The 121,896-nt window shown below is 42.2% G+C and overlaps 5 protein-coding genes across 10 annotated transcripts; 1 reads left to right on the top strand and 4 right to left on the bottom strand.

Moving 5' to 3' along the window:
- Nucleotides 1-2,798: 2,798 nt before the first annotated feature.
- snx2 (sorting nexin 2) lies at nucleotides 2,799-29,738 on the bottom strand. 2 transcript variants are annotated; one of them, XM_047592930.1, is made up of 16 exons: nucleotides 29,574-29,738; nucleotides 23,176-23,275; nucleotides 22,805-22,965; nucleotides 20,977-21,043; nucleotides 20,609-20,652; nucleotides 19,287-19,428; nucleotides 18,892-18,970; nucleotides 16,329-16,404; nucleotides 13,047-13,160; nucleotides 12,554-12,647; nucleotides 11,275-11,480; nucleotides 10,384-10,527; nucleotides 7,323-7,334; nucleotides 5,099-5,179; nucleotides 4,525-4,596; nucleotides 2,799-4,382 (listed from the first exon to the last, which is right to left on the bottom strand). In XM_047592930.1, exons 1-16 carry the CDS (start codon nucleotides 29,670-29,672, stop codon nucleotides 4,332-4,334), a joined length of 1,542 nt encoding a protein of 513 aa, XP_047448886.1. In that variant the 5' UTR covers nucleotides 29,673-29,738; the 3' UTR covers nucleotides 2,799-4,331. The 2 variants fall into 2 exon arrangements, with proteins under 2 accessions (XP_047448886.1, XP_047448887.1); XM_047592931.1 differs by lacking the exon at nucleotides 7,323-7,334.
- Nucleotides 29,739-30,838: 1,100 nt separating this feature from the next.
- Nucleotides 30,839-37,602, top strand: rnf214 (ring finger protein 214). Of its 2 annotated transcripts, XM_047592922.1 has the most exons (7): nucleotides 30,839-30,928; nucleotides 31,124-31,272; nucleotides 32,173-32,402; nucleotides 32,483-32,616; nucleotides 35,238-35,466; nucleotides 35,756-35,965; nucleotides 36,702-37,602. In XM_047592922.1, the coding sequence occupies exons 2-7, from the start codon at nucleotides 31,134-31,136 to the stop codon at nucleotides 37,470-37,472; spliced, it is 1,713 nt and encodes a 570-aa protein (XP_047448878.1). In that variant the 5' UTR covers nucleotides 30,839-30,928; nucleotides 31,124-31,133; the 3' UTR covers nucleotides 37,473-37,602. The 2 variants fall into 2 exon arrangements, with proteins under 2 accessions (XP_047448878.1, XP_047448879.1); XM_047592923.1 differs by lacking the exon at nucleotides 30,839-30,928 and having other exon boundaries at nucleotides 31,138-31,272; nucleotides 32,122-32,402.
- An 11,393-nt stretch (nucleotides 37,603-48,995) lies between these two features.
- Nucleotides 48,996-66,742, bottom strand: LOC125012769 (synuclein, alpha interacting protein). Its single transcript, XM_047592902.1, has 12 exons — nucleotides 66,606-66,742; nucleotides 63,313-63,400; nucleotides 62,270-62,342; nucleotides 60,630-61,207; nucleotides 60,325-60,520; nucleotides 59,689-59,993; nucleotides 57,772-57,951; nucleotides 56,033-56,146; nucleotides 54,069-54,194; nucleotides 51,949-52,118; nucleotides 50,609-50,698; nucleotides 48,996-50,470 (listed from the first exon to the last, which is right to left on the bottom strand). Exons 2-12 carry the CDS (start codon nucleotides 63,367-63,369, stop codon nucleotides 49,426-49,428), a joined length of 2,934 nt encoding a protein of 977 aa, XP_047448858.1. The 5' UTR covers nucleotides 63,370-63,400; nucleotides 66,606-66,742; the 3' UTR covers nucleotides 48,996-49,425.
- A 2,359-nt stretch (nucleotides 66,743-69,101) lies between these two features.
- Nucleotides 69,102-75,797, bottom strand: LOC125012806 (protein-lysine 6-oxidase-like). The gene is made up of 7 exons (XM_047592957.1): nucleotides 75,177-75,797; nucleotides 74,434-74,542; nucleotides 73,547-73,678; nucleotides 72,865-73,021; nucleotides 72,676-72,771; nucleotides 72,332-72,447; nucleotides 69,102-71,176 (listed from the first exon to the last, which is right to left on the bottom strand). The coding sequence occupies exons 1-7, from the start codon at nucleotides 75,697-75,699 to the stop codon at nucleotides 71,170-71,172; spliced, it is 1,140 nt and encodes a 379-aa protein (XP_047448913.1). The 5' UTR covers nucleotides 75,700-75,797; the 3' UTR covers nucleotides 69,102-71,169.
- A 7,443-nt stretch (nucleotides 75,798-83,240) lies between these two features.
- ddr2l (discoidin domain receptor family, member 2, like) lies at nucleotides 83,241-112,339 on the bottom strand. 4 transcript variants are annotated; one of them, XM_047592906.1, is made up of 20 exons: nucleotides 112,009-112,339; nucleotides 101,107-101,205; nucleotides 100,915-101,017; nucleotides 99,957-100,038; nucleotides 98,277-98,429; nucleotides 97,354-97,501; nucleotides 96,039-96,144; nucleotides 95,777-95,966; nucleotides 95,439-95,697; nucleotides 95,046-95,138; nucleotides 94,663-94,802; nucleotides 94,108-94,204; nucleotides 92,365-92,481; nucleotides 91,992-92,066; nucleotides 90,774-91,018; nucleotides 90,557-90,684; nucleotides 89,798-89,995; nucleotides 89,479-89,713; nucleotides 88,412-88,561; nucleotides 83,241-86,478 (listed from the first exon to the last, which is right to left on the bottom strand). In XM_047592906.1, the coding sequence occupies exons 2-20, from the start codon at nucleotides 101,165-101,167 to the stop codon at nucleotides 86,344-86,346; spliced, it is 2,715 nt and encodes a 904-aa protein (XP_047448862.1). In that variant the 5' UTR covers nucleotides 101,168-101,205; nucleotides 112,009-112,339; the 3' UTR covers nucleotides 83,241-86,343. The 4 variants fall into 4 exon arrangements, with proteins under 4 accessions (XP_047448862.1, XP_047448863.1, XP_047448864.1 ...); XM_047592907.1 differs by having other exon boundaries at nucleotides 95,451-95,697; XM_047592908.1 differs by lacking the exon at nucleotides 91,992-92,066.
- Between the last annotated feature and the right edge of the window lie 9,557 nt (nucleotides 112,340-121,896).

Below are 121,896 nucleotides of genomic sequence, written 5' to 3'. Positions count from 1 at the left end.
AACATGGCAACAACAAACAGGAAGAAAAGATGTAAGAAGATTCACGTTTATCGCTGATGAGCTAAAGCTGCGTTCAGGTGCTGCAAGAGTTTCTGTAATTAGAATGTTTAAATCACAATTATTGATATTTAATATAACCTTAACCCAGCTAATAGTAGCTCCTCCCAGGTAATAGTAGCTCCTCCTGGCTAATAGTAGCACTTCCTAGCTTCATAGCCTCCCAGCTAATAGAAGCTCCTCTTAGCTTCCTAGCATCACCGCAAATAGTAGCTCTTCCTAGCTTCTCAGCTAATAGTAGCTTTTTTCATCTTCCTAGCCTCTCAGCTAATAGTGTCTCTTCTTAGCATCCCAGCTAACAGACGCTCATCTTAGCTTCTTAGCCTCTCAGCTAATAGTAACGCTGCCTAGTTTCCTAGCCTTCTAGCCTCCCAGCTAATATGAGCTTTTCCCATCTTTCTAGCCTCTCTGCTAATAATGTCTCTTATTAGCATCATAGCCTCTCAGCTAATAGAAGCTCCTCTTAGCTTCCTAGCATCACCGCAAATAGTAGCTCTTCCTAGCTTCTCAGCTAGTAGTAGTTTTTTTCATCTTCCTAGCCTCTCAGCTAATAGTGTGTCTTCCTAGCATCCCAGCTAACAGACGCTCATCTTAGCTTCTTAGCCTCCGAGCTAACAGTAGCGCTGCATAGCCTCCTAGCCTCTCAGCTAATAGTGTCTCTTCCTAGCTTCCTAGCATCCCAGCTAACAGACGCTCATCTTAGCTTCTTAGCCTCCCAGCTAACAGTAGCGCTGCATAGTTTCCTAGCCTCCCAGCTAATATGAGCTTTTTTCATCTTTCTAGCCTCTCAGCTGATAATGTCTTTTCTTAGCTTCTTAGCCTCCCAACTAAAAGTGGCGCTGCGTAGCTTTCTAGCCTCTCAGCTAATAGTAGCTCGTCTCATCCCACTAGTATATTTAAAATCTGATGTTCATATGGAATAAATGTTGATCCAAACTGAGGAAAAGTTAAACGGAGCAGGAATTAAAAAGACTGTTTTACTTCTTTCTACTCGTCTTTGGAACCGATGAGTTGATGTTTCTGGTGATGTTTGTTTTGTTTTTTGATATTTTAATCATTTCTTTCTTCACTTCTTAATGAATAAAAAATATTTGAAATGTGTTTTTTTTTCTCTTTTAAAGTAAAATGTCTGAACTTCTGTGTCTCGTGTTCCGTGTTAAAGTTTGTGTTAAGTCCTCTAAGGCCTCGATGTGTGTGGCTGTGCATGACAAACTGGTCCAATTTCCGGCGTGTCGCTGCAGCCCGACCATATTTGTCTCAGTAGCGTTGTTGTTGTTGTTGTCGTTGTCGTAGCGGCCGTCCTCCCCCGTCCTCCCCCCGTCCTCCCCCTGTCCTCCTCGTTTTAGTTTCCTCTCAGATTTGAATCGGCTGCAGGGCCGCGGTCCGTTCCCCCTTCTGACAGCGCAGAAATAATTACAGTACAACCTCCCACCCCCCCCCCCCCCCCCCCCGTTACCTCCCCGCCCCCCCCAGGCTGTTATATTAGCCCCTTATCAGGCGGCTGAGGGGGTAGTTGATCAACTAAGGTCACTGTATCCTGACCACAGCACAACAGCTACACAACCATTTGGAGATATGATAAATAAAAGACGGTAACAACACTGTTATCTCCCCCCTCAGTGCTTTTTCTTTTTGTTCCTCACCCCCACCTCCCCCCCCCCCTCCCCTCCTCCCCTCCAGAGGAAAGAGGAGAAAGTTAAAGTGGCTGAAAAAGAGAACGTGGAAGGAAGGAAGGAAGGAAGAGAGGAAGGAAGGACGGGAAGGCAAGAAGGGAGGGAGGGATGGAGAAGGGAAGGAAGGAAGGAAGGAAGGAAGGAAGTTCTCTTCCTCGTCTAGAGAACATGGAACAGTGGGAGGAGAACGTGGAACCCTGAATGACTGAGGGTCCGGGAGCAGGAATAATAAATATCTAATAAATGTCTAATAAATTTCTCTGCAGGAGTTTGATGAGTTAAACCAAAACGCGCCGTTTTATTATTTATTCTTTTTTATTTTCCTTCCTAACTCCTCTCAGATAACACGGAGGAGGAGGAGGAGGAGGAGGAGGAGGAGGTGGAGGAGGCTGTAAACGCTGCTACATTATTCTAAAAACAGGTCGCAGACAGCAGAGACACCGAGATAATAGATGCACCTACATTATCCTGAAAGTGGAGGGTTAGGAGGGCGAGAGGAACAGATGCACCTACATTATTCTACAGGCAGATTGATAGTAAGGGGGGGGGGGTTAGGGCAGGAGGAGGGGGGGGGGGGGGGGCTAAAACTACACCCATCTACATTATTGTGGAGTCACTAGGAAACAGATGCAGGCGAATTATTGTGGAGTCAAAGAGAAGTTTACTGAGGAGGAGGAGGAGGAGACGCTGGAGGTAAAGAGGGAGGAATAAATATAAAAATATCAATAAATTAATAATTATTCTTAAACATTAAATTTAAGACATTCAGAAAAAAATATTAAATTATTAAAATGTGTAAAATTATATTTTCAAACATTTAAATTAATAAAAATCCTATGATTAAAAAAATTACATCAGGCTTTTTCTTTTTGAGACTGAAGTAACTTAACAATAATTAATAATAATTAATTAATAATAATGATACATTTAAAATGTATTAATATAGTTAGAAATATGGGAAAAAATGACTTTAACTCCAAATGTTTATATGACAAATATTATGAACTTACCTGTTTTAAATAAGTTAATGTGACGTCTGAACAAATTAAAAACTAATTAAGCCTCAGGTCAGATAGATTCCTTTATTGTAATTAAAACGTCTGCTGCTGGAATGTCACATCAAAACAAAAGATAAAAAAAAAAAAACTCAGATAAAGCATTTCATCATCAGCAAAAAAAACAAAATCCCCCCCAAATATCCAACATGGAATAAAATAGAAAAAAGATAAAGGTAGCAATCACCACAGTGTTAAATGATTCCAGTTCTAATTTTTTAGGTTTAATCAAGTAAAATATCGTGTGATTCAGATGTGATGTTGGATTTTACTCTGAAGGTTGAATGTGCTTTAAAGGAAACGTTTGAAGGTTTGTAACTGCAGGTCAGTCTGTGGACGGACGCTCACTCACTCCGACACCTGATTAACTTCACATTTATTCAAAAAAAACAAAACAAAACAAAACCAAAAATCAGCTGTGAGGACGCTAAGCTACGACGATTCTCTTGAAATAAACGTCTGTGTTGCCTTCACTCAACGATCATTCAGCAACGGAAAAGAAAAAAAGGCTTTTTAGAGGAAGGACGTACAAGACACGACACGTTAAATCAGATTCACAGCTCCGCATCCAAAACCAACTCTCCACAGAATAATTCAACCCTAAAACGACACTACGACTCCCATAACCCACTGCAGCAGGAACCAGCCAATCAGGAAGCATTCAGGAAGAAGTGGAGTGAAGTAGAAGGACTTTAAAAACCTCTGGATAAATTCACTGTTAATTAATTAATGTATTTAATTTGATAACTCTGATTCCCTGATGCTCATGGGTAGTGTAGTCTTTAGAGACAACGTGTGGAAGCTCGTTCCTGCCAAGAAAACATGTAGAAGAAATAAAGTCCCTTCATCTGCTTTTATAAACGGCACAGAAACATTTATTAAACCAGTCACTATTTTAAATGTTGGAGTTTTACTTAAAGAAAAAATTGTGAATTAAAATGTGAAAATGCAAATTGTAGTTTTAAGCAAATATCATGAAAGAGTTAAAAGATTATTAATGTTAATTCAAGTCAGATTTGAAATAAATCTAAAGAAGGAAGGAAATAAGGAAGAAAGGGAGGGAGGAAGGAAGGAAGGAAGGAAGGAAGGAAGGAAAGAAATTTAAAGGTAATTGAATTTAAAACCGTGATTCACTACGAATCATCATTTTTATCATTTTTTTCTTGGTGGGAACGAACCTCCGCGTCCTCTCAGACTAAACTTTACCTTGAAGTGTGAACATGTGGAGAAGATTGTCCTTTAAAAGAAACCTTAAATATTAAAAGCCTTCACCAGTCGCCCATTCACAGCGTTAAAGGACCCGCACCAGGTTCGACTCCGTAGACTCAGAGCGTCTGAGCTGCATCGATGGGGACGTCGACGAAAAACTAAAAAACTAAAAGAGGAAATGGAAATTTGGTTTTGTTTTATAACTGCAGAAAAGTCACTTTGAGCTGATTGGCTGCCTCTCGTCTCTTCTTCTTCTTCATCTTCAACAGGAGGAGGAGGAGGAGGAGGGGGCAGGTGCATTGTGGGTAGTGTAGTTTGACGGGAGCCCGTGTCGACTCTATGAGATGGCCTTCGCCTCGGGTAAGAAGGCCTCCCAGTATTTTATCATCTGCAGGAGAAAAAGAAATTTAAAATATGACACAAATGAACACATCATTTATATTTCATCATTTTATCCAACAAACTGTTTGAACATTCAGGAAATAATTCATTAATCTAAACGAATGAAACACGGTGGTGATGATGTTTACCTGCTGTTGTGTTTGAACCAGAGACTCCAGGTATTTAATTATAGTCGTTTTAAAGTCCTTCACTCTCTCTTTCTGTTGACAAATGAAATAATATTTTTTCTTAGAAACATCCACATCATTTCATTTTAATTTTATCCTCCTGAGAACTGAGCTTTTGTTTGCTGTGCATTTTTAATTTAGGATCAGTTATTAGGACCAAAGACGTATGAAAACTGAGCATCATCTTTAAAAAGGACATAGTTTAAAAAAACAAACAAAAAAAAAACATAAAACATGGGGATTATTTCACGGTATATTATAATAAAAAGTCACTAATGTAATTTTAATGTCTGAGCAAAAGCAGAATAGCAAACAGAAAAGAAAAGAATTTAGCTAGCTAACGAGCTAATTAGCGACGCTGCAGCTCGTTACTAATAAAATAATATAAATAATTATAAAAATAAGCAAAAATAAACAAGTTTCATTTGTAAAATTCGATGAGATTTTGCCCCTCGTCCCCTTTTGTCCTGTGATTTGCTGTAAAGCGAATCTGCTGAATGTCCCCGTGTGTGGACGCTGGGTCTCGGGGTCTCACCTCGAAGCGACTGACTTCTTTACGGATGGTTTTGGAGATTTGCTCAAAGTCTCTCTCGCCCTGTTGGACCTTCCCCTCCAGCTGCAACACATCAAACCAGAGGAAGAGACAATCCTTTAATCAGCTTCAGTCTTTATGGAACGTCTTCTAATTCAGACTTTTATAAACCAGAATAAAATTAAACCTCACACAGTTCACCAACCACGCTAGCTACAGGAAAATAACTGTTTAACGTCCACAGGTATAATTTCTACAGGGAAGAACGTTTCTAAATAAAGTAGAAGCATTAACTTACACTGAAAAATGAAAAGTATCTGCATTAATCTTCTATTAAACTCTAACACTGATTCATTAAATTATCTCGTTAATCTGAATCCATTAAGTTTTAAAAGTTAAAATCCAGGTAGTAAGACTGTGTTTAAGTTTAGTGGTGATATTTGTAGTTTAGATGAATGTGATTAATCAAGTTATTGACTAAACTACAACAACAACCTGGTTAAATGTGTATTTAAAGGGCTGAATTAATGGTGGAATTTAATTAAGTTAAAAAAAATAAATAAAAAAATAAAACACCAAGGCTACGCAAAGCTACGCGCTACATTATTTATTATAAGTCATGTACATGCAAGTCATCAGTCAGATCCAGATCCATGATTCCCAACGTTTACAGTCAGATTCATTCCACACGGAGAATGAAAGTGACACTTTATCGTTTTTAGCTGTTAACTTGTTTAACTCGTGACTTTTAGGCTATTTGTTAATTTTTAAGTTTCTCCACAATGTTTCCATATTTATTACTTTAAGTAAACTGTAAATTACTTATAGCTAACTGTTCAAACACGACTTTTAGCTAGGTGTTATTTTAGCTAACCGTTCAAACACGACCTTTAGCTAGGTGTTATTTTAGCTAACTGTTTAAAACATGACTTTTAGCTAGGTGTTATTTTAGCTAACTATTTAAACATGACTCTTAGCTAGGTGTTATTTTAGCTAACCGTTCAAACATGACTTTTAGCTAGGTGTTATTTTAGCTAACTATTCAAATGCGACTTTATTTATCGACTCCTTAAACATTCAACCTCTTTTACTGGTTTAGTAGTTGGTATTTTTATTGTGTTATTAATTTACCACTTCTTCCTCTTGTTTGCCTTTTAGCGTTGTGATCATTTTTAAGTCAGATTGTTTTTTTCCTTTGGAGTTTTTATTTATTGACTCGTTTTACCTGCTCTCGTTGGCCTCTGGTGGTTCCTCTCCTACGATAACATTTCCCGTACTCTCACTTTTCTACGGAAACTTTTAATTGACGAGAGACCTAGTAAAATATATCCGAGATGTTCATAACGTGAAGGTTCAGGTTCAGGTTCAGGTTCAGGTTCTACTGAAGCTGAGAACAGAACTACTTAAATCTACTGTCGTCTATAAAGCGCAGAATTAAACTTAGCTTTAAAAAGCTAAAACGCAAACAATCATTATATAATGATAATTCTCAGAGGCACAATGTTTATGGATTGTACGTTATTTTGGTTTAATTGTAACTGAAATGTATTAATTTGGTGGTTAATTGTTGCATAAATGTTTATGTCATGGTTCTGATGTGTGGAACCACAGGAAAACTCCACAGTTCTTGTTCCTGATTTGATGAATGAATGTTCTCATTTGTACTGATTCACAGATTGTACAGATGTTTGTCTGTGTGTGTGTCTGTGTGTGTGTGTGTGTGTGGGGGGGGTTCAGACTTTACAAATACAGTCTGATTAATTTAAAATAACCATTTATGCAAAAGTCTTTTGTATTTTTTAACCATTAATTCATGAGTATTTACTTTTTTGCACTCAGTTGTAAAAGTTTATCTTTTAATCCAAATTAAAAGTTTCCACTGGTGTTGGGAATCAATGGTTTGCACAAACTACGTCGTCACATGAAAGAGTTTGTCTTTTATTTGAGTTTAATCTTCAGGTTCAAATTGTTCGCGCAGACATATTTTATCTCAGGAATGTATCAACAGATTTAAACGTAAGAAGAATTAATCAACAGCGACAAACTAGTTCATGTAACTCTGGACAGTTTGGCAGCGATAAAGGCAACACAACATCAAAAGAACCAAACAAGCACATGAGAGCGGGATGAAAACCCGACAACGATGACAAACATGAAAGGTGGGAATGAGGCGGGTTTGGACACAGAGCTGGAGACGAGACGTACGGAAACACAGGCCAGGTCCTACCTCCTCAATCTCCTGGTAGCGGGAAGGCATGGCAGGGAAAATGCAACAAAAGTTTAAAGAGGCTGGAAAAACAAAAACATTCAGAGCTTCCAAAAATCATAAGAGGAAGATCCAGAGACATGAGCAAAGACTGAGGAGAAACAAAACCAGTGAAGGGAAAGAAAATCCTTCCTTCAGAAACCAAACGCTGAGGATAGAGAAGCAGCTGGAGATGTTTGAATAAATATTAAGGTAAATAAAACTCCATGTTTCCATCTACAATCAACACGTCTTTTACATTAAACAATGGAAATGAGTTAGCTAAAGGCTGGACGTTAGCCTAGCTTAGCATGAGGAAAACAGCTGTTCATTCTTTCTTATATTTGGGTTTGAATAAAAAGTGCAACTCTTCTCCTGATTCCTTTTCTAGAAATCTTCACTAGGTTCTAAAAGGTTCTAAAAGTTCTTCTGGAGATTAAACCAAATTTGGGCAACGACCAAATGTTTAAACTGTTAAAACTGGGAACTGATGTCCAGGAACTTTCCAAGGAACCAAAAGGTTCCTTCAAAGGTTAAAACCCCAGAGAAGAACATTTCAAAAAAGTAAAAGTTCCTTCAGGTTTGTTTTTACCTATAAAAGAAGTTAAATCTGCAGTTACACAACTTAAATATTAGTTTAGAAAGAACTTCAAACTCCACCAGGGAAGTTCCCATGGATCTGGACAGAACTAGGAACTTTCATGACTCCAATACACGATTAAATGATAAAATATGTCATAAAATAGGACTTTATCAGCACAGTCTGGGTAAAAAAAACAAACAAACGTGATGCATCTTTTAATGAAGGAAATTGATGCAAATTTAAAAATGATGCAAAATGAACGTTTTTGGAAAAAGCAGCAGTGAGAGTCTGACTGTTGTAGCGGTTTGGTTCCCACAGGGGGCGGCGTCGCTTAAAAATGAGGAAACATCATTTAGAGCAGAATGAAGCCAATTAAACACACTCCTGGTTTATTTACAGAGTCACAGAGACATAGAACCAGACTCTGGTTTCTTGGCTTAATGGTGACGTCACGTTGATGGAAATAAAACTATAGAAAAATTCACCTGAGAGCAACGCAAACACAAAAGAGCATGAGACAACATGGGATAAAGCAGAGTGAAGGTCGGTTCCCTCCTCATCCTCTGACCTAAAGGTTCAGTCTGAATCCTTCTATAAAAAGATATTTAAGTTAAAAAAAAAAGTTTTTTTATAAAATTATGCAAATTGTTCTGTTAAGATGTGAAAAATGTCCCAACGGATGTTGAAAATTTGATTTTATTAATTGATTTCATTTTTTTTTTTGGTAACTTCAAGTTTGGTTTTAAAACCAGAAACTAAACAGTAAAAATAACTGCAATTTTTGTAATAATTTTTATTTTTAAACTAAAAACATACAGAAAAAACTTTCTTCTATTCTGTAAAAAAAGACAAAATTATAATTAGACTTGATTTTCTTTCTATTAGCAAGATTTTTTTAAAAAAAGCGCAACGGATTAAAAACTAAAAAACTGGTCCAGGAAGTGGTCTCCATGGTAACAGTGGTCCATGGTGACCTCTGATGGAAACTTCTTCTTCTCCTCCTTTTAAATGAATCTAATAACCACTGGTTTCTCCTTTTCTTCTTTTCACAGATCAAAGGACTGAAAATCTTATGTTAGAGTCTAAAACCAAACTTGAATTTCCACAAAGTTCACGGCCCATAAAATCCTCACATCAAATTGTTCCTGCTTCCTCCTTAGAAACCTGGTTTCACACGATCCAGATCAGCTTGAGGATTTAAAAAGTCTGAGGAACTAGAGGGAGAAGATGGAGGAGACGCCTCAGTCGTCTGGAACCAAGGACGACGTGAGCATGAACATAAAGAATCATAGGATTTAATATCTAACCTGGGGAGGAGACGTTACTCTTTAAAACTGAAAAGATCTTAAGTATTATTATATATATTTTAATATTTTATTGTGTAAATAACATTTAAATGTATTTGTTTTTTGTTTTTTTAATTCTGTAAGATGTTTAACGTCTTAAATCATCTTGAATCACCTTGAATTTCCCGTTCATATTCATCTTTAACAAGTCGGAGCAGGAGGAGGAGGAGGAGGAGGAGGAGGAGGTGAAGTAAAACTCTCTGTGTTTCTGTTGCTTCTATCGAGGCGTGAACCAAAACCTCGACTCCTGACAGGCAGCGAAACAAATAAATAAATAAATAAGGAGAAAAGAAACGCTCGTCGGCTCCAAATAAATCCTGGTTGTAACTCTACTGCGATCTGTCCTGGTCTGAAGCTTCTGACAGCCTCCCCCTCCTCCCCCTCCTCCCCCTCCTCCCCCCACCCCTAAAAAAAAAAAAAAAAAAAACTCCCCCGTCCTCCTCCTAAAAGCCCACGTCTGACAGCTGCCGACCCCCCCGCTGAGACAGAGCGAATCCTGACAGACGGAGCCGAGGCTGAATTTGTGCGGTGACGGCTTCAACAGACGCGCTAATAAAATACTTTTCTGCTCTGGTTTGTCGTCCTGAGCTCAACTTTTTACACATGACTGGACTGTGAAGGTGTGTTTGTTTTACACAACTGGACAACTGGAGTGGGGGGTGGGGGGGGGGGGGGGGGGGTGTTACCACGGTGCAATGTGTAAACCAACACTTCCTTGTTAGTGGTGGAGGTGGAGCAAAGTGTACGATTAATTCAATGAAAACCAATGAATCTGGAGGAAGTGTGGGGGGCGGGGCATCGTGAGCCTGGAGGGAAATGTGGGCGGGGCATTGAACCAAACTCACTAAATGGCCCCGCCCACATCTCTGGGAAAATAGCGTCAATTTGGCCAAAGAGAGGAAGTGGAGACGTGTTTAGTCCATATTTACAGACGAGTCTCAGGCTTTAGTCAGTAACTAGTGTAACTGATGAGGGCGTCGTAGCTGTTTCTGTCACTAGGGGGCAGCAGAAACAAGACATCGTCCCTCTGCGTCTCCGTCCCTCTGTGTCTCCGTCCCCTTTGTGTCTCCGTCCCCTTTGTGTCTCTGTCCCTCTGTGTCTCCGTCCCTCTTACCTCCTTGATCTCGTCCTTGGCCTGTTGCAGCTTGTCCGGTTTGTTGGTGAACTGAAGTTTGGCTTCTGCTTCTCGTTTCTTCTGCAGAAGCATCTGACTGTCCTGCCACTTCTGCCACGTCTTCATCCGATGATCAAACACACCCTGAACACACACACACACACACACAGCACACCACACACACACCCCACACACACCACACACACACACACACACACACACACACACGCACGCACACACACGCACGCACGCACACGCACGCACACGCACACACACACACACACACACACACACACACACACACCGCACACACACACACACACACGCACACACACACACACAGACACACACACACATGCACAAAGAGTTTCAAACAAACAATTAACTCAGGTTAATTTAATTATTAATATATTATCTGATCTTAGATCAACAGCATCAGGTCATATGCAAAAATAATTAGAATAAATATATATAAAAATACATAAATAATAATTTATATGAATAATGAAAAATTATTTTGACACTTTTAAATATTTAAAAGGCAAATTCCACATAAACATAAACATAAAAAAAGTTAAATAATAAATGTATCAATTAAATTTTATTAGAATAAATTATTGATAGTAGAAGTTATTTCCTTTGGTTATTTTAATTTAATGATTTTTCAGAAGGCTATAAAATATTATAAACATTAATACTAAAAATGTAATATATATAACACTAAAATTATACTGCAAATTTGAAAGGCCAAAGGTTAAAGGATAAAGATTAAAGGCTAATAGTTAAAAGCTAAAGGCTAAAAACTTAAAGATTAAATGCTAAATGCTAAAGGCTAAAGGCTAAAGGTTAAATACTAAAGGTTAATGGCTAAATGCTAACTGCTGAAGCTACCTTGACGGCGGTGATGAGGCGGACGTAGTCCCCCAGCAGCTCAGAGAAGAGGTGGAAGTCCGCGTTGGCCTGGTCCTGGTGGAGCTGGTCCATCTTCTCCTCCACCTCCGCTAACTGGGACAAGGCCCGGGACAGAGCCGTGTGGTCCTCGCTGTTCCCCAACATGGCCGTCGACTTGGCGAACTGGGCCGTGTTGACGGAGAGCTCTGGAGAAACCGGGGGGACCAGGGGAGACCAGGGGGGACCAGGGGGGACCAGGAGAGACCAGGGGGGACAAGGAGAGACCAGGGGGGACCAGGGAGAGACCAGGGGAGACCAGGGGGGACCAGGAGAAACCAGGGGGGACCAGGGGGGACCAGGAGGGACCAGGAGGGACCAGGAGAAACCAGGGGGGACCAGGGGAGACCAGGGGAGACCAGGGGAGACCAGGTAGGGACCAGGAGAGACCAGGGGGGACCAGGGGAGACCAGGTAGGGACCAGGAGAGACCAGGAGAAACCAGGGGGGACCAGGAGAGACCAGGGGAGACCAGGAGAGACCAGGAGAGACCAGGGGAGACCAGGGGAGACCAGGGGAGACCAGGTAGGGACCAGGAGAGACCAGGAGAGACCAGGAGAGACCAGGGGAGACCAGGAGAGACCAGGAGAGACCAGGTAGGGACCAGGAGAGACCAGGGGGGACCAGGGGAGACCAGGTAGGGACCAGGAGAGACCAGGAGAAACCAGGGGGGACCAGGAGAGACCAGGGGAGACCAGGGGAGACCAGGAGAGACCAGGAGAGACCAGGAGAGACCAGGAGAGACCAGGGGGGACCAGGAGAAACCAGGGGGGACCAGGAGAGACCAGGAGAGACAGGGGGAGACAGGGGGAGACCAGGGGAGACGAAGAGAGACCAGGAGAGACCAGGGGAGGAGGAGACAAGAAGAAGAGGAGTTGTTTAATGTCTTGTTCCTTTCTTTCTTTCCTCCGTCCCTTCTTTTCCTCAGTTAACGGCCTAATGTTTCAGTCTCTATGGGTGCTTTTATTGTGAAAGGTACGGCCTAACGTTTCAGTTCTAGTTCAGAGCCTCTATGGGTGCTTTTATTTTGAAAGGTACGGCCTAATGTTTCTGTTCTAGTTCAGAGCCTCTATGGGTGCTTTTATTTTGAAAGGTACGGCCTAATGTTTCTGTTCTAGTTCAGAGCCTCTATGGGTGCTTTTATTTTGAAAGGTACGGCCTAATGTTTCAGTTCTAGTTCAGAGCCTCTATGGGTGCTTTTATTGTGAAGGTGTGCGTCCTACCTTTCCTGTGACAGACCAGAGACTCCACACTCATGTGAAGTTTCCTCAGCTGAACGTCCAGATTCTCAAAGTGTTGCTGCTTCTCCTCGAACCACTGACACAGAGACACAGTCCTTCAGACACAGTCCTCACCCGTCCTCCCCCCTCATTACCCGCCCTCCCCCGATTCTCTCCTTCATTCCTTGTCCTCCCCCCACATTTCCTTCTTTCGTCCCCTTTTCCTTCTCCACCTGTTTAATTAATTATTACTTAACTACAGGAAACATTTTAATGGGTTGTTACCATAGAGACAAACTTACTCCGTGTACGTAGTTGCCATGGCAACAAATTAATTTTCCAATCACCTCGTCACATGACAACAGGTTTCAATTAAATTCTTCCCAAACACACGTGTTGATGAGAATTAACTCCCTTCATCTTAACCCCTCCCTCCCTCTTTTCTTTCCTCCCTCCTTTCCTCCCTCCCTCGCTCCCTCCCTCCTCGTCCACTCACGGCGTCGGACTCGTTCATCTTGATCGTCATCTTGTTGACGGCGTCGGCCGCCTTGTTGACCATCCTCAGGAGTCCAGCGCTGCTCAGAGCCTGGGTGCTGACGGCCCGCGGTAACTAGGCAACGGAGAGAGGGATGGAGGGGAAGAGAGGGGGAGAGGGGGTCATCATTCATCTTTCTCTCAATTCACCTCCTTCAGTTTCTTTCTACTCCGTCTTCTCATGGTTTTTCATTCTTTCCCTACATCTTTCTTCCTTCCTTCCTTCCTTTCTTCCTTTCTTCCGTTCTCTACTGCTTCCTTTTTTGTCTTTACCTCCTTTCACTTTCTTTCTTCCCCTCCTCTCTCTGGTCTCAGATCTGTTGGTATTTGTCTCACGTTCTGGTTCCGTTCACATTTAATTCGTCCACTTTAATGAGGAACCTGAGCAGAAACAAAACCCTGAGACTTCGTGAGCCGACGCCGTCGCTCTGGAAACGCCCCCAAACAAATGAAAATTGCCTCATTTTTCTTCATTTTGGGGAAAGTTTACTTTTCTGTACCGAGGTTTTCCTGTGACGGTTACCTCCTCCTCCTCCTCCTCCTCCTCCTCCTCTCCAATCTCATTTACCAGGAGCGGTAGCAGCCAGGGGACGGAGGCTGGTCCCCGGGGCCCCCCGGTGAACGGGCGGAGGCCTCCTCCTCCTCCTCCTCCTCCTCCTCCTCCTCCTGGTTGTGTTTCATTAAGCCGGCCGGACGCTCCGACACGCTCGGTCAAGCGTCCGAGCGATTCATCTGTTAAAGCGGTGACACGGAGCCATTTATTCTGTTTCGCGGCGTCAGGAGGAGGCGGAGACCGAATGTTCCCCAGGTTTTTAAGTCGGAGTGGACAAATAAAAACGCCCCCCGGGCGCTTAAACCTCCACCTTTACGGTCTGACCTTGTCGGGACGCTCGGCCGCTTGGACGGAAAACGAGTTTTTTACCTTTTCTGTTTGTTTTTGCATCATTAGGATTCGTCCTCTCTACAAAGAGGGAAATATCTCGTTCTGATATTAATCATCTTCACTCTGACGTCCCCCAACCTGAAGCAAAGGTTGTAGTAAGTGTTTTTGCCCTGCAGAGGGCAGTAATACGCAGAGGAGAAAATCCCAAAAGAAGAAGGAAGCAATCAGAAACTAATGAGAAACAAAAAAAAGATGCATTGCCTCTGTCGTCCCTGAAGAAGGAGGAAGTTTTGAGCTTGATTTCTTTCTGTGAATGTGTCGACATGTTGTAAACCAACATCTTTAACCTTGGCTCCAAACACCCGTCCAAACTTTACATAAGTCATAATTCTTAAACAAACAGAATGTGAAGTGAGGTTGTAGTAAATATTTTTATCCTGCAGAGGGCAGTGATTCGCTCTGTAGCAAACATCCCAGAAGAAGAAGAAGAAGAAGAAGAAAAAAACAGAAGGTTTTCAACTTGGTTTCTTTCTGTGAATGTGTTTAAAACAGTTTTTGTTTGTTTGTTTTTTTAAAACCTATTTTTAGTGGTTTTTACCAGGTGTCAACCTCCAGGTCTGAGCGATGAAGTGCAAAAAAAAAAAGTTCATGTAGTGGCCACTAGAGGCTCCAAAATGCAGTAAATCCCCATAGACCCTCATGTTAAACAGAACAACTTTACAGCATTTTTAAACATGTTTTTAAACATTACAGCCTGGTTCAAAAATAGGTTTTAGTCTCAATAGAAGGTTTAAAATTCTGCATAATTAAGGACGTAGAGTGACAGGTGTTAGTCTGAGCTAACAGGTAGCAGAGATTAGGGTGGGCATGTCTCAATGCCCAGGCTGCTTTAGCTCCGCCCCCACACAATGCCCATGTCCAGGAGTATCCAAATGTGGGCGGAGTAAAGCTCATCCAACATGGCGACAGCGGGCTCCGCCCTCTTCAGGCTTCATTTGTGAGGTTTGGAAACTCCTAGGTTTTAAACTTAGAAAAGAGGGTAAAATAAACACAGTTTTGGTTTTGATTTCTCCTCAGTTTCCTCTGAACAACTTCTTATTTTTAACTGTGTGTCAACTTTGATTCCTCCAGAACAAAACCACTTAGACTGATTCTGACTTCTGTGATAGAAACTCCAGAGTCTTGTTTTTCAAAAGAGATGAAGACCATGAATGAGCTCCAACATGTTCATGAACAGCGTTCAGTTTACTTTGGGTGTGTCCTAAATAGGCTGAATGTGAATGTTACTAATGCTGTGAAGTTGGGCTTTTTTATCATGGGGGTCTATGGGGACTTGCTCTCTTGGAGCCTCTAGTGGCCACTCTATGAACTGCAGTTTTCTGCACTTCCACATGGGCTTCATCGCTCAGACCTGGAGGTCACTGCAAGTTTCCTATTTCCTATTTAAGCCTCTTTAGACGTCCCTCCATGTCATAGAACTGAAAAAGTTCTAAAAGTTTGGGAAATCAGGGATTGATCAAAGCGGCAGTAAAGGCTGTGGAAGGCGAACAGAATCTGAAGGCAGTAACACGCCCTACAGAAAAAAAACCCAGAAGAAGAAAAAGAAGAAAGTCATCAGAAACAAACTAATAGCAGCTCTTAACTGGAAAGATGTAGCCTCCCAATCGCGTCAAAACTGCCAAACATCCCAAAGAAAGAAGAAGAAGAAGATGAAGGAGGAGGAGGGTTTTTCCTGTGAATGGATCTGTCCAAACTTTAATGTATAACTCTTAATTGTTGAGTGAAAAGAGGCAGAAATCAAGCAGAATCTGAAGTGAGGTGGTAGAAAATAATTTACCCTGCAGAGGGCAGTGAAGAAATAAACGAACATAAAGAGATAAATGATCTTCATTTACTGTTAATCAAGTTATGAAGTTAAGATAATAAGAATAAGAACAGTCCTTCTGGAAATAATTAAAGTGCATTAAATTTAGATTAACTTTTGAAATTATGCGATTAATCACAATTAAATATTTTAATCTATATATCTATTATATTTTCTCCTCACATGACACAATCAGAAATCTCCTAAAAGCGAAAACGTGCAGCTGCGACTTCTCCACTGTTTTTGTAGTTGAGGTGAAAGTGAAAGTCCAGAAATAGAAGCGACGGAGCAGCAACGCGGTTCACAGGTTTGTTGATTTTCTGCAGTGAAGCGCTGAAGCGTTGGAACAGTTTCTAAATAACTAGGGAGCAGAGCGAAGCGGCAACTAAAGAGGAAGCGCGTTGAGAAGCAGCTGCAGGGAAACGAGTCGCTCACAGATGAGACGATAACGAACGACGAGCTCGATAACTCACACCGATCAAAACGCTCTCATTTACCTCAGAGCTCTCCAGGAACTGCAGCACGTCAGGATCCTTCAGCAGGATGGGATGCTTCACCGTTCTCATCAGATACCTGGAACACACAGGAACACATCCATTCATTCCTCATTAACACGACCGGGTTCCTTCAGAACCACAACTCAGTCCAACAAGAACCAGGCTGCTACAGTCAGAGCAACCTGGAGAAGAGCTGATCATCTAAACCATCAGAGAAGAGTTAAGAAGCCACAAATAATCCACAGTCGGACAAAGATCACTCCATTAACAGCCTGAGAGGAACCCGGGGAACCCAGAGGAACCCAGGGGAACCTAAGGGAACCCAGAGGAACCCAGGGGAACCCAAGGGAACCCTGAGGAACCCAGAGGAACCTCTAAACTCATTTTATTCCAGTTTGATGTCCACGGGGTCGGACCAGGAACCCAGGGGAACGCAGGGGAACCCAGAGGAACCCAGGGGAACCCAGAGGAACCCGGGGGAACCCAGAGGAACCCAAGGGAACCCAGAGGAACCCAAGGGAACCCAGAGGAATCCAGGGGAACCCAGGGGAACCCAAGGGAACCCAGAGGAACCCAGGGGAACCCTGAGGAACCCGAGGAACCCAGGGGAACCCGGAGGAACCCAGGGGGAACCCAGAGGAACCCCGGGGAACCCAGAGGAACCCGGGGGAACCCAGAGGAATCCAGGGGAACCCAGAGGAACCCGGGGGAACCCAGAGGAACCCAGGGAAACCCAGAGGAACCCAAGGGAACCCAGAGGAACCCTGGGGAACCCAGAGGAACCCAAGGGAACCCAGAGGAACCTCTAAACTCATTTTAGTCCAGTTTAATGTCCACGGGGTCGGACCAGTAACACTACAGAACCTGAAAATAATGTCATCTCAGAATGTTTCAGTTTGTTTTAGTGCAAACAAGAAGACGTACGTCACTAAAATGTTCACATTTCATCACAACTAGAGATTCTGTTACAAAACACGACAGAAACAACCTGAGATATGTTCAACGTCAACACATCACAGCTCAAGACTGAGTCATGTCAATGAGACTGACTCTAAGAGAACAACTGGGACCAATAAGAAGAGTTAATGGGAAGGAAGGAAGGAAGGAAGGAAGGAAGGAAGGAAGGAAGGAAGGAAGGAAGGAAGCTCCAACATCCAACATCATCATAAACATAACATGTTCGTTGCTTTAAATGTTGGTTTATATTTACACTCAGCTGCTCTGGGTTGAATCTGAATCATATTTTCCTGGACAAGTTTCTCCTGAGACCTCACGTTAAAACGTTAAAACGAACGGGACGAGCGTACGTCGTAAAAACCTCGTCTGAACGCTGGCGTCTGAACGCTGGCGTAGAAATGAGGGTGAAGTCAAATCCACGTGTTTGTCACGGACGCTGAAAACGTCCACCCGTGTAAATATGTGTTCTCATTAACTCCGTGTGTCCATCAGTGTGGAGTTCTGTAGCTCAGCTGTCACTGGCTGACCTTCCTGTCAATCAAACGCCATCAGGAAAAGGGCAGCAGAATGTCAGCCCCGCCTCCTCGCCGCCTCCTCGCCGCCTCCTCACCTCCTCAGTATTCAACGCAGGCACGAGATGACGAGTGTTGTGATAATGATGTATCTAATATTTGTGGTTTAACCTTTCGGCCTGTAAAGCTCTGAGCAGGACGGTCTTCACCACACACACACACACACACACACACACACACACACACACACACACGGTGTGTGTCACCTTAGCTTCTTGTTAGCCACCAGGTGCGGCTAACAGCGGCGCTTAAAATGTAAGACAAAAGCTGTCAGCTATCACTAGGTCTTTCTAGCTTCCTAGCTACTAAGATTAGCTAATAGTAGCACTTTCTAGCTTCTTAGCCTTATAGCTAATAGCAGCTCTTCCTAGCTTCTTAGCCTTCAAGCTAATATTAGCTCTTCTTAGCTTCCCAGGAAGAGCTTCTTCCTAGCTCCCTAGCCTCCAAGCTAATAGTAGCTCTCCCTAGCTTCTTAGCTACTAAGAGTAACTAATGGTAGCTCTTCCTCATATTTTAGCCTCACAGCTAATAGCAGCTCTTCCCAGCCTCCAAACTAATGGTAGCTCTTCCTAGTTTTTAGCCTGATAGCTAATAGTATCTCTTCATAGCTTCCTAGCCTCCAAGCAAACAGTGGCTCTTCATAGACTCCTAGCCTCCAAGCTAATGGTAGCTCTTCCTAGTTTTTAGCCTGATAGCTAATAGTATCTCTTCAAAGATTTCTAGCCTCCAAGCTAATGGTAGCTCTTCCGAGTTTCTCAGCCACGTAGCTAATCGCAGCTCTCCCTAGCCTCCAAGCTAACAGCAGCTCTTCCTCGCCTTCAGGCTAATAGTAGCTCTTCCTAGTGTCACATTTAGAACACCACCAGGTGCATGTGAAACCGATCACAGCTGCACAACCACAGGACAAAACCACAACTTCACGTTGTCTGGATTATTCGTGAAGTGAAAGCCGCGACGTTCTGACAGGAAGGAGGTTTCTCTAAAGATAGAATCAACCTCCGGCCGTGTTTTATTGAGTTTTCTTCTTGTCGTACCTCTCCAGCGCCGACCTCCTCTTCTCCACAAACTCGTTGGACGACTGGTCCTCCTTCCCCACCTTCACCTTGGTCATCCCTGCCGAGGAACGGACGCTCATTAGCCCAGAAATCAACCTTCCACAGTGAAATATTGAAATAATCAGGACTACTGCAGCATTTGTGCATTTTAATCATTTAACCACACTATTAATTACTAAAAATGTAACAAATAACAGGATCTGTGCTTCACGTAGTGGTGGATGGGTTAACCTCACAGAACTAGGGTCACCGCAGTAACCACCTCTAGACTATAAGTGATCTCAGCTTCTGGAAATTGAGTCAACTTAGACATTTTTTTTTTTAAATAATCCTGTTGTGTGGAGTCCAGGAGGCGTGTTGGTGGCTTTCCTTACCCACAAGGCTTTTCTCCGGGGCGGGGGGGACGATGTAGCCTATGTGCAGGTACTTGGAGGCCAGTTTACTGTGCAGCCCCAGAAAGTCACTGAAACGCCTTTTTACTGAGAAGTCCTTCATTTTAAACAGGGACAGGGACGTCTGGAGGGGAGACGCAGAGAAAGACATAAGACATCGTTAATTTATCCATCCCATGAGTTGGTGCGTTCAATGCTCTCCATTCTGACAGAAAAACCTAAATAATAACCTGTAGCCTGTGCACGACTGAGACTAAACAGCAGAATAACTTCTTAGAAGTTTCTCCTTAAGTTTGTGATGTAGCCTGAATTCAGTCTGATGCTAACATGCTACTGTTAGATTTGGAAAGACAAACAATAATGCAACAGAATTCGGAATTCTTCATAGCTTCGGAGCTAACAGCAGCTCTTCTTAGTTTCTTAGTCTCATAGCTATTAGTAGCTTCTCCTACCTTCCTAGCCTCCAAGCTAATAGTAGCTCTTGCTAGTTTCTTAGCCTCATAGCTAATAGTAGCTCTTGCTAGTTTCCTAGGAAGGGCTTCTTTCTAACTTCATAGCTAACAGCAGCTCTTCCTAGCCTTCAAGCTAATGGCAGCTCTTCTTAGTTTCTTAGTCTCGTAGCTAACAGTAGCACTTCCTAGCTTCTTGCTAATAGTAGCTTCTCGTACCTTCCTAGTCTCCAAGCAAATAGTAGCTCTTGCTAGTTTCTTAGCCTCATATCTAATAGTAGCACTTCCTAGCTTCTTGCTAATAGTAGCTTCTCCTACCTTCCTAGTCTCCAAGCAAATAGTAGCTCTTGCTAGTTTCTTAGCCTCATATCTAATAGTAGCGCTTCCTAGCTTCCTAGCCTCCAAGCTACAATAATTATAACAATAATGCAAAAGAACTCAGACTCAGAAACACCTCAGATGATCTTTCTATTTCATAAGGGTTCATAAGTTTGTTCCACATCCTCCTCCTGATGAGGAGCCTCGTTAGCCGTTAGCCACAGGTGAGCTAACAGCTACATTAACTTGTACATTAGCAAGAGGAGGAGATTGTTTCTGACTCTATTTCATATATGACAAGTTATCACACATTCCTAATAGGAACTACACAGGCTGCTGCCAATTGTTGCTCAATGATTAAATTACCGTAATGATGCTAATATTGGATTTGGTGTCATTACGGTAACTAATAAAGAAAAACTCATGATCTTATTGTAGATGCAGACATTAAATAAACTGTGTGACTTGGTTTTAAAAGGTGGGAAAGTTTTATTTGGGCTGAAATGATGAATTTAAATCTCTGACAGACAGACTCACCTTAGTCGTCACTTTATAGGCCATGTACGCGTTCATGCCGTCACCTGGAAAACACACACACACACACACACACACACACACACACACACACACACACACACACACACACACACACACGACATGAATTCAGCAGGATTCACACTTAAAACTGTAAAACTCAACTCATTGTTTGAATAGATCGGTTGAACCGGTGAAACTGGTTTTCTGTGTTTACGTTCTTTCATTAACCGTCTTCTCTTTGACCTTTAATCACTTTAAAACCCTCGACTGAAGCTCTTCTGCAGAAAAGCTGCAGATCATTTAGATTCGTCCAGGTCTTCGGAGAAAACTCCTGGATTTACGGGGGAAGTTAAATCACGTTTACTCACCAACTTTCTCAGGGTCGGACACGTTTATGTGGATGTCGAAGGAGTCGCCGCCTTCTTCCTCCTCAATCTGCAGAGAACGGGAGGAAAACATCAGCTTCACCAGATGTTCACAGGACATTTAAGACTTTATAACATATGAAAAGAGACGTGTTTGTTTATGGACGTCAGACTTTTGAAGACGTGTTTACGCCCTGAACCAGGAGAATATTTCACTCTTTACATAGAAAAAGCTTGAGGCCACTTTTTCCTGGAGTCTCTGTGTGTTTGCACAGGAACCGTTTTACCTGAGGACGTCAGGTGATTCAGAAATGACCCCCCAGCTCCAGCTCCAGCCCCTTCTGAGTTTCATGTGGATAAACAAACCCTGTCTTTTAGTTTTCTGTCCATCGCTACGTCTCTGCCGCAGGTCAGAGGACGTTTTACACTTTCTGACAGCTTCACTTTACTTTGTAAATTCTAACTGATGATAAAGAACTGATTTTATTCGAGACTATAGATCCTGAGGAATTATTGATGCTCCCCTGGATCAATGATCTCAATAATATGTATTTATTTATTTAATAATAAGCATTTAATATTAAACTATCCCTTATTCCTTTACTAAAATATGTTGGATTCATGTTCATTTGTATTGAAAGAAATGTAGATTTGTGGCTGGATACGTTGAATTGTATGAATTATAACTGTAATGTTTTGTGACTGCAATTTTAATGTTTTGGGAAGAATGAATTAATTTACATTATTATTATTATTATTATTGTCCTTCCTCCTTGTTAAATAAAGAAAGAAAATATTGTATAAAAGCGGTTTAATATTGAGGAGTCTGCCACACTATTGTATATTTTTATTTAATTAATTTATTTAATTTTTTCTTTGTCTGTTTTGAATATGTGTCTTTATGTTTGTATGTTTTATTAATAAATTAAATCGTTATATTCGGTGGCAACTGAAAATAAAATAAGCATCACGTTAAAATAAAAGTCTAAAAGTTACGTCTCTGCTACTTTTCCTTTTTACATCTGTGACATTTTACACTTTCTGACTGTAGCTTCAGTTACTTTGCAAATTCTGAGTTGATAATAAAAAAATATGTGTTTAAAACTAAAACATGATGTGATCAGTATTAAAACCAGCATATATACACACACACACACACACACACATTTACCTCTAATATATTCTTCTTATTATTAATGTTGTAGGATATTAAAATAAAAAAACTAAATAAAATCTGAAATATCTTCATAAAAGTGCCTCATGTGGTTTGAAGATGAGGTTTGAACCAACACCAGGAAGTAAAAGTGAGCGGAGAATCTGATTGGAGCATAAAATGAAAGTTATATAAGGTTTTATAATCAAGTAAAAGGACTTTAACACCAACACCGGCTTTAAAGTTGAACGTCCAGTCACACCTACGCTCAGACACGATTCAGTTTGTAGCATCAACCCAACCATGTGGAGCTTTAATTAATTATTTAACCCGTTTTAAATTCTTCGGCATCGGTTGGACGTCAGACAGTAAAGACATAAAATAAAGACATAAAATCACATGTCACAGTGAAAAAGACGAGAACGACTTTAAAATGTCTCATAAAACTCAGCTCAGAGTCTAAAATCCTTCCTCAGCTCAGTCTGAGCCACGAAACACAAATATAAGAAGGAATAACGTGAAGAAGAATAAAGAGAAACAAGAGGAGGAGGAAGAAGAAGAAGCAAAGGAAGACAAGAAACAAGAAGAAGAAGAAGGAGGAAGAAGAGGATGAAGAAAAGGAACAAAAAGACGAGAACAATAAACTAGATAATAATAATAAATAAACTGGATCGTCACCTCGTCGAATGAGGAGTGTGTGAACATGTCGTCGTGGGCGTGGCCAATGCGAGGGGTGATGACGGAGGTGGGAGGAGTTATGGGGGTGATGGCGGGGGAGGGGCCGTCGGACAGCAGGACGTCTCTCTCTGGACTGTCCAACGAAACCTCCTCTGTCGCCTCTGGAGACACCAGACAGAAACACAAAGTCAGCAGGTTAAAGAGACGTACAGCGCCCCCTACAGCCTGGGAGGACAACAACCACTAATAATGATTTAAAAAAATAACTATTTGTTCAGATTTTCAACTTCAAATTAAACTATTATAAATTAAAATAAATGAAAATCCCCTTTAGTCTCATATTTATTATTTATTAAATATTTATTTCATACCAGCGAACAGATCCTCAGGGTCCTCATCAAACAGAGAGTCTTGTTTGGGTCCGTTGGAGTTGGTGCTGATGTCCTCGGCTGGTAGACTGGCCGGCTGGGACTGTCCACACGAGACAAACGAGACAATGAGACAATGAGACAAGAGACAAGAGACAAGAGACACGTGAGTTTCATTCAATGAGTCTGTGATGAACAAAGGTTTAAATTCTTCACTTCATATTTGACAAAACTATGAGATCAGATCCACGAGTTCACATCAGAACATCCGTCACTGGAGAAGAGGATCAGAGCTACTGGAAATAGAACAGAAGAAGAAGAAGGAGGAAGACAGGAGAAGAAGAAGTGATAGATGAAGAAGAGGAGGTTGGAGGAGGAGCTGGAAAATGAGCTGGTGAAGAAGGAGGAGAAGAAGAGAATGAGGGAGGATGACGAAAAGAAAAAGAAGGAGAAGAAGAAGTAAGATAGACAAAGAGGAGGGAGATGAACAGAAGGAACCAGAGGAGAAGAAGAAGAAGAAGAAGAAGCTCCATGTCCTCCTCAGGTTACCATGGTTACCACCTCCAGCAGGTCTGAGGTTCTCCTCTGATCCCTAAAGGAGGCGGAGCCAGAGTCTACGTGAACATCTGTATGTGTCCCAGCTTCAGAGCTTCATCACATCTGGAGTGAAGCTCCGCAGACCGGACACGTTACAGACAGGAAGCAGCATTTGTGTCGTCATCCTGATCAAGAAGAAGAACTTCCTGATTCCAACTAAACGCTAAAAAATGATCCATCAGCAGCAAAGTAACGAGTGACTCACACCAACGCTCCAGACCAGTTCATTATCCACCAACAATATTCCTCCTTAATACATTAACCTGAGACTCCTACAAGGGCCGATCACAACACAAAACACTAACTCAGAACAGTGTAGAAACATTACGACGTTTGGTTGAGTTGGATCCAAAGTTAGAACTTTAAAAGAACCAAAGTTGGACGTTCTTTTATCTTTACATGTAGTTTGTTCCAGGTCGAATTCTGTCAAAGTTCATGTAGGACGTTTATAATGTAGTGAACTGTCTGTGCTGCTTCTTTTGTATTTACTTTGTTGACCAAATGCCTCAGTGAGTGTTGACTCTCAGGATTTTCTTTTTACAGCTGGTAAAACTGTTCCAGATGGTTTTGTTTCAGATGCTGAAAAAGTTGGTTGAATTGGCTTTTTTTGTTGCCTCTACTTTAAAACAATAGGACAAACTGACTCCTGACGTATTACATCATCACTTTCAGCCTGGATAACGTTAAGGGTTAGACTAGTTGATCATTGTTGGGGGGGATTCCTGTTACATGTTAATGCTAATGCTAAATGCTAGCTAACTGAACGTTGTCCAAGCAGAAGTTGTATTTGCTTCATTACCCTCCACAGTGGTTCTGTCTAACCATTTATATGCTTCAGTTTTTCTTTTGTGTAGGCTACACAAAAGCTATGTTAGCGACATGTAAATGTTGGGCAGTCCCGTCAAAATAAAACTAAAAAAATAAATAAATAAATAAATAAATAAATAACACTCATGGTCTCTGGGAGTGAGTGTGTTAATAAATTCCTCGTCCATTCTTACCAAAACAGTCTGTTGAAATATGCTAACCAGTGTTTACAGGCTACAGTGTTAAGGGTGTTTTGCCTCCAGCTAAGCCCCGCCCCTCAAAATACGTCACACTGTTTATAAACTGTGAAGGGGTCTATTAAATCTTCACATCACTGTTTTACAACACATCGTTGTTAAAAATAGCAGCACAGTGTTTGATGTCTGTAGTAGCACCAGCCGACCACTAGATGGACACAAACTGATGCACTGGCTCCATTTAGCGTTTGTGATGCTAACTCCGCTTATTTTTCTATTTTCTGTTTCCAGCCTCCGTAGCCGGATGCATCAACAGTCACAGAGTCACATGAGCCGAGAGTCGTAACTTTATTTCTTTATGGCCGGAGGAGTTTTTATTACACGAGCAGCTTCTAGTTTACAACAAGTCAGCTGCTGCGTAAAGGAGGTGACATTTAAGAGGAGGTTAAGAAAGAAGAGATAGAAAAGGAGGAGGAGGAGACAGAGAAGACGAAGAGTGAGGATGAGGAGATGAAAAAGGGGCAGAACTAGAAGAAGGAGGAGAAATAATAAGTAAGAGAAGGAGGAGGAGCACAGGAGAGAAAAGGAAGATGAGGAGTAGTAGAGGAGAAAGGAAAAGAATGAGGAGAAAATGATCTGATTCAACGTGGAGGTGAAACCTCCCGAGAGGCCTGATCACAGCTGGAGTCCAGGAAACAGGAGGAGGAGGAGGAGGAGGAGGAGGAGGAGGAGGAGGAGGAGGAAGGGGGAAGGACGAGTGGAGAAAGATGGAGAGATTTTTTAGCTGAGAGGACAGAAACCAAGAGGATGAGGAGGAAATGATAACGAGGAGCTTCCTCCTTCCTTACTCAGCAGGAGCAGAGAGGAGGTCAGAGGAAACACAGCGAGAGTCTAAAAAAAAAAAAACCTTCAACAAACCAAACTACTGAGAGTAGAAGAAGAAAAACCTCCTCCTGTTTCCTCCTGGAGGAGGAGAAGAATAGAAGAGGAAGCAGGACCTTTTGGAGAATCTGGTTCTTAATGACTTAGATCCACGAACCAGGAGGAGGAGGTATTAAAAAAAATACATATATATAAATATTTTAATATTATTTTAATGCTCTGAATGTTTCTCTTATAAAACAAAATGGAAAAGTTACTGAACGAGTTTCAGTTTATAAATTATCAGGATTTTACTGTTTTTACTTTATTGTTTCTATTAAATTCCAACATTATTAATGATATTCTCCTGAATTCTTTGTTCGTCTTTGCACTAAAAGTGTGTAGTTGTTGTCGTTTATAGTTTATTATTCTATTGTGTTATTGGCTGAATTTGACCCTGATCTGACATATTATTATTATCATTATTATATGTTTTCACATTTGAATAAATAAAAGAGGATAAAGGATTAATCCTGTGTTCTTCTTCTTGAGGTTCTTACATAGAAACTCTGTGGTTTCTACTATAGTGACACAAGTTTCTGCTTCAGTGTGAAGAATAAATCTGATACAGGAAACTTTTCTATCGATACTTGACTGTGGTGACATTTTATACGTGCAAATGTTTCCTCTCTTTATAATAATTATTTATTTATGTCTGACTCTGGTTTTCATCATCACTGCAGCGTAAACGAGGGCGGTGGCTGGAACATTAAGTCCATCCTCCTCATTTATTTACTCTTTTGATTCCCAGTCTCCTCCAGAAGGTCTAGTATCGGCTCCACAGGCCGATAACGTCCCGACCGTCCCTTAAAGTCCTGATGGAGGATCCTGAAGGGACATCATGTCCTCTCAATGAACACAGCTGGAGATCAATAGGTGCTGATGTGTTGTTGTTTTTCTTACTGTTTACTTCGTGTTGACCTGTTGTGCACCTTGTGAAACAGATTCTGAATCTCAGTGGGATCATTTCCTGCTTAAAAAAAGGTTTAAAAAATCACTGGTGAAGCAGCTGCCTCCATTTCCTCCTTCGTGGTGTCGGTCTCAGTTATCAGCTCTCTCAGTTGTGCACGTTTTCTTTTTAATTTCTTTTAAAATCACGATTATAAAACGTGATAACTTTTCTAGGTGAGAGTCTCTGTACATTTACATCCACATCTTAATGGAGCTTTGCTCTAAATTTAACTTTCTGAATAAAGTCCTTGTTCCAGTGAAAAACTGACGGGAACATGTCGTCCTCCTCCTCCACACTAGGGGGCGGTATGTGTGTTTTCACTGGGTTAATACTGGAGCCGTTCAGCTTTTTAATCTCGTACGTACGTGTGCGCTACTTCTGGTGCAGATAGATGGCGCTGCCGCTCAACCTTCTTCTTCTTCTTCTGTGATCGGCTTCTTGGATGTTTTCGTGGAGCATGTCCACATGTGTTGTCTAGTTAAACTCTGATTAAGGCGCAGACGTGACAGAGAAAATCGATTTTTAATCTCATTATCTGTCCGTCTGAACGGGATGAGGAGAACTCTGATTTTAGTCGTACCAACGTGTTTACATGCACTGAAGTTGTCCAGTTAAAGTTGGATTATGTCAACGGTTTGTTTTTTTGTTTTTTACGTGCATGTAAACGTACTGACTGATGAGTTTTAGCCGTTACACAAAGACACGAAGGAAACAACTCTCCTCCCTGGTTTCAAAGTAAAAGCACCTGCAAAAAGTAAGTTCACTAAATAACCAGTTATCTAGAACTATTTTAATGTTTAAAACCTTAAATCTAATCGACAAAACTACGACTGCAAACTAACTAGTTTCTAGATTCATTCAGGTTCATTCAGCAAAGAGAAAACTCTGCAGGAAGTAGCTGTTTGAAAATAGGGAATGTGAAAACAGGATGAAGCCACCAGGAAACGTGAAGTAGATCCAGGTGAATCTAAAGCGTGAGGATTTTCTGCAGGACTGAGGCAGTAAAAGGTCATTAAACGCACCACCGGCCCTCAGTCCACCTTAAAGAGTTCAGCGTCGGTTTATTGGTCCGAGGCTGTTGTGACACTCGAGGAAGAGAGTCATCACCAGGAATGAAAGCCAGAACGCTGACACAACAGAAACGCACACAGGCCTCCCCTCTCCTCCCCCCTCCTCCCCCGTCCTCCTCCCCCTCCCTCCTCCCTCTATGTGTGAGTGTGTGAGTCTCCGAGTTACAACACAACTTCAACCCAGAGGAAGAAAGTTTCTGGATTAAATCTGTGCAAAGACCACGAGTCGGTTTCTTCTCATGAGACAGAGAAACTTTCTGTTTTATTATGTCAAATAAAAATAATAATCATCTCAGGACCCTTCACACGTATCAGGCGGCCCATTAAAGGGCCCCCGACCCCACTTTAGGAACCACCAGGACGCTCCTGATATCTCAACCAGCTCCTCGGTGTCAGGAGGTTCAGAGGAATCCAGGTTTCTGATAATTGGAGGCTTTGGTTTTTTTTTTTTTACTTTTCAGCCACAGATGTTTGTTTTCTTTTATTTGAAGCTAATTTGCAGGATTCAAGTGAAACGAGAGTCGGAGGATCCTCAGAATCAGAATCAGAGTCTGAGGCTCATTAAAGACTCAACAGAAGAGGAGACGAACAAGAAACTCATCTGAACTAGAATCAACTCAGGAAATGATTCAAGATGAGAAGGCAGGAGTTATCTTCTAATTATTAAAAAAAAAACACATCATGCTGCATTCAGGTGACGCGGGACAGAGAAGAATCCTGCAAAACTTCACCTCTACTTGAGTTTAACTGAGATCAGAACGAGATAATTAATCAGTCGCGGGTTTTGTCTGTGAAATAAAACTTCCTGTATAAGTTTAAAACCTAAAACATCTTCACTTTAACAGGAGTCTGAGATGCTACGTTGTGATTTACTGCACAGGCGTCAAACATATGGTCCACTAGCATGAATTCACACAGCAGAAGACGAGGTAACTTTAAATGAAAATATTAGTGTTATCACTAATTAATCCTGTGTTTTACTCAGAGAAGTGACAGAATCCTGCACTGAGACCCAGGAATAAAAAGGCAGACGGACACGAGGCCACTATGAATATGCTATTAAATATCAACATTCTCCTGATTTTCTTTGCACTAAAACAGATGGAAAAAGTCTGGAGTCGTCATTATTCATAGAATGATACGAGTTTGACCCAGCGACCCAACACTTTTTATTCTATTATTATTATGTTTTCTCATTTTAATAAATAAGAAAAAGAATAAAGGATTAATCTCATGTTCTTCTTATTATTAACGTCTGTTGTTTTTATTCTTTTCAAAGTTGTGTCTTTTTTGCATTATTAATGATATTATAACTGGTGCTCAGGCCCGTGAATTAAATTAAGTGTGTTATTGTTCATCTTTCATAACTTAAACCACAAAGACAACTTTAACCTGCTCTACTCTAACCTGCCTTCAGGACTGGTTTTCCCGTTTTTCCCGATAGGCCCTGAACGCACCGTCCACACCTGTGTGACTGTCACCTGACCACGAGGAGCAAACACACCTATTCTGCGCCTTTTCTTTCTCCTTTCTCCTCGGCGCAGATTGACCCTCCTCGGCTCCTGTAGCCGTCGCCTCGAAGGCCACCGTCGGGTTTGTGTACACACAACAACATTAACCATTTAAACAGCTGTTTTACCTCCAGCGGCGAGCACAACAAAAGGCATCTTTGCACGCACCAAACCTCATTCACAAAACGACCGATTTAAGGGTCTTTTCTTCGTTTGCTGCCCCTCCTCTAAGTTTCCATCTGTTGTCAGCTGGGGGCATCACGCCCTGCCTGCAAAGCTCCCCTTCGGCCTCCCTCCTTCTTCATCATCACCACCACCTCCTCCTCCTCCTCCTCCTTCCCCTTACCTCCTGCGCGTCCGCCGGCTCTGGGAACAGGTCCTTCCCGTCCTCCACCTCATGGAAGTCGGTGCGCTCCGGCGGAGGGTCGCTGGCTGTGTCCGCCATGTTCGCGTCGCGCACGGCCACTGACAAGCGACGAAACAAGTCGACTGACAGGAGGAGAGGAGGAGGAGGAGGAGGTGGAGGAGGAGGAGCGGGGAGTCAGGAGGTTTTTCCAGCTCTGTCATGTGACTGGACCGGGGCCATGGGAGCCAGAGAGGAGCGGAACGAGACGAGGGCTCACTCCGACCGGTTTAACGCCTCCGGAAAATTGGGAATTAATAAAATTGACAATTACATGTTTATTAATTTGTGCATTCATATAATATTTATTTATACATTTTGTATTGTGAGTTTATTCATATATTATCATTATTATTTTTATTATTATTATTAGATATAGAGACGACTCACTGACCAAGTTTAACGACGACGAAAATGAATAAAAACAAGATTCAAAATGTCTTTATTATTAATTTCCCCAATATGTTTCGGCAAACAGAAAACCCCGTCTCTTTGTCTCTCGCATAAAATACACAGAATAAAAATCTAAGTGAACAGAATGTAAAGGAATAAAATAAGATAAAAACAAATCCAAAATAAATATTCTTGAGTGAGAGAAAAATAAATAAAATCAGCCTATTTAGAAAATGTACAATGTACATAAAAACAATTATGTCTGACCTATGTTTTTTTGTTTTTTTTGTTTGTTTCTTGACAATTACGTTTAGCGAGTTTATTAGTTTAAGATGGTATCGTGATCTTTTACTTTTTATTTTATTTCCTGATATTTCCTGATTTTTTAATTTTATTTGCTTAATCTCAACCATTTTATATTATTTATTATTTAGGATCATTATTATTATTTATTTATATTATTTTCTCTCTCCTTTAGACACTTCCAGTCTATGTAAGTTCCAAGTTTAAATTACTATTCGTCCAAATGTTTTATTATTTAATATATGTTTATTAATAATAGTTAGATAATCAGCAAACCTGTAAGACAGAAAATAATGATGTAATGTAGTAATTTATTAGTTGCTAAAGCGAATATTTTATACTTTTGTTTTGGTATATTTTTTTCTTAGATTTTGATGAATAAATATTAAACTTAAAAAATAAATATTCTAATTATACTTAACAAAATTAATTAATTACTAATTATTTCCGTCTTCGTGCCGACTGCCGATTAAAAACCAATGAAGAAGAAGAATTTCAGTTTTAATAGACGATCTTTGACTCGGAACCTCTGTAAGGGGTCGGTTGTTTCCGCCGCAACATATTCATGGTGGCACCATGATTTCCGTGTAGTTTACTACCAGGTTTGTGTCTGTGAGTGGAAACTAGAGTTCAATATAAACTAAAAACAGATTTATTTAATTATTTTTTATTTTTTTAATGTCTTTAAATGAGTGAAGGGAGGGAGCGCTCACTCCGTCATCGTTCGCCGGGTTCGTGTTTTTACACCTGAAAACTGAAGAGTAGAAGTGTGTTGACTTACAGTTTCGTTTCTGTAGTTCTGTTAGCATGGATGCTAACGTGGACACGGCTAACGTGGCCCCAGAAGAAAACGAAGAGGAAGAGTATGAAATTCAGTGTCTAACAGAGGAGGAGGAAGATCTGGACCTGCAGCTGGAGCAGGAATTAGCTGGAATGACAGTAGAAGGTAAAATAAATACGTTTAATTTATTGACTGTTACATATTGTGTTTATTTTCTATTATTGTTAGATGTTTATTCAACTGGTAGATGTGTGTATATAAGAGTTTGCTATTTTTTTATATCATCTGTATTCTGCTTGTAATATATCTTTCATTTTTATTTTTTATATTTTTATTTTTTCCCCAGACATAGTCCACCTATAAGTTCCCAACTGTAGGATAAATAAAGGCATATATTCCTATTATTATATTTTTTAAACAATTGGAATTTTCAAAAATAGTTTATATATTTTTTCTTATTATTATATTATGTATATTATATTTTTATATATGTATATATTACAGTTTTATTTATTTTATTTTTTCAGGTATGGGGTTCTTTAATTAGACAAAAGTTTGTTGTTTTATTAATTTAATTATTATTTTTCCTTTTTTATGTATTAAATAAATTATAATAATATTGTTGTTTTTTTAAAAAACTTTTTTTGTTTTTTTAGACTTAATATCCCCTCTTTAATTTTTATATTAATTGTTTTTCTTGTTTTTTTTTTTGTTTTTTTTTGCTTTAAACTCATCTCCTACTACCACTTAGCCTCACTAGGATCGCGGCGGTTGCTGGAGCTTATCTCAGCTGTCATCGGGTGAGAGGCCAGGTACAGGTGGACAGGTCGTCACTATCGCAACCATTCACACTCACACTTAGGGTCAATTTAGAGCCACCAATTAGCCTAACGAGCATGTGTTTGGAGGAAACCGGAAACGCATGCAAACTCCACCCAGAAAAACCCGAGCTGGACTCAAACCCGAAACCTCCTCGCTGAGAAAACTCATTTTTATCATTTATTTCCTTTGCAGTGTTGACAAGATAAATGTTAAATCCCTGAAACCTCTGGTCTCCTCTGGTAGATGGGATCCAGAAGGTCCAGGCCGTGCAGACCGACGTCATGACGGTCGACTGCAGCGTCAACACGGAGCCCGACTGGGAGAGCCAGGTGGCGGCCATGTTGGCCTACAGCTCCACCCTGACGGAGCAACACGACGACCTGACGAAGAAGCAGGAGGAGGAGGAGGTGGAGCACGAGAAACACAAGCAGCAGCTGCAGAAGAAGAAGGAGGAGGCCACGAGGCAGCACCAGGTGGCGCTGACGCTCAGGACGAACTGAACGACGTTTGAGACGATGTCGTCCATGACTGACGGTGGCTTGTGTGTTTTCAGGCGCTGCTGGAGAAGGTGGAATCTCTGCGAGTGAAGCTGCAGCTGAACAACTCCAAGGCCGCGAGGAAGAACTTCCAGACCAAGAAACAGGAAATGATGTCAGAGAAAAACAGGGCGACAGATGAGAGGAACAAGTAAAGAAACCTGCGCCGTAAAAAAAACAAAAAAAAACGCAGAAATGTACCCACGCGTCGCGTAAAGCGTTACCGTGTCCACTCGTCATCCACATGGACGTCTCTGCCGACTCCTCTGCTGCTTCCTGTAGCCATAGCCGGATCCTGACGCTCACCTCCGCCCAAAAGTTGCCATGTAACGATGACGCACACTACATTCAACCATGATCGGTCGAAAATGTCATCTTACGTCTTATGTCTTTGCCTCGACTCTATCGGAAATTATTGTCCGTCATGTGATGATGAAGCAAACTCGTCAACCATGATTGATCTAAAGTGCAGTTCCATGTCTCTTAGCTACTTCGCCAAAGTTCGAAAAAGCGTCAACTCAGACGAAGATGTGGTGAAAGTTGACTAGTTGGTGATGTCACAGATATAAACACAATCTGAACATAATATTGTAGCATCTCAAACAAAAAAAAAAAAAAGCTATGGAGGCTTTTTCTGCAAGTTTATCGAAGCTTGAACACAAACTACTACCGACACCATAAAGAAAGTCAGTCTGACGGTAATAATCTGCAGCTTTCACTCGTCAAACTCTAGAATAATAACTTCCATCTGTCACATGATGCATTCACTGACATCAAGGACAAAAAAAAACGCGCTCTACAACCACAGCAGCAAAGTCAATTCATGGTGTCTGATATAAGCAGAGAGAGTCTTCATAGCCTCTGAGCTAATAGTAGCGCTTCTTAGCGCTAAAGTTTCATGTACATATAGAGTCACCATGGAAACGGACCCGTTGGGAACTTATACTCGTTCGTGTAAATTTGTCTGTGAGCGACACTCGAGAAGTTGTGGTTGGCGACAAACACAACGGAGCCTTTCGGATCGAGCAGCTCCAAAGTTTCCAGTCCGTGGTTCAGAAGCAGAAGCTCCGGGATGTTGTGGTAAAGTTGCTATGTGACGGTTTTATCTGTGAGTTGCCCCTAAATTCCACCAGTGGATTTTCAGGATTTACAGATGAGACGTTAAACACATGTCATCTCAAAATTTAACCTTTCACACTCAAAAAGTAAAACCGAATGTTCAAATATAAATATTCTTTGACAACGTGACGATCTAGAACCAATGAAGTGTAGAACAGCTGATCAGTTGGTTCAGGAGAGGACAGGCTAGCTCCTAGCTTCATAGCCTCCCAGCTAACAGTAGCTCCTCCTACCTCCATAGCCTCCCAGCCAATGGTAGCTCTTCATAGCCCCCCAGCTAACAGTAGCACCTCCTAGCTTCCTAGCCTCCCAGCCAACAGAAGCTCTTCATACATTTCTAGCCTTCCAGCTAATAATACCTCTTCCAAGCCCCCCAGCTAATAGTAGCTCCTCCTACCTCCATAACCTCCGAGCTAATAGTAACTCCTCCTAGCTTCCTAGCCTCCCAGCCAACAGAAGCTCTTCATAGCCTCCCAGCTAACAGTAACTCCTCCTAGCCCCCCAGCTAACAGTAGCACCTCCTAGCTTCCTAGCCTCCCAGCCAATGGTAGCTCTTCATAGCCTCCCAGCTAACAGTAGCACCTCCTAGCTTCCTAGCCTCTCAGGAAAACAGTAGCTCTTCATAGCTTCCTGGCTTCCCTGCTAATAGTAGCTCTTCCTAGTCTCCCAGCTAACAGTAACTCCTCCTAGCCCCCCAGCTAACAGTAGCACCTCCTAACTTCCTAGCCTCCCAGCCAATGGTAGCTCTTCATAGCCCCCCAGCTAACAGTAGCACCTCCTAGCTTCCTAGCCTCCCAGCCAACAGAAGCTCTTCATACATTTCTAGCCTTCCAGCTAATAATACCTCTTCCAAGCCCCCCAGCTAATAGTAGCTCCTCCTACCTCCATAACCTCCGAGCTAATAGTAACTCCTCCTAGCTTCCTAGCCTCCCAGCCAACAGAAGCTCTTCATAGCCTCCCAGCTAACAGTAACTCCTCCTAGCCCCCCAGCTAACAGTAGCACCTCCTAGCTTCCTAGCCTCCCAGCCAATGGTAGCTCTTCATAGCCTCCCAGCTAACAGTAGCACCTCCTAGCTTCCTAGCCTCTCAGGAAAACAGTAGCTCTTCATAGCTTCCTGGCTTCCCTGCTAATAGTAGCTCTTCCTAGTCTCCCAGCTAACAGTAACTCCTCCTAGCCCCCCAGCTAACAGTAGCACCTCCTAGCTTCCTAGCCTCCCAACCAACAGTAGCTCTTCCTAGTCTCCCAGCTAACCGTAACTCCTCCTAGCCCCCCAGCTAACAGTAGCACCTCCTAGCTTCCTAGCCTCCCAGGAAAACAGGAGCTCTTCATAGCTTCCTGGCTTCCCTGCTAATAGTAGCTCTTCCCAGTCTCCCAGCTAACACTAGCTCATCTAGTACATCTAGATTCATTCATCTTTGGCTCTTAAAGTTAATGATAACAGTCAAAGATGGCCGTCTCATTGTCCTAGAGGTGACGTCTTTAGGTTTCGAGTTATAAATAAAAACGTCCAGGATCAGAAACTAAACCCAGCTGGGCTCCAGCGACCCCCGCGACCCTAGTGCAGGATTAAGCGATACGATAAGACGAGATGAGATCAGAAACTAAAACCAGACCCAGAGACGAACTAACCCCGGCTCTGATCTGTGGACCAGGTTCGCCAGGGAGCTGGAGGAGAGCGACAGGAAGCTGGCGGCGCTCACGGAGGAGCAGGGCGAGGAGCGCCGGAGGTGGAGGGAGGAGCTGGAGGAGCTGAGGAAGGAGATGGAGCGAGCGAGGAAGGAGGCGGACGAGGCCCAGCTGAGGGCGCTGCAGGACGAGATGGCGGCCGTGGAGAAGCAGAGGGACGTGGCCATGTCTCACATCGAGGCCTGGCTGGGGGAGGTACAACTTAACATCAAACAAAGATTAAAACTAACAATTACAAAAAAGTGAGGTGGTTCCAGAGCAATGTCTTAAAATGTCCAGGAATAATGAGAGTCAGTCATGAGGATATTTTGGAGATGGTTCCATGCTGATGGTGCACAAAAAACTACAACCAGATTTTCCTAGTTCATCTTGAACCTCTGACTATATGATGAGGATAACGTTTGGACTCCATCTCATGCTAATGCGCTAACCCTTTACTGTACTGGAGCCTGACTGTGATATCAACGTCGTATCTTCTACTCAGGTGGGACAGTACCTGAAAGCTCTCAGGGTGGAGTTTCCTCAGCAGTATCCTCACGAGAGGCTCCAGTGGGAGAAGAAGGAGGGTTTGGTCCGGAGGAACCAGGCTGAGCTCCAGAGCCGCTTCCAGGACGTCCTGCAGCAGCTGCAACAGGGCCGAGAGCTGGAGTCCCTCCCCAGGATCAACGTGCCCACCCTGCCCCCGGTCCCCATGGTGAGACATGTTCCTAGCCTCCAAGCTAACAGGAGCTCTCCCCAGCTAACAACAGCTCTTTTTAGTGTCCTGGCTAATAGTAGGTCTTCCTAGCTTCCTACCCTTGGAGCTAACGCTAAGCTAACAGTAGCTCTTCCTAGCTAATAGTAGCTCTCCCTAGTTTCTTAGCTTCCCAGTTGATAGTAGCTCTTCCTAGCTTCCTGGCTAATGGTAGCTCTTCATAGCTATCAGTAGCCCTTCCTAGCCAATAGTCCCTCTTTCTATAGTCTCTCAGCTAGCAGTTGCTCGTCCTAGCCCTTCTTAGCTTCCTAGCCTCCTAGCTAACTGTGGCTCTCCTAGCTTCCTAGCCTCTTAGCTAACAGTAACTATTCCTAGCTAACGAGAGGTCTTCTTTGCTTCCTATCCTCCTAGCTAACTGTGGTTTTCTTAGCCTTATAGCCTCTTAGCTAACAGTAGCTATTCCTCGCTAACGGTAGGTCTGCTTTGCTTCCTAGTCTCCTAGCTAATAATAGCTCTTCCTAGCTTCCTAGCCTCCTAGCTAACAGTAGCTATTCCTAGCTAACGGTAGGTCTTCTTTGCTTCTTAGTCTCCTAGCTAATAATAGCTCTTCCTAGCTTTCTAGCCTCCTAGCATACAGTAACTTTTCCAAGCTAACAGTAGCTCTTCTCAGCTAACAGTAGCTCATGCTAAGCTACCTCCAGGTTAAATTAAAATGTCTCCTTGTCTCCTCCCACAGGCCGACCTGAGGTTCAAACAGGTGATGAAGTCGGTGGTTCGCCCTCAGTTCGCGCCTCCCCCTCCTCACCCAGTGTCCCAGCCCCTCCCTCCACAGAGGCCCCCACACTTCTACCAGCCACGGCCCCGTCACCCCCACCCTCACCCCATGCAGCAACGCGCCCCCTACCACCACCACCACCCCCCACACCCACAGTTCTTCCAGCCTCCGTCTCCAGCCCACATCAGATCGGCCGTGATGGTGACTCCCCCTCTCAGTCTGTCCCCGTCCCCCCCAGCGGTTCCTTCTCCACCTCCTCCTGCTGTCGCCGCCCCCCCCTCTGCTCCCGCTGGCAAACTGGACAAGGTCCTGGAGAAGTTGGGGGCGAGGTACCCACAATGCAACAAGGCCCAGCTGACGTTGCTGCTCCAGCAGGTGAAGAGTTCCCGGGGCACCCTGGCCGGCATGTCCATGGACGAGGTCATCGAGCAGGTCGGCTTCAAGCTGGCGCAGAGCGAGAGGTCGGCGCCGGGGCCCATCAGCCGGCCCATGCCCCCGGGCCCCATCCGGAGGCCGGCGCCTCCCCCCCAGCAGCAGCAGCATCAGCAGAGACCACCACCACCACCGGGCGGCGCCGCTCAGACCCGGAAACTCTGCCTGATGTGTCAGAACCACGTGGACCCGGAGAGCCGCCACCCGCTCAGCTGCTCACACACCATCCACAAAGACTGCATCCAGGTGTGGCTGCAGTCCAGCAAGAACAACTCCTGCCCCTTCTGTCCCGGGAAGTGACCAGAAACCAGGACGTTAGAGCTGTTGGCGCCTCCGGCTTTCTACTGTCTGTCTATGAATGTTTATGTCTGTTCGCTAACAACGTCAATAAAGTTTAAAGACTCAAATGTGAATAAACAGGTGGACAACATCTGATTCATGCTCAGAAATATTCTAGTTACTGCTGCACAGTTAGCAGATCTTTTTCCCAGCATCCCAGCTAACAGTAGCTCTTCCTAGCTTAGAAAGCTAATGGTAGCTCTTCCTAGCTAACAGTAGCTCTTCTTAGCCTCACAGCTTACGGTAGCTCTTCCTATCTTAGAAAGCTAATGGTAGCTTTTCCTAGCTTAGAAAGCTAATGGTAGCTCTTCCTAGCTAACAGTAGCTCTTCTTAGCCTCCCAGCTTACGGTAGCTCTTCCTATCTTAGAAAGCTAATGGTAGCTTTTCCTAGCTTAGAAAGCTAATGGTGGCTCTTCCTAGCTAACAGTAGCTCTTCTTAGCCTCCCAGCTAATAGGAGCTTTTTCTACCTTCCTAGCCTCCTAGCTAACAGTAGCACATCCTCGCTAAAAGCAGCTCTTCTTAGCCTCCTAGCTAGAGTGACTACATTTGAGTTTGTGAAAAATAGGACCCTTCATTAAAGGGAACACACAGAGAAACACAACGAAAATTGGAAGTAAAAGCGTTTGAGGCTCTAGCGCAGGGCTGGGCAATTAATTTCTACAGGGGCCACATGAAAAATCTGAACTGTGTTGAGGCCAAACCAAACGATAACTTGAATGTAATTCTGCTCGATATTAATTTTCTCCCATTGTAAAAAGCAGTAAATTATAAATGTTGATAAGCTGCTACTGTTAATCAGACACATAAGAATATTCTGTAAATATTTATTTAAATTTATGAGTTTTGCTGTAGGTTGGAGAGGAAAATGAAACAATCGATCTGTAGTTTTGGATAAAACGCATTGGAATGTTGGAAACTTTGTCCTCTTTGGAAAACGTCAGTGAACCAAGAAGTGACCATGTAGCTACATGAATTATTTTCTGTATCTCAATAAATCTCAATAAATGTTTAACCCTTTAAGACCTGAATGTCCGTCTGCCCACAAAGAGAAGTTTGCTGTATTGAATTACCGTAACTCCCCGATGGATAATATTCAAGTTGCGCTTTCTAGAAAAAACGCTGCCATTACGGTAATGATGCTGCTGTGGCTGCTGGTTGGAGAGCAACGATCACGGAGCCTCAGTAAGAGAGACTTGTTTGGAGGAATTTGTTGGTAAAAACAAAGTTAGTTATACCCTTGAGATGTCATAAAGGTTTTCCAGGCAAAAGCACAACTAACCAGTGTTCAATCACAATGAATATTATCAATAGAACCAAACCACTGTGACTTACGGTAATTTATAATCAGCCGCTTTGACGGATGCCAGCGATTTGTTCAGGCTTTTGAGGGTTAATAGATGCAAGAAGCTGTTTCAATCTTACTTTTTGAAGAATTAACGAACTAACAGTGCGATGACGTAAATAATACATCATGGCGCAAAATAAAAGCAACACAGTCGTATTACATGAACAGTATAAATACTTGTTCATCTGTGGTTATGACTGACAGACCGCGGGCCAGACGGGAATGAGCAAAGGGCCGTATGTGGCCCAGGTTAGACTCTAGTGGAACAGAGACATTTTGAGGTTGTTTCAATGTTTGAGTTTGACACATTTTTAGGTCTCACAAAGAGGACGTCTGGTCACCCTGCTCCTGGCTAACAATATATAATATTCTAATTATTGCTGCAGCAGATCATACCTAACAACGGGGTCAACCACGCCTCCTCTCCAAGAACACAACCAAGTTTTTAGGCTAAGTTAGGAGCCACATGAGCGGATTATTCTCAGAATCTTTACAAATACAGGCCCTGGTTTCTAAAGATAATTTCTGCTTAGTAACGTCTTGTGCAAACATCAGGAGGAAACACAAACGCCTTCATCTCACCAAAAAGTGCTAAACTAAACGTTAACACTATTTGCGTGTCAAAAAGGAATTAAATGCATTTAAACATCAGAAAACGCTTCTTCCTAAAACAAAAATTTCATATTTATATATTAACTGTAGCTCAGAATGAACTGCCTGGAACAGAGAGCTGGTTTTCTCTAGAGATGATGTGCTCACTATTAAACTCCAAACACTCAGAGATATCAGCCTATAAACACTCCACAAAACAACCTATTGCCTTTTAAAGACTCGCCTCCAACACAAGCACTCACTCTCCCTCATATCCTCTCTCCCTGTGGACGTCCCGGTCGGCCTTAATGGGAGCTCTGGGCGGTCGATGGGCGAGGTTAAAGGAGCCGTCCCGTCCCAATAAATATCACAACACAAACGACTGAGGATGTGTCCCACGTATGAAATAATGACAGAGTGTGTATTTGTTTGCTGTCTGAACGTCCATCTTTCCTCTAACAAACGTTTCTCCTTTTAAAGGTTAGTATCTCGGACCGATTTTATAGGCGGTGCCGCCAATAAGAGCTGCTCGTCTCCCGGTAACGCCGCTGTAATGAAGGATGAACGCAGCAGAAAATAAAGACTAAATGCTGCTGAGGGCTGGAGACGCTGTTGTTGGGATCAGAGAGGCTCTCGGGTCCTGGAGAGAGAAGATATTAACCGTCTTCAAAGACGCAAGAAAACAAGTTTAACATTTAACATTTCAGTTTTGGCAGCTTTGGCGACCCCTGTGGTTACCGATGGGAACAGCATGTGAGATTAAGTTAAAGCCGGACAGTAATTAACTTCAGTGAAAGACGTTGGTTAGTTCTTCTAAAATCTATTTGGGCCTTTAGAGTTAACAACAAAAATAAAAATGTATATAAAAGCAACAACTATATCTCTACAAATGACGAACAACACGATGATTTCAGTAAAAGTCACTGAGATTTAAGTAGTTGATATAATGTTGATGAATGTTTCAGTGTTGGATTATTTATATAATTTTCGTTGTATTTATTTTCTTTATTTGATGCTATAGAAACAGGATGTGACACAATGGCTCCATAAAGAGGTTGTAAAAAAAATAGGTAAAAAATAATTAATTCATAATCCAACATTTCCTTGCAGCCGGTGGGGGGAGAGAGCGTAGTATGAATTAAACAGAGAGTGGAGGAAGTGTGGGCGGGGCATCGATATCGTAGCTCCGCCCTCAGACTGCAGTGATCAGAGTCTAGCTACGCTGAGATGGCACCGCCTGTATCCGCAGGAAAATATAATCATTTTGACCAATGAGAGGAAGTGGGGGTGCATTGTCCATATTTATATACAGTCTATACTTTATTCCAACGTGCGTAACATTGTCTATGGCTGTGGTTGTAATTCACAGTTTGACCTGAGGGTGTCACTGTTGTCACACAGCAGATTTAAGCTGATTAATTTCTTTAATTACCGCCATCTTGAAGCCTTAAAGCTCATTTTCCAATTAAACGTGTAGATTTTAAATTATTGTGCAGCTGCAGTTCACAGCCTGACCTCTGGGGGCTCCTGTTAAAGATCCATTTAAAACTACTTTTATTTATCACCTCTGCAGGCTGGTGGTAGTGTTGGCTGTGTGTGTTATGGATTCGTCTCCAGGGTTGGGGGGTGGAGGGGGGGCATTAGTGATGGTCTGCCTTGTCTCCAGTGGATCCTGTGACAGCTCTAATGTCGGTGTGATTTACAGACCGCTGGACAAACAAGCATCATTACTGCAGACCTGTAAACGTGGGCCCCCGACCATCCGCTCCCAAAGTGGGGTCTGGGGACCCTCAAGGGGCAAGTGTGGATTGGGGGGGGTGGGGGGGGGGGGGGGCTTAAGAGGCTCTCGGGGGACCCCTCAGTGAAATGAGGGAGTTTTATTTGTCTATTATTTTTAGCGTGATAAACCTGCAGAGTTTAGTTTCTGTTTCAGTTCATGAAATGAACAGATTCAAAGTAACAGTTTGTTTTTTTAAAGTGCAGATTTTTATTGCAGGTTTTATTTAATCACATCTTCTCCTGATCCATCACCACCAACCTCCCATTTCTGTTCGATCTGTCTTATTCATACAGAGTCAACAAGATACAAATAAACCCCAACAACCCACCCATACAACAACAACCACAACAACCACCCAAACAACCAATAACCAACCAACAACCCACACAACAACCCACCCAACAACCCAACAACAACCAAACAACAACCAAACAACTAATAACCAACCCAACAACCCAACAACCAAACAACTAATAACCAACAACCAACCCAACAACCCAACCACCAAACAACAACCCAACCAACTAACACCAACACCAACAAACCCAACCAACAACCACAACACAACAACACAACCAACACAACAACTAATAACCAACCAACAACAACCAAAACAACTAATCAACACAACACACCCAATAACCAACCAACCAACAACAACACAAAACAACAACACCGACCAACAACCCAACAACACAATAACCAACCAACCCAACCCAACAACACCAACCAAACACAACCAACCACCAACAACAATAAACCAACACCAACAACCACACACAACCAACAACCGCACCCAACAACCAATAACCAACCAACAACCCAAACAACAACCCAACAATCCAACAACCAATAACCAACAACCAACCAAACAATCCAACAACTAATAACCAACCAACAACCGATAGACAAACACAACAACCTATAACCAACCAACAACCAACCAACCACAGACGTGTTACATCTAATGAATCAGGTGTATTCATCAGAGCGTTGACTCTAAAGGTAGAAATATGGATGAAGACTTTTATCTTATTTTTTAACGAACCAATGAAAACAGCAGAGAAATGTTAACTGCTCTGTTGTTATTTCGGGCCTGGGCATCTCCTGCCTTCACAACTTTTAAGAAATTGGGGAAGAAGAAGAAAAAAAAATCAATCATCAGTTTGAGTGTAAGACTCGTGTATTTCTGACATTTTACAGAACATCATCAACGATCGGCCTCGTCTGTCTCCGAGGTCACAAACTGCCTCTGGAACTGGAGGTGGTTGGTAAAAAAAAACAAAACGAAAACAAAAACCCAGAGCCCACTGTCAATTACAGAGGCAGGAAAATTAAAATAAGACACCGGTTTACTGCAGGTTATTCACGATATGTGCTCTGAGTGCGTCCGTCCTCCGGGGACGAGCGGTCTGAAGGCCGAACAAACACTTTAACAAGGCGCCGCTGCTGTTTTCATGCTCAGAATCAACAAAATCGACCGCGTGACAGAGGAGCTAAATGCCAAACGGCTGCTGAGGAGCAAAAAAGATGCTGCTGCTGCTGGAGGAAGAAGGAGGAGGAGGAGGTTTCATTCCGGAGGCTGCTGATTAAAAACTGCAATGCTGTCCCCTGCTGGTCCTGCAGCGGAACTACCGACCAGCAGGAGGCAGCAAAGACTCAGTTTGGAGGAAATATTTGACCAGAAATGAACTTTACAAATGAATTTGATGCAAACCCCTCAGATCATTAGCTCTACACATCTTTTTTTTTCTAGATGTTAATGATCCAAACATAAATCAACTCAAACTGCATTTATTTCAAATATCAGATCAATTTAAACGCTTCATCTATTAGAAAATGTGATTCTTCATTTCTCCATGTGAGTGTAGTTGTCTCCTTTAAAATAAATAGATATTATAGGAATGTGATAGGAATATGAATGAATCTTATGCAACGTTTCCAATTTCAACCACATGTTTCTTAAAGCTGGTTTACTGTGTTCAGTGAGAAATGATCTGGACTCATACTTGGTGCTTTCTGCTGAGGTTGTGGAGGAGAATAAATTTAGTGCCTAAAATAAACTGCTTTGAGGGTTTTTTGCACATCTTTTTGTTTTTTATTAGTTTATCTTAATTATTTTGTTCATGTGGAAACTAATAAAATAAAATGAAATAAATATCTTGTGTGTATGTATATAAAGTTTGTATGTATGTGGAGTTTTTTCATGTAACTGTGCCTTTTTACCTTTTATGTCAGTTTAGATTTTTTGTTTTTCTTGTTTCTCCACATCTTCTTTTTCACATTTTATTGGAAATAAAATAAATAAAAACATTTTGAAATATGTAGAAATCTGTCAAATACCTGCTAAATTAGAATTTACAGAGTGTCAGTTTGCCGCTGCCACTTGTAACACACCAAACTATTCGTAGCATGCTAGCTGGCTAACACGTGGTGTGAGTGTTGTGTGTTGTGTTGCAGGTGTCGGGGCAGACGGACACATTACCTCCCCCCCGTCCTGGTGCAGCCGTGGTGCTGGTCTGAGACAGGTCTGCCAACAGGTTCATCTGCCTCATTTGTGCCTGATCCTGAAACTGAAGGACTGCAAATCAAGATACCATCCAAAGTGATCCAAGGTAGAGCTCTGTGCTCTGTTTCTAAGTCGAACTCCCTCCTAAGGAGATAATAACGTAAACTGTCCAAAGCTCATTTCATGGCTGAACCTTCCTCTCAGCGGTTCCAACTTACAGCTGAGATATAAAACTGGTCTTTCCTTTCCCTTGTTCCCTTTGGACCAACATCAGAGGCATCTACGTGGACCAGGAAGTGCTTCTGAAAGTCAGGACTACAGAGGACTGCAGAGGACTACAGAGGACTACAGAGGACTACAGAGGACTACAGAGGACTACAGAGGACAGGTGAGTCACAAAAGACAAGGTGTAATTTAAGGCTCAATTACATTAAAAGTGCGACAAACTTTCTGTCATTTTACGTCATTAATATAATGATAAAGTTTAGTTTTAGATATTTGACGCTATAGAAACAGGACGTGACATCATGATGATTGACAGTTGCCGTTGACAACCGCTAACCGCTACCTGCTAACCCTCCTCCAGACTCTGAGGCGTCTATGTAGATATTTGTCTGTGAGTTAAACTTTAGTTTAGTGACATTATCAGTGATTTAATGTGAACAACCAGCGTCAGCATCTAAAGTCTGTAACATAAAGCATAAAATAATCCAACATGTCTCAGTGACCGGTGGAGGGAGAGCGAAGAGCAGAATTAAATCAATCACCACAGGATTCGTCCACGATGTTGTGCAGCTCGTATCCGTGGAATAAAAATCATAGTTAGTTCAATGGGAGGAAGAGATTAAAAAGTAATTAATGTTAATGGTTTTGGTCATTTTCATAAATAAGTTACCTGCAACATAAACCGGACCACAAGGGGGCAGTGACGTTCTACTGTAGAAACAAAGAAGAAGAAGAAGAAGAAGCAGAAGAGGAGGAGGAGGAGGAGGAGGAGGAGACTGGGAGTAAGGAGGTGTTGGAAGCAGTGAAATGTAAAGAGTTGAGTAAAGTTTTCTTTTCTTTTAATGAAGCTACTTTAAAAGGTTCCGGTCAGAGACCAGGTCTCTCTGGTCCAGGTCTAAATGAACCTGGACCAGAGACCAGGTCTCTCTGGTCCAGGTCTAAATAAACCTGGTTTATGTTCACATGACCTGATCCCAGTGTCAGAAAATCAGAAAGTCTAAAATCATCTGATTATTATCCCAGAGAAAAAAAACAACTTCTTCTTCTTCTTTTATATGAATCCTTCCACTAGTTTCTCCTGAAACTTTTCTTTCTCGTTTCTTTTTCAGAACCAAAGAAAAATTTAATTCACTTTATGTTTAATTTCAGAGTTTAGATCCGAACCAGAGACATGAATCCACCAGGTTCATCAACTTTCTGCTTTTCCTTCCAGACCTCAGAACAAAATAAAGGTTCATATACTGACGTGTCCTCCTCCTCATGTCCTGGACCTGTCCCCCTGGTGTCCTGGACATGTCCTCGTCGTGTCCTGGACGTGTCCTCGTGTCCTCTGAGGAAGACGAATGGTGTTTATTCATCAGCGTCTAATTATCTTTTTTTACTTTCTTAAAGGTTGTATTTATTAGTATCCATCATCGCTGTCGTTACGTCAATTAATGCTGTTTGACGGAAGGATCCCCCCCCCCATCCCTCACAGGTAGAAGTTCCTCCTCTCCTCCTCCCTGGCATTAAAGGCCTGTCATCCCAGCATGCAGCGGGGCCTCCGTCCGCAGCCCAGCGGTGTCAATTAAATTTGATTGACTGAGTAAAAGAAGCACAAATAGGCCCAAACAACAAGACACAAAAATCTATACATGACTCCGACCCCCCCTCCTCCCCCCATACTCCCCCCTCCTCCCTCCTCCTCCTCCCCCCGCCCCCCCCCTCTCCTCCCCGCCTGTCAAATCAAGCGCTCGTCTCGTCCGTTTTCGTGGCGTGTGCCGAGGACGTCGGCCGCAAGACAACTGTTAATGCGTGTGTGTGTGTGTGTGTGTGTGAGTGTGTGTGTGTGTGTGTGTGTGTGTGTGTGTGAGTGTGTGTGTGAGTGTGTGAGTGTGTGTGTGTGCGTGCCCCCCCCCCACACAGCAGCGAACCAATTAGCGGCTGTGGAGCCTCGTCTCTGCAGAGCGAGGCCCCCGAGGTATTGACTCAAACTGTTGTCCAATAAATGAGGTCTAATTTATCAGTTTAACTCCCCCCACCTCCCCCACCCCCTCTTCTCCTCTCCTCTATGCCCCCCCCCCCCAAAAAAAAAAAAAAGAAAAGAAAAGGAGGAAGGAGAAAGAGAGAAACAGAAAACAAATTGCTCTCGTTTTTCTGCTACATGAACGTTTTGGAGATAATCCTGCGCCCCCCCCCCCCTCGTTTTTTGATAATTGTCAACTAGTGCTCGTGCCCCCCCCCCCCAACAATGATGGAGAGACGCCATTAGGACCGACCCCATTAGGCTCCATGGGGAGGCGCTGGGTCCTATGTGGGAACCATCAAACACCAATTTGCTTCACAAACACCATAAATCCTGCTACACACACCCCCCCCCCACACACACACACACACACACATGCGCACACACGCACACACACACACATGCGCACACACGCACACACACACACATGCACACACACACACACACACACACACCCGGAGCTCCGCTACGTATCGTCCATTAAATTACCAGCGAGCAACAATTCACACGCCACATCTGTGTCGATCAACGGGGCTCAAAACAGGGTCCTGGGACCTGGAGGGGGCCTCTGAGGAGGAGGGGGAGGGGGAGGGGGAGGAGTCAGACACTGCTCGTTTTTTTTTAAGTCCCAGTTTGACCTTTTCATAGTTTATTTTTTTATAAATCTGTTTGGTTCACGACTTAATTTGAGCTTCGTGACTCTATTTTCTTTGCGCTCAGTGATTAAAGGAACATTTAATGAACTTATTAAAAATCAATTAAGAAACATTTCCTGCTTGTCTGCGTCTAATTTAACTGATTCCTCTTGCAGCTTGTTTTATACATATATATATAAATATATATTCTTTGTGGGATTTATATTTCTTTTACGTATTTACTGTTGTTGGTAAAGGAGACCTGCATGTTTCTTAAACTGCGCAGAGGAACCAGTTTCTCCTCTGGGACCGTTTTTATAAGTTTTTATATACGTTTTTATAAGTCACATAATGAGTCGACTCCTGCAGAAAGTTATAAATTCCACAGCTGAACTTCAGGTTGGAGAGTTTTCCTTTCAAAAAGGAAACATAAGATGAAAACTTGTGGACAGATTTGAAGAAACCGCCACCATGTAATGAACAGCTCAGCCTGTAGGGGGCGCTAGCGAGGCTTTAACTTTGGTTTAACGCTGTAGCCTGTTAGCATGTGCACCTGTGTTAAATAAATAACTGTTGAACGACTTTTCCTAAAATTACTGCAGCGGAAAAGAGAGAAGATGTTGAGGTTAAACATTTAGTTTTTATTAACTATTAACTGTTTAATTTACTCTCTTCTCTGATCTTAGCAACAAAAACATCCAAGAACTGATATAAAAACTTAACTAATGGTTTTTTTTCTGATTTTTTCTGCATAAAGCTCTTAAACCACTTCAGCACTGAAATAAAAAATCAATAATTTTGAGGAACTGAACCCTTTAAATGCCTCTTTGATTACATGAAACATGAAAAGTAGCTATAAATCTAATGATGGAGGCTGAGACATTTATTACTGACCTGATCGTATTATTAGTTTTTGTGGAGCATCAGATTTAAAATGTACGACTAAAAGTGTCCCATTGACTTCCATTCTAACTACATTTTTTACAATAAAACCATTGGTTATTATAGTTAAAGTCCTGGTGGTGAAAGTTCATTAAAACTAAATATAATATCTGTAAATCTATGCTAATAAATCACATTTTCTTTCTTTCTTTTCTAAATCAGATGAATGTTTTAGTTTCAGAATAAATCCAACAACAGACACAAAGACCAAGTTCTGAAGCGTTTATTTTAAGGAAGACGTCCAGAGGAACCTGGAGATGAAGATGTGCAATGAAAAAAGTCGAGGGCGTCGTCATTTAAAGGAACTTACCCACATGTGTCAGGACTGAAGGAAACTTCACGCACTTTAATTACTGCAAATAGGCTGAAGTCCAGTCATTCAGAACCTTGTTTCATCCGAACACGGACCAAGAGTCTCTCACTTTTCAAGTTAAACGTGGACAATCTCACGGAAGCTGTTTGAAATAAATTCAGCCTGTCGGGTTCTGTAGAAGGTGCCAAGTTAAACCTCCCCGTCTCAAAATCACACATCACATCTAAAACGTCTACTTCATGCCCCGAAAGGAAAATACTGCATAGATATGATAAAAAAAAAGATTAAAAACAACGTGTGGAATATGATGCAAAAGGAAAAAGAACAACAATGACTTAAATACTAATATATATATACAGTGGTTTCTTTAAAGTATTTGTTGTGCATGATTATAACCACATTTTTTTTTAAAAAAAGAAAAGAAAATTCAAATCATATAACTGTGCATAAACATAAATACTCATCTGTATCTGGAGCGTGGTTCAGTAATGACTCTCCCTTCAGGGAGATTTCTTTGTACAAATGATTTAAACCAAAGGAAAAGTGAAAAATAAAAACAAAAAGTATGAATCAATAAACAGGTTCCTTCACTTTCCTTCACGTGAATAAGAGCTGAAACGTTTCTGTTCCGTGAAAACAAACCAAACGTTTTGAGGCTGAGAACATGAAAACCCTCAATTAATTAACCAGTTCACAGACTGAGTCTGATCTGATCCACGGATCAATGTAAAAGACACCGGCTGATCCTAATTAAGCCACTAGGGGTCGCACTGTTCCAGAGTCATATATCAAAGAGAGTCTGTGCAACCAGGGGACGGAGCGTCTGATCCGTCCCTCTGTGCTGATTGGTTCTGAGCTGGTCACGTGTTTCATGGGCGCCATGTTGGATCCATCTAACCAATATTCACCCACAGAGACGTGGCAACAACAGAGAATAAAGTTGGATTAAAAGTTAAAAGTGGAGAAAGTTATGGAGCAGAAGATTCTGTCTCTCAAAAATAAAATCATATTATCATCATTACTGTGAACCTTGATCTCAGAAACACTGCTTTCCAAATGAATGAAGTTTGAGGTTAGCCTAGCCTCATGCTAGCCTTATGCTAGCTAGTTATCTAGGCTAAAGGCTTAAAATAGCAGCTAGCATCATATAAACTGTTAAACCATGTGTTCATGTGATTTATGTCCATGTAGATAAAATAACTTTACCTCAGTTACTGCTAAGTTATGATGGCTAGCATGCTAATGCTATAATGATAATACTAAATATCATTAAGGCTAATTTAATAGTATTTCTAATTTAATTTCAGTAATTTAAGATATTTAAAGGAAGCAGACGCTGGGATATTTAAGTGACATATTAATAACATTTATAGGAACGTTAACGGTGGAAATAAGACGTTTATTTCAACAGTGTTTCACTGTAGAATCTGACCTGTGATGTAGCAAACATGGCGCCCGTGGTTTGTGTTGGTCAGACTCTCTCTGATCTGTATCATGTGTTTTATACGTGGTCTCAGTTCTCTGCCTCTGTCTGTTTGTCTCTGTGCTCAGTTCAGACACTCGCTGGTTAAACGTTGCTGCTCTTGCTCTTTCCCTTGGCTCCGCCCCCCGGGCTACTCTTGCTGTCTGACTTCCTGCCAGGTGAGTTCTGACAGGTGGACAGTCTGACCCCACATCCTGTCTGACTGTTGCTGCTGCTGCTGCTGCTGTTGTTGTTGTGGTTCGTGTTTCCGCTCAGCGTCTCCATGATGGAACGAAACGCCCCGAACGGCCGCTTGGTTTCAGAGCCCCCCGCCGGAGTCCTCTCCTTCCTGTCCTGGTGGGGCTCCTTCCCCCTGGGGGGCTCCGCCTCCTGGGTGGAGCTCTTGTGGACCTGCTCGTCGAAGGTGACCCTCAGTTTGAGGTTCTGGGACGTCTTCCTGCGGGACGAGGGCGACTTCAGGGCACTTTTGGGGCTGGTTGCCACTTTCTGGCCGTTGGCGGCGGCTTCGTGTAAGTCGCCGGGAGCGTCCGGCGTTTTCCCGTCCGCGGCGTCCGGGTCGCTGGACGTGGGGGACGGGTTGTAGCCGATGCTGTCCACAGACTTGGACCCGGTGAGAGAGAAGGCCAGCTTCCTCTCAACGGTGGAGGAGGAGGTGGAGGCGGAGGAGGAGGAGGAGGAGGAGGACGAGGAGGACGGGACGTGCTTCTTCATCATCACGTTGAGGTGGTTGGACGCCGGCTCCTCCTCTGCGATGGGGAGGTGGGACGGCCTGTCGGGCCTCAGTGTGTTCGGGGGCGGGGCTCCCTGACTCCGCCCCTCCTCCGGCGGGTAACCGTCCGTGTCGGATTCGCTCAGAGAGCGCTGCATGATCTGTTTGAGTCTGGCCAGTTTCAGCTCTCGTCGCTCCACCAGCCCCGTCCTGCGGGGGGCGCCGGAGGCCCCGGGGACCGCCACCGGGGGCAGCCTGTCCCGGGGACACAGCGTCTCCGACACGTCCTTCCCCAGGAGCTGCCTCAGCACCGAGTCCGGAGCCACGCCCCCCTGACGGACCAGCCACTGACCCTCCCCGGGGGTGCCCTCCGCCGTCAGCATCATCTCTGGCCACGCCTCCACTGAGGCCTGATGGGAGCTGGAGTCAGACAGAGACGCACATCGTTACACCCCCGCGTGTGTGTGTGTGTGTGTGTGTGTGTGTGTGTGTAATAATGCTCCGGTGGATTAAATCAGCTGGGAGGTGGGCGGAGTCATGGCGTCTTTCTGTCGTTACCTTGGTGACCTAGAAGGAGTCCCCTCCCCCTTGTTGGGGTCCATCAGTCTCTGCATTTGTTTCTGCAACATGATCCTCTCTGCTGCCTGTCTACACACACACACACACACACACACACAGACAGACACACACACACACACACACACACACACACACACACACACACACACACACAACACAGATGAAATCAAATGAAAGACTTTGTTGTTTTTTCTTCTCTATGGAGGAAGGAAGGTTGTGTAGTAGCATTGTGTGGTAGTATTGTGTAGTAGTATTGTGTAGTAGCAATGTGTAGTAGTATTGTGTGGTAGTATCGTGTAGTAGTATTGTGTAGTAGAATTGTGTAGTAGCATCGTGTAGTAGCTTTGTGTAGTAGTATTGTGTAGTAGTATTGTGTAGTAGTATTGTGTAGTAGTATTATGTAGTAGCATTGTGTGGTAGTATTGTGTAGTAGTATTGTGTAGTAGCAGTGTGTTAGTATTGTGTAGTAGTATTGTGTTAGTATTGTGTAGTAGTATTGTGTAGTAGAATTGTGTAGTAGTATTGTGTGGTAGCATTAGTGCAGTAGTATTGTGTTAGTATTGTGTAGTAGTATTGTGTAGTAGTATTGTGTAGTAGTATTGTGTTAGTATTGTGTAGTAGTATTGTGTGGTAGTATTGTGTAGTAATATTGTGTTGTAGTATTGTAGTATTGTGTAGTAGTATTGTGTAGTAGCAGTGTGTTAGTATTGTCTAGTAGTATTGTGTGGTAGTATTGTGTAGTAGTATTGTGTAGTAGTATTGTGTGGTAGTATTGTAGTATTGTGTAGTAGTATTGTGTAGTAGCAGTGTGTTAGTATTGTCTAGTAGTATTGTGTGGTAGTATTGTGTAGTAGCAGTGTGTTAGTATTGTGTTAGTATTGTGTAGTAGTATTGTGTTAGTATTGTGTAGTAGTATTGTGTAGTAGTATTGTGTAGTAGCATTGTGTAGTAGTATTGTGTAGTATTGTGTGGTAGTATTGTGTGGTAGTATTGTGTAGTAGTATTGTGTGGTAGCATTAGTGCAGTAGTATTGTGTGGTAGTATTGTGTAGTAGTATTGTGTGGTAGTATTGTGTGGTAGCATTAGTGCAGTAGTATTGTGTGGTAGTATTGTGTGGTAGTATTGTGTAGTAGTATTGTGTAGTATTAGTGCGGTTGTATTGTGTAGTAGTATTGTGTAGTATTGTGTAGTAGTATTGTGTTGTAGTATTGTAGTATTGTGTAGTAGTATTGTGTAGTAGTATTGTGTAGTAGAATTGTGTAGTAGTATTGTGTAGTATTGTGTGGTTGTGTCTCGTCCTCTGATCTTGTGTAACTTACTCGTTCAGCTGCTTCGTGAGCTTAACGACCTGTGAGGCCAGCGACATGCAGGTTTCCACGACGACCAGGTATCGGGCGCAGGTGGTGTGTCCCTGACGCTCGGCGCTCTGCGACGGACGCTCCCCCTGCTGGTTCTGCACGGTCACGTTGGACCCGTACTCCACCAGAGTCTGGACCCAACAAGAACCGGGACACAAACACACACACTCAGGTCAGAGAACATCAGAGAACATCAGAGAACATTACAGAACATTACAGAACATCAGAGAACATCGAGGACATCAGAGAAGATCAGAGAACATTAGAGAACATTAGAGAAGATTAGAGAACATCAGAGAACACGAGAGAACATTAGAGAACACGAGAGAACATCAGAGAACATCAGATAACATCAGAGAACATCAGAGAACATTAGAGAAGATCAGAGAACATCAGAGAACATCAGAGAAGATTAGAGAACATTAGAGAAGATTAGAGAAGATCAGAGAACATCAGAATATTACAGAGCGTCAGAGAACGTCAGAGAAGATTAGAGAAGATCAGAGAACATTAAGAACATCAGATAACATTAGAGAAGATCAGAGAACATCAGAGAACACGAGAGAACATTAGAGAACACGAGAGAACATCAGAGAACATTAGAGAAGATCAGAGAACACGAGAGAACACCAGAGAAGATCAGAGAACACGAGAGAACATCAGAGAAGATTAGAGAAGATCAGAGAACACGAGAGAACACCAGAGAAGATCAGAGAACACGAGAGAACACCAGAGAAGATCAGAGAACACGAGAGAACACCAGAGAAGATCAGAGAACATTAGAGAAGATTAGAGAAGATTAGAGAACATTAGAGAAGATCAGAGAACATTAGAGAACATTAGAGAAGATTAGAGAACATTAGAGAACATCAGAGAACATCAGAGAACATTAGAGAACATTAGAGAAGATTAGAGAACATTAGAGAAGATTAGAGAAGATTAGAGAACATTAGAGAAGATCAGAGAACATTAGAGAACATTAGAGAAGATTAGAGAACATTAGAGAACATCAGAGAACATTAGAGAACATTAGAGAAGATTAGAGAACATTAGAGAACATCAGAGAACATCAGAGAACATTAGAGAAGATCAGAGAACATTAGAGAACATTAGAGAAGATTAGAGAACATTAGAGAAGATCAGAGAACATTAGAGAACATTAGAGAAGATTAGAGAACATTAGAGAACATCAGAGAACATCAGAGAACATTAGAGAAGATCAGAGAACATTAGAGAACATCAGAGAACATCAGAGAACATTAGAGAACATTAGAGAACATTAGAGAAGATCAGAGAACATTAAAAGGATGGACGTAGAACCTTTACGTGGTTCTCTACAGGATTTCCTTTTACCTGCCACTAATTATTAGTAATAAGTCATTTTTACATGATACGTGTAAATCTGTTCCCTCTCGTTCTATTTTCCTTTTTAAAACTTTTCTCTCTTTCTCCTTAAACTGAATTATTTATGTGTGAACTAATAAAATAAAAAGAAATAAACTGTTTAACTCTTCACAGAAATTGGTTCTGGATTAGTTTTATTATTTTGTATTTTATTTAATTAGTTTAAGTATTTTGCGGAGTCAACAGGAAGCAGACGGGACTGATAACATCCGGCCTCCTTCACTGGGTTCTAACAAACACTAGTAGAGAACAACACAAAGCTTCCACTGACACAAAATGAGCTTTTCTTACATTTTTATTCCAATTAATCAGTGTTTAGTCAGATTAAACAGCAGGAACCAGCATCTGGAAGTTTTTCTTTATTCTCTGTGTGTGTTCAAAGCATAGACTGTATATAAATATGGACGATACGTCCATATGGATTATATTATATAATATTATTTATTTAATTTTTATTTTCTCATGTTACATCCTGTTTCTATACGAGCTAAAACTAAACTTGTGCAAAAAACACTATATTAACTTTCTAAAATGAGAGAAATTATCCTTGAAATAAAACTATTTGACGTGTGTTTTAGTGTTTTATTTTGGCCCAAGTCCCGCCCACTAACATGGAGGGGGTGGAGCTTATGATGTATACTGCAGCCTCCAGCCACCAGGGGGAGCTCTGGGCTCACCTGTATGCAGGTGAGGTGTCCGTACTGAGCCGCCACGTGGACGGCTGTGTTTCCGTTCTGGTCGACTTCGTCCAGAGAAATCGCCTGTTCCTGCATGAACTGAAGCAGCCACAGCAAAACCTTCTCCTGCAGACGGAAACAACACAATAAACAACACAATAAATAACACAATAATGGAACGAACGGACACACAAAGTCTGACTCCGAAGCTCGTAACTGTTTGGTAAAATCTCTGACCAGTGGGTTTTATAAACTGTGAAAACTACAAACTTATTTAACGAATGTAAATCTAAAGTGTAAATTAGTACAAATTCAACAAACAACACAGGTATTTATAACTGTTTCCATTAAAATGAAGAAAACGCATCAGACATTTTTGTACAAGTGTTAACAACCATTGAAAACTATCAGGTGTAAGTTATGCATTTGAAGCTAAAAAAGCTTCTAGGAAGCGTTTGTGTAGCATCAGATTTAAAACATATTTCTCTGTTGTGACCTTAGTCAATGGCACAAAAATGTCCCATTGACTTCCATCATAATCTCCCATCATTAATCTCTCAGCCAATAAAAATCATTCATTCTGCAACATCAACACTTTTCAACACTAAAATCAGACATTTCCTCATTAGGGACAAAAATGTGTGAGGGTTCAACTGAGATCATCAAAGTTTAGACTTTTTAAGACTCTGTGTGTGTGTTAGTGTGTGTATTACTGTGTGTGTTAGTGTGTGTGTGTGTGTGTTAGTGTGTGTGTGTGTTACTGTGTGTTACAGTGTGTGTTAGTGTGTGTGTGTGTTAAAGTGTGTGTTACAGTGTGTTAAAGTGTGTGTGTGTTAGTGTGTGTTACAGTGTGTTAGTGTGTGTGTGTGTTAGTGTGTGTTAAAGTGTGTGTGTGTGTTACCTGTCCGTAGCGGGCGGCGTAGTGGATCAGTGTTAGTGTGTGTTACTGTGTGTGTGTTAGTGTTAGTGTGTGTGTGTTACTGTGTGTTAGTGTGTGTTACAGTGTGTGTTACTGTGTGTTAGTGTGTGTTGCAGTGTGTGTGTGTTACCTGTCCGTAGTGGGCGGCGTAGTGGATCAGACTGGGATGTTACAGTGTGTGTGTTAGTGTGTGTATGTGTTAGTGTGTGTTACTATGTGTTACTGTGTGTGTGTGTGTGTGTGTGTTAGTGTGTGTGTGTGTGTGTGTTAGTGTGTGTTACTGTGTGTGTGTTAGTGTGTGTTAGTGTGTGTGTGTGTGTGTTAGTGTGTGTTACTGTGTGTGTGTGTGTGTGTGTGAGTGTGTGTTACTGTGTGTGTTACAGTGTGTGTGTGTGTGTGTTACAGTGTGTGTGTGTGTGTGTTACAGTGTGTTACCTGTCCGTATCGGGCTGCGTAGTGGATCAGACTGGGATGTTACAGTGTGTGTTACTGTGTGTGTGTGTGTTACAGTGTGTTACAGTGTGTTACTGTGTGTTACTGTGTGTTACTGTGTGTATTTAAGTGTGTTACAGTGTGTTACCTGTCCGTATCGGGCTGCGTAGTGGATCAGACTGGGATGTTACAGTGTGTGTTAGTGTGTGTTACAGTGTGTGTTACAGTGTGTTACTGTGTGTGTGTGTGTGTGTTACAGTGTGTTACAGTGTGTTACCTGTCCGTAGCGGGCCGCGTAGTGGATCAGACTGGGATGTTACAGTGTGTGTGTGTTACTGTGTGTGTTACTGTGTGTTACAGTGTGTTACAGTGTGTGTTAGTGTGTGTTACAGTGTGTTACAGTGTGTTACAGTGTGTGTGTGTGTTAGTGTGTGTCTGTGTGTGTTAGTGTGTGTTACCTGTCCGTATCGGGCGGCGTAGTGGATCAGACTGGGATGTTACAGTGTGTGTGTGTTACTGTGTGTGTGTTAGTGTGTGTGTGTGTGTTAGTGTGTGTCTGTGTGTGTGTGTGTGTGTGTGTTACAGTGTGTTACAGTGTGTTACAGTGTGTTACCTGTCCGTAGCGGGCGGCGTAGTGGATCAGACTGGGATGTTCTCGGGTGCAGCTGAGTTCAGCGATCGCCTCCGTCTCACTCACCATCCACCTCACACACTCCAGGCGACCGTTCTGCAGCAAACACAAACTCATCTCTCATTTTCAGCCCTCGTGACGTTTGTGTAGCTCTTCTATGTTGTCAGACTTTTTAAATCGTAAACGTTTCAGACTTGGAGCTTCTGTCATGAATCTCCCTCTCACACATTTCTACTGTATTTCTGTTTTTAATCTTTTGTTTATCTTATTTCATCTATTTCTCAAGTATTCATTTTTGAAATTTTGTCAGTTTCAATTGTATTATTTTTTTCTCATTGTCCATTTCTATTGTATTAATTTCACATTTAGTTCATTGTATTCTATTATATTCATTTTTTGCCCATTATTGTAAATTATTAGTTTTTGTCATTTTCTACTCAAGTTTTTGAAGAATTTTTATTTGATTTTATTTTTGTCTATTTTCTTACACTTATATTTTCAAATGTTTGTAAATGTCTTTCTATTTACTTTTAAATAATTTTATTTATGTATATTGGATTCATCTTTGACTTTTGTCAGTTTCTGTTGTATTTATTTATTATTTTCTCATTTCTGTTTTATTTTTTACTTTTTTATCTTTATTTTTTTAATTGCATTTGTTTTCAAATTTTTGTTAGTTTCTTCAGCGTTTTTTCTCTTTACTGTATATTTAAAATTTGTTGGTCAATTTCTATCTTATTTATTTTCAAATTTTTGAAAATTTTCATTTCATTTAATTCGTCTATTTTCTATATTGTGTACCTTGTGTTTTAATTTGTTTTAAATGTCTTATGAGTAATTTTTTAAAATATTTTTTCTATTTCTATTGTTTTAATTTTTGAAAATGTCTGTTTCTATTGTTTTTACCTTTTTCTCATTTCTACTGTATTTTACTTTTCTCCCAAGTTTTGAAAATTTTTTATTGTATGTTTTCACATTTTTATTAATTTCTACTCCATTTATCGTTTCTCATTATTGCATATTTCTATTTTTCTTCCTTTTTTGTTAATTTCTACTTTGTTATTTCTAAATTCTCAAGGTTTTACTTTTTTACATTTATTTTTTTATATTTACTTTTACTGTATTTCTTTCCAAAATGTAGAAAATGTATTTTTTTCATTTACCATCGTATTAATTTTAGAAAGTTTGTCAGTTTTTATTTTCTTTATTTCTACTGCATTTTTGCAGATTTTCATATGATTTATGTTATTCTATTTTTTAAGCCCAGTTCTTCTCCCTACAGACCCTCGGCTCTAATCATAAAATCACAACTTGTCCGACCAGTGAATGAATCTTCTACCAAACGTTTCGTGTTTTACTTTCTGGGAACGTGTTTTTGTTGGTTCCCTGATGTTCGTCAGGTCTCCACCTCACGACTGAGTCAACAGATTTACGTCCTGACTACGGAGCTGGAACAAAGACCAGGTGGTTGGAAATCTGTCATCCTGTTAATCACAGTGAATAAACAGGCGACTCGCTGATAAGAGCCAATCAGGGATCAGCACACAGCTTGTCTCCAGATAACACACTTCCTGTCTGGCAGCCAATCAGCAGCTTGGTTTCCACAACAGGAGCTGCTCAGAGTTTCCTCAGCTTCAAACTTTACATTATCAAAAAAAACCTGCATCAATCAGACGTCTGCAGGTACGAGGGAGGGGGCGGGGGGGGGGGCGGTCTCTGACCTTGACCCCGAGTCCAGCGGGGGTGAGCTGCTGGCTGTTGCGCTCGTTGAGGCCGTCCTCCCCCATCAGAGACGTGAGATGCTGCAGACAGTCGGCGTGACCCTGAGCCGCCGAGATGTGGAGCAGGTTGTTCGCGTCCTCGTCTCGGATCAGCTCCAGGTTATCGGCCGCCAGGTGGGGCTGCAGGGAGGGGGAGGAGGAGGAGGAGGAGGAGGGGGAGGAGGAGGAGGAGGAGGAGGAGGAGGAGGGGGAGGAGGAGGAGGAGGAGAAGGAGGAGGAGGGGAGGAGGAGGGGGAGGAGGAGGGGAGGGAGGGAGGAGGAGGGGGAGGAGGAGGAGGAGGAGGAGGAGGAGGGGAGGAGGAGGAGGAGGGGGGGAGGAGGAGGAGGAGGAGGAGGGAGGAGAAGGGGGGGAGAGGAGGAGGAGGAGGTGGAGGAGAGAGGAGGGAGGGAGGAGGAGGTGGAGGAGAAGGGGGGGGTGGGGGAGGAGGAGGAGGAGGGGGAGGGGGAGGAGGGAGGGGAGGAGGAGGAGGAGGAGGAGGAGGGGGGAGAGGAGGAGGAGGAGGAACAGACACCATTTTATTTTATTCTACATAAACAATCTCTGTATCAACTTGTCAAATTCATTTTTATGTTCAACCTCAGTCACTCGTCATTAACATGTCTTCTATCAAAATAGTTAAAAAAAAACGGTCAGTGAACATCATGTGTTCATTTCACTACACTTTGTGTTGAGCCTCTAGTTTCCTCCTAAATTCTCTGAAGTCGTCTTTCTGCTGGAGCCTCGTCTCTATTTATATATATATTTATGTATATGAGGAACTGTGGTGAAGCTCTTCATCTCCTGCAGAAGTCAGTCAGGTCCAAATATGGTCACATCCTGTCTGTTGGAAACCAATCAAAGTAGAAAGGTTGATCTGAAGCTAAACTCTCACTGGTTCATTTCTAAAGTGACCTGATTTTCTGCCTCTAGTCTGAGTTTATCTGAGAGCGACATTTAAAAATGCTGTGACGTCTGATATAAGGAGACGAGAGACTCTGAGTTCATCCGGACGTAAACTGTCTCTGGTAAAAGGAGACGATCAGCAACGGATCAAAAAATGAGAATTTAATCTGATATTTATTAATATTATACATGTTGACATGTTTGGAAAGATCTGAGGAGATTTGGTTTTGGTTCATGGTGGTTTCCAATAAAAATATACAGGATTTTACAATGTAAAACTTTACACATTTATTCCTGACACAAACCTGCAGGTATTTACAGAGGGGATTTATCACATGTCTCTATATATTGTTGGCAGTATTTTGTGTTTGATGGACTGATATAAATAATATCCAACATTTCTTCTGTAAATACCTGGAAATCTAACGTTAATAAAATGAAACTTTATCCATTATTCAGATTTCTCTTCTGGAAATGTTTGCAAATCAATGCATATCTAAGTCCTCATTTACATTTTTAAATATAAATTCACAGAAAAGTTGTGATACAAAACGTTATTGTACAGATAAACTCAAACTCGTGTTTTCCTCTCATACGAAGCTGATACCACAGAATATTACAGACATTATAACGTCCAAACAGAGTTTAAATGATTATTTATTATTATTATTTTAGATCAGGAGCTTTCATTTAACCTCCTGAGACCCTGCGTCCACATATGGGGACATTTCAGCGGATTTATTTTACAGCCAATCACGGCTCAAAACCTTAATTTAATTTTACTACTGAAACTTGTTTGTTTATGTTCATTAACTTTTGTAGTTTGACACTGAAATTTAACAAATTCTGTCAATAGTAACGAGCTACAACGTGGCTAATTAGCTCGTTAGCTAGCTAAAGTACTCGTTTTAGGACAGTGGGACTCGATAACAGTATCGTAAACCGTATCGACTGCAGCGCGATGACAAACTCACCAGCAGTGAGATCTGTCCCTCCCTGACGATGTTGATGATGTTCTGGTTCTTCTTGGTCTCCTCATCCACCACCTCCCCTCCTCCTCCTCCTCCTCCTCCTCCTCCTCCTCCTGCTCCTCCGGCTCCTCCGAACCCCCTCGGCCCACACCCCGCCCCTCCCGGGCCGGGAGCCCAGGGCTTGGAGGCGTCCTGCCGGCCCACGCTGCACCCTGGCAGGGGGAACATGAGGCCCGGGCCGCCCGGGGGCTCCACGCCGGGCCTCTGGCTCTGGGCGTCTGGGTAGACGCGAGCTGACAGCAGCTTGTCTGGAAATAAAACCTTTTTATCAGAGATCGAGCAAAAAATACACAAGTATCGGCCGATACTTGTGTTTTTTTTTTTACTGGTATCAGCCGATACTTGTGTTTTTACACTGGTATCGGCCGATACTGATTATGTAAGAATAAGAGCATTAAATATTGTTTGAGTTCAATAAAAGTTTATGTTTCTGGTTAAATTGAAACTTCTAACATTTGTTATCACTGGGAGGAAAAGGTATCGGTATCGGCTCCAAATATCGGCTCAGAGAAATCCATATCGGTTAAATCTGTAGTTTTTCTGACAGAAGCAGAAAAGTAAAAGAAAAGCCTGTTTTACCTGCGTCAGAGAAAGAGGAGACGGAGGAGGAGCAGCTGAGGAGGCTGGAGGAGAGCAGCTCCGGCTGGTAACCTCCCCCTCCTCCTCCCCCACCTCCCCCTCCTCCCCCCGGGGAGCGGTGGAGGTGGTGGAGGTCTGGATCCATCGACTTGGACTTCCTCAGGTCCGACCACTTCACAGGAGACAGGACACAGTACTGGAGGAGACACAAGAACCAGAGGAGGTCAGAGTGGACCTGGGGGGAGGAGGAGGAGGAGGAGGAGGTTACATGTAAAAGGAGGCGCGGAGGAGTCGGGTTCTCTCACCGGGGTCTGGGAGCTGCTGCTGCTGCCCAGGCTCAGGGGCTCGTTGTGGGGCAGAGCGGAGCTCTTCAGGCCTCCCCCCCGGTTCCTCTCCAGGGTGCCTCCTCCCAGATTACTCCCCGTCACCGACCTCTTGTCGTGGGGGACGCGAGGCAGCGTGGACATCTGCTGGCTGGACTTGATGTAGGGGACGTCCAGGATCTCGTCCATGTCCAGGTCGTAGTGCTCCAGCTCCCCGAAGAGAGCCTGAGGGTTGTTCCCGACGCCGCCGCCGCCCCCTAGACCCTTCACCTTCCCTCCGGGCGCCTCCTCCCCGGGGGAGGAGGTGGAGGAGGAGGAGGCGTTGGTGGGTTTGTCTGAGCCGGGGTCGTCCTTGCTGCCGTCCCCCGGCTCCCCCTGGACCGGCCCCGGACCCGGGACTTTCCCATCGGAGTCAGAGTCGGTGGTCTCCGGTTGGTGCTTCAGAGGAGAAACCCTCTTCACGGGGCGGAACTTACTGTGGACCTCAGCGAGACCCGTGGGCTTGATGCCCCCCCCAGCGTGGGAGGAGGAGACGCCACGGCTCCAGTTGATGGCAGGAACTGAGGAGGAGGAGGAGGAGGAGGAGGAGGAGGAGGAGGAGGAGACGATTAGAGACGAGGGATCAGGGATATCAATGATACTGGTACCATGATGCTAATGGTGCTGATGCTAACGGCGCTCATGCTAATGGTGCTGATGCTAACGGTGCTGATGCTAATGGTGCTAATGCTAATGGTAGGAACCAGACTGATCTGGGTGCTTCACTTGGTGCCATTGAGTTTTTAATTAGCTTAGCTTCTTTAGCTCTAATGTACAGATGGAAGTGAAGCTTCAACACGTCTGAGACCAAACGTTTGTGTGAAGTTTGTCTGGACATCAGCTCTAAAGATGCAACAAGGAGGAAACACCTGGAATTAGACTCAACATCTGACCACACATAGCATTAGCATTAGCATAGCATTTTATTAATAGACCAGAGATGTAGCGTCTCTGATGCCTGACGGATTTTATATTGGTTCATTTATTTCTTAGTCTTAGTTCTATTTATAATATTTAAAAAAATATCCTGTTCAATCTGCACATCAGAAAATAACCTGAAAATAAAAAGGCACCGTTTTGGGACAAAGTTTGTATGTTTCCATTCTTAAAAGTATCAGTATCACATCTCTACTAGAAACGGGCTAAAAAACGTATCCAGATAAATGTTAACATGATCGTGACTGAATGAAATTTTTGGGTAATTTCTGGTTTGTGGTTGTTCTTCAGTTGGTGGAATAAGTTTGTTGTGTTGTTGTTGTCCTCAGCTATTATCTTTTTATTTCATTTTTTATTTTTTTTTGCAAACTTTGCATGAAACAAGTTGGTTCCACATCCTCCATTAGCCTAGTAGCATAAGACCCTCAGTCATATCTGAACGTTTCTGGAAAACAATAAAGTTACTGATGAGGAGCCTCGTTTAGCTTCCACCATATTAATTATATTATTATTATCATTAGCCACATTAGCTACATCATCAACTTGCATGATGGTCAGATCTAATCTCAGGTGGTTTTTGTGTGTGAATCGTGTCAGAGACGAATAAACGCTGAAGCGCGTCTCTGGTTCTTCGTTCCCTCGGGTACCTGGTCTCTCCTCGGCCGGACCATCGCTCCTCCTGGACAGTTCTGGGATGCTCTTCAGAGACGTGACAGAATACTGCAGCACAGAGAAGGAGAGACGGGGAGAAAGCTGAAGGCTGCAGCTGAGCGAGGAGGAGGATATATTTAGATATTAATTACAGTAGCCGTAGAACATGAAGCAGTTACAGATGTGTAATTAAAACGCTCTCATATGCAGAGCTGCGAGCAGACACGACGATAACAAACTGTGGAGGGACGGGATTATTCTGAGCAGATGTAACGTCTCCTTAAAGTCTGTCCACGTCTTCTCCTTAAAGTCTGTCCACGTCTTCTCCTTAAAGTCTGTCCACGTCTTCTCCTTAAAGTCTGTCCACGTCTTCTCCTTAAAGTCTGTCCACGTCTTCTCCGTAAAGTCTGTCCACGTCTTCTCCTTAAAGTCTGTCCACGTCTTCTCCGTAAAGTCTGTCCACGTCTTCTCCTTCTCTGGAAACTTTCCTCGTCTTTTAAACTCTGACAGGATCAGTTTTACCTGAGGACGTCTGACTTCTCGTCTTTACTTTGACTTTTCCTGCTCATCTGAGCTGTAATTTTCTCCTTGTATCAGACGTCACAGCATTTTTAAATGTCGCTCTCAGATAAACTCAGACTAGAGGCAGAAAATCTGGTCACTTTAGAACCAATGAACCAGTGAGAGTTTAGCTTCAGATCAACCTTTATACTTTCATGATTGGTTTCCAACAGACAGGATGTGACCATATTTGGACGTGACTGACTTCTGCAGGAGATGAAGAGCTTCACAACAGTTCCTCATATACATAAATATATATATAAATAGAGACGAGGCTCCAGCAGAAAGACGACTTCAGAGAAACTAGAGGCTCAACACAGACAAAGTGACGTGAAATTAACACATGAATGTGAATTTTGGCCACTTTTTTTGAACTAGTTTGATAAAAGACGTGTTAATGAAGCAAAAACAACTCAAAACTGATCAGCGCCGTGCGTCTCGGCTTAAATCATAGTAACTATTTCCCATCAGCACTGACCACGGAGTCATCGGAGAAGTCGATCTCGTCCAGGTCCAGATATTCAGGAGCCTCCATGTTCACACCACATCATCAGCCTCACGAGCAGCTGGAAAACAACAACAACAACAACAACAAGGTCTCAGACTCAGAGGCTTTAAAGACGAAGAAGCCGCCACAGAAACGCTGTGAATGATCTGACCAGGGCTTCAGTAAACGTGCTGTCGTTGAGGTGATATAATCAGCAGCAGTGAAACTCAGGAAGTGGCTGCAGGAAACCGAGAACAGTCGCGCTGAAAAGCTGCGTTTAAAGTGTTTCTACGGTTTTTGTTGGTCTCTTTTCTCGCTGGGGCGACAAACGGCCGCACAGAAATAAAAAGAAACAGTGGAAATAACAAGTCACCGCTATTTTTAAGGAGGATTTCTTCTTTAGCTCAGGTCTCTGAGAGGACGGGGATTAAAACCTGAGCAGCATCAGTCTCTGCTGATGAATTATAAATGTTAGATTTCAGCTTCGTGGCCGTTTTCAGTGTGCGGACGTTTCTCTGTTCCCTGTTTTCTGGCTGCGTGGGAGCGACCGCCTGAAAAACTAAAAAAACCTCTGATTGCAGCTTTGAGAAACGGTCGCGCCTAAAAACCTTGATAACAACAGTTTAGGTCAGAAAATAAAACGGGAGAGAAGGAAGGAAGGAAGAAGGAGAGAAAGAGGAGGAGGAGGTTCTGTTTACGTGAACAGCTGACGGCTCCAGAGAACAAGAGTTTTACTGTGTCTTTCCTTTAATTTCATAAAAATGAACATCGATCAACATGAATCCTGCTCTTAAATGTCATTTTATTCAACTTTTATCACCCAGCACAAGAATTATTTCCATTTTTACCACAAAAATCCAAATGTTGTGTCTTAATTAGCTTCTTTAAGTTCATTTACTCCTAAATCTCATCTAGTAGCTGCTCAAATACTTTAAATTATACAACAAATAAGCAGAAAACACATAAATCAGGCTAATTTTTGTTAACAGATGTGTTTTTCTCTGTGTCACATGTAAGTTTTCACAGATTTTTACTGTTTAAACTCTGATTTATCATCTTAATTTGCTTCTTTAAGCCTGTTTGCTTCTAATTCCTGTTTAGAAGTTTATCAGATACTTTAAATTACAGTAAAAATATGAAAACAATACGTAAATAATGCTTCTTTTATTAGCTGATGTGTTTTTTTCACAGTCAAATGCAGTTTTCCACTGATTTGTGCGACTGAAACTCAAAGTTAGCATCTAGAAAAGACCAAAAGAGCAAATGTTTCTTTAAATTACAGAAAAATCAACATCAATAAACGTAAATTCTGCCCTTAAATCTTCTGTTATGTAACTTTCTTCTTTGTTTTCCCAGATTTTTACCACTAAACCTCAAATGTTGTGTCTTAATTAGCGTCTTTAAGTTCGTTTGCTTCTAATTCTCATCTAGTAGCTGCTCAAATATATTAAATTATAGTAAAATAGTCCAAATATACCTAAATAATGCCTATTTACATTAACCGATGTGCTTTTAACTGGTCAAATTTAATTTTACACTGATTTTTACCACTAAAACTCTAATTTATGGTCTTAATTAGCTCCTGTGCGTCTGTTTACTTCTTATTTTTATCCAGTAAATATTCATTTTTCTTTTAATTACATGAAAATAAACACGAATGAGCCTTTAAATCTTATTTTATCCAGATTTCTTCAGTCTGCAGACGAGTCTTCCAAACAAACTGTGATTTTCTTCCCAGATTTTCACCATTAAAAGTCACATTTTGTAGCTTTATCATCTTTATCAGTTTGTTTGCATCTAACGAAGCTTGTAAATGATGTTAAAATCAACCAAGAATGAACAGAAAGTCTCGGGTAGGTGGAAGAACCTGAAGGGTTGAAATGAATGTTCCTTGAGCTCAGAGTTTCTCTCTGGTTTACATGATGTTTGTTGAACCGGAGTAAAAATAGAAACCACTGGGATCACGTGACGCTCTGGGTTTGACTTTCTCTTTTCACGCTGGACAATAAAACACAGGTTCCTGCCTCGGTTTTCATTTCATTTCTGCCGTAATTATCCACATTAATTATAATAATTAGAAGGAAACAAACAGATTAACATGAACTTTCTGTAGTAAAGAAATAAATAATAAATGAAAAAACATTTAGGAACAAAACTTATGTCCATTCATGATAAGACACAATATTTAAAGAGTTTTAAAGGTAAATATCTGGGAAAAGACTGATAGAAGTCACATAAAATAAGATTTAAGAGCAGAAATGAGGTATATTTACACTTATTTTTATTTAATTAAGAGAAATATCGGATCTTTGAGAGGTTATTATTAAGCAAACAGACTCACAGGAGCTAATTAACCCAGAAAATCTGAGTAAATTGAGGGAGAAAATCATAAAGGGACATTTAGGTGCTATATTTATGTGATTTTTTCTTATTTGCCCAGTTACTGGACAATAATTAGAACTAAACAACATCTGAGTTTAACTGGTAAAGTTCAGGAAAATCACATAAAAGTCACATTAAATAAGATTTAAAAAGATTTAAGAGCATAAGTTCCACATTTGTATGTTTATTTTAACATAATACAGAGAAATAGAGATAAAATGAAGACGTAAACAGACTTAAAGGAGTTAATGAAGATACAATGTTTGAGATATAATTAAAGAAAACTGGGTCATATATAATTTTGTGGGGAAAATGAGATTAAATGTGAGTTTATTTTATATAATTAAAAGAAATATTAGGTCACTAGATATAAATAGGAAGCAAACAGACTCACAGGAGATAATTAAGACACAATATTATAATTATAGTGGGAAAATACATCTGACAAGGAAAGAAAACACACAAATCCGCCTTATTTCTCTCCATTTTAAAGGATTTGTGCAGTTACCAGATAATAATGGATCCGTTTAAATGACAACTACATTAAAATAAGGAACAAACAGACTCACAGGAGCTAATTAAGACACAATATTTAAGAAAACCCTGGAAAACACATTTAACAAGAGGGAGAAACACACGAGTTAGAGGATTCGTCCCGTTACTAGATGATAATTAGAAGCAGAAATCCTCCCAGACGCTAGAAAAGCCGAATACTTTTAGTTTTGTGGATGAAAAGAGCCTGTGGAGTCTCCTCTAATCCTCTCATCCCTGCTACCAGCAGGCTAACGGCTAAGCTAGCAGGCTAGCCCGGCTAACTGGCTGGAAAATGAGGTCAAACTTAGAGAAAACGGGACCGGGGAGAAGCTGGCTCTCGGTTACCGGACGGTTCGGAGGTACGGTACCTTACGGAGGGCAGGAAGCCGAGGGGAACGAGCCGGTTTGGGGAGCTGGGAGCTAGCCGAGCCGCTAGCTCTGGAGATCCAGCTGTTTTTTTTCCTTCTGTCCTGAAAAAGCACAAAGACTTTGACATATGGGGGAACAGAGAGCAGCGGACGAGGAGAGCGCTCACTCCCACCACGTTTCTGAGGACCGGGCCAGACTGACAGGAAACCACGTTTAATGCTCCTCACTGTAGCTTAGTGGCACATAAAAACATAAATCATTATCAAGAAGCACAAGTAAAAAGAAAGATCAGATTAAATTAAATTAAATTAAAATGAAAGAAATATAATTTTGTTTGGCAGAAATCTCCAGTAGCAGACTGAGATCAGACGTTTATAAGGTCATGAATAAATAAATAAATAAATAAATGAGCATACTACTACTACTACTACTACTACTAATAATAATAATAATAATAATAATAATAATAATAATAATCTATTGTTTGACAAATTAATTTCAATACAAAAATACACTATATTCAATATTCGTTTCAGTTTTTTTTTCTGAAAAACCTGAAAAAAAAATATTATAAATAAATTAATAAATAAAGATACTTTATTTTAAGAGGGTGTCGATGTATATTATTTCAATCTTATTTTTTATTTTATGAATTTTAAGAAAGTTTTTATATATGTAATCTAGTGAAATAAAATAATGCAAAGCAATAAATAAATAAATGAATAAATATGTTGAACCACTGGGAGCACATGACAGCACGCTCTCAGGCTATAGAATAAAAAACTTTAGAATAAAACAGAGGTTTCTGTCTTGTTTTTGGATTTAAAAAAAAATGCAAATGTGAATAGAATCTTTTTTAAATTTTACTAAATCAGTTCTTTGAAGCTTTGTTTTGCACCTCTGTGGTACAGACGTAATATTAAACCTTAATTATCTTAATTATCATTATAATAATTGGAAACATAGAAACAAACAGACTGACAGGAGCCAACAAACAATACTTAGAAGAATTGTCTTAAATAAAACTACATTTTCAAACATAATATTAAACAAATAAAAGAAAAAAAAAGTGTCCAGTGAAACCGGCCTCATTTCAAATTAGCACTAATTTCTATTTAGTTAATTATTTATTGCATGAATATTTATATTAACACAAATAAATCCAGGGGAAGGCTGCAGTGTCATTTCCGTTTTTCTCCAACAGCTGAGTCATCTTCTCAATAGACGATCTCTGAGGAGGAAGTGGAGTCGTTACATAGGTCCGTTATCCTTAGAATAAAAACCTGGGACTCATTTCTCATCACGAATAAATAAATAAATAGTAGATACAACTAATAAATAATAATCGACACAGTGAATAAATAATACAAATTAGAAAATTAACTAAAGACAAATGTTAATTAATTTTAATTCCAGTCTGAAGCCCATTGTAATACAGCAAGACTCATAAGCCTCCTTTTATATATATTTATATATTTATACATATTAATTTTACCCAAACACTTACTCCCAATATTACACTAATTATTTCAGTTACAATAAGACTTTTTTTTCTTTTGGTGGGGGAGGTTCCTTGAATAAGCCCCTTTTTTAAAAAAATCTATGTTTGTCTTATTGTCTCTGTATTATGATGCAAATAAATAAATACACTAAATGTTTTCTTCACCTGTAACGTCTTGTTTATTTACTTCATAGCTTTGGTCAGACAACGTGAAGAGTGTCAGAGAGAAAAACCACTGGTTTCTACATGAGGCTCGGATCAGTTCAGAACTCAACCAGGACATCTAGTGGCTGAAGAAGAGACCGAGCTAAAGAAAAGGAACAGATCAGCTCCAGGGAACAGAAAGAGGATGGCTTCATTCTCCACATGCACTCTTACCTGTGGATCCCAGAGTTTTAAAAAGTTGAATGGACTTAATTATCCCGAGGAGGTTTGGGTTGAGCTGTGTTTCCAGTTTCCAGCTGCAGAGTATCACCTGTTGTGTCTTTTTGCCTTGTATTTTTGTAACTCTGACGTCCATCTCCACCTAATGCCGCAGCCTTTGAGCCGAGGCGTAACATGCATGCAACCCGTCCACGTTTTGAGCTTTTATCATGGACAGTTCTTTTATTTCTTTCCTTTTCTGGGGGTCGTCCAAAGCTTAGTTTTGCCACATGAGGTAAGTTTGCATTTTTTCAGAATTCTTCATGAAAAATCCTGCAGGATGTCAGGCTTCATAGTGAGGCCGCTTTTTATTAATTATTCTCCTTAATTATGAAATGATCGTTCAGTAAATAAAAAGGCAGAGTCGTGAAGAAGATTCTTTTATTTCCTAAAGCTCCACTTGATACGTTTCCTTTTTACAAACTGTGAAAAATCTCTAGAGACAAAGAAGCTAAAAGACATTTTTTATTTGAAAAGACTAAATAAATACGAACTTCTATTTTACTAGATGTGAACGGCTTCATTTCAGCCTGAACCCTCAAGTAAAAACAAGAAGAAAACCCAGGAGACGTGTTGTCTTTGACTTTTATTCACTATTAAAATCACCTGAAGAACCTAAAATGTTCACGAAAACATCGACTGCATTGAAAAGTTTCAGTCACAAGTGAGATCACACTGAAGCAAACTTTATTAATGTGATATGAAGCAGTGAAGCGGGATGATAACATGAGCTCTATTCACACTCTATACAACAGAAATACTTCACACTTAGCACCAGAAACCAAACGTCTACTCTACAGCACCAGTGAAGTCAGATCAGTGACTCAAACGGTTTAAATCAACACTCAATGGAAAACGACTGCATTCCATTTAATTGTTTTTTATATAAAAGACGTGTATAAATGTACAGAGAACATGCAGATACATAAATGTTTCTCTTCGTTAAGTCATTAGTGAAGAAGAAGAGGTTTTGTTAGCTTAGATCAGAAAACATTAAAAACTCAAGATGACTCGCTGTCATGAAATAATGATGGTAAAACTTCCTGAGCATCTGGAAAATAGTAATTATAAGGAAGAGGATAAGGGCCACTGGAAAAAAATCTGACAAAAAGTCTGAATTTGGACTTTAATAGGCTGCAAGTCAGAAATTTCAAAGTCAAGTTAGAATTCTGAAATATCTGAGAAAAAGTCAGAAACCTGAAAAAGGGATGTGGACTCTGACTTTTTACGTCATACATTTTTCTCAGAATTCTGACAAAAAAAGAGAAAATTTCTGAGAAAATTTCATAGTTTGGACTTTTATAGATGGCAATAATCCAGTCAGGAATCTCAAAGTCAAGTCAGAAATCTGAGAAATCTGAGGAAAAAGTTGGAAAAAGTCATAAGGACTTTCTGACGTTTTATCTCTTAAGTTTTATCCAGACTTTTTTTCTTAAAATTCTGAGAAAAAGTTCAACACCTGAAAAAAGTCAATATCCACAGACTTTTTGACTTTTACCCCTCAAAGTCTTTTGAGAATTTTGAGAAGAAAAAGTCAAACTCAAGTTAAAATTCTGAGAAAAAGTCAGAAAATTAGGTCTTTGATAAAAAAGATTTCTAGGATTTCTGAGAAAAAGTCAGAGTTTGCACTTTTAAAGATGACAAGCATCAAGTCCTAAATCTCAAAGTCAAGGTAGAAATCTGTGAAATCTGAGAAAAGTCATGAGGACTTTCTGACTTTTTATATTTTACATTTTTCCTCAGATTTCATAGTTGTTTTTCTCAAAATTTTGATCAAATTTAGGAAGTCGGAATCCTGAGGAAAAGTCATAAAGCTACATTTCAGAATTTTTCCCTGAGTAAATTTTGAATAATGAGGGAAAAAGTGACACCTTTTACTTTTTGTCAGAATTTTGAGAAAAATCATCAGAAATCTGAACAAACTGAATTCTGATTTTACTTTTCAGAATTAGTATAAAAACAACTGAATCAGAGTTCAGACTTTTTCTCTTGATAACCTGCATCATTTTTTAATTTTGAGGGAAGAAAGTCGCAATTTTTACTATTTTTGTCTGAGTTTTGACAAAAACCGTCAGAAGTCTGAGTTAATTTAAGTCTCATTTTATTTTTTAGATTCAATAAAACTGAAACTCAATCACCAGAACACTCAGACTTCTGAAAAGTTTGAAAGTCTCTATTCTTGGAGTCAGACTTCTTGTTTCTCAATCAAACTGCCTTTCTGGTCAAAATTATGATAAAAGTAATTTTCTTTTACAGCGGCCCTAATCCCCATCTGTATTATTAAACCAAAGATAAAAGAAAATACATAAAAATCTACAAACTCCATCTTTTATCTAACAGCCCGATGGTGAAAGTGTTATGATTAATTTAAAAAAATCTGCAAAAAAAAAAAAAGAAAAAAGGAAAAAAACTCCAGCTTCAGGTAAATGTAGTCGTATGGAAGTTAAAGTCTCTCAGGATGGACGTACAGTACTCGTGTAGAGAAATCCAACTCTTCCTCCGTTATTAACTCACCTGCAGCAGTGACGTTAAACATGTGTCAGGATTTGTTTCCTGCTTCCACCTGTTAATGATGAATTCTTCAAGTCTGTCATTTCAGCTCCTGTGTCCTTCTACAGGCTCATATCTGAGGATTCTCCTCAGTAGCTGCAAGAAGAAACAGGAAAAACAAAGATATTGATCACTGACAGGTGATATTTGGTTCCAATTCTAGGTTGAATTTGAACTGAGTGCACATTAAAACAAGGACACCTGCTGATGAAATGGGATTTATCTGATATTACCTTGGTTGATAGGCTTCGTTGCTGTTTTTTATTTTAAAAAATGGCTGATTCATAACAGACAGACACATAATATATAGATTTGTATTTATTCAAATACCTGTAATTGTTTATTCTAAGGAAAAGCCAATAATCACTGGAAAAAGGATGCATCAGGAGGTAACTTGGTACAGCGACGTATCCCAGAATGCATTTCAACAGATGGTTTAAAATAAAATAAAATAAAATTGTGATAATTGCAAATTATTTAGATGAGGTTACGTCTGTGTAATCTTCTAACAAATCTCCCACTGAAGAGGCTAAAAACTTCCCGTCCAGGAGACTGAGGCAGAACTACAAGACGTGTCTGGGGAGGAGGTAGGGGCAGATGGACGGGTCATTTTTAGAGAGAATGTTTATTTAATGTAACTTAAGCCTTATTCACATGGGACCAATGTCACCACGAGACTAAAAAAGAAAAACATGACATTGCACATGACAAATATACATAAAGTGGCTGCAGCCCCTGAGTTGACTATTGCAAAAAGAGATGGAATGAAAATATAATATACAGTAGAAATATAGATGTCACTGACCACCTCCTGACGCACCCTCGACAAAATGAATAGAGCAAAACCACTTCCTGGTATTTGGACGGTACTTGGTCACATGGTTTTTATACTTTACCGTTCATTGTTTTTTTTGTTGTTGTTGTTTTAAATAAATGCTAATCCATAGCTTTTTCCTGCCTGTTTAGTAAGAAAATGAAGCACGAAATATCAAAAGTAAAGATGAAAACATGAACCACTTGGTGTCCATTGTAACAGAAGAGAGTAGACGGATTAAACATCGTTAGGATAAGGTCCTAACATCTCTCCAGTCTGTTATGAATCATCCATTTCTTCCATTTTTTTTTTCAACAAAAACTGTTCTGACAACACAAAAAGAAGTGCAACGGTTTCTGCAGAATGAAGTTTAAAGAAGTTTAACCTGAGACATGCATATCTCAGACCAGCGCCACGTAAGTCTGGATCTTTCTCACCTGGACATGGAGCATCCAGAGACGTGTGCAGAGGTGCCGGTGTACTGGACGTCACAGCGAACGATGTTGTTGTTGAAGTTGGACTCTGGAACCTGCTGCCTTGGGTTTACCGTCACCTGCAGCAACACATCACACGATGATCAGAGTCGCACAGACCTGACTTATCTGCATCTCTAACAAAGACTCACAACATTAATCGTTTCATTTAAATATCTGAGGGATTTCCTGGTTACTGCTGTTTTTTTGTTTGTTTTTTTTTAATCAAATTTTATTCATGTAAGATGACGTGGTGCATTTCTTCTTTTCTGCACATACACAACATCGGGATATTTTTATACACGGACCTTGAGGATGTATTTTCCAGGAGAGACATCGGTGATGTCGATCCACTGACAGTCGATGTCGGCGTTGTAGGTGTCGTAGCAGCCTGGACTCAAACCCTGAACACAGAGCAAAAAAATAAATAAAAAATCAGATTCAAATTTCAGGTTTTGGATAAAACTAGTTTAGATGAATCCGCTTTGCTTTTATACCTGAGTGTGGGAGGTGCAGGCGAAGCGGCGATAATATCCCGGGTCACAGGAAGTGTCCTCCAGGCAGAAGCTGGCCTTGTGGCCCTCGGCCACCTGTCTCTGAGTTTGGGCGTCCAGTAACTCGTACAGGCTGAACTCGTCCATGCTGTGGAAGTGACTGAACAACACAATAAAGGAAAAATTCTGCAGTTTCAGAACACTCAGGAAATTGTCATCTTTAAGTTAAAAAAATCCAAAGTAAAAGCAAATTCAGCATTAAAATATCCCGGTCAAGTGTCTCTGTCACTTGTGGAGTTCCTCAAGGTTCCATTTTGGGGCCTGTTGTATTTGCCTTGTTCTGTTTTTTGCTTGTTTTAGGCTTCATTCTCCATCACTATAACACTTTCCACTGAATCCAGGATAACACTCAGGTGGCTAAACACAGCTTTCTTCTAACTTCTGTTAAAATTATAAAGATGAGGAGGTCGGGGTGGATGGATGGACCAACATTCAGGATTCTCGATGCCTTGTGCTACAGGCAAATGTACAGAGTCCCCTGTTTAATGCATGTTCAGCCTTATTCACATGAGACTAGTTTTACCTGGAGACCTTTAGTAATGTGTGATAATGATCAAGCATGAAGCAGCAGATACAGTGGCCTTACGAAACGAATCAGTAAAGCAGGGTAATGTCAGACACCTACTTGTGACAGCTGTGCCACTCCCAGGCGTATCGAGGTTTGCTGGGCAGGAAGTCGGCCGTTCCCTGGTTCTTCACCCTCTGAGGAAACCTCAGCAAAACTCTGGTGTCGTAATCGTGAGCGTAACTCGCAGTACTACAGGAAGAGACGAGGCGAAGACACAAGAGTTAAAACGGAGTTAATCACATTGTTAAAAGCCACTTTCTACCTCTAATGCATCAGATATCGAAGCCTTTTCTGCTTCTGATTTTACTTTCCTGCAATTGATGTCTTATAATATCTCATGAGATATGACAAGAGAGTAAAGCTGAAGAGAGACTTTAATAATAACTTTTTGGGGAAAATATAAAAGTGAAAACTTTCAAGTTTAATTGGAAGTAGATTGCAAATGCACTGTTTTATAACCTCTAGTCGTGATGTTGGCATGTTTATGATGCAGACTGTGAAGTGGCCTCCACACACCAGGGGGCGCTGCAGTTACAGGTTTCACGTTTAACTTGTGTTGCTGGTAAACAACCCAATGAGCCATAAGGAGGAGTTTTAGTTCGGTCTAAAAAATAAACTGGATGAGATTCAAAGCCAGTGATGGTTGTTGTTAGCGGAGCTACTGAAACCAGTAGATTTATCTCGTTTCCCAGCGGCTGAAGAAAAGTCACAACAGTGAAGTTAGATCTGAATAAACCTGATAAAAATAAGCAGAAACCTCCTGAAACCCAGACAAACTTTTTACACCCACAATTATTTTGTGGCTCAAAGTCTCTCTCCATTGAGAACTGACTGCAAAGATCTACCAGCACTGGCTGATTGTCGTCACACACGTCATCTGAGAAGACGTGGAGGTGAATTAGTTTCCAACTAAACGACTGTGGCTGGTTGGAGAGTTTTCTTACGTGGCGAGACAGTTCTCCTCAGCAGCACAGCGCAGGTTGTACATGGGCAACCTCTGGACGTAGGTGGCGATCTGGATGTAGTAGGGATCAGGAACCAGATCAGGGAGACCTGCCACGAGGACACAGGGGATTCAGAGTTAGGATTCAGGTCCATTTTACTTTCTGCAACATGTTTCTGAGTCTTCGGGTTCAACCAGCTGTGCCAAGGAACTTAAACGACTTCCTATGACGGGAACTGATTCAGATGCTCGTTAGATCACAGCCTTGTTTGTGACAGAGATCTGGCATCAGAGCCACGGAAAAACAGACGCCTTCGCCCTGAGCTGAACTTTGAATCGTTCATGACGATGACCTCAGAGGCTCAGAGCTGTGGCCTCCAGCTTCTACCTCACAAACACCACAAAGATTTAAAGCAAAACCAGGAAGCTCTGGTTCACCTTTCCAAAATATCATCCTACACTGAAACATTTGTCTTAACTTTAATTTAGTTTTTAATAGATCAATAGATCATTTATGGCTTTGAGCTCCGGGGTAATAAACATTTAGACCATTTTCCCAGCTTGATGGAGAATAAACTATAAATTCAGACTAAATAAATTCAACTAATCAGATAAATATAAGGAACAGATTCAGTGTTTTCATTACGTTTCAACCATTTTTGATCTCATGTGTTTGATTTTTAAGTTATTTTCCTGAAAATGAAGTGAAATCATGTAAAAACAAACAAACAAACGTTTTCGTACCGTTCTGGTGGAAGCTGGTGCCATATCCGTGCCGAGGCTGAACCGGAGGTCTCGGTCTGTAGTAGGAGTTGTAGTAGTTGTAATAGGGGTTGTAGTTGGAAGATTTGTACGGATCGTAGGGATCATCTCCGACCATCATGTCCTCCCGTCTGACCGGAGCAGACTCGCCGTCAGCGCCGGACAGAGGCTGCTGCTGCTGGCGCGTCATGGCGCGTAATTGCGCGGAGCCGCTGGAGGCCGGGACCCGCGGGGAGCCCCGGGGCGCGGCGGGGGCCGTGTCGTTGGGGCTGCTGAGGACCACCACGGGGTGACGGCCGGTTTGCCTCCTCGCCGACGGCCTGTACTGAGAGCCGCGGCTCAGGATGCTGAAAACCTGCCCGTTATGTTGCCATGTCAACCCCCGCCGGAGCGCATCCTCCTCACCAGCGGCAGCCTCCTGAGCGCGAGCCCCATCCAGGAAAGTGCAGAGGAAACATAAATGCGCAAAAGAGAGCAGCAAAGCGTCAAAAGACAGCTCCTTCATGGTTTCAATAAATTATTATGTCTCTAATGAGCTGGACAATCACTCTACAATCACTCTACTTTCTCCTTGTGAGCGCACAGCTGCTCATCTGAAGAGTTCCTCTGAACTGTTGGAGCTCAGCTGCTCCTACTGCTGCTGAGAGGAGGAGGAGGAGGAGGAGGAGTGTTCGTGAAAGCTGAATGTGGCGTTAGGTGTGACCCCCACTCTTTTAATCAGATCTAATTTGTAGCTGAGGCTGTGATTTGGTCTCTGTGGAGGTTCTCAAGTCTTCCAGGTCATGATTTATCCGAAAAACAAAAACCAAACCAAACACAAAGCTGAAACAAGTGGACGCGTTTCCGTTTCATCCGAGTGTTGAGTTCTCAGAGACTGGAGGAGAGTGGGGCTTTAAATAGGAACATCTGTGGGTGGTGTCCACCTGAAACTCAGCCCGGTGACGAGTTAGTCTTCAAGAACCCCCACGGACACAGTCGTCCTCGTAACAGTTTGATTTTCTTCAGGATTTGTCCCTGTTCAGTTTCTCTGGAATCATTTTTCTGCTGAGGGGAAAAACTAAAACAAAATCAGACGGATTAGTCTGAACCAGAACTTACTGTCCTCACTTTTACACCTGAACAGATGCAGGATTGAACCAGTGGTTTCACACATTGTCCCCTGAACACATTTTTTTTTTTTAACCGAGGCTGCACACAATTACAGTTCACGCTGCCGCCAAACCAAAGCTGCAGCTGGAGATCAGGAACCAGATGAAGCGGCTGCTTAGTGACAGAAAGTTTCAAAGTCAGACGTCTTGAGATGTGACGCGACTGAAACCAGATTAATGTCAGATGTCAGAGTGATTCCAGGTGGAGATTAAACGCTGATGGAAGGAAGGAAGGAAGGAAGGAAGGAAGGAAGGAAGGAAGGAAGGAAGGGGTCAGGGAAGAAGGTTACTGAGTTTTAAAAACTCAAGCTGAACCTAAAACCAGCCCCTTTCCTCCTAAAATCCAGTTTCATTGTCTCCTTTCCTCAGGACGAGGTGTAATTAGAGAGATGCTCTGGTTTCATAACTGTCCTCAGTCAGTCACATTATGTCTGTGGTCAGAGCTTCTCTCTGTTTAACTCAGCTCTGACTTCAGGCTCTGGAGGGTCCACAGGTTAAACTTAGTGTTTGTTGTAGGGTGGCGTGTGGTTTCCTGTGGGTGTGGAGCAGGTTTCGGGGGCGAACAGACCCTCGGCTGCTGCTGCTGCTGCTGTTGTTGTTGTTTTCCATACGACTCAAGATGCTTTTTGTTTGGTTTTACTGGAAAAAAGGAGCCGTTGTTTCCCGCTGGGGCTCAGGATGCTTCAGAAAAGGCTGAAAATTAAGGCACTTAACCAGCTGAGAAGTTTCCTTTTCTCACTGTAAAACACACACACACACACACACACACACACACACACACACACACACACACACACACACACACCACCCACAGAGACACAACATGGCCGGGGCACAGCTACAGTAAAGTGTTTGCAGCTTCTTGGCCTCGTCGGACGATAAAACCATCAGACTATATTATATCATATATTATATTTATTCATAAAAGTCATTAATTTGAGCTAAACATAAGCGTAAGAAACAACACGTCACTGACTGACCGTGCAGACCAGACCCAAACACGTGTTACACTAAGATGAGAAGTTAATGAGGGGAATAAAAAACTATATTTCCAGCTGCTTTAAACATGCGTTTAATTATTTTCTTACAGCTCAGGAGCAGCTGTACGAGCAGACCACCGACACACAACGACCACATTGACTTATAAGAAATCATTTGTTGTTTTAAGATTAAATATATATGTGCAAAATTCAATAATTAGTTTCTTGTTTATTTGCTCCGTCTGTTAAAATGCTCATCACTAAAAGGACTAACGAGGTCTGAACGGGACGTCACCACATGAATCTTCTTTAGTTTTTTAATTCGGTTTGATTTCCTCTGCTGCTGGTTACGTTTAACGAGCGAAGCTACAACGAACCAAGGAGCTAGAAGAAGCTAACAGACTTAGCACAGCTGCAGAGTTGGAGACACTTCTCTGTCACATGAGTTTAAACGATGATGATTTAAAACTGAGAAGCTGCCGTGACCCTGTTGTTTCACAGTTTGTTGTTCTTGTTGCTAAATGTTCAGACTCTGGACTCATTTTGTTTCCACTGCTCTGTAATGAACCTGTTCATTGTCCCCTGAAGGAACAGCTGCAGCATCTGCAAACTATCAGCTGCTCTGATCTGATCTGTGGGTAATCAGCTGTTATCATCTGCATCCAGATCAGCAGAGGAAACCGGACCTCAGGGTAAATATTACATTAGTTTTATTGATTCTCTAGAACCTTCTTTCATCCAATCACGTGCCTCAGAGACGAGGAGGCGACCGAACCAGACTCACTTCCTGCTTTTCCTTGGAGACAATTGATGCTTCACATTTCAGATTTTTCACATTCACATATTGAATTGAATGAACGAAAACATCAGCAAAACACTTCAGCGTCACATTTCCAAGAAAAGGGCAGAATTCTACAGAAAATCATTGTGTGTTCTGTCCATAAATCCAGTAATAATCTCAGTGAACATAATTCTGACAGATGCTGGAATAAAGTTCATTTAGCACTGTGTCAGAAATGATGAATCACTGACCACATCCTGTGTTTCTAGTTCCACAGAAAAACCTGTAACAGTAGCGTCTAGACGGTGAAATAGCTAGAGTTGTGTTTAGTTATTTCATACCCATAGAGTCCCAAAAACTCAAATGTATGTTTTCCAGTTCTTGAAGTTAAAAGTTTTAACACTAACTAGTTTTAAACCTGTTTCTATGGACGTGGATCATTGGTGTTTGTGTAACCTAGCAACAGTAACACAGGAAGTCAGGGACTGGACGATGTCCTGTGAGTCTTCTGATCGTTGGCGCATCCACCAACCAAGAGGCCGACAAACGGTCAATTCCTCAAGAGTTTCTCTAGTGGCCGTTGGAGGAACTGCAGCTGTTGGCGTCAGCACTCGGCTGCTGCCTTTTCCTTTACTCCTTATTTCCAGTCATTCAGTCACTGAACCAGGACCAGGACCAGGACCAGGACCAGGACCAGGACCAGGACCAGGTCTGGAAACATTCAGGCCTGTTTTTTTTTGTTTTGTTTTTGTCATTTATGAATCACTGTTTTACTGGATTCAGGCCTTGACGTGTTGTAACACACGTAGTTTCAATGATTTGTTTTATTATTCTTTTATATGTTGATCTGAGCTGTTTATCACCAGTCATATGTTAAATACTTAGAATTTCTGCACCTGTATGAAGTTAAAGTTTGGTTTATCTTTAAGTGATTTTCTATATTTATACTTGGTGTGCGACGTTTAATACATCATAGCTGCTGAACTAAATGTAAAGCCACACCAGCTTCCATCAGGGTTTGTGTTGCAGTAGAAACTTGCACAGGTAACAACGCCACCATTGTAGCAACACGTGTACCAGCTTTAAGCGATTCCTCCAGCGCAGAAGGAAAAAGCGATCCAGCTGAACAAGAGCTGTTCTCGTTTTTACGACGTTTGTGTAAAGATCAAAGTAAGGCTGACTTTATCGCAGCGCTCGGCACTTCCCTTTCATGACGACCAGGCAGCAGGAGCTGCTGCTTCCAATGAGAAGCAGGTGTCGACCCCCGATCGGAGCGTTTAAAAACAGCTTCATAATGAGGGCCGGCCACCTGCAGGGGCCTCCTGCACACAGGACACATAAAGAGCCATGGAAACAGACACAATAGCACAGCCTTCATCATCATCATCATCACGTTTACAGTGTGTGTGGAGGACAAAGGGAGAAAACACGTAGCTTACAGGCTAGTTAGCATCTCACATAAATATGCTTCAGAGAGAAAACACGTGAAACAAAGTGTTTGGATGATGAGCGATCCCCAGCGCTGCCTGTAAAAAGGTGTTTAAGACTCGAAGCAGTGATGCTGATGAATGTCACACCTGCACTCAGGAACTTAGACACGTGACGCACGTGACTGCACTTAAACGCAATCATGTGTCAAAGTACAGTGTTCATGGTCCTTGAACACAACACAGAGGATCCACGGGATAAAAGTGTGGACGCTCCAAACTGCCATCAAGCTTCAGAAGCTTCAGACAAGATAATCCCAGACAAGTTTGAAATAGTTTCAAAGGTTTAAGTCTCAAAAAGAGGACGTCTTGTCGCCCTAATCGACCACAATCTTGAAGAAAACTCCATAATCCATAACCCAACGTTCAATCCCGCTAAGCTCCAGTTTGGTCTCCACCAACTCTTAAAAATCTCGCCTGTAGGAAAAGTGGACGCCATGACAGCTCCTCTAAAGTGAAGCCAAAGCATGTGAAGCTCAGATCCCATGATGCACCAGTCATCGGTCCCAGACGATGGAGGGATGATTACTTTTGTTTATTGGAGGCCAACAAATCAGTGATGCAGCAGAAACTGTTTCTGGATTAAAGGAAAACTAAGATAATGTGTTAAAACATATTTCAACATATTTCAGGTTTTGCTGAGGTGGAAAATGTGCAACTTAAAAAGGAAATGGTGCAAGCTGCACCATTAGCTTCTCTTATGCTAACACTGCGGCGTGCCTCTGGGATTTCACCTGGAGAATATGCAGCCTCGTGATTGGCTCAGCAGCGATAGGGGCGGGCCTACAGTGTACAGGAGACTTAGATTGACAGGTCTAGTGTGGCGCTCTTTATGAAACGTTGCGTTGTTTATCTCTTTTATAAAATGTGGTGGATTCATTTTAATGTGTATTTAAAGAAATTTAAAAAGATCCAACAAAACCCGATGAGTCCTGGTGACGAGTCCTGGTGATGAGTGCAGTCAGAGATTATCATCTGAGCCTCTGAAACCAGACCGTCGATGCATCCACGGCTCAGAACCACTCGTGTCCTTGTTTCCCCGTAAAGTTGCTGTAACAGAAGCTAATAGAATCCAGACTCAATAAAAAATATCTACAAAGAACAACAGCTGACCCCTGAGATGTTTTAGCTCCTTTCATTGGTCCCTGTGTTCAGTGGTTCAACCTTTAACCTTGATTTACAGTAGTGGAATCAGAAACCAGCCGCCCTCCTGGTCGGCTAAGAACAGCCCGGGACGGAGGCTCCGTCTCTTAGCTCAGCGCTAGTTTAGCTGTGAGGATTAATGAGCAGCTAGCGAACATTAAAAAGAAGTGGTGGAATAAACCCATTCTCTCTGGACACCAACATGGAGGAGGACAAAATGTCTTCTTCTTCTGTTGTATTTCTAATAACGTTCTGCAGCGCCTGATGATTTTGTGTCGCATAAACACAAATATCTGACTCCATCCTGCTATTTACTTCTTAACATCTTTAAGTCCCATTCGTCCAGGACATTCAACACGTTGAGCCGCTGGAGGAAAACTGAAGAAAATGTCACATCCACGCATTTGTGGACGTGACAGATCTCACACCAGCGAGATAAAAATATTCCTCCTCCCTGTGACCAAACCTCCTCTCACATTCAGGAGGACAGAAGCACCAACAATTACAGCCAGGTCGGGTTTGGCTGAGCCCCGTTCTTATAAAAGCTGTTGTCTCCTCGCCCGGTGTTGTGTAAACCTTCACACGTCTGGAACATTTTTTCTTTTTTGTGTAATCCTAAACTCTCCCTCCGTCTGACTACTGTACGAGTCTTCATACCGGCTGCATGCACGGGAGGTTGGCGGCGTTGAAGCGTCCGTGTGCTTCTCCCAGAATGAACCCTGGAGCTTGTTTGTCTCCCTCTGACTCCTGCTTGGCTCTGAACCTCCAGTGAAGCGTCCTTATGAAAGCTGTGGTCACTGAGCCCACATCAGCAAAACAAAACCTCTGCTTTCGGATTCTTTGTGCCAGATTTAGCTTCGTGTCCAGCGCGGACAGTTACACAAGCTGTGATACCAACACAACTGATGGACATATATATATATATATATGTATAAACTGAATCACATCAGCTTTACATGTTGAATCTACTACACTTCTGCATAAAAATTACTCGAAACATCAGCGAAAGTCCTGGAAATAGACAAAGAGAACCCAAGCAAACACAAATATTAAACCTGTTAAGCATTAATCTATTCAAGAACATTAATCATTTCTTGTCTGCGGTGTCTGCTGTGAGCTCCTTGTAGCTAAATGTTTATAGTAACTGCTGATCAGTTGGAGGAATTTGATCCCATTCCTCAGAACAGAACAACTTCAACTCATTATTTTTTGGTCCTTCCCAAGGAACCTTAGGCATGGACATGTGGAGAACTGAACCACTGCTTCTCCAACCAATAGGCCTAACGGCTCCCTAGCTAATAGTAGCACCCCCTAGCTAATAGTAGCTAACCCTAACCCTAGTATCCTAGCCTTCTTTCTTGGTTGTTGTCTTTGTGATAGTTTCAGAGGCAACAATTTGAGCCAGACCATATGTATAAATATAGACTACAGAACAGCTCCTCTAAATTGAAGCCAAAGCAAGTAGAGCTCCCCCTGGTGGTTGGAGGCTGCAGCATAGGTCATAAGCTCCACCCCCTCCATGTTAGCTAAAATTTGTGATGTGCAGATTGATACTGAAATATCAATACCTCCAATACCAGAACTTTATGCTGTAAAATAAATTCTCAAATCAAAATATCGATACTTTAGATACTTCAGTCACTGGAGGTCATGTAGGAACACAGTGGAAAGTAGCTTAACTATTGAGTTGTGGCAACACAACAAACCTTGTGTAACACCTCAAGTTAAACAACAACACAGAATACGAGGCGTTTATGAAGAGGAGGACAGAACAGGGTGAGATTCATTAATACACAGGATACGATGTTACAATCTCTTGTGCCATGATCCGAGGAAAAACACATTGAGAAGCCCGGTCCATCTGAAAAACAGGCTAGCAGTCAGCTACCACCTAGCTACCAACAAGCCAGCTAACTAGCCTAGCCAACAGCAGCAGGTAAGAAGTGTTGTAAAAGGGTTAGTTGTAAAAAATAAACAAATGCAGTGTATAATCCAACCAATTTGTATTTGACTCTGGCTCCAAAGTCAAAAGAAGGCGTCGCCCGTGTCCAATGGGAAAATAGTTCCAGTTTGCATTGAAGTGGTGAGACGTCGTCCATATTTATATACAGTCTGTTGTCTAGACGTAACGTCACGGTCGGGTTTTGGTGCCGGTATTTATTAGATTTTGGTATGTCTGTACCTTTAAGAGCTGGTGGAGACCAAACCAGAGCTATAGGACGTCAGTGTTTACGCTTCACGGATGTCTTTCCTGATTAATTAAGAATAAGAAAAATTAATTCTGTTTTAAAGGAAAATTGGCACAAAAAAATCCTATTATTATTCATTAGCTTATGCAGCCTCAGCAGCTCATACCTCAATTTGAGAGGTGGTTTCTGTTTCTCTGCTGCCCCCTGGTGGTACACCACCGAGAACACTCACAAAATTAAAGCTTTTAAAAATATTTATATGTTTACACAAAGTCACAAGTCACAAAGTCTTAAAAAAAAAAAACAAACGCGACACTCTTTGGTTTGACAACTTTTACTCTTTATTATAAGAAAGACAAACCGAGACATGGGAGAGTACAGAGTGAAAATGACTTGGGACCAGAGGATGCAAAGATCCCAGCTCCCAATATATTAATATACACAGCTACTAGCCTATGTACAATATACGTCTGAGTTGATACTGAAGACTGGAGTGAAAATCAGTGTGGACGTGAAACTGGACTGAACACAGCAGGAAAAAAAAAAGTCCACATCTGCTCAACCTGAAAAGAAAAAATAAAACAAAAACACCAAACACCTTCCCACATTAGAAAGAATCAGGAATAATACTATAAATTCTGATAGATTAACAATTACCACACCTAATCTGCATTCACACACTGAGATATTAGCAATCACGTTTTATTTACTGTACACTATCAAACTAAAAGATCTCTCCAATACACAGGCTCACTGTAGCAAAGGATTCTGGGAGGTTGAGTTTAGTGGTTTCCTTCTAGTTCTTGTTCTAAAAAAACAAAACGCCCTCCTTCCCTCACTTATTTTAATCTCGTGATTTGGCACCACAGAAGCAGTTAACCACTTTAGTCCCAGCTAGCTCCCAGTGCTCGAAGGAATGTCGAAAACACAATTCAAACACAAACACTGACAGAAGAACGAGATACAGTACAGACAACACGACACGACTGACGAGATAAAAACAACGAGCGAACGGATTTGGTCTTCCTCTGTTTGCGCCACGTCACTTTCAGGGTGGATTTGAACTAATACTGCATCCATTTAATACACATTCACTCAGAGATGAAAAAAATACGTGTTTCTACTTTTTACATTTTATTAGACAATGACGTTGATACCGGGAAGTCACCCAACGGGAGGGGGGATGGCGCTCAGAGCTCGGAGACAAAGTGACTAGTGCTAATGCTAACAGGCTAGCCACGTGGGCTCTGTTAGCCATGCGTCACTTAGCATGCTAGCTGACTCTAGCCCTGTTTGTAAGGGGAGAGCTGTGAGACTCAGGGTTTGCACCACGACGACTACGGACCAACGTCGTTGGTTTTTAGCCGACATGTAACAGGAGGTCGGATCTGGTAGAACTTTGATGCTAATGGTGCCAGCAACCAAATTTCTGGTGTCGTTACTTCCTTAAATCTCATCATACTGATCCATTTAATTGAACCAGTGTTCGGTGTGAAAATGTGTCTTTGCTCTGCTGGTTGAAGCTTAATCTCACAATCTACATTTTGCATTTTCATGAAGACGTAGTTTCCTGCACATCCACCTTTTTACTGCAGAAGCAGCCACTTTAGAGGCATTTAAATCTGCCTGTATCTGTATTAAAGCCAGAAAAACACTTTTATTATTCCATTGAAACCTTCTTGATGTCATTAGTAAATGTACGGCTCTGACCAGCTCCATGAAGAAGTAGGACACATGGTTCATTTAAGCTGCTTTCTATCACCCTCTGAAGAGCCTTGGATATTTGCCGACTCTGTCAGCAAGCGGAGAGTACGGTTAGCTTGAATATAATCCCAGAGAAACGCCGTATGGTTTATTATATGTAAATTAGACCTATTATTCTTATTTAACTTCAACTGTGTTGTTCATATAAGGTTTTCTTATGTCGTAGCTACTTGGACAAAATAATTTTCCTGCTGGGATCAATAAAGAGATCTTGAATCTTGTTTAGCTAGCTAGCCAGTGACCTAGCTAGCATCTACAGAAGTTGCTCTTCTCAAGGTTTTAGTCAGGCTACAACACTTATTCGTCATTTTGATTTCTGGAGGGAAGTCACTGCCGTAGTTTTTATGAACATGCTCCTCCACATTTCTCTCGACTGACAAATGAAAAATCTCCACAAAAGAAGTTTGTTCCCAGGTGGCAGGTTTGTGGGTTTCTTCTTGGTCCAGGTTTTCTTTAACTTCTTTAGTTGCTTTAATTAGGAGGCTAATGACTTAGCTCGCTGGACTTAGCTCGATCCGTAATTCTGCTGTACGTCAACCAATGTCAAATACCACAGTGAAAATACCTAAAACATTTCTTTGAATGCCACGACATCTACTCACCAGGCTCATGCAAAACTCCAAATAGAATTTTATCCAAATTCCAATTAAATTCCAAGAATTTAAACTTGGCTGGAATTCCACTTCCTGTAATTCCAATTCTACATCCTGTGGGGGTGGAGCCAATTCCATTCAAATTATTATTATTATTCAAATGAATTGAGTTGAAATTAACAAATTCGGAATTTTGCAGAAGCCCGTTACTCACCTCTTGACTAATCTTTCCAGAGTCTGTTCTTGTGCTGAGAGGACCCTCACCCTGTGGCACCGCTCACGCAGCAAATGTCACTTCTAGTAAAGTTTTGTGGTTGTTTTCTTTCTCTATGGCAACTGAAACAGCACGACTCTATTTTTTTTTTTGTGGTTTCCATGCGTCTCCAGTTGAAATTCATTCCCCCACATCCTCCACAGTTCCCCACTGACTAATATTTAGCCTGTGAACCACACAGGTTTGTTCCAACGCAGCCTCTCAGCTGATCAACATTCTCATCCACAAATACACGCAGAGAAAAAAAAATATACCATAAAAACAACCAAATAAAATAGAATAAAAAATAAAAACCTAACAATAAAAATCCTACACTACGATTTGACCCTAGCCCTAGCTCCAGTGTGGGTTAATATATGAACACGAATAACTGAGAGACACAGACACAGTGCTTTACAATACAAATAAAAACCACAGGGGCTGAAACATCTGGATAGGAAACCAAAGACAGGAGGAAGAGTTTAAAGTTTAAGGCAATCTTTGGCACAAAGAAAAAACACCACAAGGTCCATTTTGACCAAAGAGGAGAAATCTTAGAAAGCTTAGAAATAATGATCCACTAAGGAGCGCTCAGTTAAACGTTCCTCCTCTGAGTTTCTTCTGTTATCTGAGAACCACTTCAACCAACCTTCTCCCCACAGCTCTGCCAGTTTCCCCATCGTCTCCGTCAGCAACTCGCCGTATAATTCCAGTCCTCGGTCTTCTTTGTGTCAGTCCGTCGTCCAACAAAAGTCCAGCTAGCGACTGTCCCGCCCCCGGCCCACGAACCCCCGGCCCACGAACCCCCGGCTCACTGGTTGACGTGGGGCCGCAGGGCTTGGTAGAGTCCCTCGAAGGAGGGTCGGTCGGGGATGTCACGACTCCAGCAACGCATCATGAGCTCAAACAGAGACGGCGGGCAGAGCGGGGGGGCGTAGAGGAAGATCTGGTGGAGGTGGGGGGGGGAGGGGGAGACATCAGAGGTACGGGGTCAGTCAGGGCAATGGACAGAACAAAGATAAAAACCACATGTAGCTGGGGACGGACACGATACTGGCTACTGTGACGCTAACGGTGCTGATGCTAATGGTCGTAACCAGACTGATCTGCTTCATTTGGTGCCACTGAGTTTTTAATTAGCTTAGCCTCCTTAGCTCTGTTGCTGCAGTTTGTCTAAAGTTTGTCTGGACTTCACCTCTAAAGATGCAACAAGGAGGAAACAATTAGACTCAACATCTGACCACATGTAGCATTAGCATTAGCATTTTATTAAAGGAGCAGAGATGTAGCGTCTTTGATGTCTGACAGATTTTATATTGGTTCATTTATTTCTTAGTCTCAGTTGTGTTTATATTATTTAAATTAATATTCTGCTCAACTTGCACAAAACAAAAGACCTTAAAAATAAAAAGGCTCCGTTTTTGTTTTCATTCTTTAAACACGGCCCCGTTTCTAAAGCACCAGTTTGGCTCCGGTATCAGATAAAACCTGAACCAGATCCATCCCTAAATACAGCACATGTGTCTCTGTAATGAAAGAGACGAGGCTTCTGCTTCCCACATCCTGCTGATCCATGCAGCGTTTGGTTTCATCTAAAGCAGAAGCTTTGAAGGTGAAGAAGAAGAAGAAGAAGAAGTTGTTTCCACCAGTTAATGATTTTACATGTTTTTCTGTCGACCTAAATGAGTCTGGAACAAGATTCAGACGTAACTTTAGACTTTCTGACACAAGGGATCTGTTGGTCTCGTGAACCAGAGAGACCTGGACCAGTGGTCACCATGGAGACCACTTCCTGCTTCACTCTCAGACACATACCACGAGTCTCGAACCAGGTTGGTAGAAAGAGAATTAGGTCTAATATTAACTTTCTCTTTCTTGTTTTAGACGACACAATAATACTTTACAAGGGGCGTTTTTTTTTGTGTCTGGTTTTAAAAGCAAACCAAATAAAATACACTATATTTATCTGGTTATTTTTCTGCACTATGTTGCTGTTACAAACTACAATTTCCCCACTGAAGGACTAATAAAGGTTTTCTATTCTATTCTATTCTATTCTATTCTATTCTATTCTATTCTATTCTATTCTCTTCAGTGATCATTACCTGGAGGATCAGTTATATGACATATGACCCAGACTCCATCTTAAACATTCGACGTATTGTTGGAAAAGGTCCCACAGACAGAGGGCATAAAGTCAGCTCCTTTCCTATGACTAGTTAAATTGTGAATGTGACGTCACTATCGTGAGTCGATTCTGTTCTTGCTGTAGCTCATGTATCGGCTCCTTGCTGCAAGTAAAACTTTAAAAACCAGACTCCAGTGACTCTGTCATATCTGATAAAAGACGTATAAGACACGTATAAACATCCATGAGATGTAGTGAAGGGTTTGAAACCATCTCAAAGTGAAACGTTTGTTTTTTGTTTTTTCCCAGGAGCTATGAACATCTACTCTCACCCCAAAACCAGAACACACTCCAGACTGTCTCATTAACTTCCACAAACGTCAGATCAGGTGAAAACGTCTCATTTGTGGGTTTTGATGTTTCTCATTGATGTGAAAAGCAGTTTGAAACTCTCTGTGTTTATGTTAAAAGAAAAGAAATGTGCTTGGTCTGGATTCTTTAGAAGTGGGTCAGGACTTAATGACCGGGGAGAATGAGGGTCTCAGGGTGAGACCAGGCTCAGATTCAGTAAATCCCCAGAACGCTGCCGTGGATTAGGTCTCAAAGAGTTTGTAAAACCTGGCACTAAATGAGCAAACAGCGCCTCTATGTGGAGGAACCGTGATCTGCTCCGCGTGGACGTGGTGGAGGAGGAGGAGGAGGAGGAGGAGGAGGAGGAGGAGGAGGAGTGGGTGCGCTGGGTTCGTCTCACCTGACGCCCCTGGTTCCTGAAGAACTCGCCAGTGTTCTCTATGACCTGTTCGTCGGACAGCAGGCTGTAGGGCTGCTCCTTGCACAGGGTGAAGATCTCCCACAGGGTGACACCGAACGCCCACACGTCACTGGCTGTGGTGAACTTACCCTGAGGAGGTGGAGGGGAAACAAAACCGGCATCAATAACAGACTGTAGCTGATCAGTTAAGGCGGGATCCTTTTAGTTCAGGCGGGACAGAGGAACATCACAACTTTAATAATGATAAAATCTTCTTAAAATCCTTTTGTTTTAGTGCAAACAAGCAGCTTCATCTCCAGTGTTGTCGTGTCTGTGACCTTCACTGTGACAGTGCCTCCTAGTGGATGAAGTAGGACGACCCTTTATGTTTCATGTTTGAATCCTCTGATCTGAAGCAAAACTTAAACATGAGCTCGTGTCGGACCAGATGGATGAAAAGTGATTTCCAAAAAGAAAAAGTCACCCTGAAAGACCCTGAGAACTTTAAAGCTGCAAAAGTGACGTTAAAACTGCATCAATAATCAAAACACATGAAAGCATGAAGCAGGTTTAAGTGTTTAAGGTGAGAACTGCTGTTTAAATGCTAAATGCTCTCTGGTAAAAACTGCAAAACTGTAAAAATGCCCTGTCAACTGTGTATAGTGTGGAAGCACCACTCCTCCATGCATGTTTATATTACCAGTCTTCTGCTCTTACTGCTGCTATTACTGCTTGATTTTGCTGTTACGTTTGGTTGATGTCTGTGTACAAGCTACTGGACACTTGAATTTCCCTCAGGAGATAAATAAAGTATTTTTCTATTCTACTGTTCGAGACTGTGGCTGATAATAATCAGCACGGAGCAGCGCAGCATGTTTATAGGTTTGTTTGCACAAGGTGACATTTAGACTTTTGATACGTCACAGGACTAATCTGCTTCATCTTCCAGCTGTAGGAACCTTTAGCCGTGTTTAGCTTTTACTTTGTAATCGTCAGGAGAAGGTGGAGGTGGAGGTGTCATGAAACAACGAGGGAGAGGATCCCTGTTTATGTCCGTGTGCCCTCACCAGCAGGATGCTCTCCCAGGCCATCCACCGTATCGGCAGCACGGCGCGGCCCTGGATGCGGTAATAGTCGCTGCTGTACAGGTTCCGGCTCATCCCGAAGTCGGCGATCTTTATGGTGAGGCGGCGGTCCAGCAGGCAGTTCCTGGTGGCCAGGTCCCGGTGGACGAAGTTCAGAGACGCCAGGTACCTCATCCCCGACGAGATCTGCACCGACATGTGGAGGAGGTCGGAGAGGCTGGAGGCAGAACAGGGGGGGGGTCAGTTTGCTTCACGTGGATGAGACGGATTGATTTGGGGGGAGGGGTTTCCATGCACTGACCTGACGGAGGGGATGTTGTTGGCGTGCGTTAGCGTGCTCTCGATCTCCCGCTGCGACAGGAACATGTTGAGGTCCCCGTTCTCCATGTACTCGGTCACCATGCACAGCGGGTCGGACGACACGCACACGCACAGCAGCCGGATGATGTTGGGGTCGTTCAGACGGGACATGATCTTTATTTCCTTCAGAAAGTCGTTCCTGACGGAGGCACAGGTGGAGGCGTCACTCAGACATTCTCACACCAAGGGCTCAAGCTCCTCATTAACTATCTAATGTCTACAGAGTGAGCCACGGTTACACAACATTAGCAGTCTAAACTTTTGTTAACAAAGACATTGACGAGCTAAAGCTAAAGCTAAAGCTAACATGATAAAAATATCATGAAATGTGAGCGATACACGACTAGAAGGTTAATTCATGTGATGCTATTTGAATATCAGACATTCAAAATAGATTAGAATTAGAAAATAGAATCTGATACCAGTTAGCGTTAGCCTACCAAAAACTAGCTAGCTGCTACAAACTCTGTGGCTACAAATGAGATGAAGAACCATCATTCTGATATTGATGCATGAATACTATAAGTACTACAAAGTCACATCTAAGTACTATGAAGTTAAACTGGTCTCATCGAAGTACTTTCCTAGCTTCTGTTCTCCGCTACTTGACTGATATTTAAAGTGAACAGTGGAGTGAATAATGGATTAGCATTTGTTCATTAGCATTGAGCTAGTTTCTTGATGCATTGACTGAGTGTACCTGGCCTGACTGGTGGCGTCGGCCCTCAGCTGTTTGACCGCCACCAGCACTGAGTGTCCGTCTCTGTCAGGGAGGGGCGACCCTTCCCCAAGGAATTCTGGGAGTCCTTCAGCCTCACACAGATGGACCTGACGCAGCAGAAGAGGACTTAATTTTTAATACCGGGACTTTACCGGGACTTTTCCACTCCCACCCCCCTGACGCCCGCCCAGCTCACCTCTCCAAACTGCCCCTCCCCGAGCTTCTCCCTGAAAATCAGCTGTTGCCGTGGGAACTCGGCGGCAGAGATGTCCTTCCTGGTGAGGGAGTCCACGGTGAGGGCGGGGACGGCGTACATGTTGCTACCGGTGACGCCCTGCAGCCTCACGATGTCTGTCTCTGCATAGTGAGGCGCGTTACTATGGAAACACTGATGCGGCGTGCACTGGGTGATGTCCGGCTCAGCGTAGCCTCCTCCACAGGCTGTTGGAGAGTTTAATTATTATTTAATATCCATAATATCACACTTCGCTAGTTTGAAGTACTTAGCATAGACTTAATACTTCGAGTTTAAGTGTAAAAAAGTTGCACCGGGAGACTAGGAACTACTATAAGCTGGGAGGCTAGGAAGCTAGAAAGAGCTAATGTTAGCTGGTAGGTTAGGGAGCTCACAAGAGGTGTTATTAGCGGAAATTCTAAGAAGCTGGGAGAAGATCCTATTAGCTGGGAGGCTAGAAAGCTAGAAAGAGCTAATGTTAGCTGGGACGTTAGGAAGCTCAGAAGAGGTGTTATTAGCGGAAAGGCTAAGAAGCTGGGAGGAGATCCTATTAGCTGGGAGGCTAGAAAGCTAGGAGGAGCTACAAATAGCAACAGGGCTAAGAAGACAGGAAGAGCTACTATTAGATGGGAGGCCAGGAAACTAGGAAGAGCTGATATTAGCTGGGAAGCTGGGAGGAGCTACAATCAGCTGGGAGGCAAGGAAGCTAGAAAGAGCTAATGTTAGCTGGCAGGCAGGAAGCCAGAAACACATACAATTAATTGGGAAGCCAGTAAGCACTATTGTTAACTGGGAGGCTCGGAAGCTATTGAGAGCTAGCTGGGAGGCTAGAAAGCTTGCTAACCCTACTATTAGCTGGGAGGTTAGGAAGCTAGGAAAAATTATTTTAGCTGGGAATTGAGGAAGCTCAGAAGTTGCTGATATTAGCTGGGAGGATAGGGAGCTAGGAGGTGCTACCATTAGCTACAGTGCTAAGAAGCTACGAGGAGCTACTATTAGCTGGGAGGAGCTGTTTAAGTTTAAAGCTTTAAGTATGTGAGACGGAGCTGAGGTAAAGGAGGAGGCGCTGGTTTCCAGATGAACTTTCATCAACAGTGTTTTTGTCGTATTATTGTTTTTCCAGCTCAACTGTATCTGATGGACGTATAAATGTCTCAAGTCACACCTTTCAGCTCTTACCACGCAGCCAGCCTGGCGTCATGTGACAGGAAGTCAGCAGGAGGAGGTCGTAGAGAGGATTACCGAGGAGGAGAGCTGGAGAAGGAGGAAGAAGAGGAAACATGGAGGGAGGCAGAGAGGGCTGGGAGGTGGAGGAGAGGATGAACGAGCATGCACATTCAGCATCACCGAAAAAATATAAAGAGGTCAGAGACGGATGGTTCGAGTTGTTCTGGAGGAAAGAAAGAAAGAAAGAAAGAACGGAGAAAGAGCTGTTAGTGGCCGGAGGAGGAGGTGGAGAAACGGCCAGCAGGGGGCAGACTGCAGCTCTGAACCCATGTCCACACAATAACTCCTATCTCCATTTTAAAGGGACAGATATGTGAGTGTTTACCCGAGGCCTCTGCGCTCTGAGACAGCTCTGGGAGTTTGTTCCTCAGCACCGCCGGGTTCTGGTACTGTGGATCCAACAGGAAAACCCTCTCGTAGTGGGGGTCAGCGTTGACGGGGCCTGAGACAGAACCAAACAAAAAAACAGTCAAACCAGGTCCAGGAAACGAGTGCAGCCACACCAGCAAATAAATGGTGAAGGTTTGTTTCAAGGTGCAGATAATTAGGAATGTTTAATCCACCCCCACCATGGTCTGTGCCTCTGGGCAGAGGTTCTGCAGCATCTGGAGCAGAACTACAGCTTCATCCCACAAGCCCTCAGATTCTTGGACCTTTGAAACCTCTTCTCTCTACACTCTCAATCATTAGCCTTCACAGTATTTTGCAGCTGGACGTTAAAGGGGAAATGAAACATACATGTATTGGTCCTTGTTCTGCAAACTACATCCAAAATAACACCTTAGCCATAGTTAAATATTAGAAAGTTGCTTTTTCTTCTTCTTTTTAGAAGGTTATTTGTGGTCATTTCCGCCTGGCGTGCCTGCTGGGGATCCCTTTGGAAATGGACGAGGATGAAATGGAAATAGATGTGGAGCCCGGTATAAATCACACTGGTTCTGCTTTAGAACCGACACGGCGTGGACACCGAACAGCAGAACCACAAAGAGTGGAAGAAGCTGTGAAAATGGTCCATTTCATCCATTTCATCCACCGTCCTCTACTTTTTTCACATAGCTCAGAAGGTGGATGTGTTGTAAAAAGCTTTCACTGAAAGATGTCTGAGCAGAAGACTGCAACGCCCCGTTAGTAGCAGCTAAGCTAACCTAAGCTAGCCGGAACCACACGTTAAAATGGGATATAAAACACTATCTGACTAAAACCATCTATCTTCCTCTATCTATCCTTCACTCTCTCTTCTCTCTTCCACCGTCCACCACTATGGGAATGTGCTAAATAACACAGAACAGCCTCCGTATTTTCTCCTTCTATGCTAACATTTGTCAGTAGTGTTATATATTCTGTCTATAAAATGAGGTTTACGTGACTCAGTGCTTCATTTCCCTTTAAAGCTGAACACTTAACTTACAGGCCTTCTTCAGACCTCTGGGGAATCAGATCACAAGAGTCCCGGTGTGAACACTGATCTGGTGTCAGTCCAGATGTGGAGGTGGTCTAGGACACATGTGACCTCATTCCTTTCAACACAATGAGTCCTGGTCCCATTATAGACCAGCCACTGACTCATTCAATCAGCCACTGTTTATGTTTATTAGTGATGAACCTTTTAAAAGATTCTGGACCTGGAGCTGAGAATCAAACTAAACTAGAAACTAATCTGAACTAGAATCAACAAGTAAAATGACTGAAAACCCACAATGGAGAACGTGTAACGACTTCTAGTGTAACCAGGTCGAAATGAAGATTTAACAGGAAAATATTCTTGTTGTTCTTCCTACACTGAGAACATAAAACTATAGATTGAATAAACCAACCCACACATTCATTTAATGAAGTGAAGTGAAGATGATATTTACTGTGGTGGAGTCTCCAAACCTACATTTACTTGTCATAGTTTAAAGGAAAAACTAAAGGTTTATCAGTGGAGAACTGCTGCAAACATAGTTCATCGACTACCCATCAACGTCTCCTACCTGAACAAGGTCTGCACGGAAAGACGTTAAAGTAAGAAGTTCATATTCCAGGTTTCTACTGTGAGAATGTTGTGTGTAATTTGTAGAGAACGTACCGGTGCGAGGGGGAACCGGGGGAGTCTGCAGGATGATGGTGTCGCTGCAGGACGACAGACGAACCGTCATCTCCTCGTCGAGGATGCGACGTGGAGCCTGGAAGAGGAGATACACCGGATTCACAAAGAGCTGGAGTCAAAGTAGAGACTTTAGTTCTCTGGCATCCTCTGAGAAGGTGTAGTTCTACATCTGAGCATTAGTTTATAACTTACTGGTTCTGATTGGCTGGAGGATTATCCAATTGAAACTCGTCCTGTGATGACAAATGGATCCTTTTCTGATAAGAACAAAGTCTGGCTAAGCTGCGCTAGGCTAGGCTAGGCTACGCTACGCTACGCTAGGTCGCTACATTTATGTAACTTCTACCACGGTCAGTAAAATAACTGCCAAGCTAAATTAGTCTCATCTAAATACTTTACTAGTAGTTTACTACATGAAGCTATTGCCTTCAGACTTTTCACTGACTCATATTTAAAGTGGACAGTTCTAAACCACATTTGGAAACAGCTTGTTGTCCTCGTGTTTTCAGCCTCCTGCAGCGTTTGTCTCCTCACCTTCTCCAGAACCTTGCAGACGTACTGGCACCAGAGGATGAGGAAGATGATGATGACCAGCAGCAGGATGATGGTCACCAGGCAGCCAATCAGGATGGGCTTGTTGCCGTCGTCTGGAGGGTCACTGGCGGAGGGGTTGGCTGCAGTGGACCGTGGAGAAAGGTTGAGGTTACATTTCTGATGTTTTCTTAACGTTTGAACATCGTAAATGGTTCAGGTTTGGTTTGACATGGATCCGATCTCTGCGCTGTGTGATATTTATGGACAGTTTGTTAAAATCAAACTGTTATTCTTCTGTTTGCTGAACACTACTAAAGAATCAAGATGTGCAAAGTTCAGATGTCCACCTTGGTGGTGTCTAAGGGGAAAGGGTCAAAGGTCACCTGTCTGTGGCACCGTGGTGAAGGTGCCGCCTACGGTCGTCGGAGGAGTGGAGGTCACCACCAGCGTCATCTGGGTCGGGAGGATGGTGTCCTCTGATGGACGAGAAGCAGGAAGTTCATTTATTTCTCTGTAGTATCTGAAGTGGTATTATTATAAGTGGTTTTATTAGCGTATTTTAGTGTTTTAGTTTGGCCCAAGTCCCTCCCACTAACATGGAGGAGGTGGAGCTTATGACATATAATGCAGCCTCCAGCCACCAGGGGGAGCTGTAGTAGCTTTGGCTTCACCTTCCATCTATTTATTTACATCATCAGGTTTTAGTTCTAGGGTGGAGGCTACAGTTGGGGTTAGTAAGTGCATTATGTGAGTGAATCTCCTCACAGAGACGCTACCATGTGCGTTACCTGACTGGAAGGAGATCTCGCTGAACATCATCCAGACGTCAGCGAAGTAAAAACGGCAGCGGAGGGATTTGGCTCCGCGGCGGTTCAGCGGCACGGTGACGTAGCGTGCGCTCGGGTTCCTGTCGTCCAGCACCGTGTTGAACGCCACAGGCTCCGCCTCCCAGCCAGCGATAAGGCGGGGCTTAAACCAACAGGAGACAGAGGAGAAGATCTTCACGCCCCGGGAGAACATGTTGTTACTGTGAACCTGGGTGGGAGGCGCGATGCAAAGTCAAAACCTCAACTCTCAGTTTATTTGTGTTAAACGAGGAATAAGAATAAATAACCTTCATGGAGGTGAAGTTCCTCTGCCTGTCGAACACAAACTCCATCTCCACGTGACCCTGAGTTCCCAGCGAGTCGTTCCTCCAGCCCAGGTAGTCGTAGCCCGGCCACACGTTGTGCTGCCGCGTCAGCAGGAAGTCGTCCAGGCCGATCACGCCGTCCGTCAGCTGGCCCAGGCCGCCAGACAGCTTCCTATTGGACGAGACAGCCGTCAGTCACAGAGAGCTTGACAACGGGAGAACCTGACATGTGAGGATGACTCGCCTCCTTTCGTGCGCTCCGTCGTAGGTGGAGTCGTTGAGGCTAGCGATGGGGTAACCGGGGGGCATCATGAGCTGACCCTCCGGAGCGCTGTAGGAGATCAGGCCGTCTGAAGGAGCAGAAAACAAGTTTTTATTCTCTCTTCATAGCTTCCTCCCAGCTAATAGTAGCTCACCCAAGCCTGCCAGCTAATAGTAGCTCTTCCTAGCTTCCCAGCTAATAGTAGCTCACCCTAGCCTGCCAGCTAATAGTAGCTCTTCCTACCTTCCCAGCTAATAATAGTTCTTCCTAACTTCCTGGCCTCCCAGCTAACAGAAGCTCTTTATAGTTCCCTAGCCTACCAGCTAATAGTAGCTCTTTCTAGCTAACAGTAGCTCTTCCTAGCCTCCTGGCCTCCCAGATAATAGTAGCTCTTTTTGGTTCCCTAGCCTACCAACTAATAGTAGCTCTTTCTAGCTAACAGTAGCTCTTCCTAGCTTCCTGGCCTCCCAGCTAATAGTAGCTCTTTCTAGTTCCCTAGCCTACCAGCTAATAGTAACTCTTTCTAGCCAATAGTATCTCTTCCTAGCTTCCTGGCCTCCCAGCTGATAGTAGTTCTTCCTATCTTCTTAGCCTCCCAGATAATTTTAGTTCTTTCTAACTTCCTTGCATCCCAGCTAATAGTAGGGTGTCCCTGCTTCCTAGCCTCCCAGCTAATAATACCTCTTACTAGCCTACTACACTCCCAGCTAATGGTAACACCTCCTAGCCCCCTAGCTAATTGTAACTATTCCTAACCTCCCAGCTAGTCACTCTTCCTAGCATCTTAGCGTACCAGCTAAGGGTAAGTCTTCCTTGCTTTCTAGCCATAGCCAACCAGGTAATAATTGCGTGTTCTAGCGTGTTCCTAACCAATGAGTTAATAGTAGCCGTTCCTAACATCCCAGTCTCCCAGCTAATAGTAGCTCTTCCTAGCATCCTAGCCTCCCAGCTAATAGTAGCATTTCCTAGCCTCCCAGGTAATAGAAGCTCTTCCTATCTTCTTCCCAGATAATTTAAGTCCTTCCTAGCGTGATAGCACCCCAGATAATAGTAGCTCCTCTTAGCTTCCTAGCCTCCCAGCTAATAGTAGTGCATCCTTGCTTCCTAGCCTCTCAGCTAATAGTAGCGTGTCCTTGCTCCCTAGCCTCCCAGCTAACAGTAACTCTTCCTAGCATCTTAGCCTCTCAGTTAATAGTAGCTCTTCCTTGGTTCCTAGTATAGCTGACTTGCCCTGTTGAGCATTTAAAGTTAGCATCGACTGAAATAAAGCACTTCTACAGACGTGCCACTCATTTACCGTCCCATGGACAGCCGTACAGCTCCACCCTCATGCAGACGGTGGTGGACAGCTGGGTGACTGGGATCAGGCGGACGTGCCGGGTGATGATGGGAGGGTAGAGGTCCTTGATGAGGTTGTCGTAGGCGTTCTTGTTGCCCTCAATTACCTGGAAACAAGCATCAGGAGACGAAGGAGGGGGAGGGAAAGAGCCTTTAACCGCGGTTTTAAATTCAGTGGAAGAGACGTTACCGCCGGCCGCTAGCCAACCACCTGCATTAGTCAGACCGGACAAACATAATATCTGTGTATCATGTGTTTGACTGGGTTCCCTACATCTACTTCAGCTGAAGTTTTGAGTAATTTTTCTACAGAAATGTAGAACATTTTTAATCATGTCCTGGTGTCTGAGGAAGGCATCCAGCATTTTAAAGGACTGCTATGACCTAACATACAAGGGTTTAGACCCACTGAAGACCTGGGCTATATATCATCAGTATCCTAGGGCTCCTGTACACTAAATGACACTAAAAAAATCCCAAACACTAGTAAAGGAAGGAAAGATAAATCAGGAGGGAGGTAGAGACAAGATATGTGGCAGAAAACTTTCATTTTGACTTAACGTAATTAGAAAATGTTGTCCAGCTTTTAAAAGACAAATAAAATATTTCCCTAAGGAGTCAGTTCCTGGTTTTACTGAGTGAAAACATAACTCTGGTGTTTGTCCTAACCGCGTTGCCGTAGCAGCCAGGAGCCTTGAAGGCCGACAGGAAGCCGGCGTGTAAATGTCATTTCCTGTGATTTGACTATGAATGACCAGAAGCAGCTCTTTGACTTCCTGTCTCTCATTCTTCCCTCCATCTTTCTGTGGCATGTTTCCTCTGCAGACTTTTCTTCTATTCTCTCCAGGGCTCTCCCTCTCTTCCTGGGTGGGGGTCACTCACCGGGTTTCCCAGCCGGTTCCTCCAGGACTTCCAGACCAGGCCGTCTCTGCTGTAGTTGACCCGGTAGGCCCGGGCGAACTCGTTCCCAGAGTTCCTGGCGTATCGTCCCTGAGTGCCGACCACGGTCAGGAAGGTGAGTCTGCCCAGGTCCACCTGAGGAACAATCACAACACGGCCAACATTTAGTCAGGTCACCTTCAGTCTGGAGTAAATAACCGGTTCTGGATGCAACATTTCTCATTTGATTTATTCCAAACATGCAAAAATGATATGTTTATATGAGCAAATACAACAGAAATGACAATAAATAAAAAAGCAGCACATGAAGCGCTGTTCATATATATATAAAACAACTAATAATTAAGAAAACAACATACATATGAATACCTGCAAAGAAGTCGACTACATCTGTCAAACGTGTGTGGAATAGTTCCTGTTTTCTACTTTAATCTGAGTCCAGGTTCTAAATATCTCGGTAAGAACTGGTTATGGAAACAAGTACACTTTGAAACAAATATCACTTTTATCTAAATATACAGTTAGAAATCAATAGAGAGAGTTTATAAAAATAAGTTTTTGTGTGTTTGCGTTGACCAGAAGCTGCTGGAAGACACAAAGAACACAGACACATCCTGAATCAAACATTACACACTCATTTACTGCACCTCATCTATTGTGTTGAAATATACACACAACACACACAACAGCACTTTACAAAGAACATGCACTTTACAGAAAAGAGCAGGAAGGAGAATAAACCACGTGTCTCCATCTAACTAATCCTCTTTGTTAAATCACAGGTTTTGAAATTTAAGGACTTGGTTAAAGTTAGAACATTATGTTATTTAAGACAATGAAAATAATGTGCTCCTGAAGACGTTAAAAAATTGAAACTAGAGAAAGTACTTATCAGTTAAGAGGAAAATTAAATTTGCATATCGGTTTGTGGAGTCACTCTGTGGGACGGGTTGGAAGAAAGTACTAAAGTTATTATAGAATTTAAAAATAGATACAAACATTTTTATTTGATAATTATGAAACGAACTCTAATGACAATTATACAGGTTTATTATGTTTTTGTTTCTATACTAAATAAGAGAATCTGACGTGTGATTTGTCTGATGTGATGTGAAGGAGGATCAGGATCATAGAGGTTTATTTACAGTTTATTTGTGGAAATAAAGATGAGACTGTTTGTGTTTAACATGATTTAGTTCTGTTTTTTTATGTTTGTTTTATTCTTTTATGTTCAAGATGAATTTTAACAATAAACCACTGTAATGGAAGCAGCTAGTGAAGCGTATCAGTCTGTGTTTGTGCTGTTTTCACGTCTGTTTTAGACTCGATTTCAAATTTAAAAAGCGTAAAATGAACCAGATTCATCAGACGCTCAGAGATGAACTGAGACGACCTCATACGTGGGTCAGAGAGTCTAGAAGGAATCTGAATATTGTTCCAGAGTCGTGTCCGTGCTGCGTTTAAGACCTAAAATATTCCTTTACACTGTGAAACTTTAACCTGCGACCTCCCTGCTCCTCAGCCTCCCCACAGGTTCTCCTGTTACACCTCCTCCTCCTCCTCTTCCTCCTAATTTAAGCTCAGTCTGATGGACCTGCTGCAGAGCTGTTGTTGACATTCTTAAATAAAAGCTCAGAGTGTGTGAGTTGTTCAGATCCTGACCTGCAGGTACTGCTGAGGACTGTCTGAGGGCTCCAGCTGTCCTTCAGGACACCAGGCTCCGTCTCCCTCCTCACGGTTCAACCTGCAGACACAAAGTTAAACGTTCCCTCTCGTTTTGAAGCGTCAGAAACCGACTCTACGGTGAATGAATGAAACGTCTGTTGCTGTGAATATCTTGGAATCATTCTCTGAGGTCACAGGACGTCAAACTGCTGCCGGATCCTAACGCTAGAGCAGAGAAAGGTAACGTGGTTCTAGTTCTTCAGCTCCGTGTCTCTGGAATATGTTGAGAAATGATCTCAAACTTGAGGAGTGGGATGTTTTTAAATCCATGCTGAAGGTCTTAGAGGTTGGTTTAACTGTCCATTCGTGTTTGAACTACTTTCCTTGTGGCATAATCATCAAGTGACTTGTGTGTAAATTGTTTTTCTGTTGTTTCTCTGTCAGTAAGTTTGTTTTTTTAAATGCAAAAGCTAATTTTTCTTGTTGTGCATTGAGATCAAAGACTGTATGAAAAGCCATGACAGCTCCTCTGCAGCAGAGGTTTTTTCAGGCCAAGGCCCCCGAACTGATGGATGGAGAGATTAACAGAAACCCTCTAACTACTACATGTGTTCTCTCTCTCTCGACAGATTCAAATTTTAACTTTATGCACAGCTAAATGTAGTACGGAGTAGAATTGAGATCACGATTCTTTGGCAATTTTTTTTCACAAAATGTTTATTGCACAATCAACACACGACTTTTAGCAAACACAAACAGTGCTATTAGTTTATTTGAATGTAAAACTGTATAATAAGCTAATGTTTTACTGTATCAACGTCACATCGGGTTCGTACGACAGTTTTCCTCAAAATACGATAACTTTAAGCTTCTGCTACGATAATTAGTCATTTCCCAACACTACTCAGATTGTGCATCGTCCATGTTTGATGTTCTACGTTGGCGTCACACTGACCTGGCGTACTGCGGCCCCGTGGTCTCGTACCATCGGCTGGATGCTGTGATGGCGTCGTCTGGGATGCGTCCATCCTCCATGCCCAGAGCATAGCGACAGTGTACTGAAAAAACACAGAGCCTTAAACGCCTGAAACAACAGGCGAAGGCCGCGAAGGTGTGTGTCTGTGTGTGTCTGTGTGTGTCCACATACCTGGGTCGATCTGTCCGATGGCTGCTGTGGCTTGAAGGATCAGCAGCAAGAAGAGGTGCATGATGGTCCGCCGGTCACACCAACACACATGCTACATCTCTGAGAAAGAGACAAGAAATATGATGAATAACTCCAGGAAAATAGCTGAAAAATGAAGCAATTCTGTCGGGTAGGCACACAAAATAAAAATAAAAATATAAGTATTTTATTTAATTAAACTACAAATAAAAAAAAGAGAAACAAAAAATATAAAAGGTACAAATTATTCATTATAATTTAAATAAATGGAAGAAATGTGTGTGTGCAAAAAATGAGAAAACTGAAGTACAAAAATTCATTATATATAAGAACATTAAATGCAATTTGTACTGTAGATGTTAAGAAGACCTGTTGGAGATAAAGGTAAATTGTTCCATAACAAAGATCCTCTGTATTTTACAGTGTATTAATTCAGATACATGTGAATAAAAGTCATGGACGAATGTCTGAGGAACTTAAAAGCTAATCCTGAGTAATGCATAAACACAGGTTTACAATATGTTAACATCTGACATTGATTCATTTTTCTAAAGAGAGGAGCAGAAGAACGATTCTTTTTGGCAAAAATAATCATTCTCTTCTCATTCCTTCAGGATGAACAGAATCAGAAGGTGTTACAGTAAATAAATAAAGAAATAAGAATAAATTAAGCCATAATAGCAAATTAAAACACAGACACTGTACCAGCTGACTTCATGGTCTCTGCAGACAAGATCAATGTGTGGCCTCCAGATTCAGTTTTCATCTCTTATGTAGGGGTGGGTGTTGGCAAGGACTTCACAGTACGATACGTATCACGATACTTGAGTCACGATACGATACATTACTGCGATATTATGATATTGCGAAATTTTAAATGCAGCTTATCAGTGATGATTCACTGGAAAATTAGTTTCAAACAGCAACATTTATCAAAATGATCCATTTCCAATTTGTTGCACAATGAGTTTTTTTTCTTTTAAAAGTGATATTACGGCGTTCAAAATCGATGTTGTATCGGTTGAAATATTTTGCGATATGTTGCCATATTGATATTTTTGTCCTGCTACCGACTATTTACATGTGGAGTTATTTCAACATTGTCCTCGGTATACGTTTTGTTTTTGTTACAAAATATCATAAAGTTTGATTTAGTTGCTTTAAGGGACAACTTGTTCATCTGAGACCATTTGGAGATCGATAGTAGTTGTTGTTGACCAAAATGTGTCATCACAAATAGAAGAGGCAGCACATGAAGACAGAGCCTTAAATCACTCATGGAAATTAAAAACAGAAGAGGTCCAGACTCTTGCACACACTAGAGCTACTATTAGCTGGGAGGCCAGGAAGCTAACAGAGCTACTATTAGCTGGGAGGCCAGGAAGCTAACAGAGCTACTATTAGCTGGGAGGCTAGGAAGCTAACAGCTATTACTTCACTATTTGGGCTCAACAACAGCCAAATCCAGCTCCACAACTTAATAAATGCAGAGCACACGTCCCAGAGACACTAACATATGAACAGGGCCTCTGGTTCGTTTCTGTTTCAGTGACGAACATCAAGTCTCTGGAGAGAACAGCTGGACAGCAGAGAAGAGCAGAGGAAGTGGACAAAGAGAGGAAGAAGAAAGGCAGAGAGGCAGGGTGAGGCTGAGAACTGATAAGAAAATACAAAGAGAGGAGGAGGAGGAGGAGGAGGTGGAGGAGAACAATGGACGGAAGAGAAAGTAACACGTGAACTTTAAGGTTTTTAAGCATCTTTATTCTGATCATTAGAGGAGCATTAGAGTCAGCACACTAATAAAAACTGTTCCCTCAAAACGTCCAGCTTCAGACGGTTTACTGATGTGAACTCTTCTTAAACGTAACTCATTTTGATTTGTTATTTGCTCCTTGTGTCTGGAATATGTTGCAAAATGATCTCATCTGATGTTTTTAAAAATGCACTGACTAAAACACTCACAGACCTGGAGTGAACCAGGAAGTAGTCTTCATGCTGACCACTGGTCCAGGTCTGAATAATCCTCCAGATTCTCAACACAAACTCTCAGAGAAAAATTCTGATGACCAGATCCCTTGTGTCAGAAAGTCTAAAATGAATCTGAATATTGTTCCGTTCAGACCAACAGAGAAGATATGACATCATTCTTTTTCTTCTTCTACAAAAACGTATGCTTTCATATGAATCTAATAACCACTGGTTTCTCCTTTACTTCCCTTTATTTTGCTTTTTTCTTTTTTTTTTTAGAGAGAGAAACCAACGTGAACATCTTCATAAAAGCCACCGTCATGTGCTAAGCGTTAAGCTAAGTGTCGTAGCACGCGGCTAAGCTAACAGTCAGCAGACATCACAGATCGCTGCTAAACGATATCATCCTTCTCTTTCTTTCTTTCATTTTTTTGTTCCTGAAGTAAATCCTTCAGGAAGTGAGTTCATTCACCTCTCTGGGAGGAGAAGTGCTCCACTTCTTAGACCGATGGGGACAGAGCGAGGGCTTTATGTAATGTGTTGGCTGCAGCCGAGATTCCTGCAACGTTGCTCATCTCTACAGCACAATCACATGACCCGGGGGAGAGGGAAAGAGGAAAAACACAGAGAGGAGACATGAGGAAAACTTTCTGCAACAAATTCAACTAAAAAAAGACACAGATTTGACTTTTTTCTCTCAGTCTCAAAGCTGCGAATAAAACCTGTCGCTGCAAGTGAAACGACTTCAGAGACTTCAGAGTTCACATCTAGTCCTGGGTCCAGACAATGAAGCAGGATGTTTGTTGGCGTCTGCTCATTTAAAGACACTGAAGGCGACGGTGGCTGCACCGAACCATAAAACTGAAGGTCGACCTTTTTCCAAATGAAGACACGACCAGAATAAATGCTTTTATTTTGTTAAAGCTCATTAATTCAGACATAACGCTCAGAGTTCACTGTCATCCACTCGTCCTCCATCTTTGCTTCCTCTCCCTCTATTTTCCTTCCCCTCCTCCCTCCTCCGTCAGAACAAACCCAAGCCAAAAGCCTCAACATTCCTAACATTCAACGCAACCCGGAGCCCCCCCTCCACCCCATCCACCCCCATCCACCCCACTTCTCCCTCTCTTTCAGTCTGAGTCTCTGTCTTTGGCTCACACAGGAATCCACATGCCTTCCTCCAAGTCTCTCTCTGTTACTGTCTTTCTGGTGGACGGGGTGAATGAGACAGAGTTCACCGAGAACAAAACAGAACAGCAGAGGACACAGTAACAGAAACCAGCCCCCCCACCCCAATGCAACACATGTAGTTCAGGTCAAACTTTTTTATCTTTGTCAGGTTCTCATAAGAAAGAAACAAAAACAAAAGTTGGCAATGAAAAAAATCTAAAACTTTAGTTCTGATTGTAGCATTTGGGCTACGACACATAGCCTGTATATAAATATGGAGAATACGTTCATGGTGTAGGTACTAGATCTTCTCGGGGAGTATCGGGAGATTTAAGAAGTTTTAACCTGAAAAAGATTAAATAAAAATAAGAAAGAATAAAAGGACAAAACAAAACCACTAAGTTGCTCTGCTTCGATAACAACTGCTAACCGCTAAGCTAACTGCTAACCACTGTTCTGCTTCTTCCTGTTGTCCAACCAATTATAAAAAACGCAACAGCACCATCCCTAGCGACTACGTGACGTCATCTGGAAGCGGATACTCCCCCGAGCAGATCTGGTACCTGCACCGGCGCCATCTTGCAGCTTTGACACTGATGCCCCGCCCACTTCCTCCAGACTCCCTGGTGTTTCCGTTTAATTGATACTACACTAAATGTTTTTGCTTATACACTGAACTTATTTTACAACTCTCACGGTCCAATTGGATTGTTTTATGGAGCGGTTGGCATGGCAACCAGTGGTCACCATTACGTCACAACCTGTTTCTGCATGAACTAAACGTATGCACAACATCAGAACATGCATCAACATCATATTAACCACCTAAAATGACTGAAATTGATTTCAGTGTTTTATTTCAGCACACTAACATGGAGGGGGGTGGAGTTTCTGACCTGCACTGCAGCCTCCAGCCACCAGGGGGAGCTGTACTTGCTTTAGCTTCATTATAGAGGAGTGGTTCCTCCAAGTGAAACATCTGAGTCCTGTTGCCTTTCTTTAACGTTTCTCAATAAGAGTAGCAGCACTCATTAACGCCGTCAATCTGGGAATGAAAAGTGTCGTTATATTTGAATCGACAAACTAATAAAAAGCAAAAGGCTGAATCAAAGGAACCATGTGACACTTCTTAGCCTCCTCTGAGTGTTTCTGTTCTATTTGTTGTTCCCATTGTGACTGATTCTGTTGTATATTATCATGTGTTTCGTCAAGCTGCAGTGTTACGTTCTCTCATCTGAATCCAATAATGAAACATCTGAACATCTCTGAGTTTTACTCATTAAGAGACGAGCACTATTCAGTTTTACTGGATGATTCACAAAGTGTTGAAAAAGACCAACAGCTTTACTATTGTCGCTATCGAAGCTTTTGTTACTGCGAAAAGTTCTAGAAAGAAAACTTATTTCTTTGGATCATGTCATGTCTTGAGTTTCTGTCGAGAAAAAGAAAAATCCTGAAGTGTTTCTCACAGTCAGAGTCCCTGGGGAGGGAAGCTCCAGCCCCCCCCCTCCGGCTGCTCTGAACATGGAAGGAACACAGCTGTAGCCTCATGTGTTTGTAACGTACTGCTGCTGCTGTAAAACCTTCCTGCCTCCTGACATTATGCAACACAATAAACGAATAGAGAGAAGGAGTGAGGGAGGGGAGGAGGGGAGGAGGGGAGGAGGGGGGGTCATTAAAGACTCCCAGCTGGTTGGAGGAAACAGACGAGATTCTGTTATGAAAACCTTAAGATTAAAGACCTGCTGTGTTTACATGGACAACGTCTCCAACCTGATCAATGACCGTTTCCATGGAGACGAAGGGAAACAACCACTGTGTACTGAGGAAGTGGTTCTAGTGATGTGGAGAAGGAAGAAGGAGAAAGAGTATGAGAACAAGGAGGAGAAGGAAGAAGGAGAAAGAGTGGAAGGAGAAGATGAAGGTAGAGGAGGAGGAGAATAAATACAGATGAGGAAGAGTAGCAGAAGAAGAAGAAGAAGAAGAAGAAGAAGAAGAAGAAGAAGGAGTAACACTAGTGTCCATAAACACAGCACCTGACTGGCGGCCATCTTTTCGCTGCCGGCTATGATTGGTGATGTCACAGGTCACATGATGTCTCAACATATAAATGAAGCTCTTCTAACTGCAGAGGCGGAGCTGCTGTAACCAGGGTGACTAAAAACCCAACGTGAGCATCAGCAGGATGTTTAGCATGATGTTTAGCTTGATGTTTAGCATGATGTTTAGCTTGGTGTTTAGCATGATGTTTAGCTTGGTGTTTAGCATGATGTTTAGCTTGATGTTTAGCATGATGTTTAGCATGATGTTTAGCTTGGTGTTTAGCATGATGTTTAGCTTGGTGTTTAGCATGATGTTTAGCATGATGTTTAGCATGCTAACCTCCAGTAGCTGGTCAGGAATGTGGAGAATGTGAGAAATGCTTGATTTAACATGTAGGGAACTGACAGAACCTGCACCTGGATCAGACCCACCTGGATCAGACCCACCTGGACTCCTGGTGATTGTTGCCTCATGCTTTGTGTTATTAGCTGACATGCTAACATTAGCCACAGGAGTCAGCTAGTTTTATGTCCAGGGCTCTTAGCTTGGAGTGAATTCATTTCATTCTATGAACAATGCATTATATCAAAACACGTAATGAACAATGGAACGTTTCCTAAGAACAACAAGTACAATTTCTGTTTAGTTCCAGGTCTCAGTGTTGTTTTATGTCCACAACTCTCACTAAAACTGAATGAAACCCAACGAATAACAGTGACTTTTATTGTTTTTTGTTTTTTTAAACTGAAGTCTGCATCTTTACTGTTTGAAAATTCATCCGCTTTTGGCCCATGGGCCGTATGTTTGACACCGGTGTGTTAGTGTATTATTCTAATACGAGACAAAGAAAAAAAATAAATAATGAAGCGATTACCCAATCGTGGTCTTCTTCTTTGATGTGTGCACCTATGTGGTGCTGCTATTTCCCCTGGCAACAAGAAATACTAATTTCTGATTGGCTGATAGGGCGCTGACTCAAACCAAAAACCAAAAAACTGGGACCAAAAAACTGCACTTGAAAGCACCGCAAAGACTACAGCCATCGACCAGCTCTACAAACTTCTGAAAGAAAAGAGGCCTTAATATCAGCAGGTGGCAGCAGTCAGGATTCATCATTCAAACTAGGAAACAGAAAGTATTAGCTTATGATTAGCTCGGGGGCTAGGTAGAATTATTATTAGCTGGGAGGCTAGGAAGAGCTGCTATCTCTAGTGTCAGCTGATCAGTCGTTCTACATCTTATTCTTTCTAGATCAGCCGATCACAGAGATTTCACCTGGAGCCATTTAAAATCCCACTCAACATAATACATCCATTTTGTTCATATGCATGCACCTACATGTTGACAGTATACACACACATAGACACACACACTGACACACACACTGACGGAGGTATGCGGGCCGATTCTGCCGGCGGCGGGTGGAGGTGGACATGGAGCAGACACCACCTGAAGCTGAGGGACTGTAACTGTAACTGTAACGAAGCTTTATTGATGTTGTGTGTCTGCACATCACCAGCTGATGGAAGATGCGATCAGCTGATTCAGATTCAGATTGAGAAGGGTTTCTAGGACCCTTCCATCCGTGAACTAGATCTCAGGATGAACCTGGGGAGGTGTTGACAGTCTAAAGCCGCTGATAAGTCTGTCACCATCACCTCACCAGGTAAAAGCAACGTCCTGAATGTCTGCTGGGATTTCTTACAAGCTCGGACAGGAGGGAGATTTCTTAATGAGCAGTTTTTAATAAAATCAACTAACGCAGCTGTAAAGCTGCTGTAAAGCAGAACGAGTCCCAGCGCTCTCACAGATGTACTTTCCACTTCGTCTTTTTAGGATTTTTATGGGAGAGCTACGTTCTGAAAGGCGTCACCACCATTTCAGTTAATGTTCATTTCCGTATGAAAAACAAGTTAATAAAAATGAAGACAGGAGGTTCAGAATCAGCTGATGACAGGAGGACCAGCTCCAGGCAGCCTTCATTCAGAGTTTGGCTCATGTAACAAACTGGAATATGAATCAGATTTTTCTCCTGCTCTGATGGATACTTGGTTTTAATCCAGTGTAAAGCTGGACAACAACAGAAACATGCAACTGCTGCAACGCCAGCGTGTCACCGTGTGGAAATATGAACGCTATTTAAAACAGAAACAATACAACAAGAAGAAACAGGTGAAGAAAAGAGCAAACACCAGATCATCTGGACCAAAGACTCAGGCTTCACGTCCATGTAGCATCAAAACGTCCTGTTCCTCTTTGTCGTCTAGAGCCAAAGCTGCAGGAAATCTAAGTAGAAGACGAGGAACCAAACTGTGGATGTGTGATGTGAGGTGATGTGATAGTAGATCATCTAAACAGAATCCAAGGAGTCCACTCAGGTCAAAGGCTGCAGCCAGACAACAACAACAACAAACACCGGAGGTTTAAAAGAAGAGAAATGTTTCCTGGAGACTAATCTTCCAGAGAGGGTTAGGTGGTTTACGGCAGCGCTGGAGGACCAGAACATTTCTGGAGAAGGTACGAGCTCCCGTCTCCACACTACATTAACTTAGACTTATTTTTACAAAGATTTATTGGACTGAATCCAGTCGACTCCAGAAAAGACAAGGAAAGTCTTTAGGAAGCTACAGGAGCCAAAAAAAGGATAAAAAGGAATCACATCATGACCTTTCTGCACCAGGATTCTGAATTCAGAAGCAAACAGCTGAGAAATCAAACCAAAAAGACACATAATATGAAGAACGAGCCCTGTGCAAGCTGCCTTCAGTTCACGCATTTATTGTTTCTACAGCATCTGAACCAGACGTGTGGAGCGAAGCCACAAATACTTGATGTGGAGATCCCCAACTAAACACCATGAAGGGGTTTTAAGGAAGATCTTAAGGAATAACCTCTGACCTCTGGCCTCCAGATCCATAAACCCATCACAGCTGTATCTAGTGCCTCCATCCAGCAGGACCAGAATAAAACATCTAAAAGACTAAAAGCTGCTGGAAACTCCTCAGTGATCTGCTCCCTCAGCTCCATCCTTCACCTCCAACCTTCACCACCAACCTTCAGCTCCAACCTCAGCTCCAGCTTCAGCTCCAGCTTCAGCTCCTATCCGCACACACATCTGCACCAAGTGTTTGTTTGTAGCAGTCAGTGAGGCTGAAGTGGGCCTTCTATAAAAAGCTGCAGGAGGAGGTTGATAAGAAGGTCAGAGAGTGTACGGCTGGAGCAGTTTGAGGGATTCATCCGAAGGAGGGAGGAGGTTGGAGGAGGTTGGAGGAGGTTGTTCTCTTCGCTGCTTCTTTTACTCACATCTCATAAACTCAATTAACCCAGAGAACGACGTGGGGAAGGTTAAACTTATATTTTTAGTCTGAGACGTGTTCACTGCCACCAGATGAACTCAATTAAATTACATGATTTGGAATAATGAGACTGAACTTGATCAAATCTGATCAATTTCCATCTCTAGTCAATACTTTTATGAATAATTTAGCTTTGGGCTGAGAAAAAAAAACTGTTGTGTGGAATAAAAATCTAAAAAGCCACAAATAGTGAAATATTCCTTCATAAAGAAACAGTTTCATCAACTTTACAGACCTGGCGTCTTTATTCTAAGACGGTGGCTGCAGCAGCGGGTCCACTAAAGGTGGTTTCAGGTGAAAGACTTTTTATTTATGCAAAATAAAAACGTGCAGACGCCAGAACGTGATTCAGCTTTAAAACTACAAAACTAGAAACGATTCTGCACGTTCACAAGAATCTCTCTGTCCTCAGAGGGTTTTTATTTTCCTCCAAGACGAGAACAAACCTGCTGCGATTCACCTCAGTTTGCTCGAAGGCAAACACACGAGGAACAATAGACTCCGTCGAGGCTGGAGGAGAAATCTAAGAGTCCCGGAGTCACGCTGTCCTCGGAACACAAACACAGGCCGGCTTGTGTTCGAACAATAACCAGAGGCCTGAACGTGAGGCAGCGCCGTGAGACAACATGTCCTCTGGGCTTCTCGCTCTGTGAGTGAACCGATCTGTCAGCTCTCACAGTCTGAGCCAAACTCTGTTGTGAAATCGCTGGGAGAGTCTGAGGCTGGAGGCCGCGCTCACACCAGACGCCATCCTCACATGCACCCAGATGTATTTCACTGTGTGTAATGTTCAGGCTCATTGTTGCTCTGCTCTTCACCACCGATGCACAAATTCATTCCAATCGGTTTATTCTATGTTACTTATTTTAACCGAGCTTTTCCACGTCGTTGCCTCTGTGCCCTTAATTACTGCCTGGGGACGTATAAAGTTTTTCTGAATCTGAATCAGCTTCTTGCTGCCACACATCCACAGCTAAAGGCTGCTCACATGTACCTGCAGGTGTTATGTCACAGACGTAGTGAAAACAGCTGAGAGAGAATCCACGTTTTCTTTTATTTCTAAGGACGAATAATTAAATGACTGAATGATGATGATAAATGAGGCAGGTTTACTCAGGAGGAGCCGTAAAAACCTCTGCCGTGTCCTTGTAAAGTGAGCGGCCCGAGCTCCGAGCTTAAAAATAACCCAAACATGATCCTGAACGCACCTCGCTGCAGGTCAGCGGGTCACGGAGGAGAAACCCGACCACAGCCGCTCTCTGATTGGCTGAGAGGCCTCTCTCTCTAAATCGTGCTGGGGATGAATAATGTGCACGTAACCATAGCAACAGCGATGGCGCTTTAGACGACAGACCATGAACAGATTTAAATTCATTTTTATCGGCTCTGGAACCTGAAGACGCTCAAGTCTCCAACCTGATCAATGGACGTTACCATGGAGACCAGACGCCGATCAAATCAACTGGAAATACAACAGAAGAAGAAGGAGGAGGAGGAGGATGGGAAAAAAAGATAAGGAAGAGGAGGAGGAGGAAGAAGGAGAAAGATTAGGAGAATAAGGAGGAGAAAGGGAAAAAGAGAAGAAAAAGGAAGAAAGATGAGGAAGAGGATGAGGAGGAGGAGAAGGTAGAGGAGAAGAAAGAAAGATGAGGAAGAGGAAAAAGGAGAAAGAGCAGGAGAAGAAGGAGGAAAAGGAAGAGGAGGAGGAGGAACAGGAGAAGAAGACGGAGTTATAGGAGAAGAAAGAATGATGAGGAAAAAGGAGGAACAGACAGAGAGGGAGATGAAGAAGAAGGAAGTGGAGATGGAGAAGAAAGGAGGAGGAGGACAAGGAGAACAAGAGAAGTATCTCCTCTTCCATGTCCTCCTCCATGTCCTCCTCCTCCATGTCCTCCTCCAGTCCTGAATGTCTGGAGTCCTAGAAGACGACCATGAGATGTTGGTCCATCTTTACTCTTCTACGTCCACGTTTCCGTCCCTGATGTTGATTAGTAACGGTTACCATGGTGACCACCACCAGACCCTCTACTCCTCATTGTTAGAGGAGGAGGAAGAGGAGGAGAAGGAGGAGGAGGAGGAACTCCTCCAGCTGAGGGACATTTCATGTGACAACACAGAACCTGTGGAGGAGCAGCGAGGACACGGAGACCAGGACACGGAGCCTCCTCCTAGTCCACATCAACCAATCACTCCTCCTCCTCCTCCTCCTCCTCCTCCTCCTCCTGGCTCCATGGAGCAGATCAGACCCGGGAGGCCTCCTCAGAGTCTGCTGCTCTGTTGTCATGCACTCCTCCAACAAACACTAGCAGTAATGCACACAGTGACAAACACACACTAACAGCTGTACCTGTCCCACGGTCCCTCCGGATCCTCAGCAGCAGCAGCGGCCCTCCTCCCTCCTGCTCCCCGCTCCGGGCGCCTCCTTCTCGGCGTCCCGTCCGCAGCTCGGGTCCCGGGAGACGGAGACAGACGGAGGAGCTCACAGGATCATAGTGGAGAAAACAAGCGCTCCTTCTCCTTCTCCTTCTCCGTCTCTACCCGCGTCTAACTTCACTTCTAACTTCACTTCTTTATTAGTTCTTCTTCTTCTTCTTCTTCTTCTTCTTTTCTCCGTTAGACTTCGGGAAGAAGCGGATCTGAACTCACTAAAGAGACGGGGACAAAAAAAAGTTTCTGTGTATTTACATCACATCCCGTTTGAGAAGAGAAGGAGGAGGGAGAAGAGGAAGAGGAGGAGGAGGAGGAGGAGGAGGAGGAGGCAATATGAGCCAGCGAGGCTCTGACATGTGAGAGGTTGGAGGAAATGTGCAGACTAGACCTCTGGATATTATAATAATTATTAAATCATAAAAATCATTTTTAAAAACATTATTTTTTACGAACTAAGAGTATTTAAAATATCTGAACAAATTTGTGATTTGTTTCCTAATTTTCTAATTTATTTCCGAAGTTTAGTCTAAATAAAATCTGGGTTCGTGGATAAAACGACAATTTAAAAACATTACATTCAACTTTATATGCGTCAAGTATTTAAATGTTATTTTTATGGATTAATGATTTGTGTAAATGCAATAACTTTACTTTTATTTTATGCAACTGCATTTAATAAATGATTAAAATAATTAAAACTACAGAACGATAAAAGATTAGATGATTCTTAATTAAAAATAAATTAATAATATTTATAATAAATAAAAATCTTCTTTCTTTTTCTCAATCTTTTTCTTGTGGTCAGTTTAGTTGTGACTCTTTAAAATTCAGTTTTATTATATTATAATTTCCAGCTTTGGTTCATGTTTACACTGAATTAAATGTTTAAACTGAGCAGTCAGTGGTTCAGATATAATAATATTCTTAGACCCACTTCATAACCAGTCAACCTGATCTTATTTAGAACAATGATGACTGCAGGAGATTTTATATTAACAGTCATAAATATAAAAGTACAATATATTTTAAAGTAGCTCCATCGTCTCTGCTGCTGCAACGTAATTTAAACGCTTCATGAACTCAGGTCACAGCTGTGAAATGAAACAGCGCCTCCTGTTGGTGTTAGTTTGTGGTGCAGCTGGATGTTTGCAGGCCGCTCCTCTTCCTCCTCCTCCTCCTCCTCCTCCTCCTGCTCCTCTGGGCTGATTTTTAATTAGCAGTATTTTAACATTTAACTTTTCTTCAGACTTAAGTCCTCGTGATTTTCCCACGGAGACTCTCTAACGTCCTCTAGACAGAAAATCTATTTAAATCTTCTTTATCATTTCATTGTCATGAAGCACGTTCATTACATGTACGGGATGTGTCAGGTATTTCTTTTTACATATCATGGTATTTTATTGCAAACGTGTATTCATTTAAATCCACCTTTTAGTTTTATACCTTCAGTAATTTACTTTTATATACTGCATTTCGTAGTTTAATGTACTTTACCTTTTTTAAAAGAAAAAAAATAAATAAAATAAATAAATGAAAATAAATAAATAAATCTAATTTGTATTTTTCACGTTGAATAAAATATGAACTTGGGTTCTGACTCATAAAACATTTAAACTCAAGGAAACTGGACTTGTGGTGTTTCTAAGTAAGTCTGTTCGTTTCTATGAGAATTTATTGTTGACTGTGTGAAATGACTTTTCCTTTGAATAAATGTAATAAGTCATAAACACAGACGTAGAAAGGTCCAGTGCATGAAGCTCTGTGAAAGTCTTATATGTCGACCTGCTGGAGTCTGAGGGGCAATAAATATTAAAAGTTCTGTACAATTCTACTCTATGCAACTGGCTGAAACCTGCTAAGAAAAAAATCAAATTATTAGACATATTTAAACTTTAAAAAAGGAAGAATAGGTACTTTCCCTGGTAACTAGTTACTTTTATAGTGGAGTAATTCAGTTACTAACTACTTTACTTTACTTTACTTTTTGGGAGAAGTAACTAGTAATTATAACTAATTACTTTTTAAAAGTAACGTGCCTAACACTGTACACCAGAGTGCAGTACTTGGATGAATGTACGGAGTGTTTTATCCAGCAGGTGGCAGCAGAGCTCTACACGATTCAAGATTATTACTAGTGCAAAAATGTTCATCATTGTGGTTAATAATGATTCATGCATTAACGTAAGAGCGTGGACGTGACTACATGTTTATTTTTCTACTTTTATTTTTTTTTATGAACTGACTTGAGTCAACGTGACACCTCAGACTTGTTAAACAACATCCTTCACTCGTCTCTTCCTCGTTTCTGTTCACGATCAAGACGATAAAATCTGGATGTTGTGTTTTATTTTTATTTCAAGAATGTTTCCATCAACTTCAGACTCCAGGAAATTTACTGGACCCTTAACGCAGGTTACCATCTCTTCCTCCAACATCTCTTCCTCCAACACCCCCCCCACCCCCCCCCAGGGCTGTGTACACTACAACAAAGATCACACACACAAACACACACAATGAGACACTCACAACGTCATGTTTCCATCACTTCTGAAGACGCTTACTTCAAACTGTTTTGAAAGTCTTGACACTTTAAATTTGACTTGACACACGAAAATTAAATCTATATGTGTGTGTGTGTGTGTGTGTGTGTGTGTGTGTGTGTGTGTGTGTTCATTGGGAGGAAGTGAGGTCACTGACAGGCTGATGTCACAATAAAAGCTCAGTGTTAGTCAGAGTAAAGATCATCTGTGACTCAAACAAAACGATGAGGGGCCTTCACTGACCTCTCAACTCCTGACCATCAACATTTCAACCTCATAGTCAAGCTAATGGTGGCTCTTCCTGGGTTCTTAGCCTCCCAGCTAATAGTAGCTCTACCTAAGTTCCTAGCTTCCCAGCTAATAGTAGAACTATCTAGCCTCCCAGCTAATAGTAGCTCTACCTAAGTTCCTAGCTTCCCAGCTAATAGTAGAACTATCTAGCCTCCCAGCTAATAGTAGCTCTACCTAAGTTCCTAGCTTCCCAGCTAATAGTAGAACTATCTAGCCTCCCAGCTAACAGTAGCTCTAGCTAGCTTCCCAGCTAATAGTAGAACTATCTAGCCTCCCAGCTAACAGTAGCTCTAGCTAGCTTCCCAGCTAATAGTAGCTCTATATAAGTTCCCAACTAATAGTAGCTCTACCTAAGTTCCTAGCTTCCCAGCAAATAGTAGCACTACATAGCTTCCTAGTCTCCTGACTAATAGTGGCTCTACAAGGTTTCCTAACCTTCCAGCAAATAGTAGCTCTCCAAGCTAATAGTAGGTAACAGTAGCTCCACCTAGGTTCCTAGCCTCCCAGCTGATAGTTCCTCTCCCTAGGTCCGTAGCCTCCCAGCTGATGTGCCCTAATTAGTGTTGGTATCTACAGTTTGCATGGGCAATACCCTCTACAACGTGTCTCCAGGAAATTTACTGGACCCTTAACGCAGGTTACCATCTCTTCCTCCAACATCTCTTCCTCCAACATCCCCCCCCCCCAGGGCTGTGTACACTACAACAAAGATCACACACACAAACACACACAATGAGACACTCACAACGTCATGTTTCCATCACTTCTGAAGACGCTTACCTCAAACTGTTTTGAAAGTCTTGACACTTGAAAATTAAATCTATATGTGTGTGTGTGTGTGTGTGTGTGTGTGTGTGTGTGTGTGTGTGTTCATTGGGAGGAAGTGAGGTCACTGACAGGCTGATGTCACAATAAAAGCTCAGTGTTAGTCAGAGTAAAGATCATCCGTGACTCAAACAAAACGATGAGGGGCCTTCACTGACCTCTCAACTCCTGACCATCAACATTTCAACCTCACAGTCAAGCTAATGGTGGCTCTTCCTGGGTTCTTAGCCTCCCAGCTAATAGTAGCCCTATATAAGTTCCCAGCTAATAGTAGCTCTATATAAGTTCCCAGCTAATAGTAGCTCTATCTGAGTTCCTAGCTTCCCAGCTAATAGTAGCTCTATCTAGCCTCCCAGCTAATAGTAGCTCTACCTAGCCTCCCAGCTAATAGTAGCTCTATATAAGTTCCCAGCTAATAGTAGAACTACATAGCTTCCTAGTCTCCCGACTAATAGCAGCTCCACCTAGGTTCCTAGCCTCCCAGCTGATAGTTCCTCTCCCTAGGTCCGTAGCCTCCCAGCTGATGTGCCCTAATTAGTGTTGGTGTCTACCGTTTGCATGGGCAATACCCTCTACAACGTGTCTCCAGGAATATTTCCAAAACAATGATTTGCACAAAATTTGCAAACTGTTTTCCATATTTCCTGCTGCAGGTGTCTGTTAGCCGCAGGTTGTATTTCTCTTTGACCTGCGGACGGTTTTCCACTGGTATCCATTCATATTATGGACCATTTTATGCTTTCAACGTTTCTTTCTCCGTAATTCTATTCATCAGTTCAAAATTCAAGATTCAAGATTCAAGTTCAGTTTATTGAGAGATAAGAAAAACATATATGAACAGGGCATAAAATAAAGTAAAATTAGAATGAGGTAGAAATTTTGAATGTCTCTCTCTACACACACACACACACACACACACATATATATATACACACATACAGTAAATAAAACATTCAGCTAAAGTGTCTTGTGTGCAAATGCAAACTCCTGTAGTTTTTCTCTTGTTGTTTTGTTGAACCCTAACCTTGTTTCAGGTGTCGGATGTAAACTCTTCTCTCCTTCCTTCAGGATATTTGTCGTGGAGAGGTCAGGAACTCCTGCAGGTCGTCGGTTGTGACCAGAGCTGCTTCATGACTCACTTGTAAACTTTCCCAAATGTGGCCTCCATTAACGTCATCACTGATTTTTTTTTCTTTTTTTCATCATCAGTTTACTCCTCCTCCCCCTCACATCCAAACAAAGTCACGCTCGGCCTCAGATCAGCCGGGAAACACTCACATCCTCCACACACTCAGGTTCTACATGTAGGTGGACATGTGATTATTTGAGCTCGTGGTCTTGAATCAAACTCTATTATGCAACTTGTTTAAAGCACATATAGAAAAAGTCTCTCATTCTGACATTTCATGCATTTTCTAACATTGTTTTCCAGTTCCAATTTTGGTCGATTGTTGTTCAGATCTATAGAAAATACAGCAAATGACAACATTTTTAATAAAATATGTGTTTTAATGGCTGTGGCTTGTATATTTTGGGTGTTTGTGGTTGTGTTGTGGACATTATCTAACGGGAGGACCTGGTCCAACTGGCTGCAGCCTGACACAGTTTTTGTCCTCGTTTCTTCTCTTCGCACAAAGAAACGATTCATGTTGGATGAGAACAAATGTTCCTCCTCTGCAAATGCTTCATTTTCACATTTGGAGATTTTTACTTTACTAACGAGGAGGAGAACCCTGATGAAACCTGACAGAGGTCATGTGTTATGTGCGGTCACGTCTTCCACCTTCTCTCCAAAAATCCCACATTTTCTACAGCGCTGGGCCTTCGGTCGGGACGATAAGGTGATTATTCAGCAGGGAGTGAGAGGAGCTTATCTGGAGGGAGAGTTTCCCGCAGATAGTGTGACACCGCAGTGTTTCCTCTGGTTTCATTCAGAGAAATAACACACTCTACTATCACCATTAACACGGACATGATTCACTCCACAGACACAGAGCGGAGGAGCATCTTTATCTGGACACATTCCAGCTGGTTCACACGCAAACCGGCCTGCAGAGCGGCTGGAGAACGGCAAAGATGTTTCATGTTTGTGTGTGGGGGGGCTAAAGACAGATAGCAACCTGTGAGGGCACAGATCTGTCTCTAACCACTGGTAGTGTATGAACCAGGGGGGCCCGTAGACAAACATGATTGTCTCATCGTCGATGTTGTGCATGACTAGACGTCTGCAGCCGCGCACAACGTTCATGGTTGTGTTGCAATAAAAAGTAAAAGGGAAAAAAAAGAAAAGATAACATTTTTCATTGGCATGCGATCTACCCACATCGAGGTATTGGGCAACACCTCTATTTAACAGGACGACTGAATCTCCGCTGGCGCCTCTAGTGGCCGGAAGAGGAACTGCAGCCAAAAACTCTGATTCTGGGTCTGGGATCTGGTTCTGAAACTCTTTTCTTTTGTCTGGTTCCATCCATTATCTAACTGGGGGGCTATCCCAGGGCAAACACAGGAAGACAAACACATTAGAACCAGTTAATCAAACATGCCTGTTGTATTTGGTTGTAAATATTCACCTTTTAGTTTTATTATTTACACGTTTCCCTAATTTAAAAAACAAAAGTATTCTGTTATTTTTCCATCGGACGCCTTCATTCACCCCTGACATCATTAGACTCGTTCTGTTTCTCACACAGGAAATAAAAAGCTTCACGCTCGTCCAACCAGTCGTCCCAGTTTTCCATCCTTATGAGGCCTGTCCAGGTGGCAGCGGGACATGACTTCACCCGCTCGTCCATCGCGCTGTTTCTACCACATATGGGCACCGTCACAGTCTGGCGTGGATCGTAGATCAGGATGACGAGGACCAGAGACTGGGGGGGTCAGGAACCAAACGCTGCCGTCGTCTAAACACAAGAACCAGGACTGAGGGAACTTACTAAAGCTCTGAGATGAAGCACTCTGGCTGGTATGTTCAGCGTCCTAGAGTTGGTCCCCTGCAGCTTCCTAAGGGGGGGGGGGTCCTCCAACACTCCCATAAAGCCCCTAACCTCAGTGTGTTTGGATGATGTCTTATTACCACGTCACCACGTCCTCACTCATCTAGTTACTGACTAATGTCTCCACAAAAGAACAATAGATGACCTAATGCCACGTTATCAGTTGCTTAATTCATTTTCACACTTTATTTCACCTTATTACTTCTTCCGATGTATTTTATAACATATATTTACTTCTGTCCTTTTTTTTTTCTTCACCTAAGTTTTGTTTTTACCAGTGGTTCAAGTAATTTCCCTTGTGGGTTAAACAAAAGCAAAAGAACCTGAAGAAGAAGACGACGAAGTCTTTGACACGATAGAAACTCGCTCACCTGATCTGTCTCCAGCTCTGAGGTTTCTGTTGTGATTTCAGTCAGAACACAACTCGATTTAAAGAAAACAGCCGTGTTTAACTTCCAGGAATCATCCGACTCTTTTTCCTCTTCCTCTTCTTTGAAGAATGTTTTCTCTGAACAGGACGGAGGAGATGAGCTTCAGGATGAGTCTCAGCTTGTGTTGGTTTCACTTTGACAACGGTGCATTTCCCACCTGCTCCAGGGCCTCACATTTTAAAACATCTTCGACGAGAGACGCTCTCTGAGACATTCAAAGACCTTTAACGCCCTGAAGAAATAAAGTCGTATTCAGAGTCATCGTAAGACGTAAAAGTCCTGAAGAAATAACCTGAAATAAACTGAATTCTTGATCGTTTGAATAAACGTTTCAGTCATTTTTCTCTGTGATGGTTGTGAGAAAACACATCTTGTAGAGTAATTTGAAGGATTTTAAAGTCCTGGTTTGTTTAACTTTAAATATATCTTTGACTGTTCATAGTGATGATTTAATAAAACATCTACGGCTCAACACGTCGGTTTCCAGTTAATTAGTGACGTCCACTCAGTGGTGTCCAGTGACGTCCCCTGGTCGGACATCACTAATCCTCCATGTAAGATTTTACATTTGGAAACATCACAGGACATAAAATAAGAGTTGAACAGATTTAAAGAGACGAGATGTTTTTTTTTTTATTCAGAGTCATTTAATCGAGAAATAAACTTTAAATATGTTTTTGACGTTAGAATAGATTTGATCTCCGGAAGTCAGAGATCTGCACTATGATGAAACAAAGAGACGTTGTTTGAGAGCTGAGAGTCTGAAGGATGACGTTTACAGACAAATTCCAACATTTGTAAGACACATTCAAAAGGGGAAAAAAAAGAAATCCTCAGGATTACTAAGCACATTTAAACCGCTCAACTTCCTTCCTGTCGTCTTCCTGTAGTTTTCCACCCCCCCCCCCCCCCCCCCCCCCCTCCTCCCCATCCTCCGTCTGTGGCCAATGAATCAAACCAACCTCCAGAGTCATGTTTCACTCCGGATCCGTCTCATGTTGGAAGGTGTGCGCTGACTCTTCGCTCCCTCCAGACTCTCAGCCAACATTCCTGACGTTCCTCCGGAGGCTCGTCTGCTGGAGGAACTCTTCATGTAGTGGGACCACAGGAGGAGGTTCAACACGAGGAGGTTTCCCTCGTGTTTACAGAGCCGTTGTGTCGGCACAGACACAGACACAGGAAACCACACATGTCGAGGTTCCCGCTCTCAGTCTATTACTTCCTTTATTGTGTCCATTCAATGAATTAGAGAAATAAACCATTTATTAGAAATGACCAAACATATTCGAGCTGATCCATGAACTCCTGAGACCTTTGCTCCACCAACATAATCAACTCACCCCCCAAAACCTGCTGTAAACTATCTGATTTATATGTCGGCTGAACTCATTCGTTTTTGGCAGCCATTTCCAAAATGGCCGCTTTCATGGACTTTCAAGATTTTTGCTTTTGATTATTTTGTAAATGTCACTGATGTTGTCTCTGATATTTACTTTATTGAATCTTCAACCTTTAATTACTTCATGTTTCATATTATAATAATGATTATTATGTTATAGTAAATCATTGTGGATCGGTTTAGTTTTATATGGTCAAAGCACTTTACGTCTGCATTTTGAAATATATTGACCGTTGCTCTAATTTAATTCATCTAATAATTTAAAAGATTAAATATGAATTCATTTATTTAATATTAGTGGTATTTTTAGATATTTGTGTTTTTTTTTGTTTTTGTTTTTTTTGTCAATTAAATGACAAACATAATCTATATAATATAAATTTACCAGTTCAGAGACACAAACATCAGTTTTTTCGCTCCATCTTTGCCTGAACAGGGATTAAAAAATCCAGTTTTGTAAAAATTTAAATGTCTGATATCAAATATCAAACTTGTTTATTTAATTTTTTTCCAACTTTATTTCATGCGTCAGTCTTCACAGGGTTCACAATCATAAATGAGTCATTATTTAATGTGAATGCAAATAAAATTAAGGGGAAAGTGGGGATTTCATGTCCTTCTTCACTCTTCCTTCCTGCTGACTCAGCGGACGTTGAGATGAGAAGAGGAAGTTTCATCAGACCAGGGAAGATCCGTTGTCATTTCATCAGATCAAACTGAATTCCTGTGCTGTGTGTCCTCTGGGTGAACGGGCGTGTCTCCACGCTTCGCCAACAGACACACAAAAACTTTGAGTAACCTCTTCAGCAGAAGCCTGGGAAAACCATCAACAAATCATGCTTTTTCTTTTTAAATGTGCTGATAAGAAGAAAATAATCATCCAGATTTCTTCTCCTCAAAAGAGGCATGACGTAACGTCGGGGCGGACGGACGGGCGCACAAAACTCATGTTTCATGTTTGTTCTGTGACTCGTTGCCTAGTTTCAGCCCCGTTTACAAACTCAACACTTGACTCTGTCATGGAGCCAAGAAGTGAAGAACACACTCTCACTATTAAAGGTGGACTCATTCATTTTCTGTGTCAGTGCTAACACACATGTATCCTCTCGTTTCTGCTGCAGTGATTTTAGTAAAAGTTGTTAAACGTTCTTTTTTTTTAATATAGGTTGGCATGTTCAGTGCGTTTGTAACAAAACGATTTAAACAACCCAACACAAGTATATGTGCTGACAGGATTCATCACAGACACTGAACCTGCGTTTCATTCACCTCAGAGGTTAGAGCTGGAAGGATGAAATGTACAAAACCACACGAGGCAGAAAT

This window comes from Mugil cephalus, chromosome 8 (assembly GCF_022458985.1).
Source record: "Mugil cephalus isolate CIBA_MC_2020 chromosome 8, CIBA_Mcephalus_1.1, whole genome shotgun sequence".
Taxonomy (NCBI): domain Eukaryota; kingdom Metazoa; phylum Chordata; class Actinopteri; order Mugiliformes; family Mugilidae; genus Mugil; species Mugil cephalus.
This window is presented reverse-complemented; position numbering and strand designations above follow the sequence as displayed.

Excerpts from the sequence above, each read along its gene's own strand:
- LOC125012806 (XM_047592957.1), bottom strand. The coding sequence starts at position 75,699 with ATGAAGGAGCTGTCTTTTGACGCTTTGCTGCTCTCTTTTGCGCATTTA. Across the intron at positions 73,679-74,433 it reads GAGGAGAACTGTCTCGCCAC|TACTGCGAGTTACGCTCACG; the intron begins GTAAGAAAACTC and ends CTCTTCCTGTAG. Across the intron at positions 72,772-72,864 it reads CCTGCACCTCCCACACTCAG|GGTTTGAGTCCAGGCTGCTA; the intron begins GTATAAAAGCAA and ends CTCTGTGTTCAG.
- ddr2l (XM_047592906.1), bottom strand. The coding sequence starts at position 101,167 with ATGCACCTCTTCTTGCTGCTGATCCTTCAAGCCACAGCAGCCATCGGA. Across the intron at positions 100,039-100,914 it reads ACGGGGCCGCAGTACGCCAG|GTTGAACCGTGAGGAGGGAG; the intron begins GTCAGTGTGACG and ends TTGTGTCTGCAG. Across the intron at positions 98,430-99,956 it reads GTCCTCAGCAGTACCTGCAG|GTGGACCTGGGCAGACTCAC; the intron begins GTCAGGATCTGA and ends ATTGTTCCTCAG.
- snx2 (XM_047592930.1), bottom strand. The coding sequence starts at position 29,672 with ATGGCGGACACAGCCAGCGACCCTCCGCCGGAGCGCACCGACTTCCAT. Across the intron at positions 13,161-16,328 it reads AGTTCCTGGAGAGCTCTGAG|TTACCGCGGGCCGTCAGCAC; the intron begins GTAAATGAGAGC and ends TCCGTTGCCTAG. Across the intron at positions 11,481-12,553 it reads TCTGGTCTGTCACAGGAAAG|AGCTCTCCGTCAACACGGCC; the intron begins GTAGGACGCACA and ends CGGTTTCTCCAG.
- LOC125012769 (XM_047592902.1), bottom strand. The coding sequence starts at position 63,369 with ATGGAGGCTCCTGAATATCTGGACCTGGACGAGATCGACTTCTCCGAT. Across the intron at positions 59,994-60,324 it reads CTCCTCTTTCTCTGACGCAG|ACAAGCTGCTGTCAGCTCGC; the intron begins GTAAAACAGGCT and ends TTTTATTTCCAG. Across the intron at positions 54,195-56,032 it reads ACGCCGCCCGCTACGGACAG|GAGAAGGTTTTGCTGTGGCT; the intron begins GTAACACACTGT and ends TTCCGTCTGCAG.
- rnf214 (XM_047592922.1), top strand. The coding sequence starts at position 31,134 with ATGGATGCTAACGTGGACACGGCTAACGTGGCCCCAGAAGAAAACGAA. Across the intron at positions 31,273-32,172 it reads AGCTGGAATGACAGTAGAAG|ATGGGATCCAGAAGGTCCAG; the intron begins GTAAAATAAATA and ends CTCCTCTGGTAG. Across the intron at positions 32,617-35,237 it reads GCGACAGATGAGAGGAACAA|GTTCGCCAGGGAGCTGGAGG; the intron begins GTAAAGAAACCT and ends TCTGTGGACCAG.